At 38.5% G+C, this 135,805-nt stretch overlaps 8 protein-coding genes and 2 long non-coding RNA genes across 23 annotated transcripts in view; 6 read left to right on the top strand and 4 right to left on the bottom strand.

Annotated features, from left to right (window-relative positions):
* The first annotated feature begins 16,853 nt into the window (after nucleotides 1-16,853).
* Nucleotides 16,854-20,037, top strand: LOC112189822 (probable leucine-rich repeat receptor-like protein kinase At1g35710). 3 transcript variants are annotated; one of them, XM_024329182.2, is made up of 3 exons: nucleotides 16,854-17,296; nucleotides 17,819-19,492; nucleotides 19,612-20,037. In XM_024329182.2, exons 1-3 carry the CDS (start codon nucleotides 17,020-17,022, stop codon nucleotides 19,911-19,913), a joined length of 2,253 nt encoding a protein of 750 aa, XP_024184950.1. In that variant the 5' UTR covers nucleotides 16,854-17,019; the 3' UTR covers nucleotides 19,914-20,037. The 3 variants fall into 3 exon arrangements, with proteins under 3 accessions (XP_024184950.1, XP_024184948.1, XP_024184949.1); XM_024329181.2 differs by having other exon boundaries at nucleotides 17,186-17,296; nucleotides 17,500-19,492; XM_024329180.2 differs by having other exon boundaries at nucleotides 16,854-19,492.
* A 20-nt stretch (nucleotides 20,038-20,057) lies between these two features.
* On the bottom strand, nucleotides 20,058-21,741 carry LOC112189824 (taxadiene 5-alpha hydroxylase). The gene is given in 3 exon segments (XM_024329183.2): nucleotides 20,058-20,367; nucleotides 20,447-20,637; nucleotides 20,732-21,741. Coding segments are annotated over 3 exon segments (1,440 nt in total). The 5' UTR covers nucleotides 21,684-21,741; the 3' UTR covers nucleotides 20,058-20,070.
* An 8,367-nt stretch (nucleotides 21,742-30,108) lies between these two features.
* On the top strand, nucleotides 30,109-31,456 carry LOC112190270 (protodermal factor 1). Its single transcript, XM_024329695.2, has 3 exons — nucleotides 30,109-30,353; nucleotides 30,472-30,838; nucleotides 30,925-31,456. Exons 1-3 carry the CDS (start codon nucleotides 30,167-30,169, stop codon nucleotides 31,256-31,258), a joined length of 888 nt encoding a protein of 295 aa, XP_024185463.1. The 5' UTR covers nucleotides 30,109-30,166; the 3' UTR covers nucleotides 31,259-31,456.
* Nucleotides 31,457-44,575: 13,119 nt separating this feature from the next.
* On the bottom strand, nucleotides 44,576-47,124 carry LOC112188031. The gene is made up of 2 exons (XM_024327047.2): nucleotides 47,006-47,124; nucleotides 44,576-46,289 (listed from the first exon to the last, which is right to left on the bottom strand). Exon 2 carries the CDS (start codon nucleotides 46,285-46,287, stop codon nucleotides 45,244-45,246), a length of 1,044 nt encoding a protein of 347 aa, XP_024182815.1. The 5' UTR covers nucleotides 46,288-46,289; nucleotides 47,006-47,124; the 3' UTR covers nucleotides 44,576-45,243.
* Nucleotides 47,125-55,328: 8,204 nt separating this feature from the next.
* LOC112187098 (trifunctional UDP-glucose 4,6-dehydratase/UDP-4-keto-6-deoxy-D-glucose 3,5-epimerase/UDP-4-keto-L-rhamnose-reductase RHM1) lies at nucleotides 55,329-59,312 on the top strand. 2 transcript variants are annotated; one of them, XM_024325744.2, is made up of 3 exons: nucleotides 55,329-55,508; nucleotides 56,808-58,395; nucleotides 58,480-59,312. In XM_024325744.2, exons 2-3 carry the CDS (start codon nucleotides 56,821-56,823, stop codon nucleotides 58,942-58,944), a joined length of 2,040 nt encoding a protein of 679 aa, XP_024181512.1. In that variant the 5' UTR covers nucleotides 55,329-55,508; nucleotides 56,808-56,820; the 3' UTR covers nucleotides 58,945-59,312. The 2 variants fall into 2 exon arrangements, with proteins under 2 accessions (XP_024181512.1, XP_024181513.1); XM_024325745.2 differs by lacking the exon at nucleotides 55,329-55,508 and adding an exon at nucleotides 55,615-56,271.
* An 18,732-nt stretch (nucleotides 59,313-78,044) lies between these two features.
* LOC112187181 (transcription factor tau subunit sfc4) lies at nucleotides 78,045-82,326 on the top strand. Of its 3 annotated transcripts, none has more exons than XM_024325863.2 (3): nucleotides 78,045-78,197; nucleotides 78,903-81,791; nucleotides 81,901-82,326. In XM_024325863.2, exon 2 carries the CDS (start codon nucleotides 78,999-79,001, stop codon nucleotides 81,789-81,791), a length of 2,793 nt encoding a protein of 930 aa, XP_024181631.1. In that variant the 5' UTR covers nucleotides 78,045-78,197; nucleotides 78,903-78,998; the 3' UTR covers nucleotides 81,901-82,326. The 3 variants fall into 3 exon arrangements, with proteins under 3 accessions (XP_024181631.1, XP_024181629.1, XP_024181630.1); XM_024325861.2 differs by having other exon boundaries at nucleotides 81,898-82,326; XM_024325862.2 differs by having other exon boundaries at nucleotides 78,059-78,197; nucleotides 78,889-81,791; nucleotides 81,898-82,326.
* Nucleotides 82,327-87,011: 4,685 nt separating this feature from the next.
* On the bottom strand, nucleotides 87,012-89,089 carry LOC121051398. Of its 3 annotated transcripts, none has more exons than XR_005805577.1 (3): nucleotides 88,550-89,089; nucleotides 87,689-87,758; nucleotides 87,012-87,145 (listed from the first exon to the last, which is right to left on the bottom strand). It is a non-coding gene; the product is annotated as an uncharacterized LOC121051398 (long non-coding RNA). The 3 variants fall into 3 exon arrangements; XR_005805580.1 differs by having other exon boundaries at nucleotides 87,076-87,134; nucleotides 87,689-87,750; XR_005805578.1 differs by having other exon boundaries at nucleotides 87,082-87,134.
* A 4,653-nt stretch (nucleotides 89,090-93,742) lies between these two features.
* Nucleotides 93,743-95,819, bottom strand: LOC121051721. Of its 3 annotated transcripts, none has more exons than XR_005806630.1 (3): nucleotides 95,281-95,819; nucleotides 94,420-94,489; nucleotides 93,743-93,876 (listed from the first exon to the last, which is right to left on the bottom strand). It is a non-coding gene; the product is annotated as an uncharacterized LOC121051721 (long non-coding RNA). The 3 variants fall into 3 exon arrangements; XR_005806632.1 differs by having other exon boundaries at nucleotides 93,807-93,865; nucleotides 94,420-94,481; XR_005806631.1 differs by having other exon boundaries at nucleotides 93,813-93,865.
* A 14,429-nt stretch (nucleotides 95,820-110,248) lies between these two features.
* LOC112187156 (transcription factor tau subunit sfc4) lies at nucleotides 110,249-114,531 on the top strand. Of its 4 annotated transcripts, none has more exons than XM_024325824.2 (3): nucleotides 110,249-110,401; nucleotides 111,107-113,995; nucleotides 114,106-114,531. In XM_024325824.2, the coding sequence occupies exon 2, from the start codon at nucleotides 111,203-111,205 to the stop codon at nucleotides 113,993-113,995; it is 2,793 nt and encodes a 930-aa protein (XP_024181592.1). In that variant the 5' UTR covers nucleotides 110,249-110,401; nucleotides 111,107-111,202; the 3' UTR covers nucleotides 114,106-114,531. The 4 variants fall into 4 exon arrangements, with proteins under 4 accessions (XP_024181592.1, XP_024181589.1, XP_040370135.1 ...); XM_024325821.2 differs by having other exon boundaries at nucleotides 114,103-114,531; XM_024325822.2 differs by having other exon boundaries at nucleotides 110,263-110,401; nucleotides 111,093-113,995; nucleotides 114,103-114,531.
* A 16,845-nt stretch (nucleotides 114,532-131,376) lies between these two features.
* The window catches only part of LOC112187072 (probable galacturonosyltransferase 15), a 5,077-nt gene continuing 648 nt past the window's right edge, over nucleotides 131,377-135,805 (top strand). Inside the window, exons 1-6 of one of the 2 annotated variants that reach the window (XM_024325709.2) lie at nucleotides 131,377-131,861; nucleotides 132,151-132,194; nucleotides 132,916-133,071; nucleotides 134,215-134,796; nucleotides 134,893-135,195; nucleotides 135,689-135,805. The exon at nucleotides 135,689-135,805 is cut by the window's right edge and continues 648 nt beyond it. In XM_024325709.2, the coding sequence (XP_024181477.1) occupies nucleotides 131,642-131,861; nucleotides 132,151-132,194; nucleotides 132,916-133,071; nucleotides 134,215-134,796; nucleotides 134,893-135,195; nucleotides 135,689-135,805 (1,422 nt within the window). In that variant the 5' untranslated portion in view covers nucleotides 131,377-131,641. The remainder of the gene's footprint in view (nucleotides 131,862-132,150; nucleotides 132,195-132,915; nucleotides 133,072-134,214; nucleotides 134,797-134,892; nucleotides 135,196-135,688) is intronic. The other variant, XM_024325710.2, reaches the window with a different exon arrangement.

Below are 135,805 nucleotides of genomic sequence, written 5' to 3'. Positions count from 1 at the left end.
ACATGACCAGTTACTTAGTGACATGGGATTAATAGTGACTTGGCTACTGACAATTACTTGGTCAGTGACATGGTTAGTTACTTAGTTAGTGACATGGTTAGTTACTTAGTTAGTGACATGTGATTAACAGTGACTTGGCTATTAACTTGTGACTTGGCTGACAGTTAATTGGTCAGTGACATGGTCAGTTACTTAGTTAGTGACATGTGATTAACAGTGACTTGGCTATTAACTTGTGACTTGGCTACTGACAGTTACTTGGTTAGTGACATGGTCAGTTACTTAGTTAGTGACATGTAATTAATTGTGACTGTTAGCCTCAAGTAACTTGGCCAGTGACTTAAAATTAATAATGATTTGACCAGTGACTTTGCTGGTGACTTAAGGTTAACCGTAATTTGGTCAGGGATTGACAGTGACATTATTCATGACTTTGCTGGTGACTTGAAATTAACAGTGACTTGGTCAGGAATTGACAGTGACTTGGTCAATGACGTGTTCATGATTATGACATGGCTAGTAGTTTAGCCAGTGACGTAACCAGTGACTTGATGTTAATAATGACTTGAGCTTCAAAAATTGGCCCATTCTCTTTTAACTGTTTCAACGAGAAATTCGAGTTGTACAGTGACTAAGAAAAACAACCAAAACCTATAGCCTACAAAAAAATCCAAAAACAAATGACAAGGCCATTTGAGAAAAGGAACCAAACTGAGAAGAAAAAAATGAAAAGAAATCACCATTTTTCATTAGACTTATCGATCACTATTCTACATTAACCAAAAAAAAAGTATAAAAGAAAAGACAATTGATTTCATTCCAATACCACAGTAGCACCCAACTTCTTAAGCACCTAACTCCTTAAGTAGCACCCAAAAGAAAAGACAGGTTTGCCATTTTCAAATTCATTAGCAGTGGAAATTAGATGCTAGGCCACCTCAATGACTCCTTGCTCCCCAGGAATGATCTCAGGCTTGTCTTCTAGACCAGATAGTGCCTCTTTAAGTTCATTAACTAATGATTCATTTCTAACTGCAACTAGTTTGGGTTTGAACCTCTTCACCTGTGTAATACAAAATAGGAGTTTCAGCACCAAGAAATATATGTAGGAAATAAACATTCCACACTCTGGATAACTAGGTTACTAGTACTTATGATGGATGATCATCGAGTCAGGTAAAGTTTTGCCACTCAAATTCCAAAACTGATTTATATGACGGAATAAATAAATTTCAAATTCTACGAAATGTTATCCATCTAATGGATTACCTGATCGACAAGAAGAGTGACGTTTGAGCCAGCTGCTAGGGCCACAACTCCGAATTTTTCGGGGTTCTCTACAACTATGTCCAATGTCTGTAGAAACAGGAGATTGTGATTTTAACCAACTGATGCAATTCCCATAATCTTTCCAGGCTCCCTTCTTAAACCTCTCTCTTTTCAGAATTTTTCTAGCATTAGCAGCTGTATCAAACATACAAAAACCAAAACAAAGTATAAATAACTTGGCAACGCAACAACACGAAATTATTAATATGTTGCAGCAGTTGAAATGTAAGCAAGTTCCACAGAAAAATCTAAACAGTGTCATTGTCAATTATCAAAACTCAAAAAGAAAATTTCTTGAAGAGGGGAATATGACATCGTTAATGAAAATACAATATGGCAGAATACAAAATTCTGCCCAATAAACAATTATAAGAAGTCAAACTAATAGAGATCTTACCAGTGGCCAGTGATCTTTCCATCGGCACCAGGGCTGTAGATAATCAAGTTCCAAGCATACTTGTGGCCCCCAATGTCAGAACAAGGACTAACAAACACCTGATCCTTCAGTCCTCGCAATGCAGCCTCCTCTGTGAATTTATCAATGAGAACAGGTCCACAAACACCACATCTACGATCTCGACTACCATGGGCACACACAAAAATGTGAGAACCAGTCAAGACCTCCTGTGCTCCAGATGCCCATGGTTTATCATTCACGATAACATCATCCACAAAGCTATCAACATCTGACTCTTTCAAGCCCCTATTATCCAAAAGCAAAGCAGCATTGAAGTCAAAGGACAAAGTTATAGGACACAATCCCAAACATGAAACAGTCACAGACTCGTCACAGAGAAAATATACTTATACACAGAAATTTAGTAGCAGAAAATATACTTATACACATGAAGAACATGAGTATGCAGAAAAAAGATACATCTAATTGTTTCATTTTCTCTGGCCAGTACGTTCTAATCACTTTAGTGAATTCACCACAATAATCTTAATCAAGGAAGATTCAGAACAGATATAAAGCCCTACATGTAATCAAAATTGGCACCACCTAACCACAATCTCAGAGTAAACAACACTTCAACTACTTGTTAACGTACCAAAAGTAGCTCAAAAGATCTCACAAAATGAAATCTCAAAATTATAAACTCTAACCGCAGCTAGCAATCAGCACACACTTCAATTCAACCAAACTAAATCTGGAAAATCCAAAACAAAGAACCCTAGCTTGTGATCCACACACTACAATTCCGATCAAAACAACGCAAACAAATCAAAAACCTCAAGTGAACTCACCGGTATTTGATCATATCCGGAAAATCAACACATCGCCGTCAGCAAATTGAGAGAAGAAAACCAGATCGAATTTGAGAGCGGTGAAATTGATTGCCTATTAGAAACGGAAATTACCTTCATCGTCACGATTGTCGTCTAATTTACGAGAGGCTGAGCCATCAGAAACCGGAATGAATCTCCGAGATCTGGATGAACTGTACGAGAAGGGGCAGCCGGAGAAGCCCTCGATCGGGGTGCGATCGTGTGCGGTGGAGACGGAGCAGCTGCCACAAGCGTCCCAGTCGCACTCTTGGTAGAGGACCAAGTTGTCAGCGGAGCAGCAGAAGGCGACGGCCTCGGAGGTGCAGTTGACAAGGGTTCATACGCGCTTGAGGAAGAGGGAGAGAGGGAGAGAGGGTTGTGGTGGCAGTTTTTGTAATTACTCTAGTAGTAGGTTGTGAAGAGGTGACCTTAATTATCATGTAGACATTTATGTATCCTGAATTATAATAAGGCACCTCAAAATGACCTCTTTTATCATTGACCCATTTTTAATTTGTTCTTTTTATTCCTACTTTTTTTTCTCTATTTTTTTAATTTGTTCTCTTTTTTTTTCCTACTCTTTTTTTTACTCTTTTCTCTCTCTTTTTTTTAACACTCTTTTCTCTTTTTTATTTATTTATTTGTTCTCTTTTATTTTTAACCCTTTTTTTTTCCTACTCTTTTTTCTCTTTTTTTAAAAAAAACTTTTTTCCTCTTTTTTTATTTGTTCTCTCTCTTTTGTTTTTTTTTTTTATTTCTTTCTCTTTTCTGTTTACCTCTTCTTCCTCTCCCTCCTCTCTGCTCTTCGGCCTTCTTTTCCTCCTCCCTGATCTCAGCTCCAGTTTTCGGCGAGCATCACCACCTCTCCTTATCACCGTTGGCGTGTCCGCCGCTCCAAGCAAGTGCTGACCATTCCACCGTCCATCCATCATCCCCGTCATGCTAGCAAGCATCACCACCTCTCCTAATCACCCCTATCCATACAGCAGTTCCAAACCAAATCGGAGCACATCCAAATCAAATCACTTCATTTGCCACCTCCCTTTCTTCGGTGCCAAAATAGTTTAAACATCTCTCTCTAAAGTTACAATCAAAATCTGCCTAATAGACCAAACATGGAAACTCGCAGGAAAACTCAAATATCTTATCCTCTTTGAATCTCTATTGGCTCATCATCTCAGCAAACTAACACCAAAGAAACGTTATTGACGTTGAGAGAAAGCTTATGATATAGCTCCAACACCACGAAGGGGCCGGAATCTGAAGGGAAGAGAACCCGACCATTCTGGCTTCCAAGCGTGGCCAAAAACATGAGCTGCGATCAGGGAGGAGGAAAATAAGGCCGAAGAGCAGAGAGGAGGAAGAGGAAGAAGAGCTAAATAGAAAATAGAAAGAAATATATATATATATATATATATATATATAAGGAGAGCGAACAAATAAATAAAAAAAGAGAAAATAGTGTTAAAAAAAAGAGAGAGAACAAATATAAAAAAAAGAGAAGAGAGTTAAAAAAAGAGTAGGAAAAAAAAAGAACAAATTAAAAAAATACAGAAAAAAGAGTTTAAAAAAAAGTAGGAATAAAAAAGAACAAATTAAAAAAATAGAGAAAAAAGAGTAGGAAAAAAAAAGAGAACAAATTAAAAAATAGAGAAAAAAGAGTTAAAAAAAAAACAAACAAACTTAAAAAATAGGAAAAAAAAAAATTTGGGTCAGTAAGGGTAAAATAGTAATTTTACTGTTGAAATAGTGTCACGTCAGCAAGATAACAGACTTTTTAACGGAAAATTGACGGCAGAGACTTTTTAGGTGAAATTGGAAAGTTCAAGGACTTTTTAGGTGAAATTGAAACGTCAGGGACTGAAACGTCGAGACCCTATAAGTATGGGGAGTAAACAGTATTTTGTCCTAAATTTAATTTTTCATCATACAAGTCTATAAGATGATATACGATTGGTTTCTGCATTGAATATTTAAATTTGAATTAGTAAACTATAAAATTCATAGACCAAATGATTGCTTTAAGAAATGATTACTTACTTCATTTTCAACCTCGATGACAAAACATTCAGACAACAGAAAATCATCAACTTTCCTAGGTATCTCGCATCCATATTTGGATATGGAAAAAATCGTCTTTGGCTCAGCTCCTTGGGAACTACAGTATTCTTGCATGCGTTTCCAAATCTTTTCGCATCCGCCGGCACTTCCAACCATTGTGGCTATGATATAGCCATTTGAAGTTATCTGTTCAAATTTTTTTTGCACATCTGTTCCTAAAAATATAAAGTATGCAAGATTGAGGAAAGAATAATAAACTCTAAAAAAAATATAACAACAATTACTTAACAAAAAGAAATAACTATAACTCTATACGGCAACTTACTTATAGTTCCTTCGTAGGTCAATCTGGAGTCACTTGATCCAAGGATGATTTTCTTTTCATTCGAATTAAACTCGCTACAACATTGGTAGTACCTTTGGTTTTGTCCAAAATATCTGCAACACATAGAAAATTAGAGAGTCAGATCTTCCAGATACAATATATCAAACTGGATACTTAGAACCGCTGTAAGACACCTCTTATCAAGCAAAGTCTACTCAAATCAGATAAACAACCTGTTTCAGTGTATATTTCATGCCCTTCATAAGAAACTTAAGCAATAATCCACTCAACAATTAGCATCCAAACTAATACTCAAGTCAGTTGGGTAGCTATAGCTTAAACCATAAACAAAAAAGCTCTTCAGTAATCAGTACTGAGACTCACTTGAAGAGTTGCACAAGAGTTAACCCCAGCAGCCACAAAACAATTGATAATGACAGCACCCACATCTCCAAAATATTCAAATGACCATCCTCATATTGAGTTCAGGAGGAAGCGTTCAAGCAAATAATACAAACACGACAAAGCTTCATGATGAATAGGAAAATCAGGTCTTTGTTGTTCACTTCAATTCCAGACCAAAAACAGAAAAAAAAAGACAAGCACTCCATAATTTTTCATCAGAAAAAAATGGTATCCAATGAGTCACCAGAAGCCAAAATCAGAATAATCATCTAGTTCTTTGGTGTTCACAGTACTTTGATGAAATTGAATTTTTATGGTTTGTGTAAATACTGATTCAAATGACCAAAATCAGTGCATATGTTATGTTTGTGCTAGAAGTTATGATTCATCAAATCAAGCAGCTTGACATTTTTTTGTAGCCAACCAAGACCTACTCATCAGCACACTCCAACACACTCAACATATATGTGTGTTAATTAAATTAATCATCAATTCTCCTTGACTATATAAGTAATACAACTTGAATGTTTTCCATGACAAAGGTTCATAGGTGGATTACCGGAGTCCACTGAAGGAGGAAGTCCTCCTACAGAGATTTTGCTTTTGAGTTGTTTAGCAGCAGAAAAATGACTCCAATGTGCTCTGTGCTTCACTTTCCAAGACTCCTCTTCACAATGTGCATAGAAGCACTTAGCTCCTCTTAAACATCCTGATGAGAGCCCTCTTCCGTGGAGCTTGAAATAGCATTCTTGGCATTCACAAGCAGTAAGCATTCCTGGACTTCTTTCTACCTCAATGAACTGAGGCTTTTACCCCCTCATTTCTACCTCAATCATAGATATGAATTTTCGGGTTTGGGGAGCTTGTATCCGAGCACGGGGGCAGTGAAGAAGAAGAAGAACAATACCCGCTCCAGAGATGTCATTCTTTATTATTGGGATTTTACCCGTCCCCTCTCTCTCTCTCTGAATCAAAGTTACAATTGTTTTTTTCTTCAAACCCGTTTCTAAGAAGACGGTAACGGGGACTTCCACGTTAGTCTGACCGGTCTGACATATGGCCTGGACCAACTGATCGGCGACTGTCGTTCTGCCACGTCACCAGGTGAGGGTCACCTAGGTGGATAGCAGAATTTTCGATCTTCAGCCCATATTTGTTGTAGTGGGTAGTGACTACGGTGGTTGAGAATCTAGCTAGTACTACTTATGAATCGATGATTTACACGTTTAGAACAAATTCTTGGAGAAGGCTTGATTTAAACTATCCATTTGATAATTCTAGCAAGGCAAGAAGACAAGCTAGGGCCTGCAATATCTGTAAGAGGAGTGTTAATTATATATTGGCCGGGATATACTTCCAGTGCATGGTTGTAGGGTAATTGGTTCTCTAGATCATATAACAACTTAGACGTACACAGAAGTGGCCATGCCAGGTCATGATGATGGCACTACGTACTCTAGTGAAATTGTGGATTCAAGGGGAACTTGTGTGTGCTTATTTACAACTTGGAGCGGATCGTGTTGGGTGTGTGGATCCAATTCCACACATAGGATAAGGATTTGTTAATCCTTGATCAAAGAGGAGTTTTGATTGTTTCCTCCCTGCTTACATAATCCTACTTGGTAATGGTTTCTATGTCTATTGGGAATAGGTTTCCAATGTCTTATAGGGTCTAGTTAGATATCTATAAATAAGGGCATAGGTTGTAGTAGTAGATCAAGTCTTTGAAGCATTAAACAGAGAGAGCAAGTGAGGTCTTGAGAGTTGGTGATAACTTCTTGTGAGAGATTCTTGTATTCTTGTTCGTGTATTCTTCTTCTTCTATAGTGAAACCCAAGCAGCCCGGGGACGTAGGCAAAGTTCTTTGCTGATCCTCGTTAACAAGTTCGTGTTTGTTTTCTCAATCGTTTATCTATATTGTTTTTCACTTGTCTGCTTCCGCAAGATGAATTTTAGGTCAAATTCCTAACAAAGTGGTATCAGAGCTTAGGCTCTAGAGTGGAAACAATGAGCATAGAAGACGTTGAGAAGAGGGTCGATAAGTTCGACGGTAATGACTTTAGCCTATGGAGGTCACAAATTGAGGACTACTTGAATATGAAGAAACTTGCTAAGACTTTAGAGGGCAAGCTCCCAAAAGATATGAAGGAGGAAGAATTTGTCGAGATGGATAGGATGGCCCTTGGAGCCGTTCGACTATCGCTTTCGAATGATGTACGGCGATTTGTTATCAAGGAGACTACGTTGAAGGGGATGATGGATAGTTTGTCCAACATGTATGAGAAGCTAAATGCCGTTCAACAGTTGTACTTGATGAGGCGGCTGTTCACTTTGAAGATGGGTAAGGGTATATCTGTTCGCTAGCAAGCTGGGATAGTTGGTGATATTATCGAGCAACTAACATCGGTGGATGTTAAATTCGACGAACACATCAAAGCTTTGGTGTTGTTGACTTCCATGCCTTCGGATTGGGATGTAACTGTGAACTCGATTTGTAGTGGAGCTGGGACTATGAAGAAGCTGAAGTTTAATGATGTGCGTGACATTCTTCTAAATGAAGAGACGCGAAGACAAAATAACCTTGAAGATCCTTCAAGTTCTGCGCTCTCTATAGAAAATAGAGGTAGAACGTTCAACAAGAACTCAAACAACAATCGTGGAAAGTCCAAGTCTAGGGCACCTGGAAAAGGCCGAAGTGTGTCCAAGTCAGGAAAGTGGTCCAATGGGTGTTGGCATTGTGGGAAATCTGGACATGTCAAGAGAGACTGTAACCAGTGGAAGGAGACAATGAAGATGGCAAACACAACCGAGTTTGATTCGGATGCACTTGTACTAAGCGTTACTGAAGCACCATTGGAGTCGTGGATCATAGACTCTGGAGCGTCATTTCACTCAACTTCACAAAAAGAGCTCATGGTGAATTACCGACGTGGTAATTTTGGCAAAGTGTTTCTTGCTGATGGTGGAGCCTTGGAGATTCTGGGAAGGGGTGATGTGAATATTTCGCTGACAAATGGTGGAACATGGACCTTGACCAATGTTAGACACATACTGCGGTTGAAGAGGAATTTGATCTCTGTGGGTCAGTTGGATGATGAAGGATGTCACACTTCCTTTGAGAAAGGTACGTGGAAGGTGTGTAAAGGAGCTATGGTGTTAGCTCATGGAATCAAGATAGGAACACATTATACGACCTTGAATATTGTTGCTATTGTTGAGAACAATGAAGACACTACGATCGTTGAGAAAAATGAAGATGCATACTTATGGCATCATAGACTTGGGCACATCGGTGAGAAAGGTATGGGTGTACTTCAATCGAAGGGTAAACTACATGGTGTGGACTCAGTGAAGATTGGGCTTTGTGAAGACTGCATATTTGGGAAGCAAAAGGTTGTTAGTTTCTCAAAGGGTGGCAAGGCACCAAAAGATACAAAACTAGAGTTGGTTCACACTGACGTGTAGGGACCTGCACCGGAGCTTTCGTTAGGTGGCTCAAAGTACTATGTGACTTATATTGATGACTCCAGAAGGAAAGTATGGGTTTATTTCTTGAAAAATAAATGGGAAGTATTTGATACTTTCAAGAAGTAGAAGGCTATCGCAGAGAATGAGACCGGGTCGAAGATCAAATGTCTGAGGTCGGATAATGGACGTGAATACTGTGGTAATGATTTCAAAGAGTATTGTGCAGAGAATGGGATTAGGATGGAGAAGACAATTTCCGGAACTCCACAACAGAATGGAGTGGCAAAACGCATGAATAGGACTCTGAATGAGCGCGCAAGGAGTATAAGGATACACGCAGGATTGCCAGACATGTTTTGGGCTGATGCGGTTAATACTACTGCTTATTTAATTAATCGTGGACCATCAGTACCATTGAATCATCTCCTACCTGAGGAAAAATGGAGTGGAAAAGAGATAGGCCAATCGCATTTAAGAGTGTTTGGTTGCGTGGCATATGTTCACATTGAGTCCAGTGCCAGAAGCAAGTTGGATCCTAAGTCTCAAAAGTGCATATTCATAGGTTATGGCGGTGACGAGCTTGGCTATAGGTTTTGGGATATGCAGAATAAGAAAGTTGTAAGGAGTAGGAATGTCATCTTTAATGAAGAGGTGATGTACAAGAATAGGCAAGCAGCAGAGCCTAAAAGTCCTGTAAGAAAAGATCGGCAGTTTGCAAGGTTGGAAGAATTGTCCAATAAAGATGTGTCTAAGGGAAATCATGGGGAGGAACGACAATAACAAGAAGCTCCTGAGGTCGCACAACTTGAAGAACAAGTTCCTAGTGATGAGCCAGTGACACCTCGTTTTGTGCCAAGAGTATCGTCAAGAAGTACTAAAGGAATACCAGCTGATAGATACTCGCCTTGTGCTAACTATTTGCTGTTAACTGACTGTGGTGAACCCGTGAGTTATGATGAGGCAATGCAACATAAAGATTCTGCTAAGTGGAAGGGTGCCATGCAAGATGAGATGGACTCTCTCATGTCCAACAATACTTAGGAGTTAGCTAAGTTACCAACAGGTAAGAAAGCATTGCATAACAAGTGGATTTACAAAATTAAGCAAGAAGTTGATGGGAGCAAACGTTACAAGGCAAGGTTGGTTGTGAAAGGTTTTCAACAAAGGGAGGGAATTGATTTTGATGAGATCTTTTTGCCGGTTGTGAAACATACCACAATCCGGGTGGTACTTGGTTTAGTGGAAGCTGAAGGTCTGTATTTGGAGCAGCTAGACGTCAAGACTGCTTTTCTTCATGGTGATTTGAAGGAGGTCATATACATGAAGCAACCACAAGGTTTTATAGCACCTGGTAAGGAGGACTTGGTATGCAAACTGCAAAAGAGCCTTTATGGCTTGAAACAAGCCCCAAGACAGTGGTATAAGAAGTTTGATGTTTTCATGTGTGGGAGTGGCTGCACAAGATGTCAATCCAATCACTGTTGTTACTTCAAGAGGTTTGACAAATCTTATATCATTCTTTTACTATATGTGGATGATATGTTGATAGTTGGGGAAGACTTCAATGAGATTGAGAAGTTGAAGAGAGAGATGTCAAACCAGTTCGTGATGAAGGATTTGGGTGAGGAGAAGAAAATCTTAGGTATAAAGATTATCTGTGATAAAGTGGCTGGTACTCTGAAGCTTTCACAAGCGGAGTATGTTGAGAAGGTGCTTAAGCGATTCAATATGGATGAATCGAAGGCTGTAGGAACACCGTTGGAGACTCACTTTAAATTGTCCAAGGAACAATCACCCAAGAGCAAAAAAAGAGAAAGAATATATGAAGAATGTACCTTATGCATTGGCAGTTGGATGCTTAATGTATGCTATGGTGTGTACTAGACTCGATATTGCTCATACAGTTGGAGTTGTGAGTAGGTACACGAGTAATCCAGGAAAGCAACACTGGGAGGCTGTGAAGTGGATCATGAGGTATCTTCGGGGTACTACTGATATGTCTCTTTGTTTCAAGAGAGGTAGTGCTGAACTACAAGGATATGTTGATGCAGACTTGGCAGGAGATCATGATACTTGTCGAAGTACTACTGGTTATGTGTATACTGTGGGTGGTGCTGCCTTATCTTGGGTCTCAAATTTGCAAGGGCAAGTGGCCCTGTCTACAACAGAGTCCGAGTATGTAGCAGTCTCAGAGGCTGGTAAGGAGATGGTGTGGCTAAAGGGTCTGTTGGAGGAATTGGGTAAAAAGCAAGAGAATTGTGCATTGCACAGTGATAGTCAAAGTGCAATTCACTAGGCAAAGAACCCTGCTTTTCATTCAAGGACTAAACACATTCCTATGAAGTATCACTACATACGAGAACTCGTGGAAACTGAAGTTCTGCAATTGTTGAAGATTCAAGGAAGTGAGAATCCTACTTATATGTTGACTAAGTCTGTGTCAATAAGTAAACTGAAGCTGTGCTTGGCTTCAGTTAGTCTCCAAGTTTGAAGAAGGAGGTGTTGGCTGTGATAATGGGTTTTGTGTTGGCTATGATTGAAGAGTATTGAAGAATGTTAGCTACTAGCGTAATCGGCTCCAAGTGGAAGATTGTTGGGTGTGTGGATCCGATTCCACATAGGATAAGGATTTGTTAATCCTTGATCAAAGAGGAGTTTTGATTGTTTCCTACCTGCTTACATAATCCTACTTGGTAATGGTTTCTATGTTTATTGGGAATAGGTTTCAAATGTCTTATAGGGTCTAGTTAGATATCTATAAATAAGGGCATAGGTTGTAGTAGTAGATCAAGTCTTTGAAGCATTAAACAGAGAGAGCAAGTGAGGTCTTGAGAGTTGGTGATAACTTCTTGTGAGAGATTCTTGTATTCTTGTTCGTGTATTCTTCTTCTTCTATTGAAACCCAAGTAGCCCGGGGACGTATGCAAAGTTCTTTGCTGAACCTCGTTAACAAGTTCGTGTTTGTTTTCTCGATCGTTTATCTATATTGTTTTGCACTTGTCTGCTTCCGCAAGAGGAATTTTAGGTCAAATTCCTAACACCAATTTTATGGGCCACTACTTGCCTTTGAAAATAGGCTGGCTAACATTGTTTAGGGATGGACCATTTCGAACTCGAAAATTGAACTATAGGAACAAAATCTTCATACCATATGGCTTTGCTTACAACTCTACCGGGAGTGATGGCCAAGCTCTAAATTCAAAGGTTACAATGGTTCAGTCTAAAGCTCAAAAGAAAAACCAGAAGAGACAAGCGGCTTTGGCTTCCAACAGAAAAGCTTATCTTCCTCGTTCTAAAAGTGTTCCTCAATGAAGATTCTCTATTGGAATTTGCAGGGTATTTCTAATGACCCCACTTAAAATGCTCTTAGAAAGTTTGTTATGGATAATGATCCTGATGTACATGTTGTGTATTTTGGAGCCTTTTGTCTCTTTTGATTCTGTTCCGCTTAGTTTTTGGAGGTCTCTGAATTTGGTAGCAGTGTGTACAAATGACAGGGGTTCTTCTATTCCTAATTTGTGGGTTCTCTGCAAATTTTCTATACATCATGTGGTTAACGTGCTTTCTAGGTCTGATCAACAAGTCTCTATTCAGGTGACATTTGATTCAGCTAATTGTGTGCTAACCTCTGTCTATACTCTTACAAGTAGGGAGGATCGGCGTCGTCTCTGGATTGATATTGCTTCTATTAAGGATAACTTTGTTTCTAGACCTTGGATTGTATTTGGTGATTTCAATGCAATTCTTGGGGCTCATGAGAAAAAGGGTGGTGCGACAGTTTGTCAGCGATCTTGTGGGGAGTTCCAAGCTATGTCTAATATCTGTGAACTTATTCATATTGACACTAAAGGGGCTGAATTTACTTGGGTTCATCAGAGAGGTGTTAGGGGGAATGTAGAGGTAAGACTTGATCGTTGTCTAGCAAATCTCGCTTGGATGGATAGCTGGGATACGTTTGATTGCTGCACCTTACCACGGATATGCTCTGATCATAATCCATTACTTATGTCTTTTTCTAATGCTTTTGAGGCACATCAAAGTCTATTTCGGTTTCAGAGAATGTGGTTAGAGCATGGTAGCTTTCATGGGTTTGTCAAGCAATGTTGGGATGCAATTACTATGCACGGATGCCCTCTTACAATTTTGCAACATAAATTGAGAGTTTTGCGTCGAGCACTTCAGTCTTGGAATTGGGAAGTTTTCGGTAATGTTCACAGGCGTGTTGACTCGGACCTTGCAGATCTAGTTGCTCTTCAACAACATATTTCTAGTACTGGGGGTTCTGATGCAGATTTTACCAAGGAATGTGAGCTTCAGGCAAACTTGACTGAGTCCATGCGTTTACAAGAGATGTTTTGGAAAGAGAAATCTCGGTTGCGTTGGCTATCAGAGGGCGATCGTAATTCATCTTTCTTCCATGCTATGTGTTGGGTGGGACGCTCTCGTTCTTCCATCACTCTACTTAGAGATGGTGATAAGGTTTTTCAGGATCCACTTGCTATTCAGAATCATATTGTAGATTTTTATTCGAACCTCTTTGCTAATCATGCAGATTGTTATGATTCGGGTCTCATTAGCCGTGTCATTCCTTCTTTAGTAACTGTCGAGGAAAATGAGGCTCTAACAGCTACTCCATCACCAGAGGAAATCTTCTTGGCAATGAAGAATATGGACCCAGACAGTACTGCACCTGGACCTGACGGTTTTAATGGACATTTCTTTGTTTCTTGTTGGGAGATCGTGGGTGCTTGTGTAATTGAGGCAGTTCAGTCTTTTTTCGAGCATGGTTCATTGCCACCTTCTTTTAATTCAAGCTTGATTATTCTTATTCCCAAGATGGATCATGCAGACTCTATTAAGCAATTTTGGCCTATTGCATTGGCCAATTTTGTAGTCAAGATTATCCCAAAGATTATCTCTATCCAGTTGGTTTCCATTGCTTCACGGATTATTTCTCCTCAACAACATGCTTTTGTTCCAGGGCGGAACATAGCGGACTACATTATTACTACTTCAGAGGGTATTAATCTATTGGACTCCAAATGTCATGGTGGAAATGTTGCAATTAAAATGGATATTGTCAAAGCATTTGATACTCTTTCCTGGGATTTCATTTTGAAGGTTTTGGAGGCCTTTGGCTTTCACCTTATTTTTGTGCATTGGATTAAGGTTTTATTGCATTCAGCGAAACTCTCTCTGTTAATTAATGGGAGGTCGGTGGGTTATTTTTCTTGTGGTCGTGGAGTGCGCCAAGGAGATCCTTTGTCCCCTCTTCTTTACTACTTGGCAGAAGAGGTTCTTAGTAAGGGTCTCTCTGAGTTGTTGAGTAGTGGTCGGTTGCACCCTATTTCTTCCCCAAGGGGGGCATTGGCTCCTTCACATGTTTTATTTGCTGATGATGTGATAGTTTTCTGTCGAGGAGATCGATAAATGTAGTTTGGAGTTGGTTATGTCTTTCTTTGAGGAGTATGGGCTTAATTTAGGGCAAAGAATTAACAAGTCTAAGTCTCAAGCTTTTCTCAGTAGACACATTCTTTACCGAAGGCATTTTATTAGTAGTTCTCTCTGCATTCCTATTGGGGAGTTTCCTTTCTCTTATCTAGGTGTGCCTATTTTTCGTGGGAAGCCTTGTGTCTCATATTTTCGGCCTTTGGTGGATAAAATTCCGGTGTGTCTCTCTAGTTGGATGGGCTCTCTACTCTCTATGGTAGGTCGTCTTCAATTGTTAAAATCGGTTTTTAACAGCATGCTTGTTTATAGTTTCCAAGTGTATGAATGGCCTATTTCTTTGTTGCGTCGGATGGAAGTCTGGTGTCGCAATTACCTATGGTCTAGCTCTATTGATAAGTGTGGTATCCCTTTAATTGCTTGGAAAACTTGTTGTTCACCAGTGGAGGAGGGTGGGCTAGGCCTTAAGCAGTTGATTGTTCTTAATCGCTCTCTCCTTCTTAAGCGGAGTTGGGAGGTTTTTTCTTCTCCTTCATTGGGTAGTTCTTTTCTTCGAGGTCGGGTTTGTCGTAATGGAGTTTTGCGTCATTCATATGCTAGTTCCTCTATCTGGCCGGGTGTGAGACGCTTTCGGGTGAGAACTCAAGGAGGATTATTGGCTCAGGTGAGAAAATTTCTTTCTGGAGAGACAATTTTTTGGGAAAGCCACTTCTCCATTTTTTGGGGCCTCACACAAATATGTCTACTATTGCTGATGGGTTGGTGGCAGATTTTATTCATAATGGAGCTTGGAGTTTTCCTGCGTTACTCCAAAATCATTTTTCTGACTTGTGTGATTTAATTAGAGCAGTGCCTATTACTATGGTTCCTAACAAACCCGACAAGTTGATTTGGTCTCCATCCTCTTCTGGTGAGCTAACAGCGAAGGAGGCTTTTCATTTCCTACACCCACATCTTCCGCTCACAGATTGGGGTAAGCTTATTTGGACAAAATTTATTATTCCTAGAATCTCTCTTCATGTGTGGAAGGTCTTACGGGGTAGGGTGTTTTCAGAGGACTTGTTGCTGCATCGTGGTATTTGTTTGGCTTCTTGCTGTGTTCTTTGTGGTTTAAATGAAGAGTCGTTGATTCATATTTTTATGACTTGCCCATTCTCTGCTTCGTTATGGGATAGCTGGGTGGCAGTTTTAATTTGACCTATATGCCAGCTTCATTGTTGGATTTATTAAACCTGGGGTGTGTTGGTCGTAGCTCCCAAGTAAAGGAAGTTTGGCTTATTTGTTTTACCCCTACTTTGTGGTTTATATGGAGAGCTAGAAACAAAATGAAGCATGATAATTGTGTGGTTACTGTGGAGGCCACGAAGAGGTTAATTATGGGTCATGTTCAAGCTGCTAGTAAACTAGCCACAGGGAGTATGTATAATTCAGTGGTTGAGCTTCAAATCTTAAATTTTTTTGGGGTTAGTTGTCATCCTCGTCAGACTCCAAGGATTGTTAAGGTTAATTGGATTCCTCCAATTATGGGCTGGGTGAAGATTAATACAGATGGTGCATGGCAACGTGTTTCGGGAAGAGCAGGTTGCGGTGGAGTGTTTAGGGACCATCAGGGCTCTTTTATGGGTGCTTTTGCTTCTAATCTTGAAATTCCTAGTTCCGTTGATGCGGAGATCATGGCGGTTATTCAGGCAATTGAGCTTGCTTGGGTTAGGGAGTGGAAACACATTTGGCTTGAAGTTGATTCAACTATGGTTCTTAATTTCCTTCGTGCACCCCATCTTGTTCCATGGAGGTTCCGTGTTGCTTGGGATAATTGTTTGCACCATATCTCGCAAATGCAATTTAAATCTTCTCATATTTTTAGAGAGTGAAATCAGGTGGCAGATGTGCTTGCTAATGTTGGTTTGTCATCGCCAGGCTTGGTGTGGTAGAATGAGGCTCCTCCTTTTCTTTTGGATCTTTGTCGACGAGACTCACTTGGTCTTCCCAATTTTCGGTTTATTTGAGTTGTAGTTTTCTTGTCGTTTTTCATCTGTTGATCGACTAGGAGTTAGAACCTCTTTAGCATAGCTTTTCTGTTTTTTGGCTAGGGGTATGGGCGATGTCCTCCCTTCTTCTGTTTGTATCATCCAGCTAATAAATTAGGTTGGGAGGCTATGCTCTCTCCAATTATATTTCAGCCAAAAAAAAAAGGTTGTTGGCAGATATGGGACCAAATGGGAGGTTCTTGACTCGTGCATGTTGAGCGTGGAAAGATTTAAGTGCCTCAATGCAAGTGATAGCAATATTCAACTCTTATGAAAAACTTCCAGTGAAAAAGATCGACACCATCACTTTCCGCACACTGATACCATAGCGATCCCAACTTTAAGATTTTAAAAGACAAAAGGGTCCAACTTGGCTTCCTAATTTGACATAAAGTCAAGGGTGGACCAATGACGAATGCAATTCCCAGACGGCTGAAATTTGACTTGGCTACGGGAAGAAGCTGCTCCGTTATTTAATTTGAATAGCTTGGACTACTTGGACCTCTCTGTTCAAACTTTTACATATAGTAAAACACAAGGTCTATTCCCATTTGGCCTCTAGCTCAATGTACAGTGCACAGGTCATAATTTTACATACAAAACTGCTCCAAGGGCTCTCAAGCCAACACCTGTTGCCTTTTTCCAGTTGGATTTCTGGTAACATAGACATTCTTTCAACATAAAATCATGGCAACCCAGAAACAGAAACCACTAAATTGTAGTCCTGATTTACAGTTTCTACTTATAGTTTTCATGGTGGTTTCTTCTTCCTTGGCAACTTCATCTTCAGCAGCAACAGAAGCAGAAGCTCTTTTGAATTGGAAGTCAAGCCTTGACAATACAAGCCTGTCTCTCTTGTCCTCATGGGTTGGAGACAACAGCAGCACTTGCAATTGGGTTGGGATTTCCTGCAACAACTTTGGAAGCATCAACCATATAAACCTCACTGGTTCTGGTTTGAGAGGTACACTTCATACTTTGAGTTTCTCGACTTTCCCAAATCTCATAAGCCTTAACTTGAGCCATAACGCCTTTTTTGGAACCATTCCCCCAAGTTTAGGTAGCTTGTCTAGTCTTGAAATCCTTGATCTTTCTCAAAATAATATTAATGGGTCCATTCCTGATGATTTTGTAATGCTAGGCAACTTATCCATTCTTTCATTTCGGAAAAATCAAATTTCTGGTCAAATTCCTCAAGAAATGTACAAGCTAAGTTCACTTAGGGTGATTGACATATCAATCAACAATATCACTGGTTCAATCCCAGCATCTATAGGAAACCTGTCCAACTTAATTGTTCTAGACCTTCATAAAAACGCTTTGTCAGGATCGATTCCTTCCAGTATTGGAAACCTGACTAGGTTGAAAGTGTTGTACCTGATGTATAATCAATTATCTGGAGCCATCCCAAATGAAGTAGGACAGCTCAAGTTTCTTACTGATTTAGGATTGGTAAATAACAAACTAAATGGTACCATTCCTCTAGGGATAAACAACCTTGTATATTTGAAGAATTTTTGGTCGAGCAACAACAGCTTGTCTGGTTCTATTCCTGGAGATATATGCAGTGGTGGATTGCTCGAAATATTTACAGTACAGAATAATCAGTTGACAGGTCCCATACCTAGAAGCTTGAGAAACTGCACCAGCTTAACTAGGTTGAGGCTTGAAAGAAACCAACTATCAGGAAACATAAGTGAAGAGCTTGGCATTTATCCGAAATTGAATTACATTGATCTGAGTTATAACAGACTGTATGGAGAGCTTTCTGAGAACTGGGGGAAGTGCCAAAACTTGCAAGGCTTAAAACTCAGCAACAACAGAATTTCAGGGAGAATTCCTCATCTTGAGGGATCTGAGCTACATGTACTTGACCTTTCTTCAAACGGTCTCATTGGGTCAATTCCAAAGGAACTAGGAAAGTTGTCATCCTTGTTCAACCTCAGCCTTGCGGACAACAGACTTTCGGGCAGTGTCCCATTAGAGATTGGAATGTTGTCCAATCTGCAGTATCTTAACTTAGGAGCAAACAATTTGACTGGATTGATTCCAGAGCAATTAGACGGGTGCAGAAAGTTGTTGAGCTTGAATTTGAGCAGAAATAGATTTCGTGAGAGCATTCCTCTTGAGATGGGAAGCATACAATCTCTAGAAATTCTTGATCTGAGTCATAATTTGCTAATGAATAGAATACCAGCACAGCTTGGAGGGTTGCAAAAGCTAGAAGCACTGAATCTCTCCCACAATGAGCTCTTGGGTTCAATCCCATCCTCTTTTGATAACATGTTGAGCTTGACAGTTGTTGACATATCTTACAATCAATTGGAGGGTCCTCTTCCCAACAATAAAGCATTCCAAGAGGCTCCAGTTGGAGCCTTGGGGAATAACAAAGGGTTGTGTGGTAATGCCACCGGTTTGAATGCTTGCCCATCTATAACAAGGGGTGGGAAAAAGAGTAACAAATCTACTATTTTCATCATAGTCCTTGTTTTAGGTATTGTAGTTTTCGTATTTGTAGTAGTTGGAGTTCTTTATATGATATGCCATACCCGAGAGCCGCAAAATGAAAACCAGTTTGAAGTTTGGAGCTTGGATGGATTACTTGTATATGAAGACATCGTTGAAGCTACAGAGTCATTCAACTCCAAACATTGTGTAGGAGTAGGAGGGACTGCAAGTGTTTATAAAGCTCAACTGCAAACAGGTCGGATTGTTGCAGTAAAGAAACTTCACACGCTGCAGGATAGCGGTGGAGAAGCAATTCTGAAGGCTTTTGAGAGTGAGATTCGTACTCTTGCAGAAATCCGTCACCGCAACATATTGAAGCTTTATGGTTTCTGTGCACATCCGCGGCACCCTCTTTTGCTTTACGAGTTCATAGAAGGAGGAAGCTTGGAAAACATATTGACTGATGAAAACTATGCAAGTAATTTTGGATGGATGGAGAGGGTGAATGTTGTCAAAGATGTTGCAAATGCATTATCTTATATGCACCATGATTGCTCGCGTCCAATAGTTCATCGAGACATATCAAGCAAGAACATCCTACTGGATTTAGAGTATGGAGCTTATGTGTCTGATTTTGGTACAGCTAGGCTTTTGAAGCCTAATGCTTCTAATTGGACAACATTTGCAGGCACATTTGGATATAGTGCTCCAGGTACTTATTCCTGCTTATTTTATGTCTAATTATCATAACACAACAATACACTACAGCTAGACGTTTCATTGCATAAATGTAATTTTCAAATTCAATGAATGGAATCTTTGTTTTTACAGAGTTGGCATACACAGTGGAACCAAATGAGAAATGTGATGTTTATAGCTTTGGAGTGGTAGCATTGGAAGTGATCGTGGGAAAGCATCCTGGAGATCTCATCTCCTACTTTTTGTCACTTTCATCAACATCAACAGCACAAGGTTTACAACTGAAGGATGTCTTGGACCAACGCCTCTTGCCTCCTAACAATCAAGCTGCGGAGAAAGTGATCGCGGTTGCAAATCTTGCATTTGCATGCTTGCGAACGAGTCCACAATCTCGACCAACCATGCATCAAGTTTCCCAGGAGTTGTTGTTTTGAATGACACAATTTTGTTAGACGGTGCTTAATAATTAGAAACTTGTCCTTGCTTCTTGTAATGTGAATCCGTGTCAACTCTTCAATGCTGTAAAGTTTTCTCCGCAATATATACAATTTTGACTGATGTTCGGGTGGCAAGAAAAGTTGGTTGTGAACTTCAAAACAACTTTGGAGTAATTTTAATAGGCATTCCATATGAAGGAAATGGAAGAGGATCCATGGATATAGGCTCATCAGGATATAGCAAAAACCAGTCATAACGAGTCACGATGAAATGCATGAAAATGAGGATGTTCAGCTTAGCAAGTTGGTACCCTGCACAAACTCTTGGCCCTCCTCCGAATGCCAGAAAGGCATATGGTGGAACATGCTCCTCAAACCGGCTTGGATTGAAACTCGAAGGATCTTCAAAATATTCTGAATTGTAATGTGTTCCATATGTTGTCCACAACACCTTCACAAAATTAACCACCAAAACTGTGAGTAAAGCATCTAACTAAAATAGTAATGTCTATAGCAGAAAACATATGTACCTTCCATCCTTGTGGAATAGTGAATCCTTCATATTCAATATCAACAATGGCTTTCCTGAAAGAGCCGAAGATAGGAGGGAAGAGACGCATGCTTTCACGAGCAACCTGCCAGGTGTACTTCATGTTCTTCGTATCATCCAATGTCAGATTTTGATCACCAGGTTTTTTGCTTCTCATTATCTCAGCATGTTCTGACATAAATGAATGCAACTCGATGATATTAATTACTGTTCTTAATAAGTGAAACTGATGACCTTGGACTGAATTGAAGAGCATACAATATACCTTTAAGTAGGAAACTGTGGCAATATGGATGCTGAGCCAACATTTTGAATGTCATGGCAATGGCAAAAGAAGTAGTATCATGAGCTGCGAACACCAGCAAGACCACATTATCAACAACCTCCTCTTCGGTAATTTCTCCTCAAATCATCCCAGCCACTAATCTAGACACCAACATCCCTCCTTGCTCTTCTTCTTCTTTCTTGCTTTCTTCCATGTGCTTCTTCTTCTCTCTTACTACTTTAACCAGTATTTTCTCAATCTCCTTCCTCGCTTTCTTTGCTCGCCAAAACCTGGACCCCGGAAAATTAATTGGTGCTGCAAAAACCCCTTCCAAAACCCTCTCAAATGTTCCCAACATATCTGCCTTCACATTGATCCCCAACAAGCACTCAAACACTATCGAAAAAGTCAAGACTTTCGTTGCATGATACAGGCTGATCTCATCCTGGCCTTTCCATTTTGTGTCCAAGTGCAACTTCATTAAGTTACATATTTTAGGCACTAACGTCTCAAGCCCTGCCTGGCCAAGGCTTGAGCCTATAAGCCCGCGAAGGCAGCGGTGCCTCTCCCCTTGCTTTTCCATGATGGAGTCCTTCCCCATAAGCTGAACCGATGCTGAAGGCCACGAACTTATCACCAGCTTGAACTCATTGGACAACAGGAATCTGTTAGCATTGGCTCCATTCACAATCACAGTTGGTGATCCCATTAAATGTGTTGTGAAGATTTTGCCATGTTTTGCAATCCGGGGCTGAACAAAGTCATCAAACAAACTGTTTTTCTGTTGAGCTCTGTAGAACTCCATTGTTTGGCCTATCCAGGGAAGCCCCATTTCCCCAGGAGGTAGTTTTCTCTTGCTTGTGCCAAAGTGTTTCTTGTGCTTCAAGTAAATCACGATGAGGACTAATGTTGCAGCTAATATACAGAACAAACAGAGTGGAGTGTACCTCATTTCAGTAGCCGTTGATGCTGTTTGCTATTATTGTCACAGATATTGACAGAAAAGAATTTAGAACTTGTAGTTTTGATTGATGAGGTATCAGGTGAGCAATTGTTGTTGCTTTTATAGAAGGCAAAACCTTCATAGTCTAACCCTGATGACATTTCAAAAAGTCAACCATTTAATAATGAATTCCTGACCGTCCCAGAATCTCTATTATTTACAAATCAACCGCCAAGACGTCCTATATACTTTGATTCAACGTGAAGTTCCATATTCTTATCAAAACATTGGCCGCAGAAACCCTGCACGTGCTCTGGTGCTGAGGATCATAACCAAAGAATGACCCAGAGGAGATTGATTGCATGATTAGTACAGAATCTCATGCCCTGCCGACCAATCAATCTTGTTGAATTTATAATCACTAAAAGTATCCCAGAAAATCTGGTAAGGCTGCTGATAATCTCATAGAGGAGATTAGCACATGATGGAAATTTCCATAATCTTAGCATGATTGCTGATTTCAACAGCATTGATATTTGATAAGATAGGACCTTGGAACTACGGCGTATGCATGGTTGTATTCTACTATTACTACATGATGAAAGCAATAAGGATTCATTGGTAAGAATATGAGTTTCTACCACAGCCATGTTAGGAAGAAAAATTTGTGGATCTATGTGAAACATTCATCATTCACGAAGATAAGGTTCATATATGATAGGATGATGTGTTAGATGTTTGCCAAGATAGTCAATTAGTCCCTTTATGTATCTCTTTTAATCAATGGCTCTCCTCAAGGTTTCTTTACGTGTTCTCGTGGTGTTAGACAAGGAGATCCTCTTTCTCCACTTTTATTCTGTCTTGCAGAGGAGGCTCTCAGCCGGGGCCTTCACTTACTTCTCCAAACCCGTCAATTGAAGCCAATATCTTTTCCCAGGAATTGCACTGCACCGTCTCATGTGTTATATGCAGATGACCTCATGGTGTTTTGTCGTGGGGACAAAAATTCTCTTAAACGGCTGCGTGGGTTTTTTGACCGTTATAGTGCAGCTTCAGGGCAATTCATTAATGCGGAGAAAAGTACTTTCTATCTTGGAGCTAGGTCTGGTCACAGGACAGGTACAGTTCAACGTATATTGGGTTTTCATGCAGGGCGCCTACCTCTTATTTATCTGGGAGTTCCTATTTTTTGTGGAAAACCCCGCAGCTGCCATCTCCAAGTTATTGCCGATAGAGCTAAGTCAAAGTTAATGGGTTGGCAGGGGAGGCTTCTTTCCATGGCTGGGCGTACTCAACTTGTGCAATCTGTTTTTCAAAGTATGCTTCTTCATAGTTTTTCAGTGTATCAATGGCCTGCATACCTTGTGAAGAAGTTATCTACATGGGCGCGTAATTTTATATGGTCTGGAAATATTGAAACTCGGAAAATTGTCACTGTTACTTGGACTCAAGTTTGTGCTCCGAAAAAAGAGGGCGGGGTTGGTATTCGTGACCTGGCAACTCTTAATTCTGCGGCTGTTTTAAGGTTTGCATGGAACTCCTTCACTTCTTTGAACCAATGGGGTGATTATATGCGTACTCGTTACCCTATATTATCTAGTTCCAAAGTGAGGTACCGCAAATCCTCAATCTGGCCAGGTTTCCGCTCTATTGCTCTTCATATCACCCACAATTGTCGTTGGATTATTGGAGATGGTCGTTCGGTGTCCTTTTGGAAAGATAAATGGCTTCAAGATCCAATTTTGGATATGTTGGGTTTTTTCGACTGGTCAGGATTCAGTGATCTACGTGTGGCTGATTTCATCTCAGATCATTCTTGGCAGTTTCCCTCTTTCTTCCTAGATACCTTTCCAGACTTGTACAGGAAAATTTCTGATATTTGTCTCCCTTTAGACACAGAACCTGATATGCTCATTTGGGAGACTACAGCCTCCGGAGAGTTATCCTTCACTGATTCCTATAACTTGCTTAGACGACACTTTATTGTGAGAGACTGGGCTTCTACTATTTGGCATTCCTTCATTCCTCCACGATTTTCTTTCTTGGCTTGGAGGATTCTTTTAGATCGCTTGCCCACTGATGATCGGCTGAAAAGAGGTGGGATTCCGATTGTGTCCATCTGCCAATTATGCAACAGTTCGGCAGAGTCAGCTTTGCACCTATTTTTACACTGTCCCTTCTCTCAACATCTCTGGGGATGGCTGGCAACTCAGTTTGGAACCTCATTTCCTGCTTATGACTCACTGTTGGATTTCTGGGTTGGCTTTTGTCAGAAGGGTTTTTCCCCTCAGCTTTATAATTTGTGGTTGGCAGCGGGATTGCTTACTTTCATGGAAATTTGGAAGGCACGAAATAGACGCAGGTTTGATAATCGCTCTCCTATTTTTTCTACACTGTGTTGTTCAATTATGGCATGGATTCGGCAATTTGGTTCTCTGGTTCCTGGTTACTATAAAGGCGTCTTGGATTCCCGTCTTCTTTCTTCCCTTGGGGTGTGCCCCAAGCCCCGTAAAGCGCCCAAGATTCAACGTGTCCTATGGCATCCCCCCCTCCCTCCTTGGGTTAAAGTTAACACTGACGGTCTGGCGAAAGGTAATCCTGGTCCTGCAGCTTGTGGAGGAGTTTTTCGCGATGCTTCTGGGGTTTACTTAGGGAGTTTTTGCCAACCTCTGGGTTGCAACTCTTCCTTTTATGCTGAACTTTATGCTGTTATTGTGTCTATTGAAGTTGCTTTCACTAGAGGTTGGACTACCCTGTGGTTGGAAAGTGATTCTATTAGTGTATTAGCATCTCTCTCCTCCAATTCTTTCTCTCCTCCATGGGACTTGAGAGTTAGATGGCAAAACTGCCTGAAGAACATTCAGCAAATGCAATTTCGTAGAACTCATATTTTTAGGGAAGGGAATGCAGCAGCAGATAAGATGGCAAACTTAGGTGTTTCAAAACACTCATTTACCTGGTATCCTAGCCCTCCTGCAGAGCTTCACAGGTACTTGCAGGCGGATTTTTTGGGACTCCCAAATTATCGCTTCACAGGTTGCTGAGATGATTATGTTCGTCTGTCTTTCTTGCCTACACCTTCTCAGAGGCTTCTCAGAGGCGCAAGCGAATTTCTGGCATATTTCGCGTGTCCAGTCTTCATTTTTGTGGCTGATTTTTTCATCTTTTAGATTTGTTCATGAGGGGGGAGTTTCCCTCTCTTCTCTTTCACTGTTATTTTTATTTCTCTCTTGGACGATGTATTTCTCTTTTTTATTATTAATAAATTGAGTTGGGGGACGGGCGGTGGGTTCCCAGAGTGGGGCAGACCCTTCACCTTCGGGTTTGAGGGTGGGACAAGTGCCCTGCATTGTCTGTCTCCGAGGAACTAATATCGCCTAATCCCTTTCTCCTTAAAAAAAAAAAAAAAAAAAAAAAAAAAAAAAAAAAAAAAAAAAAAAGGTGATTACAAGTGACAGATTCAAGGCATGTTTGACATTCCATTGTTATCAAAATATTTATATGATTTACTATTTACTTTGAGGTCATGGAGAGTAATTTGTTTGTTAAAATGCCTGAAAGAGTTTAGATAGGAACAAGAGATGTTGAAAGAGTAAGGAGCGCGCAAAAACACTCAAACAAAGTGTTTGATAGATAACTTTCTAAAACTAAGGTAAAAAATAATTATGCAAGTAAAATCAGTGTGGACCGAATGCCATAAGTGACCACATTATCTTTCCAGCAAACAAATTTAACAAATGCAACCGCCAAAAATAAACTAAGAGAAGCAAGCACCCATATATATATGCATGGTGTGATGGTATCGAATATCATTTCCCCAATTTCAATATATCCTAGTTTATGCAAAATGCAGATCGAGGCATACATTTGTAATTTGTTTTCTGGAAAAGTGACACGGGCGGAAGTAACCCTAGGTTTACAAGCAATAAACCTAAAACAAAGATTCTGGAATCCACCAGAGATAAAAGAGAAAACTCTCAATTTTGATTGATAATATGATAAAAGATAGTTCTGCAGCCGTTTAAGGTTGCTTATATATGGGAAAAGAAACCCTAGGGCGACTAACAATGAAACCCTAAAGCCCACGGATTAAAACAAAACAAATCCAAAATAAACTAGAAAACCTAAAATAAAAATAATGTAAAACTAGTCTAAAAATATTAAATCACGAATCGGATTATTAAGATGATACATTTTGGCCTAAATCTGATAGGGCTCACTAAAGTGAGTCTTGAAGATCTCGTCGTTCCCATTCCGGAAAGGTATCATGCGTTTCAAACGGACATTCTGGCCAAAAGTTAGTCAAATCTGATTCAAAATCAAAACCTGACTTTTCGCACGAGAAACCCGAAAAGTCCAAAACCAAATCTTCTTGAATATTCCAGCGGCTAGTAACCTGATTACGCGTGAGTTACCTATTTTCCAATCACTCTTCTTGATTCTACACCGCTTCTTTACTTTTATGGTTTTTCGGCTAAACTGGGTCCATTCTCGTCCTACATCATTCTCCTCCACTATGAAAGAACTCGCCCTCGAGTTCCTCTTGAATAAAGGACAAGAATAGGTAGACAAAAGACCTGAGAAAAAATTAGACAATTGGACATGTGGATTATTGGCTGGATCTTCTGCATATTCTGATGACACAATCATGAACCCAACACCATAGATGAGTCTGTTATAGGAAACCTTAGTAGATTCTTCACAGCTCTCAAGGTTGTACTCTTAAATAACATCTGGCTCTGAATGATTTATTTTAGGCTCCAAGACTTCATCAGTACAAATAACCATGTCTTCATGAGCAATTTCATCTTTAACCTCTTCTTGGTCTTCATCCATGAATTCTTGTGGAGGTTCTTCCATTAGAAATTCTTCTGGCTTTTCTTCAATTAAACTGTTAATCTCAACCGGCAAAGAAAATTTGGACTCTAATTTCTTCTCGAAAACCTTAGGAGGATAATTCTTGATGTTCTTCCTTCCAGGCTTGATTTTAATTTTGTGTGACTCCCACCTAAATAAATATGTGTCATCTTTGCAATAACCACCTTTGACACTTTCATGCCATGGCCTTCCAAAAAGCACATTAGTGTCATCCATGTCAATCACATGACAAGTAATCTCTTCTTTATAAAATTTTCCCATAGAGACAGGAACTTTACAAATCTTTGTTACTTGTGCATATTCATCCTCTCCAAATGGAATCCAGTATGGATCACTTAGCTTCACTGTCGGCAATTGAAAATAATCCACAATTTTGTTTGCTACAAAATTCTCTCGTAGACCACTGTCAATTATTACAGAGCATACCTTGTTTTTGATGACACATGTAGTTCGGAAGTCGTCGTAATCCGGCGTTGTGAATATCCAATGTTCCATGTTTCTTCTTTCTTCTTCTTTTTTTTTTTTTTTTTTTTGATTGATGAGGTTTTCCTAGGGCAAATCCCTTGGTATGTTCCTCTTCAACAAAACTTTTTTTGATAGATACTCTACGACCAGCGTCGTTGAGGTTGGTGGTAGTGAACTTCTCCCTTGGATCGTCGTCTGCTAAGAAGCGGGCGAAACCCGCTCTGATACCAACTGACGCGGGCGGAAGTAACCCTAGGTTTACAAGCAATAAACCTAAAACAAAGATTCTGGAATCCACCAGAGATAAAAGAGAAAACTCTCAATTTTGATTGATAATATGATAAAAGATAGTTCTGCAGCCGTTTAAGGTTGCTTATATATGGGAAAAGAAACCCTAGGGCGACTAACAATGAAACCCTAAAGCCCACGGATTAAAACAAAACAAATCCAAAATAAACTAGAAAACCTAAAATAAAAATAATGTAAAACTAGTCTAAAAATATTAAATCACGAATCGGATTATTAAGATGATACATTTTGGCCTAAATCTGATAGGGCTCACTAAAGTGAGTCTTGAAGATCTCGTCGTTCCCATTCCGGAAAGGTATCATGCGTTTCAAACGGACATTCTGGCCAAAAGTTAGTCAAATCTGATTCAAAATCAAAACCTGACTTTTCGCACGAGAAACCCGAAAAGTCCAAAACCAAATCTTCTTGAATATTCCAGCGGCTAGTAACCTGATTACGCGTGAGTTACCTATTTTCCAATCACTCTTCTTGATTCTACACCGCTTCTTTACTTTTATGGTTTTTCGGCTAAACTGGGTCCATTCTCGTCCTACATCAAAAAGAGATGAAAGCCAAGCATTCTGTTCGAGGGGTATCATCAGTAGTAGCAGTAAATGTTGCAGGTTATTATTAACTACGATTATTTAAGGGGGTTTCAGCCTTTTGGACTTTTGCACACAAAATTATCTGCAAAATTACACATCTCAATGACAAAAAAGATGGAATTATAGGGACATGTATTGTAGCATTTATATGATCTGCAGCTAGCCAGACTCTCTGTTGCAGAATTCTAGCACTAGTCATACTACAGAACTACAAAGAGCTTCAGTTGAGTATGAATTTTTTTTTCTCTTATTATTTTTCTATCGGGAGATATGAGTTGTTAGATTACTTTTAAATGTATTACATACAAAAACTAGTGACTAATCTAATGACTCACGTCTGTGCAGTTTTAATGCTACGGAGTACTATATATACAATTTTGGCAACTTCCCTGAAAGATCAAATTTGATCGATTAATGCTTTCAACTGCCACCAAAATTTGATTTCAATGGAAATGAAAGCTCTCACATGGATGGCAATGCTAGCTAATAGAGGCCTACTAAGCTACTGCATATGATAGGCTTCACCATCCATCACTACAAAATTGCAACTCTTTAGGCCTAATTCCTTAACTGTGACAACTCAGAATGGCACTGTGGAAATGTCAATAGCCAAGCTGTCTCTTGCAGAGAGCCATAAACTTGGGTTGGAATTAGATATAGTCAAAGACAGGTTTGAATTGAAGGGACACCAATCACTCCATTACAACTTTTCTAAAACAATAGCCATCTTTGCTGTCTTTCTTTACTTCTTCCCAACATTTTTTGTGCAGTCTCCACCTACTTCTCTGTCAAACTCATTCAAGTTTGAGACAGAAACCCAATTCATGTATTAGAAACTGTTTGGCCCATCTCTCTCTCTCTCTTTCTATCAGGGGTTGGGGTCTAGTTAATTTATTTGTACGTGACAGCTTTATATATATGCTCATAAATTCATATCAATTGTAAACATCGGTACTAATAGTCATTGGCTTAACATACTTTCCTTGCCTTGGGGTATACCCTATGGTTTTCAGGGAATGGGTGAACTGAAAGGCAGAAGGGGTGTATTTGATATGGTTTCCATGCGACATAGATTCATATAGACACCAAATTGGTGAATTCCCATGATGAAAGTTGCAAAGTGTGAGACCATGTACTACAGTGTGTTTTGATTTTCCTATCTAAACAAGAACATCAAGAATCTTGGGGCTGAGAGAAGATGAGAACCATATTTTGATGATATGGGTCCATTAAAAATTACTCAACTTTAAGAGTTAGGCTCCACTAAGATCTGAGGTCAACATCTGCTGGCATCCATATCTTGGAAAAGGATCGAAACAATTTCATGTACCACATCATGCATTGATACATCCAACATTTTAGGTTACAGTAACTAATATATAATCAAGTACTGTAACAAAGTCATATCATAAGACCAGCTAACCCAAGTTTAAAGTGTATACCAAAAGACAAGGACATCGGAAATTGTTATGGGATAACCTGAAATGGGGTTGAGGGTAAGATTGAATTGGTTAAGTACGTAATCCCTTCCCAGCTTCAGTTAGTGAAATTAAAGTTTAATATTATGTGATTTAGCTTAGCATCCTAGAGAAAATACAATTTATATTATTGCTGACACTGACCCTGCTAAGAGAATCATACATTGCCACATTGGTTACAGAACTGGGGAGAAGAAGGTTGTCTTTGGATGCTGCATATTATTATATCATGCTTTCTGAAAAATTTAAATGGCATTTCTTTTGAAGAACTGCTTCATCAAGAAAGAGGAAAACAATTACTACTATATTTCATATGATGAAATTAAATTAGTCCCTAATTCCACTAATACAATTTATCCAGATCGATCCAACCAAAAACCAGCAAATATATATTATATGCCAAGAGCCCCATGATTATCCCCATGCATGCCACATGAAACAATCAACTTCTTAAGGAATTCAAAACATATATGATATGGCATATTTGTGTGTGTGTGTGTGTGTGTGTGAGAGAGAGAGAGAGAGAGAGAGAGTTCTGACTTGTGTTTATGTATGTGTTTCTAGCTAAGCGACTCCAAAACTTGACCAGAGAGAGCACAGGGAGTAAATAGGAAAAATAAATGCACCTGCAACACATCAACTACCTACATTACTCATTCACCTGCTAATATCTACTCCTCTCTCTATCTACCCTGTATATATTCACCCTTCTTCCTCCTGCCAAACTCACACTTCATCCTTCAGTTCTGTTCCCAACCTTTATTGAAGCAGAACAAAAATGGGTGCTGTGATGATGAACAAAGCATCTTCTTCTTTGTTCATATGGGCTTTGGTTGCTGGTATGCTCTCCCACAACCTGGTCATCCCTGTCATGTCCACCACCCTTGAGGACCAGAAGAACTACTACACTCCGGACCCCGGCGCTGGAACTCCCCCTTCAGGCCACGGTGGAAGCCCTCCCGGAGGTCTCTCCTCACACATACACATTGTATCTGTTCCTTTGTTTTTTTTTTTTTAGTTCATGCTATATCTTCTCACTTTCTTCATGCTCATCTCCAAAAACTTTTGCTTCATGAAATGCAGGTTCATATACAAGTCCTCCTTCCCATACACCATCTCATCATAACCCTCCCTCTCATGGAAGCTACAACCCTCCCTCTCATGGAAGCTACAATCCTCCATCTCATGGAAGCTACAACCCTACACCATCACCACCTTCCAACTGTGGTACCCCACCATCAAGACCATCTACTCCTTCAACCCCATCAACTCCAACCTACGGAACTCCACCCTCAAGCGGTAGCCCCCCTATCATTGTTACTCCTCCAACACCAGTCACCGTAAGCCCCCCAATCCCATTCATCGGAACTCCACCAATCGACCCCGGTACTCCAGGTGTTCCTACACCTCCCTATCTTCCTGATCCCAACTCCCCTCCCTTCACATGCACGTAAGTACTCATCAACTACATCACTCCCGCACAAGAATTATAACATCTCTAAGTTTCAGAAATTAACAGCTATGTTTTTGTTGCAGCTACTGGAGGAACCACCCCACAGTGATATGGGGTCTTGTGGGCTGGTTTGGAACTTTGGGCCATGCTTTTGGTCTGACTAGCCTTCCAGGGTTCGGATCAAGCACCGTGAATTTGCAGCAAGCACTTTCCAACACTCGCGCCGATGGTCTTGGGGATCTCTACAGAGAAGGAACTGCTTCCTTGCTCAACTCTATGGTGGACAACAGGTTCCATTTTACAACCAAGCAAGTCAGGGATGGTTTCGTCAGAGCACTGGGTTCGAACAAGGCAGCAACAAATCAAGCTCGTCTCTTCAGGCTGGCCAACGAGGGAAAACTCAAGCCCAGAGCCTGATTCACCATCACATTTGCTTTCAGTTCATAGTTTATGAGTGCCACGTACTACCTTATATCTCAAGACTACTTCAGAGTGTGGTTCATCCTAGAATTTGTTATGTCCTTAGTGTCTAATTCTATTTGCTGTCTTTAACAGCATGTTAAGATGGATACTCAGTTTACATTTTAATGAATATGCCAAGTTTATGTTTGTCTTGGTTAATTTTGAATTAAAATTGAGGTTCATTTTGGTTCCATATCTCATGCATGCATATGCCAAGCATAATAGTAGCAATAATACTAGACACCAATATGACTAGCAACTTTAAGACATCAATTAATGTCAAGATGACATTTATCATTTTTATAGATAGTGCATGCATAAGTAGCCAAAACAAATGAGAGACACTGTAAACAAATAAAAAAAAGTTAATGACATAGATCATGACTAATAAATGAAATCACATGCTTTAAGCTATCCTGATTCAAATGAGTATGCTCAAAGAATTAAATGTTCTCACTAGTACTAAAGGTATAAATAATAGTAAATGCATACCTACCAAGGATAAGAAAAGAAAGAAAATAGATCAAGAGAGGGACATGGTGTTATTAATATTACTCTCCAAATGCTCATATATCCATTAGTTCTTTCCACCCAAAAAAAATTAATACACACCTATATTTTTATAAGAATCGTACCTTTTTAGAGCAAGTTCAACTGTGCACTTCTTGCGAGTTGACCGGACTTAATGCAAGGGTCGGGTCGAGCTTTGGTCATGGCCCAGTTTAGGGTCGTGACCCAGACGAGTCAGTCTCCAGCGTGGAATAAAATTCAGATGCGATTTGCATAGCGTGTATAACACAATTTGCATATATAGCGTGTATAGCGCGAGTTCTTGTCTTGTGTAGCTGGGTTTATGTCTAGCACCACTTGTTTCGCTTGAAAGCTTTTCATATTGATCTAGAAGAATATTCATGACCTAGGGCTCTGCTAGGGTTTATCGTCGGCCTCCTCCTTCGAAAAATTCCCAAACTTTCAAACTTCAATGGTCATGGCCATTGGTAGCCTTGTGGCTAATTGTCTTCTTCTTTTTGCTGCGTTCGATTTGGCACTTGGAGTACCACCTTGGACAAGGAGCCCTGTGGTTTTTGTCAACGACGGTCGTTGTGTTTTCATGGCTGATCTGAGGCTGACATCCGATGGTTTGAAGCAGTGGTGGTCTGCGGCAGATCGGCGCGTCTGGATATTGGACCGAGGTCGTGGGGTGGGCGACCGTGGCTAGAGTATCACAGTCGGATTTGATGGTGGTCTCTATCTCAAAGGCGGGGCCTTCCTGCATCATGGCTGGTTCACAGCGGCAAGTTATGCTGTTCCCGATCTGGGTCTCGCATCTAAGCTCTGGGTTGGTGGGAGCGCTACAGCGGTGGGAAACTTGGTTTACATCTTCCTGCTTGCAGCGGCGATCCTTTCTAGCGGGGTTGTGCTGGGTTCCCTGGACACGGAGGGTCTGATCTGGTGGCGAGTACTGGCGTTGTGGTTTGGAGGTCGAAGGTGATAGAATAGTGGCACTGACGGCGAGTACCGATGGTGACGCATCTGGCGGTCTTTGGTTGGAAAATCACTGGTGGGCTCACTGGGCTAGGGCTTTAAGTTATCCTAGTATTTGGGTCTGCGTTTGGAATGGCTGGGCCTCTTACTGGTCTATGGGCTTCAGCTTCGAGCTCACTGGGCTAGGGGTTCAAGTGGGCTGGATTACTCTTTTGCTATGGGATTGGATGGATTGGGTCTTTATGACCCATAATACTATTTAATTTTTGTTTAGGTCGCAAAAACCAAAGCTTTAGTTGAAACCTTTTTATGTCTGCTTCGAGGTTTCTTGGTTTTTGTGAGAATAATGGTGCGTGGACTTCCTAAAAGGTGGGTGTACTAGGGATTTCTTGGGATGTTATTCTTCTAGAATAGGGTTTTCATGAGGTTTTAAGGAACGATTCTTTCTGTCGACCCCATAAGGGTGTTTCGTTTTTGTACTGCTTGCTGAATTTAATGAAAGGGCTGACCTATTACTCTCAAAAAAATATTGATCCAGAAGAAAACTCATCTGCACGGCTGATGGTTTGTTTGTTTTTCCTTTTTTTTTTTTGGGAAAATGGTTTGTTATTTATAAAGAGTAGTGCTACATACACCAAAAAGTTATACAAAAAACCAATACCAAATTATGGGGCATCTACCACGTCATCACCTTCAATTGAACAATTTTCAGCATTATCTAATTATTTTTATTTTCAAATTAGCCTAAAAATAATAATAAAATTCATCATAATAATAAAATAACTTCCTTATCTGAATAAAAGAAGTGATGAGATTAACCTAACCTAATTAGAAGAATGATCTTCAAGGTTTTTCCAAAACCAAGCATATTCTAAATTGCAGATCGACTACTTTTATCATCAACACTAATCATCTTGTTACTGAGCTTGTGGCTTGTTGCTTGCCTCAAAGTCCTCACAGATGCAAAGTCATGTAGCTTCTCCTTCTCTATTTCTCTTAATCGTTGTTCAAATAATAGATAATTAGGCCCTTACGGCAGTCTTAAATATGTACTGATCGATTTCCTTGGACAGCAGCTTTCATATCAATCTATTTCCTCTCCGTGTAAGTATATTAATTACACACTTATATACGAGTACTAAGTTCAATCTTTAGTTTCAAAGTTCAATGGTTTTTGTGAATCATATGTGTTATAAACTAGTGGCTCGTTAGTTCCTTCTTCTTCTTTTTTTTTTTTTTTTTTGATTGACTAAAGAACTGGGAATCTTTCCATATCAATACCAATTAACTTATTCCAGCTATCAAATTCATGAAATTAAGAGTACAAGGCTTCTGCCAATACGTGGTCCAACTATACCGACATGGAAAAGGTGAAACTCAAAGCCAAACCTTATAGCTACAAAAAGAAACCATATTCAAGAAAGTTTACAGAAGATTAAAAAAAGTTGAATCTCATAGGGATTCAAAAATATTTTAGGATACTTTGGGCATAGTTTCACTCGACAGAGACGTAGAGGTGCAACCTCTCCCAAGATGCTAAATGGACACAATTTGCAATCATAAAAGCAAGACAACAAGACAAAATTAAAATAAAAGCAAGGCACAAGATACAGAGGGAAAACCAATTCGTAAACTATCCTATGAAAGTTTACGAACTATCCAATAAGATATTAGCCTAAAAAATGCGATACAATAAGAGAATTGGTTCCCAAATGACACCCTAATTTAATAGAATAAATGGTAATAATCATGAACGATACGAGTTAGCCTAAATTTTTTTTATTTATGCTGACGACTAGGGGAGGCATTTTCTCTGATGGTCTGTCTGAGACAGTCTTGATATGCAGCGGCATACACATATCCCCATCTCATTCTTGGACTTTGCCTTTTGGCAAGCCAATTCTCAGCTTGCATGGGCTATCCGATGATAACATAGGCATGAGCAAAAAATTTCTGACCTATAAGAAGTGAAGAGTACAATTCATTTCAAGTCTGCACAACTTGCAAGTAGAAAACAGATAAGAATTTTACCTCTACAATTACTACTCCGGTATGGTATCAAGTTGCACATCCGTTGGGACCTTCTGTAAACTTCTCTGGGGACAATGGCCTTGCCAAGATAAACCTGTTTCATCTCCGCCCTCCATATCTGCAATGCCATCAGTAAATTTTAAGTTATTTTTTTCTAGTGTTGTGAACTTTTCACGTGCCATTAGACTATATATGCATCTTTGAATAACAGATAATGAGGTTTTAAATTAAAAGGTTTGAGAGAAACATAGAGAAGAGACAGTATCACACCGTTTCCCGGAATTCTACCCGAATATAAGGAACATCTGGTCCTCTCTTTGTAAGCATGTTAAGATTGTTCTGGGCTTATGTCTTCTAGTAGCCATTCCGACCCGTTAAGAGATATATCTGCTTATCCCAGTGAAGCTTGGTAGTGTTGAGAGAGTCACTTCTGTCAGACTTTGGAAGTTGAACATCTCCTCATCATCTTCAAAATCAAAAATCCCTTCCAAGGAGGAGCAGCATTCTATTTTCAAACTTCGTAGTTCCTTGAGAGACCCCGTTGGCAGCTCACCATGAAAAATTTATCGCAGTCTACTTGCAAAACTGATCTCTTATTGGAGGCTTGTTGTTGACGGTGTAGGAGATCTCCATCATTATGTGTACGTCGGTAATCGAGAATGGGTGATCTACAATTCTACATCGTCTTCTTTTTTATTTTAGATTAGAAAGAATTTAATAGGAAGACATGCTGGAAATGATTAGAATTAAGATGATGATGTGATACATGCCACATCATTTGGTATAGGCTTTTTGTATAATATTTTGGGATCTAAAGCATTTTCCATTTATAAAAGGAGAATTGTATGATTTCTAATTTTCTACATATCTGGGATGAGTGGTTTCGTAATTAATTTGCAAGAGAACCATAGTTGTGAAGGATGAGAATTCTAATTTAATTGGGATAGAATTCACAAAATTGTTAATATCTGTTAGTCGGTAAGTCTTTCAAAATGTTCATCATTATTACTTATTTACATCATATATTTCTTTTTTTTTTCCTTTTTTTCTTTTTGACAAAAAGATAAAATTTATTCAATCAACCGGAAAACATACAATGGGGGGGGGGGGGGGACATGAACCAAAACCCCAATAAATTGTAGTTACAGATACCATTAGGCCAATCGGCCCAAACTCTAACCACAGTACGCTCCTTTCCAAGGCTACATTGATCATATAACCCCGAAAGTTCCAATAATACCTCGTAATCAACCGCCAAGAAGACTGTGTCCTCTTCAACACCGTGTCCAAAATTACCAGACCACATGTAAAAGATCGCTCGTCAGCGACTCGACACCAAAAGTAAACCAGAATCAAACCAAATAGTCCTCGTCCTCAGGGATAACACCATTCACATGGCATGGCATGTAGACCCAATCCTAACTCAAAAGAGTGGGAACCCAACCCTATCTCAAAAGAGTAGGGACTTATTGACACTAACCTAACCAAAAAAGAAACCCTACTAAAAACCAACAGACCACTGTCACAAACCTTGTCCTGTCGCCGAAGAAACGATCCCGACCTTTTGGAAATCCCCGTTGCCGGAATAGTGAGGTCGGTGACTACCTTCTCCCTCCCAAATCTAAACCTCGATGGGCCCTGAATAGCAAAACCACCGCATGGAGCCTCCCCTAACCCGAACTCGCCTCTACAGATCCATCCTTGCTGGAGGGAGACCCGCCCCCACCCATGAACATCTCTCCACCCCAAAACACCAAACCATCACCAGGCTCCCATGAAACCCACCGCAATCCCCCATAATCCACCACAGCCTAGATCTGGCACACAGAGACCACCCCATTGGGGTAAGTCACAAAACCAACTATCCGGCCACCGAGAGCCCCTCCACCATTGATCAAAACCTGGCGCAGCCCAACTAGAGAAAGCTAGCCATGACTGCCGACCTAGCCGTAACCAAGGTATGAAGCCAACCTAAAGAATCATCACCGCCACCCAGACGAAAGAGACACCAAATGCAACCACCCAAACTCCATACCACCAGGAAACAAACATAGCCAGTCTGGCAGCAACCACACCACACCAGCTAGGGATGGCAATGGGGCGGGTTGGGGATGGGGATCAGAATATCATCCCCATCCCCGGGGTCATTCTATACCCCCATCCCCGCCCCAATCCCCAATAAAAATATATTGGGGATTCCCCGTCCCCATCCTCACTAGAGACTAAGCCTCCAAACCTGCCCCAAATCCTCAATAAGAATTTAATAAATAAAATAATTTTTTGTCATATTGCCTTTTTTAAAATCAAAATCTACAACAAATAAATTTAAAATATGATTAAATTCATAAATTATAATTCAGTGAGTGCAAAAGTCAAAGCATCATTAAAATAAAAGTGTAGCTATTAAACTAAAGTAATAAATGTATATATTTGCGATTTATATTATAAACAATAAATTAAAAAATATATAAGTTAAATATCAAGGTTCGAAAAATCGCTAGGCGCTAGTCGGGCGGTGGCCAGGGGACTAGCGCCTAGGCGGTTTTAGTTTTTAAAATTTTTAATTTATTTTTTTAGCATATATATGATATATAAAGACTTATTATATTTTATAAATAAGAATAATAAGATTATATCTCATTAAATTTTATATTTTATAAAGACTTATTATAGTAAAGGTTTTCATAATAAGAATATATATACTATTATATCTCATTGGGAAAACATCACCAATGGTCACTGAGTTATGACATATTCGACACTTAACTCACTGTATTTTCAACAATATCACTTAACTCACTCAGTTTTACATCCGTCTTTCACTTAACTCACTGCCGTTAATTATGCAGTTAAAAACTATTAAAATTGAGGGGTATATTTGTCTAAACACTAAAAAAATGCATTTCTAATTTTTTTTTTTAAAGACAAATTTTTTTTTCAAATTATATTTAAGTTAAAAAAATCATTTTTCACTAGAAATCTCAGAAATTTAAAAAATTGAAAAAAGTCTAATAAATGTAAATTGCGGGTATATTTGTCTAAACACTAAAAAAATGCATTTCTAACTTCTTCTTTTTTTTAAAAAGACAATTTTTTTTCAAATTATATTTAAGTTCAAAAAATCATTTTTTATTAGAAATTTCAGAAAATTTAAAAAATTGAAAAAAAGTCTAATAAATGTAGCTTTTTTAAGTTAAAAATGATTTTTAAGTGTTTTGACAAATATATCCTTAATTTTAACGGCTTCTAATGGTAGAATTAACGGCAGTGAGTTAAGTGAAAGACGGATGTAAAACTGAGTGAGTTAAGTGATATTGTTGAAAATACAGTGAGTTAAGTGTCGAATAAGTCATAACTCAGTGACCATTGATGATATTTCCCCTATCTCATTTTATTCCCAACTTTCATGATAATAAACCACATGACTGATGGATCCCCTATTCAACACAAACCCAAAACACTACATGACTACCAGAGTACCAGCAAACTGATAATCAGAGAATGGAGGCCAGAACCCAACTTGGAAAGACCAATTCCTCGCCAGGGAGACTTTAAGATCTCGTTCCAGTTCCTCCCAACTTTAAGATCTCGTTCTAGTTCCTCGCCAAGGAGACTTCGGGGATCACGATCTAGATCTATGCAGTTGGTTGCATCCATCAACGAGCTCATCGGATTCACCTCAGCTGTAGATTCGTCTGCCTTCGGAGTGGTCAAAGAGCTCGGATCTCTTGTCTTCTCGTTTCCATCGACCATCGTGCACAAACATCAAGCTTCAACCTTCTCTTTCTCTTCCATTTTCACACTTTTGGTCAAGCTTGAAGGTGATTTCCAGATTTATGTTGGGAAATTGGATCCTTGAGTGACTGAAAGGGATCTTGAATGTGATTTCCAAATGTTCGGTGTTCTTCGCAACCCGCCCAGACAGCACCGCTCAACTGCCCAGGCGCCTAGCAACCCGCCCAGGCTGCCGCCTAACCCCAGCCCGCCTAATTCAGGCGATTAAGCATTCCTCAAGTCAGAGACCTGCTGCCCAACGGCCGAGTTTTAGAACATTGTTAAATATATGTATATATTATTGGGGCGGGTTTGGGGATGGAGATCACAATACCATCTCCGCGCCATCCTCAATCTTAGATAGCGGGGATTGGAGATCCTCATCCCCATTGTCCATTTGTCCTCGAATTCTCCCCCACATTAGGGGCGGGTATCCAATGGAGCTCCGCCGATACCTGCCCCGCTAGAGATTTTTGCCATCCCTAACACCAGCGCGGCCAAAGACCAGCTCTAGAATGAGGGTGCCGCCAAACGAGGACCACAAAAAACCAGAAACTCTAGTTTTTTCCAAAGCGCGTGGAGTGCGTACCAACCCTAACCCTATAGTTATAACCTACATCATATATTTCTCATTTACACTAAATAAATTAATAGAATATTCAATAAACAATAAGTAACTGACCTAGTGACTCAAACATAACGGGTGAAAACAGATGTCCAGCAGTAGTGAACAGTGTACTGACTCAATGACCCTGACCTATTGACCAAACGGGTGAACTTGCTCTTACTTACAATATTTTTATCTTTTAGTTTTGATTGTTATTAGCCCTATTGTTTGGAAAATCTCTTGCTTCACGATATGAAGATGGCCACAATGAACTCAATGTTGCACGCATATGCCTTCATTACAATCAACATGTAACAAAGTTGTATCTCAATATATCTTAAAAGTAATAAAATAGAAAGGCAACACAAATGATAAATAGTAAATATCACCTAAGCATTGTAAAAAAATAAAAATAAAAAAAAGAATGTACCTATTCTACTGGTGAATTTAGCATCCGATCAAGTGAGCATTAAAAGAGAATTTGGAAAGTCGAGTACAATTGCACTTTATTCCAAGCATGTATCATTTTGGTTTCCTCCATTATCTCAATAAAGTATAAAAAAAGAAAATTGAAAATTTTTAAAATGGGTGGTTAAAATAAGGGCTAAATAATGTTTAGTACCCTGTGGTTTAAACCCAACATCGATTCAGTCCCTCAACTTTCAATTTCATCAAAAATACCCCCACAATATCATCTTCTCGTCCAATAGATCCCTCCGTTAGGATTCCGGAAAATTCAGTTATTAAGCTGCTAACATGGCGTTCCAACTCAGCAAAAGTGGGGTCCACATGAATGTGAAATTCCCAAAATGACCCTGACAGGACCCGCCCCAGATTTCACCCTGAAATCCGAAGAGGCCCTGCGGGGCCCACCTTAGAAGAAATTCTACCAAAAATTTGACAGAACTTCCCCTAAAAATGGACAACCCAAAACCTGTAGAAAAACAATTACACTTCTAAATCATCCATCTTTATTCTCCTGAAGCCACCCTGCTCCCTATATCACAACATCTCTCATATCACAAAACAATTCTGAAACTTAAGAATATTAATCTCAAGAGTTATCAAAGCAATCTATTTCTCAGGTGTACAAGAAGGTAGAATACAAGATAAACGACCAATACTTTTATAATGCGGAAGCTATGACAGCTATGCCTCAACCCCAAGTACGCTCGACCTCAAGCTAAACTGGCCTGCAAACTGGGCATTTAAAACCGAAGGGCCCAGGGGAAAACATTTAAAATCCGTTAGAGTGAGTGGACGAAAAATAAGTACTTTCAAATGTATAAGTAAAACTTAATGCTTTCCCAAGTTATTCTCTAAAATCTCGCATGCAGTAACAATCTTGAAAACACTCTTAATCATCCTCTTTACTGAAATCTCAATCACGTAACAAGAACATCTTGAAATCTCTTAAAATCTCATCCTCAATCCTTATAAAAACATCCTTTTCACAAGGCTCGTTTGATGACTAGAAATGACTGCTGTCTAGTCATCTCATGCCATCTAGGAGGGACTGCCACCCAGATGACTCATCGGCAGGGACTGCCAACCGGAATAGGAGGCGGTGGATAGAAGGGACTGCCAACTAGCCACAGGTAATAGACGGGACTGCCGACTAACCACAGGTAATAGACGGGACTTCCGACTAACTACCTCATGTCATCTGGAATGGACTGCCAACCAGGTGACGCATCGGATGGGACTGCCAACCGAGCTGTAGTCTGGAAGGGACTGCCAACCAGACTATTACCTAGAAGGGACTGCCAACTAGGTAAGATACGCATGCGCCAAAATTGGCCTCCTTAATAAACTGAATAGCCTCCTCAAGAAACTGAAAATAACCTCAAAATCTCAAAAAATCCTCGAAAGCATCCTCGAAAGCATAAAATCAAATACTCTGTAAAATCAATAAATGCTTTCGGAAAGAAAACTCAATCTAACTTCAAAGCTGATAAGTACGGAGCTCAAAGCTCAATAAATCTCGATAAATCAATCATGCTCAAATATTCGATGAAACATTCGTACTCGTGAATCCTCATAAAAACCGATATTCGAAATCCAAATTTCTCATAATATTTTCTGAATCAGTCACTTCCCAAAAATCATTCCTCAACTCAAACTCATGAATGACTATCTCAAAAATCTACTAAAAGCCCTCGGGAAGGAATTCCAATACTAATCTCGTAATTCGTAAATAAATCTCGATAAAATAAATCTCATAAAACCATAAAACTCAATAATTCAATTTATAAATTAAATCTCAATCGAAAAATGCTAATATACTGCATGCACAATTAATTTAAAATAAATGTCCACTCACAGTACTGTTTAGGCGACCATGCATACGAGTTCCTTCGTCGAGCAATAGCTCGGTACGTCGCCTTGTATACAATTATTTTCCGTGAATAACTATTCAACAATTAAATACGATTATCAAAATCAAATCCTCATAATTACATCTCCACTTCTCCTCGGATGCAACCCAAATTATACCACTAATACCATTTCGTTAATTTAAAGGTTCCAAGGCAGAACCGAGAGATATCCGACGGCCGGATTCTCGTAATTCGATAATCGAAACCCTAAACTTCAAAAATTCATAATTAAATCCAAGCTTCTCCAAAATTCACCAAATTTCATATACAAGCTCTACAATATTTATAGGATTTAATGGGCTAAAAACTGGAATTAAAACACAGCCCAACACGCCTCCACGCGCCGGCGGCAACCACCTCAGATGGCCACCAAAATTTGGCAGCACCATCTACTCAACAAACCCAACCTCTTTCTCAACTACAACAAGTTCCAATTTTACCTGGAAGAGCTCCAATTAGGCCGATGAAATTTTTCCAGAAAACTCCAAGAACCCTAGAAATTGAAATTGTTAATTCGACCTCTACACTGCAAATTGAAATGAAAGACCTTAGGGGAAATGATCTATGTCAAAAACCGAACATTCGACACCAATTTGGTGGCCGGATACTGCCGGAATCGGAAAATATCGACGCTGCCTCAAAACTGCTACAGTGACCATCATCTTCTTCTCGTTGCTGCACCTTCCACAGTTCATATTAAGCTACGAAACAAACCCATAAATGAAGAGAAGGAAGAGAGCTTTCCAACGACATCTTACACGTCAAAATCCGTCGCCGGATGGAGGAGTTATGGCCGGAAGAAGGTGACGAGGTCGGAGAGGAAGAGAGAATCGGGGAGAGAGAAAGGAGAGGGCTCGGTAAGTTTCCGAAAATGGAAACTTACTACAGTAACTCTGCTATTTATAGAAAATTACTATAAACAGTAACTTTAGTATTTTGGCCATAACTTTCGCATATGAACTCCGATTTTTATGTACCATATATGCACGCGCTCGGTTTAACGTCCTCTACAACTTTCATGAAGAACATTTTCTCCAATTTTGACCCGAACAAAAAGTCAACTTTTAGGGCCCCCTAAAAGCAGTAAAAGTGAAAGTAAAAGTTGTTTACCGTCCAAATGACTAGTAAACCGGTGAATTTGGGTTCGGGACATCACAGACCCTGTCTCTATTCTAACTCAAATTACAACCCCAAATCCATGGCTTCCCACTTCTCTCTCTCTAACAAAGATAAGAACTCCATGCAAAGAAGACCCTGTCTCTATTCTAACTCATATTACAACCCCAAATCCATGGCTTCCCACCTCAAATCAACAAAGATAAGGACTCCATGCAAAAATGAAACCAATAATTCTCCTCATTCACAAAAGTCACAATCAAACCCAAATTCAACAAAACCAAAAAATGGCCAAAATTCCATGATCAGATTCGACCTCAATCACAATCACAATTGCTCAAAACTGCAAAAAAATATCAAAAACAAACTAAAACCCTTTCGATCAATAGACCCATCTATCATTGATCGAAACAACAAGGAATTCCTAACAATTCAAACCCAAATTGCATCACAACATACAAACAGAAAACCAAAATTCAGCTGAGTCTTGAATCACTCACCTCCAGCATAAAAATTTTCTTCTGGGCTAGAACTAAATCAATCAATCAATCAATCTACAATTTTCACCATTTCTCGGCAATTGGATTAAAGCTTTGGATAGTGAACCCAAACCCAAAGAGTGTTGATTCGCCGACGACGGCGATGGTGATTGAGCGCGATTCCGAGCATCTTCGGAAGATGTGGTGGCTGGCCTTGACTTGTCGCAGGCCAAGTTCAATGAACGAACGAACCCAATTGGATTCGTTATAATCCGATTCCCCAAATACATGGCTTCCCACTTCTCTCTCTCCATTGTCTTTCTTTTCACCCTCCTCACCGCAACTACCTCGTCGGACATTGCCGCAACCTACCCCACCCGCCGACCCCAGAGAATGTGACCTCCGTCGTCGCCTCCCTCGGCTCTCCTCGCTCCACCTCAACTTCTCCGACCCTAATTTACTGCAGTCTAGCTCCGGTGCCATCCCGGCAAGCCATCACAGTCAAATTCTACGTCATAGTCACCGGCTTCGCAATGAGGGAGATGTAATGGGCGTAATGGGGTTTGGGGCTGTTGTTTGGGTTAGAATAGAGTGAGGGTCACTTTGGGAAATTGGCTTTCATGTGGGTCCCATTTTGCTGAGTTAGAAATGCCATATCAGCAGGTTAACGGCTAAATTTGACAGAATGATGACGGATGGACCTACTAAACGAGAAATATTAGTGTGAGGGAGTTTTTGACGAAATTGAAAGTCGACGAACTGAATCGATGTTGGACTCAAACCACATGATCCTAAACAATATTTAGCCCTTAAAATAACATTTTTTACTTCCTAATTTTCGGTATCTATATTTTTAAGAAAAGAGGTCTTGTATAAAGAAATCAAAGTTGACTAAAATTCATGATAAGATAGGGTCGTGAGATTACTTGAAGCCCCCATCACTCCTGGCAATGTACATAAATATATATATACTGGAAATTCTATTACGATGTCACACCATTTTCATTCGAGTAAGAAAAACATGTAAAAGATGCCGCACTATACGACTCAACTTACACTTTTGATTAAGATTTAAATCCAACCTTCCACCATCTAGCTCTGATCGACCCAAAAATACACCAAGTACAAAGCCATTACCAAACAATGACCACGGTATACACTGTACAACAAACGATATAGCCCATCCTAAAAAAGAGCAGCCCAAGCAAGGGGTCAATAGCCCCGACTTGAGGCTAAAAAGATTACGGAAAAAGACCTCGTCTAAGGCCAGAGCTCCAAGATGCCTGAAGGCAGGGATAAGAAGAAAACCTAGCTTCAGGTGTTGGAAGGTGAAAGGAGAGAACAACTCTGTTAGCTTTTATAAACAAAATTGTGAAGGATCAAGTAATGAAGCTAGTCTCAGGGCTGAAATATGCTTCATATTACTTTCAGATGAATATACAACAAACAGAATGAATAATTTTAAGTGGGATGCAATTAAATGCTCAGTCACAAGTATCCAAACACGATATAGAAGTGTAGAATAAGTATTTAGTTTTGATGTCATTACTTTTCCACTGGTCATATGTTTGAGATACGAGGACAAGACGTCAGGTATGAAGCTGCCATATTCATTATGATTCAGCACAGGCTTACCATAAGCTGAAAAATACTATGTTGGCATTCTAACAAAGCAAAAGACCAAGATCATATTGAACAGGAAACCACTTTTTTACATCTTTCTTCCTTCCACAACATGTAAAGAGAGGAGAAAAATTCATTTGCACATGATATTGTTCTTCTTTCCAAGGACAGTCAAATTTACCTAAACCAGATGTATATACATGGCATAGTCTTCAGTATGTGACCTTTCAAGCTTGATGAGCTACATCAGCTGCTGCAAGACACCATTTTCTTCAAGCCAGAATTCATTGCTAATTGATCCAATAGAAAACTTAAATGAGTTGTTGTTTCAAGTCCCTTCCCACCTTGAACGAAGAGTTAGAAATAAGTCGTACAAGTCATTTACTGCAGATTCTGGCCAATCCACAAAACTGGTCAAGGCAGAGGACAAGAAAATTTGACAATCAGTCACCTCATATGAGATTCAAACCATTTGACGATCCTGTCAGAGTGTAAGCTTGTCATTTCATGGACCGCGAATGCAAGATTTAACTCCTCCTGAATGTAATGGGCTAGCTGCTTGTCTGGAAAAATGATATTACTCTTTCTCACAGCCTCTTTCCAATGTGTTCTGCGGCCATCATTCTTCATATATCCATTCTCATCAATAAACCCCTCATGGCGGAAGAGATCAAAGAGCTTAGCAGAAACAGACTGATCAAGACCTGGGATTCTATTGGCTAAGAGATGTGGTGACAAGGGAAACTCCATGCACTCAATCTCTTCAACATCAACACCATTATTTTTCAAAACTTCCATATACTCAGCTATCTTTTTCTGCCTAAATAGATCTTTAGGCATGTGCACAAATAGGGTAGGCGGATAGTTCTCCTTTATATCTATATGATCAAACATCCCTTCAGCAATCATAAGTGTAATACTACTGAACTTCAACTCAGTGGCAAGCACGGAGACAAAGTATCCCCCAGAAGAGGCACCCAAAGCCACAAGAGGAAGTTTTTCAAGCTTGTTTCTCTTAACCCACCATGTTATAATATCCTTAACAATAACTATTTCCTTCCCGAAAGTCCAGCATCTCTCTTTACTTGATATGGTAAGAACAGCAAACTTTCGAGCAAGAGCGTGAAGAGCAATTAGTCTTTCTTCTGGCAAACCAACGCAGTTTGGGCAGGTAGAGGACTTGTCCCAAAAGTTAGCAGCTCTACCATCACAACCATGAGCCAGAAAGAGGACTGCTTTAGGTGAATCTGGTATTTGCCATATTACATCTGTTCCATTCCGGAAATCTACGGTCGGAGATAGTTGCACCAATGACTCAAAGCTATTCCACTTTTCCATCCGAAGTCCCAGTACTGAACTTGGCTTTTGATCAGTGTTGTGAAACAACATTATGAAAACAAGAGTAACTAATGTCACAGACACAACCAGAAATGCAACGAAACGGTTCTGAGGCCCATTATATGCCTTCGATTTGTTTCCACGATTCCACATTACTGAACACCAAAGTGAAAATATCAAACATCTTTCGATTAGTTCTCTCTAAAGTACAGAAATTTGACAATGTGCAAAGTGAAACTGCAGTTGTACAATATATGTTGAACATGAACCAAGTGTGTTTCAAAAAGGTTTTCCACATCCCACATTCAGTTGCTCAGAATACTAGGTCCAAAAGTTCCAGTTCTGTTACCTTAAAACCTTAAATTTACATCTCCATTATCAGATAATACAAAAATTGCAACCAGCTGACCCAAACTCAATGGCATAGCATCAAAAAAATATAAAATATAAAAATGGAGAACATACATTTAACCACAGATAAACGTCCACTGATACAAGCCATTAAAATGTAAATTTTTAAGTAAATCAAATTGTTACTGATACAAAATTTACGCTTCTAATTCCAGAATCCCGGTCTCAACTGAATAAAAATAGATAAGAGGAAATTTTACATTTTCAACATAATCTACTAAACACTTAGCTAAACGTGTACCGTTGATGTATAAAGATTCAAACTTTAATAAAAAAACATGAGCCCTTTAACCAAATGGAGGGGATAACAGGGATCATTAATTTGATTCGAACCCAGAAATCCAAAACAGCTTAGTTCTATGTTTAATTTGATTTCCTCTGTTTTCTTTCTCAGAAATTCAAAATCCAAACAATTTATGAAGGAATTATCAAATTCAGAATAGGAAGAGCTAAAACTTACTTGTAATAGCTTTAGATCCAGTTCTGGAACGAAGCTTTCAGATTTCTGAGCTCTCAGAACTTGCTGTGGCCTTTTCAGTTGTAGCGTAGAAGTACGCGCCGTTGAGTTTTTCTATTGTTTCTTGGAAAAAGAAAAAATTGAAAATTTAAATAAAATAACCGTCCGATTTGCATAACTGTTTTTCTTTTCTCTGTGTTGAGTTGAATTATCAATTTGAGTTACTATTTTTAATTTTTTATCGATACATTAAGTAAAAAATTTTGAGTGTATCGATATATTAAGTAAATTATATCCGATATGCAGGTAGACTGACTCCATGCATTAGTAAACTAATTTACTTGATCTCGAATTAGTCTAAATTTATATTGAGTTAATCTACCTCTATATCAAGCTAGTATGCTTGATGTATGGATACATTAATTTACTCATTATAAGCGAATCATTTCACTTCGTTGCATAAACTGAAATACTGAATGTTTTTTTTTTTTTATAAACAAATACTGAATGTTATGAAATTGTAAAGAATGAATGACACAGCCAATTTTGAGCATCTCATCATCTCATGTTTATTTAGCCTAACCTCTTGAATACAAAACAATAATCGTGATAGGTTCAAATCATGCTTGTGATGTTATCCATTATATTTCAAAATTTGATGAATCTTTTGGTATCAAAAGATGCTTGACTTTATTATATGATGATAAGAAAACAATATATCTCTCAAGTCGAGAGCCTCTTGTTTACGACTTACTACTAGTTTTTATAACATCCCACTAGGTTCTAAAATTTGTGACCCTAAATTAGTGTTTCCGATGCTCCCTCTTTCACCCTCATACCAACCCTTATGGGGTACACATTTCTTCGTCAAGTGTGCAGTGGTGGATCCACATAGAGCCCAGCTTGGGCACTTGCCTAGACTTGATTTTTTATTTTACATTGATTTGGTGTAGGCAAGGGATGTGAAAATGGCAAAAATAGGGCAAAACAAGGTGAATTGGGGAAGAAAATGAAAGAAATTAAGCAAAATCAAGACAAAAAAGGCCAAAACCAAGGCAAAATCATCACAATTTCCTCCAAAATCTGCAGCTTCTCTCTAATTTTCCTCCATTCCCCTCCTGCCATTGACTTGCCTTAACTGAAAAAAAAAATTCTGGATCCGCCCCTGCAAGTGTGGACTCTGAAGAATAACCTTATTAGTAATACAGAAAAAGAAAATTGATTATCACAATCAAAAGCACTCCCAATGTGGAAGAATAGAAGATATAGAACGCAAGCATCACATCAAAAGAGACATTAAGTTCAAAAATTATTTGTTGATGTGTTTTCAAGAGCATTATAAATAGGTCATCTGTTCCAGTAGCTGTACAAGGTATTGTGAGTATACACTTGGGATGTGGTGTCTTAGAATATTAACACATTTCAAAACAGGATTTAATTTGTAAATTAGTTAATTATTTTTATAATACAAAGTCATGTCACTTTTTTTTTTTTTGCATATGTACCACGTAATTTCACAAACTATTAGCTCTATCACAGTATAAAAGGCTGTATACTTTCAATATAATGTATATATCATGAAATTTATGTCAAAGTATATAGATAGGTGGACTATTTATGATTTTCTTTTGCAAATTCAACAAAGCAGGATCAGTTCATCACCACCTTTTTCCTAGACAACTATCTTGAATGTGCATCAAGAAAGTGTTCTTTTGCTCTTTTCGATCGGATCGATCATTTTGTGTCAACATATTATTGGTGAATCAAAAGGCTATATATTCGTCCTCCATCTTTTTCTTGTTGTGGATTTATGTGATATCATGTACGTGAATGAGTACTATGGGGTCTTCTCTTGATGTCGAGCCTTTCAGGCTCTAATCCCCCCTCCCCCCCCCCCCCTGATCCTCACCAACTCATTTGCTTCAACATATTTACTTTTAGGGACCGGTGGACCTTACTCTGTTTGGTCTATTTATGTTTCTCTTTAAGTTTATGATGAAATCAGGAGCAAATTGAGCATCGATCACATATAATAATTACAGAAAATGAATCATGTGGACCTGGGTCTTTTTTGCCGTTTAATTCCTTTCTTTCTCTCCAGCCAAAAGAAAATGACAGCATTCATGAGCAGCACAAAGACATCCCTGCATATTCCATGTGATCGACTCGAACCAGTCATTATATGAATCACACAAGAAAAATGCAACCCAGTTGATGCAGGAGGATCTTGATTGATTTAATCAGCGAAAGGAAATGCACAGCATATAATAGATGCTCTTGTTAGGTGTGTTAATGGCTTCGATGTGTAGAGAACGTGCAGTACTAGATTGGTACCCAACAGAAAATAAGGTTGAACGTGAAAGAGTACTCCCCCAAATTCCCATTTCTTTAAAGTCTAGCAACTACTAGAGGAAACAGTTTGTCCTAAAAAGGAATAATTAATAGTTTGTGTTATTTGCATATGACGCATAATCATCTTTGGTATCGCAAGTAACATACACGTCCCAATTTTAGTTCTTCCTAGTAAGCTACACTCCCGCTTTACTACTCAAAAATACCCTCTGTCAAAAGAGAAAAAAAAAATATTTCTTCCTACGTTTTGATAAGGCCTTGTTTAAGATCCCAATGGAATCTGGTTAGTTTCATGTACAAATACTAATTAAACTAAAGACATGCTTATACATAAGTTAATATCATTTAAATTCTTTGGGATTAACAAAAGTAGTGAGGAATGATAAAACAAAAAAACAAAAATACTTGAGATCCCAAATAATTATACCAAATATCAATACAAAATGATGTGGCAGGTGTCATATCATCAAACTATTTTTAACATGTATTCTTATATTTTATTTTTATTCTTTAAAATGGAAAGATCAATAATTAAAAGTTATTGTTGTTTAATTAGAAAAAATTGTATATGATAAACAACAACAAAATGAATGAAGAACCTAAACCAACCCCTTAAATCATAGAGACTTTCACACGCAACTGTAGGAGAAGGCGATCAACCAAAACAGAGTAAATAGAATACAAAGTTGTGTATGGCTTAATTCATTAGTTCATTGGTAATTGAATAATGATCTATTATACACTGTTAGTGGTGGTGGATTTCATCCTGCTGGAAATAGAGATATGTAGTGATGGAGTAAATGAGAAATGATGATTTTCAATTGATGGCAAGATCCATCTCTACTGGGTTTTAAATGAATTTCAAATGAATTTAATATGAAGTCTGATATTGTTAGAGGGAGAAATAAATAGTTGTACTATTATATATACAGTCTTCTAGATTTGATGTAATTTCTTTGCACTATTCTTTAGATTTCTTTGCTCTTTTGATTTTGCAGATATGGTTGTTTTGTTTGAGGAAGGGCGGTAGCAGATTTAGTTGTTTGATGAACCACGTTCTTCTTTTTTGCTGATTAATTAGTTTTTTAGATAAAATCAATTAAATTTGCTGTAAATTATTAAATTGAATGTCATGACAAGTAAGACGCAAATTCAAACGCCATGTCATTTGGTATTGTTTTTTAGTGTCTATAGCACTGCTCAAAAAAAAAATTAATAGAATTATACGAGTCAGGAATTCAATCTCATCCAATATAAGTATGTAACAAAAAAAAAATATTTACCACATTTGACTTTAATGACATTTGTAAACATCAGTACATCACCACCATCATTTATAAAATTAATATACAACATAGTAACCAATCTCCAACCTAATTTTCTTCCCAACAAGAACTGTGGAGCATTCCAATTAATCCCTTAAATATCATCATCATGCTTTCGATAGTATCTAGAAGCTAGTGAAACAATTTCAAGATTCCACCTAACCTAATTCCTGACCGGCACATTATTTTTCTTACAATTTAATTTGAGTCTTTCTAAATGTACCCAGCAAATATCTAAATACACCCAACATTCTAAATATTATTCTATATTTCCCATTTTATCCTGATTTAAACAAACCCAGCAAACACAACACAACAGCCAAAGTCAGATCAGCTTGAGTAGCTGAAAATGTTCAAGACAATGCTGGAGCGCCTGATAACAGTCTTATAAACTTCCAAACCTAACATATCACCTGGTTTGAAGGAGAAGTTGGGTTACAGATTATCAAATAGCTTAATGAATAGTTGCTAATGGATTAGAATTTGGGGTAGAAGATGAGGTTAGCTGTGTGGAGTTGATGGTAGAACCATATCCTGAAGACTCACTTTGACCTCCAGTAGTGTCACCACTACACGACATCGAGAGTGATTGTCACGCCCCTGATTTTTCACACATGAAAATCGATATATATAACCCCATAATTATATATGCGTGAACGTCCAGACATCAATACGAAATACCTGAAATCTTTTTCCCTTAAACTTACACACATATTGATGCCCTGAACCCTCAAACTTAATATACACTCGCTCCAAAGAGTTATATATTACACAAGCTTACGAATTAAATTGTCAACAACAAGATAAACGTAAAGGCTACTCAGAGTAACTATACAACGGAAGTCCTTATCAATAGTAAAGTCATAAAAGACATGGCTTCCTACCGTAAAGCTGCCAAAGGCGCTACCTCAGCTTCAACGCGATTATCCTAACCTGCAGGATTAACCCCTACACCGTTGGAATGGTGCACCGGGTTGCCACACAACAAACCCGGTAAGCTTTTGCAAGCCCGTATGAGTAACTCAAACCACACATGCTCAACTCACGCCAAAAACGAGGAAAACCTTTCAACTCGCGAATAAGGAAAACATACCATGCTTCCAAAAACAATACCCTTTTCCCAAAAGAAACAACGAAAGTCACACCGTGACAAAATCATATAAATCGTTAACCTAACAATTCAAATATGATAAATCGATCCAACCTGGACAAAACAGCAAATAGGTCCAACCTGGACAAAACAACAAATCGGTCCAACCTGGACAAAACAGCAAATAGGTCCAACCTGGACAAAATAACAAATCGGTCCAACCTGGACAAAACAGCAAATAGGTCCAACCTGGACAAAATAACAAATCGGTCCAACCTGGACAAAACATCACACAAATAAATCATACCCATTGTTAACCTAACAAGTAGAATATGATAAATCGATCCAACCTGGATAAAACAACAAATCGGTCCAACCTGGACAAAACATGTACCCAGAAATCTTAAGTAACCTACTTAGATCCCTAAAGTACGATGGCAGACAGACTAGAGCTCTAACTGAATCGTAACCTGTCACCCGGCCAAGGTTCAATCTTACGATATAATATTGCCATGAGGATGCAACCTGCAACCCCGGATCCTTAGGCCAACCTGACCCTCAGATCAAAACGTCAAATCAAATCAAAAGGAGAAATCACAACCTGTGACTCTCAAATCCTCAGACCACCGGTTGTCGGATCAAAACATTAAATCAACCAAAAAGGAGATATCACAACCTGTGACTCTCAAATCCTCAGACCACCGGTCGTCGGATCAAAACATTAAATCAACCCAAAAGGAGATATCACAACCTGTGACTCTCAAATCCTCAAACACTTTTCAAAACAATAGAAATACCATTTCCCACCAATTGTTTTCCAAAAGCCCCAACCCAAAACAATAAAAAGCATCGTTCATGCATATTGTTTCACAAATCCACAACTAATACATGAATACGTATGTATATATATACATCCCATAATATATATATGTACATACATAGTCACCTACTCAGAAATGTCACTAATACCAACTATAGTTTGCAGTTAACTAAATAACTCTCAAAACAATAGGGTTAACCCGTTCGTGATATGAACTTCGTGAGATTACTCACCTCGAACTCCTGCTGCGCCTTCAATACAGAACCGAACCAAAACAATCACCAACAACTCGTCCAAATACTTCGTCAAGTACCTAATCACATATGGTTCCAACTTAGTAACGATTCACATTTGATTTAAGTTCGAAACCCCTGTTTTTGAACTAAAATCCCCAAAGTTGTGCCAATCGAGGCAGAACCACATCCGAGACCTCCCAAGGCCTTCGGAATACGTCCACGATCGATGTGACCAAACCACAAGTCGATCGGACGCTCGTATCTTCACGGATCAAATAAATTCACCGATATGAAACGGCAAAAATCAAAACAAATCCATACGAACTCCAAAATTTGCATATTATATATCGAAACGCTCGTATCGACAAGTAGAAGACATATAATACCATAAACAGTTCCTTAAGTGGCCGGAACACCGCCAGAACGCCACCACAGACGGTGGTGCACCGCCGCCGGCCAAAAACTCAAAATCTCACAAAACTCCCAACATCAAAAAGCTTCATCTAAGCATGCTTGTGAACTTTCATAACTGGATCGAAGTCAGAAAACAAGCTTAAGGGATCGAAAACTACCTCACAAGCCGTGAACAGTAATCCAATCCGAGTTGATCAAATTTTCACGTGAATCGATCCAAACAACCACCAAGGATCGATCGGCGATGCAGTTCTGAGCTCAACCAAGAAAACTGGAAGCCTTGCCGACGTCGGAATATGGATTTCCGGCCGGGTCCGATTTCCTCAATCTGAGTCGACTTGCAGCGCCGTCGTGGATGAGAATCGTCGATAGAGAGCACCAGAGGGACGACCAGACGGCGGAGGCGATCCTGTCTGGCCAAGTTTCACGGCCGGAGACCGCCGCAGTCGGCCGGAAAAGTCGGGTCGGAACGCCGGGTTCGGGTCGGGTCAGTCGAAGAATTTCGACTCTGAGGGAGCGGACGAGAGAGAAGAGAGAGAGGGAATGGTTTCCGGAAATGGAAATAAGGAAAAATGAAATAAAAATCTGATTTTCCCTTTATATACCAAAACGGAAACTTCTTTCGATAGCCATAACTTCCTCATACGAACTCCGATTTATGCATTCCGCATATCCACGAACTCGTATCGACGCGCTCTACAACTTTCGTGAAGGAAATTTTCGGAGAATCCCAACGCATCAAAAGTCAACCTTGAACCCCCCCTAAAGTCATACTTTTCAATAATTAATTCGTCCGAAACACTTGCGCTCCGTCCAACAACCATAAATTAGATTCCGGAAATTCCTCGGAAAATAATTACGAATTTCCGAGGCATCACAGTGATAATGGAAGAGCAAAGGCCATTGGCATCGCCAGTGGGAGATTGGGCAATGGAACTTCGAAGTTAAGCACTTGGATTGCTTGTTGTATCAAAGGCGTACAGTTGTAATCTGGATGAGCACACCATAGCCCAACCATCATTAAGCACTCTATTTGCTTCTTATCAAAATCCCCGCACAATTTTGGGTCTGCTGCTTCGATAATTTTCCCTTCTCCATAGAGCTCCCAAACCCACTCCCCCAAATTGATGTGCTTTTCTTCATACCTCGAATCAATGGGTTTTCTCCCGCAAGCTATTTCCAAAGCAACAACTCCAAAACTAAAGACATTTGATTCCTTGCTAGCCTTTTCCGTTGTAACATATTCCATAGCCATGTAGCCCATGGTTCCGGCCACAGTTGTTGTTTTCGATAGCTTTCCGTGGTCTACAAGTTTGGCTAACCCAAAATCTCCAAGTTTCGTGTAACAATTGCAATCCTTGAACTTGCAAAGTTCAATGCCAACAATTCAGCAGAACAATATGATGAGCTTGCAGCAAAATTCTATATCTTCTTTATCTCGGTGGAAGCCATTTTCAGTTTAAGGGCAATAGGAACCGCCTTGATCTCAGTTATTTCTTTTGTTCCGGATTGTCGTCGGTAAACAATAACAACCGTTACACTTGTGGGTTTGTATATGCTCGGTGTATTATAATGAGGGCAAAATTGAAAAATTAGGGACAATTTTTTAGCTGCTGGGTCTATTTAGAAATTTGCTGGGTTCAAATAGAAACACCCTTTAGTTTCTTTTGAAAGAAATGTGAGATCATTTACTACTAATAAATTTATAACCGAAAATATTACATTTTTTCCACAGCTGCCCTACACGATACTTCACGTTAGGATTTTCTAATCACCTCATTACCGGCGGTTTTCCATTTTATTACCCCTAAATTCTAGCCAAGACATGTGGATTCAATATTTACCATGGTAGATTGTCACTCCCTATTGTAACAACTGCTTATGAAAATTACTAGTCCCATGATTAGATCTGTGTTCCCCTTAATCTAATCGCGTAAGGCAGGGGTGGTCACTTTCACACATTGAACAGAAACCCACAATTTGTACGCGGCCAAATCTGAGTGGTACAGCCGTCCAATCACTGCTAGCCCAAACCCCATCAAATATTCCCAAGCATTTTTATAAACCCAAATTCCAATTCTCTCTGATATTTATAAATATTTATAAATACCCAACTCGAATCACCTTCCCTCCTCACACTCGAATCCCTTCTTTTCTAGTCTCCTCCTCTTCTTCTTCATTGTCCTAAAATTTTTACCACCATAAAAACCAAAAAGGCTGCAACCAATTTGGGCACCAAGATCCACTCCCCACCCAGAACTTGTAACTGGTAAAGTTTCTGTCTTTCTGTGATTTTTGGAGTTTAAAGTTGTGTAATTTCTTTGATCTCAGTTGTTGATCAAGGAATTGCTCCCTCATTGTAGACCCAGATCTCCTGCTCACCCATTAAAGCTTTTAGTTTTATGGTCAATGTGGGTTTTGCTGCTAATGCATAATGGTTTTACTTCTGTGCAAAGTTTGAACCTTTTGTCAATTTTTGGGTAGAGGGAGTAAGATCTGGGTCCGTTCTGTGCTGCATTTTTCATAGATCCGGTAGATTTGGGTGCTTTGCATTTTGGGTTCTTGTTGTTTTTGAAAATTTGGAAGTTGAAGAAAATGTGAACTGTTTGGTTTCCATGTGAAAATGGAGTCAGGACAAGCAATGTGAAAGGAGTAAAAACTGGTCTGGCTGTATTTTCATAAAGTTGCGTATTGCGTAATCTCTGCCGTTATCTTAATTAATTAGGTGGTCTGTCAATTTTCGCTTTTTATCATGATTAGATATCTCTTTTACAGCTTCTTCTGTGTCACATTGTACATGAAGACATGAATAATTGAATATCAGGTGGGATAGATTTTGTTTCTTCAAATTCGATAATTCTGATTTAGCTAAACTCTTTAGATTAAAGTTTAGATTGACATTTACAAAGAAACCAGCTTTACTCATCTCGTGGGAATATGTCTTTTTAGCTTTGATTAGAAAATGAAATGTCTTGATAAAGGTCTCCTAAATCTTTACCATTGGTTACAACGCTTGAAACTCCTAGTAAGAGGTTTGTTAATCCAATGAATTTTTGTTTTTTATTTTGAATTTCAGTTCTTTCTGTTGACCGTGTGTATGGTTTAATCATTTAATGAGTTACATATCACCTATTAGTTACATTTTAGTTCCTTCTAAATCTTAACCATTAGTTACAACTTACAACGGATTAAACTCTGGGTAAGAGGTTTATTATTTTTTCCATGAATTTCAGTTTTTTATTTATTTATTTTGAATTTCAGTTCCTTCTGTTTATTATTTCTATTGTTTGATGATTTAATGAGCTACATATTACCTACTACTTATATGTCAGTTCCCTAAATTTTATCTATTAGTTAGAAACTTGGAATGCATGAAACTCATAGTAACAGGTTTACTTTTCCGATGAATTTCTGTTTTTTATTTTACTTCAGTTCCTTTGTGTTGATCATTTGTATCGTTTAATCCAATTATGAGGTACATATTTCCTTTATCCTGCATATTTACCATTCTTCCTTGTAGTTGAAATTTGGAGACTCATTGTTAAAATTTATATGCTGGATTCTGCAGAGCTCTTTCAGATATGGGCACCGCCTATAAACCGAAGAACATCCTCATTACTGGAGCTGCTGGCTTCATCGCATCCCATGTTTGCAATCGGCTTATCAGGAACTACCCTGAATACAAGATTGTCGTCCTTGACAAGCTTGATTACTGTTCAAATTTGAAGAACCTTCATCCTTCAAGGTCATCCCCAAACTTCAAATTTATCAAGGGAGACATTGGAAGCGCTGACCTTGTCAACTTCATCCTTCTCACCGAGTCCATTGATACAATAATGCACTTCGCTGCCCAGACCCATGTTGACAACTCATTTGGTAACAGCTTTGAGTTCACTAAAAACAACATATATGGCACGCATGTTCTTCTAGAAGCATGCAAAGTCACTGGCCAAATCAAAAGGTTCATCCATGTTAGCACAGATGAAGTTTATGGGGAGACAGATGAGGATGCTGTGGTGGGAAATCATGAGGCTTCTCAGCTTCTTCCCACAAACCCCTACTCTGCGACTAAAGCTGGAGCAGAGATGCTTGTTATGGCATATGGACGTTCATATGGGCTGCCTGTGATAACTACCAGGGGAAACAATGTTTATGGCCCCAATCAGTTCCCTGAAAAGATGATTCCAAAGTTCATGCTCTTGGCTATGAAAGGGAAGACTCTTCCCATTCACGGTGATGGATCAAATGTCAGGAGTTATCTCTATTGTGAGGATGTAGCCGAGGCATTTGAGGTCATTCTCCATAAGGGTGAGGTAGGCCATGTCTACAACATTGGGACAAAGAAAGAGAGGAGGGTAGTTGATGTCGCTAGGGAAATTTGCCAACTGTTCTCGTTGAACCCAGATACATATATTAACTTTGTTGAGAATAGACCTTTTAATGATCAGAGGTATTTTCTGGATGACCAAAAGCTTAAAAACTTGGGATGGTCTGAAAGTACTTCATGGGACGAAGGTTTGAGGAAGACAATGGAATGGTACGTCAAGAATCCTCATTGGTGGGGAGATGTTTCTGGAGCACTGCTCCCTCATCCAAGAATGCTCATGGTTCCTGGAATTGAAAGAAACTTTGATGGGCCTGATACAAGCAATTCCGATTCCCCTGTGCCAGCAACTGATTCTAGTCAAAGCCAAGTGGTTGTTCCAGCTCCTAGGGGCATTCCATCTACTCAGAAGCCATCTCTGAAGTTCCTGATTTATGGGAGCACAGGGTGGATTGGAGGCCTTCTTGGGAAGATTTGTGAGAAACAAGGGATATCGTTTGAGTATGGACGAGGGCGGCTCCAGGAACGTTCTCAGCTCTTGGCTGATATTCAGAGAGTTAAGCCAACCCATGTTTTCAATGCTGCTGGAGTGACTGGCAGACCCAATGTGGATTGGTGTGAATCTCATAAACCAGAAACAATTCGGACCAATGTTGTGGGTACATTGACCTTGGCTGATGTCTGCAGAGAGCACAACCTCCTAATGATGAATTATGCTACTGGTTGTATCTTCGAGTACGATGCAGCTCATCCATCAAGATCAGGAATTGGGTTCAAGGAGGAAGATACACCAAATTTCACTGGTTCATTTTACTCCAAAACCAAAGCCATGGTATGTGTCTATCTATTGTTATCTTTTGAGAAGGTTTCAGCATAGCTGCCAACTAATATCTGACTTTCCATTTTTTTGTTGCAGGTGGAAGAGCTTTTGAAAGAATATGACAATGTCTGCACTCTTAGAGTTCGAATGCCTATATCATCTGATCTCAGCAATCCACGCAACTTCATCACAAAGATCTCCAAGTACAACAAAGTGGTTGATATTCCAAACAGCATGACTATCTTGGATGAACTTCTACCGATTTCAGTTGAGATGGCCAAGAGGAACTTGAAGGGCATTTGGAACTTCACAAACCCTGGTGTTGTTAGTCACAATGAGATCCTGGAGATGTACAAGAAGTACATAGACCCCAGTTTCAAGTGGGTTAATTTTACATTGGAAGAACAAGCCAAGGTTATTGTGGCCCCAAGAAGTAACAATGAGATGGATGCATCCAAGTTGAAGAAAGAGTTCCCTGAACTATTGCCAATCAAGGAGTCGCTGATTAAATACGTCTTTGAGCCCAACAAGAAAACATTTGCTGGTGGAGCAGCAAATTAAGTGTTTGATGAACCTCTACACCTCATTACCATTTCATAATTATTTCATAATTTATGCATATCTTTATTCTTTTCCCTGGTTATTAGGGCATGAATTACTGCATGTTGTCATTTTAGTCACCGTCCTCGTGTCATTTTAGTCAGTTCCCTTGTGTCATCCTATTAGTGCAATTCATTTCTATGATATGATAACTAGGATAATTTCATGGGTTGGGAATATTGGTTTTAGTCTGGCTATTGTGAGATAAGGAGCTTTGAAATTGCTTCATATATCTAGAAGGTCACATCAAGTATTGTAATTTTTTATATGCAATAAAAAAAATCATGTAATTTTGGATATCTATTATACAAGTTGTTCTTTTTTCCCTACTCTTTGGCTGGCATATAATACAAGTCATCTTTTAATAACCATTGTGTTGTCTATGAGTTGTTTTGAGCCTTTCAGCGTGTTTTTCCTAACCAGATATTTGTTTCCTGGCTGTATTAAGAAATTAGAATGTGCTAATTTTTGTTTATGACAAAGGAACCGTCTAATGTTTGAATTTATGATTAGTTGGTTGATTCCTCCACTCTGACCTCTATATCGAAACAAATGACTATCGATCGAAACAAGTGTGTATATATAATTACTCATTAGAAAAAGAAAAAATTACTCTTTCAAACATTGTCCAATACGGCAATACATATGCTCTCTGCAATCAGTTCTTTTCCCCAAGTTTCTACATCTGCCATGAGTCGTTGTGATACTACTGCCACAAGAAGATTAGTCTCAGTCTAACTTAAAAAAAATAAAAAAGATCACCAGAAACAACATGGTCAAGCAAGACGAACGCTAATATCTCTCCGACTTTATATTGGTTGAAATCCCTTGTCGACTAATTCCTCACACTAAATTTGTTTTTCAGTGCAAGTGTGTGGATAAGTTGGTTATCTCTCATATAAGAGTTTCACTGCCGTTTTCTATGGCTCTAAAATCATAACGCAAATTGAATTAGTATTTCAGTCACTGTCCCACTGTCATCCTAGCTATGAGTTCAATTAATTTCAAAATGATAGCTAAGATTATTACGTACTACGCCTAGCTCTAGCGGTGTTCCTATTCACGAATAATGCTAATTAGACATGCTATTAGGTCAAATAATAATAATAAACAAATAAATAATACGGAATGAAAATTTCAGCTTATCAATCGTTGAGGAATTTATCCCGCCCCAGCTTTCATGGCTGCATCCATGGCTCCTCGACTAATTTTAAGGCATTTTGCTCAGTTCCCACAGACGGCGCCAACTGTTAGTGCTCAAAAATTTGGGAGGAAGATTACCCAACAAAAATCTCCCTCCTTCAATCTTCGAGAAGCCCTAGACACATCCATCTTGTAATCAATACGGACCTGCAGAAAATCCTAGGGTTCTAATTAAACATATTATTTACTGGTGCTTTTGATTCTTTATTTCCGAATTGTCATTTTGATCTGGGTATTTTAGTTGTAGCTATTCCTGAGATTCTGTGTTGTTAGTATTTGGGTTTTTTTTTTTTCTTCTTTCAATCCTTCGTTGTCATTTTTTATTTTATTTCTTTGGCAAATTTGTTGGATTCTGTAAGACTTCTTTAATTGGATAGGAACTCTTTTCTTAATGAGTTTTTCTATTGGAACTTCTAAATTTACTCACTTGACCTCTATGCTTTTTACACCTCTTATCAAATTTTCAAATACTAAATTTACTCACTAAACCTCACTAAAGTTCCTCAAATAACCTCACTCTTGTAATTTGCAAATAAATTATTATCTTTAAAATAAAAAATTTAGTCATTTCAATGATTTAATCACTTTATAAATCTTAACTAATATACATTTCTTAATCAAACTTGAGTTTCAAAAATTAATGTCTAATCAATAAGAAAATGCCATGAACTATTATGTTTTTTTTTCTCTCTATTTTAGCTGTGCAAACAAAAAAATGAAGAAATCATTTGTTTTTATTCTCAAAAGAAAAAAATCATTCATTTTTTAATGTTTTTTTTTTGTATTTTTTGTACCACATGATTAATTATTTAAATATTTTTATTTTTATTATTTTTTTGTTGTTGCAAATATAATGGATTGACTTATATTTAGGTCATAAATCATAAGAGGGTTTATTTTGTTTTCCCTCATCAATATGCGTTCAACATATATATCATACATTTTTATGTCACATGACCTTAATCATATTTTTAATTCTTATTAAATATATATGAATGCTTTAATGAGTATGTAGTGAAATTAGAAAATGAAAATAGAAAAGGAAAATAATAATGAATACAATCTAATATTATTGAATTGGAAAGTCTACATAAAATAAATATAATATTTTTTGGGTATAATTATTGTCCTTAATAGTCATTTTATAGTAGGTTATATATGTCATTTAATAATTCATAATAGAGTGAGGTCAAGTGAGCAAATTTGGAGGTCCCAATAGAAACTCTCTTTCTTAATTTCTTAAAATGTTTTTATTTTAATCATCTATCTATGTATTTCTTTCCTGTTTTTGTTTTGAGGTACCTATGTTTTGAATCTGCATATCTTTGTTTTTCTTTTTTGTAACAGGGTTTGGAACCCAGCCTAACTGGGAGGCTCAGCCCCACGCCCGGAATTATTATTAATAATAGATGGATAATTGTACAGCGAGGGGGACATATTACCTAAACCTCGAGTACTAGTACAACCATCCTCATAGAGAACATCCTGGATAATCACATGTGTCTCATCTAACCAATAATCATCTAAGTAATCAACACTAGCAACATGGGCCAATCTATGTGCCACACCATTTGCTTCACGATAAATAGAGTAGAGTGATGAAGAAGGAATTGAACGCAAATAAGCTTTACAATCCTCTACAATACATCCTACCTCAGATAAATCTTCTGTGTCTCTATCAAGTGCATCAATCACCATGGTACAGTCTGTTTCTTTTATTACTCTATATATGTTGCATCTTATTGAAGTTTGTAAATGCAATATCAGAAACTTTGGAAGAATGGAGCATCCGTTTCCTGTAGATGTATACTATCAGAGTGGGATGACATTCTCAGTTGTAGGGGTAAGTTTATTTGGATAAGAAATAAAGAATCAATAGCAGCACCAGAGGATTAATTAACTAAGACCCAAAAAACCTGTTCTTTTGAGTAAAACAAAATTATAAGAAAATCATTTGAAAACAAGAGAAAAGATGAAAGCCACAGATGCAAATATTAAACAAATATATATCCAAAAACCTTTTTTGTTTTTTTTTTTTGTTTTAGGTGAAAAGGTCAATCTCATTCAGCATTTCAGCAAGCAGTAAATACTGACTTGCCCAGAGGGCCGTTAGTAGAAGTCATTACATAGAGCACACAACCCTAACACACCCCTCACACGAGTACACTACTTAGCATACCCCTAGCACACCCACCTTTTTTGATTAAGCGCAAAAACAAGAAAACTAAGTAACCCCGAAATCAATAAACTACCTACGAGGCTACTTGTTACTTGTCGACCTTCTCCACTCAAATAAAGAAAAAGATAGGGCCATCATCATTTCGTAAAAAATGATAATAACCCAAAGCTAAAATAAAACACATAAACCTAAAAATGCTATGAACCCAATGTACTCCAGCCCACACAAACGGCCCAATGATGCGAAACCCTAGTCCAAAGCCCCCAAGCCCAATTGCAACTCTGGTGGCCTCCAAATCATTGCCACCGCTGTAGCCAGCAAGGCCTCCACCGACAATAACACCATAGCCACCACCATCCTTGTACTGTAAAATGCAAAATCGGAGCAGATCAAAGGAGAACCCAAACCCCATCCCCGGCGCTGTCACCCATGCATCAATTGACGTAGCCCCGTTGTCTTCCTCAGCACTAGGGTCACAAACACTGGCGACATCATGGATAGGGAAGCCTAGTCCAAAGCTTCCTTCCACAACACCGCTCCACAACTCCGATCTTGACCCGAAGGCACAAGATCTACCATCACCACCATCGGCGTTACCAAACCAGCCGCCGCGGAGAAGAGAAAGCGCCGCCCCCCTTCCAATTCCTAGATACAAGACCACCACCAACTAAAGTCGATCGCTGTCAAGAGTTCTCCCTTGCAAGAGTCGGGACGAGAAGGTGAGGAATAACTCCCACACTGCCATCGTCAATGAAACCAGAAGGGACGGGCTGCTCGCCCATGCTGGTCGGTGTTGCAAAACCGCCATGGGTTACCACGGCAAGAAACCCTAGAATAACCCAGAGGAGAGAAAACGACATCCTTTTTCCTCCACTTTGACTATCCCTAAAAATATTATAAATTTCCAAAAAACTTATTCTAGTCAGATGAAGTGGATGTTGCTATTTATGGATGAAACTAGAAGAAAAGGATAAAGCAGGCAGAGAAGAAAAAGATGCTACAAGAAATTAGAAAATGGATGAAACTGAACAATATTGGAAACAAAAAATCAAGAACCTTCACCAATGTGAAAATTAAAGATTGAAGCAATGGAAGATTGGTTTTCTGGAGGATTATCTTTAGGCAGTGAGCACAAGATGACCACAGAACCCAGAAGAAAAAAGCCAATGTGATGAAAGGTGAAAGCCCTCTGAGAAAGAAACACGATTGAATGAGAACCCATTCGTAAACTCATACCATACCAGAGACCATTCTGTGAAAAAAGATTGAAGCAATGGAAGATTGGTTTTCTTGAGGATTACCTTTAAATAGTGAGCACAAGATGGCCAGAGAACCCAGAAGAAAAAAGCCAATGTGATGAAAGGTGAAAGCCCTCTGAGGAAGATACGCAGTTGAATGAGAAGTATACAAGACTGCAGCAAATGTAAATGAAAATCAAAAAGAAAAAAAATGTAGGAGAACCCAAGCTTCAATCAAAAAATGGAATTCTTACCCAGAAATGATCTTTAACCCAGAACACAGAACACTACCCAGAAAGAAATTTTTAACCAGAAATGGAGAGTTTGATCGGGGAGAGAGAGAGAGAGAGAGTGGTTTGTAATCTTGATTGAGCGGGAGAGTTTGTTTCAACAGTATATATATATAAATTATAATAAAAAAGTTTATTTACAAGAATTAGGAAAAGAAAAGGGGTTAAAAAAAATCTAGGTTAAAATGTAAATTTACACAAGTCAACAAACTTACTGCCGGACAACCCCGTTTCGCACGGATAAGTGAAGTAAAATTGGGAATTTGGCACGTGTGGTGGATCTGAGTCATCTGACGGTTGAAAATCGTCGCTAGGTCGGGGATCGAAGGAACTACGGTAGTCCGATGGCTGTTTGGTGGAGGGTGTTTGGCTGCCATTTTAGGGTTTTGGGTGTTTGGTGAATGTAGTAGTGGACTATGCTTGAAGGATTGAACAATTGAACCGGACAGTCGTGGTTTGGCTGCCATGGCCGGAATTGAATTTTGGGAGTTAGGACTTGGAGGAATGGAATTGGAGATTCGAAGGAGGGAGACTAGCGAGTAAACGATTGAACTGGATAGTCGTGGTTTCGCTGCCATGGCCGGAATTGAATATGTGGACTCAGGTCTTCGAGGAATGGAATTGGGGATTAGAAACCGATGTCTACAACAACAACAAACATCACTTTTGAAACACAAATCGACGTATGATCGTTTTAATCATCATAATTTTGTATGTGAACTCTATTTAATTTTTCATATTTTCACACTTTATGCTTAATAAAATATATGCCGAATAATACATAAGTGAACATTTGTATTGATTTCTATTTTAGAAGTGATGTCTCATACACTTTTAGACATCAGTTCCCATAAACTACTGTTTGGTCTTGGTCATTTTTACTTGTATCTTGCCACATTATTTTCCTAGAAACGATGTCTGTATCTTTACCCGTCATCTGTTTTTTTTTAGGAATGATGTGTTCTTTCACACAGAACATCATTTTCATTTTAGTAAAACGATGTTCGCTGGGTTTATGTACATCGCTTAATTATTTTAACATAAACTGATGTGTTGTTTCATTGTAGACATCTCTTTAGTTTTTGAAAACCGATGTTCTCTGTTTAATGATACATCGATTTACGTTGTGGTAGGTGATTTGTACTTGGACAATAGATTACGTTTTGGAGTTTAAAAATCGATATACACTGGTTATGGATACATCGGTTGTGTGAGCATGTTTTGATATTTTGATAATCATAAAACATCATGTCCATTGCTGCCAACACACTTTTTACTACAACTGATTTACTAGATCTATTTGGCCTGGATTTAAACCTTTACTTGCATATATATGTTTGGTCGCAGTGGCGGAGCTAGAAGCTTAGGGTTATTGGGGCACAAAAATAAAATAATAATATCAAAACATAAAAAATCTTGAAAAATAACAAGAAATTTTTGATTGAGTTGAGAGTTGCAACTATACTTTTCTATTTTACAAGAGTTTTCCAAATCACTAAAAAATAACAACGAGTGATGGAAGTAGAACTTCATCCTAGATGACGAAGTTTAGAAACTGAAAAGAAAAAATTTAGAACTCAAGTTATATATCAAAATTTTAATGAAGATTCCGATACAAAAATTTGATATATAGAAATACGATTAATTTAAAATAAGAATATTGTTAAAATTATCTCAAGTTTATAATAGTCAGCAACATGAAAAAAATAGTACGCATTAATAATATTTTGTGCTGCAAGCAAGCTAGAATTAAACTTTAAACTTTGGAAAAAACGTAAACAAAAATGACTGTAGTTTGCCAGATTCGAACACTGGACCTATAATGTAACAATAACGTGGGAACTTTAAAGTTTGGAAAAAACGTAAACAAAAATTATTGTAGTTTGCCAGATTCGAACACTGGACCTATAATGTAACAATAACATGGGAGACCACTGCACTATAACCATAACAGATGGAACGTATTGCCATCACCATAAGCAATATCTTTCGCATAACCTAAGCAGAACACTATAATAATAAGAGCACAAAATGTGACAGCCATGAACAGTAGTATTGTAACAACAAGTAACTTTCTGTAGCTGATTACATGAATAAATCTAGTCAAACAAAGTGTCTCGTATAAATCTTTCAAGTCAGCAGCACAAACTGTACCTGAAAATGAAAGACGATTTTTAATCCTTATCGGTAACAGAAAGTAATGGGAACCTAAGACAAAGGTTCAAGAGACATTCCACAAGATAAATATAAACAGCTGCAGCACATATCTTACCCAGATTAACCAGCTGTAGCTTTCCAGAATGATCTACTGAGCTATCAGGGCTTTCTAGTGAGCTTGCCCAGCAGACCGCAAGTGGAATAGGATCTCGTTGTTTGTGGGATCAAGGCGCAGAGCTCTAGAAAATGAAAGCATGCTGGGCAAGAATCCCTACAAGAATGGAGCATATATCACTACACCATAAACTTCTATTAATAGCATTTGAAAAACGCTATAGTAGGATGCCATAGCGTTTTAGTAAACGCTACATCTGCCCAGGAAACAAATACACAGATAGATGATTAAAATAAAAACATTTTAAGAAATTAAGAAAAGAGTTCCTATCCAATTAAAGAAGTCTTACAGAATCCAACAAATTTGCCAAAGAAATAATTAAAAAATGACAACAAAGAATTGAAAGAAGAAAAAAGAAAAAAAAAACCCAAATAGTAACAACACAGAATCTCAGGAATAGCTACAACTAAAATACCCAGATCAAAATGACAATTCATGGAAATAAAGAATCAAAAGCACTAGAGGATCATTAACTAAAACCCAAAACCCTATTCTTTGAGTAATTGGTACAACTAAAATACCCAGATCAAAATGACAATTCATGGAAATAAAGAATCAAAAGCACCAGAGGATCATTAACTAAAACCCAAAACCCTATTCTTTGAGTCGCTGGACTTTAATGTTTTGAGAATTGTCATTGTAGTGGTTAACCCCTTCTTTCCTTCACATGACTCTTCGTCTGCTTTGACAGCGTTTGGTCGAGGAATCAGTTACTATCCAAACAACTCAAGACTACAGTATTTGTATCGGTTGGCTTTCCAGTGTTTGCCTGGGACGAGAAGAGCTGCACAGATGGGAGTCCATGGTTATAGAGGTAGGAGAGCCAGAAAGTATGATGGAATCGATTCTCCCGCGAACCTGGATGCTATGTGACATTACTATATATAATGTAGTTTCAAGCTTCTGCCGGAAAGTAATTGTGCTACACATTCCTGTTATCCATACTTTATGTTTCTATATACTGGAACACAAATTTTTTACAAGTGTTTATTTATAGGATTACTCAAAAGCAATGACATACCATGCTGCTAAGGCCTTGAAGTTGGACAGGGATAACAAGCATCTCCTAAATGGTTACCGCGAGTCTATCGTACGTTGGTACAAGGATTGTGTTGCATTTCACTCCTATGAATGGGCTTAAGATTTTTCATCTTGAAATCATGGCAAACCTGGATTATGTAGGTTCTGGAAGTCCTTAGTTCTACTAGTCAGTGGAGGTTGAAATGTGCTTGAAAGAGTAGTGTTCTTATATTTGCTGAATGCCTAACTAATTGCATCAGCATATACTGTTGTTCTTATATCTGCTGAATGCCTAACTAATTGCATCAGCACGTACTGCTGCTTGTCAAAAGAGTTTTTGGATCTAATGTATGTGTGTATATGCATTTAGTATGATATGAATATGAGTTTGAAAATATAAGGACAGAATATGATTTTCTGGAAAACGGGGATTGCAGTGCACTAATCAATCCTTACTGGGCAGCAGAAACCAAAATAACAAACTAAACACCAGATTTTGGTTACGCAGTGAAAACCTCAATTATGAGATTAAAAACACTGCGGGGCTCTTACTCTTGAGAACCCAAAATAAAGATCATCATATTGAAAAGGATATGTTATTTTACAAACTTTGAATAGCACTAGCTCGGCTATAAGATTCACACAAAATCTAATACAAAGTTTGTCTTCCTTCTAGAACTCCTTCACTTGAACGATCTTCAAATCTTGTTCTTCTTTCTTCACAGTCTCCCTACTGATCTTGAGAGAGTATTATGCATATGAAACTATGATCACAAACACTTATACATGGAATGGACCAAGTGTTTTGACTCTTTGTGAAGACACAAACTAAAAAAAACATGCAAGACACCTACACTTATTCTTGCGTTTCTCCACCCACTTTTTGCCGTGCATATTTCTGCAATATATATTCAACCAGCGACAACCACTCAAACAAACCAGAAACAACCCTAATTAGACTTCTATTAGGAAAGAGCTTTTATTCCAAGATATCCATAAAATCCTAAAAACCCTAGGGAATCAAATACACAATTTCATAAACAGAAAAGTATCTTTAAATAAAGAAAGTTAAACCTCAAAGATATTTTCCCGTTTTGTATGGAATGCCAACACACCAATTTAATCAAAACTTGTACCTACAGAGTTTCCTTGACCTAACTCACCTAAGTACCCTTCTTATAATGACTATCTTTTTACTAGTCAATGCTTAATTTTTTTTATAGTAGCACATAATATGTTTTTAACTCCTAGGATTTTTTACTTTCCTAGTTTCCTTAACTTTGATCCCATATTGCTCTGGCTTTTTTTTTTTTGAGAAGATATATTGCTTTGCTTGAGATGGTATTGATGTGTTGGATGATGACACAGTAGGATAAAAATATTCTTTTGGAAACATTGTCCACGGGGTCTTGATTATTTACTTTACACCTTTGGTTACGTAGCTGCATATGGTGATTTCATAATTCTAGTAAAACTATTTGACCATTAATAAAAATTAAAATTAAAATAAATAAAAAACCTAAATTGTTGGATTATGATGTCAAATGATCCCTCAGAGAAGTGTAAGCTTCATCCCCATCAACTAGAATAGTTGCATTTAGATAGTTTTGGCCTTGTTCGTTACTAAGACTAGAATTATAGCGAAACTTACCAATGCAACTACATTGTACTTCACATACATGAAGGAACCAATTGAAAAATGATGTCGATGATGAAAGTTTAGTTTCGTTTGTTTTCTCTACATTTTGAGCTTCCTGATCACACCAGGAAAAAGTCACCCCGAAATAAATTCCTAGATGAACTAGGAGAACTTATGAAACGATGACAATGATGATGTCCAACATGACATAGAAAACAAAGGACGGTGATCAGGCTTTGATTGGTCCTTTTTTTGACTGGGCTTTTTAAGATTCCCGCTATTTTTTCAAACGGTTAAGTTGACAAACCCGAAGCCCCATGTAACCGACCCGAACCAAAATGACACTCTCTCTTACTAGTTCTCACATCAACTGCGTCACCCACTCCACTCTCACAGACCAATCCCAATCCTCTCCACCCGCGACTCCCTCCTCTCCGGCCCCACTAACTCGACGACAAGCTTTTCACCGGACTGAGGAGCTGGGCCGTGAAGGACAACATCTGTATGGCGGAGATGCCTTCCACGGCGGGCTGTAGGTTTTGAAATGTCACCGCCGTCAGGAAGATCAAGGAGTTGGGTGGGATTGTGGTGGGCAAGACCAATTTGGTTTGGACTTTGGGATGGGTAGCACCGCCGAAGCCGACGGCTCCGCCTTTCAGGTTTTGGATGTTCTGGGTCACCTTTGTTTTATCAATTTACTTGTGAAATTTTCGTTATTTTAATTGAATTCAAATTAAAGCTTGATGGAAATGGAAATGTAGTTGAATAATGAACAAGCTAGTTTTAGTATTTCATGGACATTTTGAATGTTAGGCGCCCCTTCTCTTTTGAATATTGACAGGCTTTTGTGGGTTGTGTACGTAGTTTACATTCTTTTTGTTAAGCATCCAATGTAGGTTTCCTTCTTGGAATAAGAACCGAAAATGTAGTTCAATAGAGGAGAAGTTGGTCTAGTATTGTATGTGCAATGTAGAGTGTGAGTGGCCCCTTTTCTTGTGGGTACTGAAAAAGCTTGCTTTCATTGAGACTCGAAGAAAATGGGGTAGGGGAAGTTTGTTCTTTGTGTCTGCCACTGGTAACTGGAGTTGGTTTACTCAGGTCGTGCATCTGTTGCTTCATTAGATGACTGCAAGCCTATGGGACACGACACGGGTGCCGGAGGGTCATCAGGAAAGGCATAGTATGGTATCGTTTGGAAGTAACACTGGCGGAAGTGTGAGGCTGCCAGCGTTTGTGGTGTTGTTGGGTTGAAGCCAACGTATCGGCGTGTATCGAGGTTTGGCCTCATCACTTGATGTTATTGGTTGCTTTGGAACATCTGTTCCTGATGCTGGGATTCTTCTTCATGCAATTTCTGGTCTTCATAGACTTGATGCCACCAGCAGCAAGCGTGCAAGTGTTTTTCTAAGTACAGTACCATGTTTACCAATTCTTGACCCCACCATACGTAATCTTAGCAGTATAAGCCAACCTCATATTGTCTTTGTTCATCCAGAGGGTGAACTCTGCAAAATTTATATAATCAAAATTGTTGGTTTGTATTTTTAATTTAGAGACTAAAGACCACTTTTCTATATATGTTTGCCTGACATGTAGTCATTTTAATTCCTCTTTCAGGAGGTTCCCGACCTTGCATCTCAATTTGTTTCCATTAGTTTGCTAGAGTCTAAAGCTCTGAAAGGACTAAAAATTGGTCTGAGCCGTGAAACTCTCGATGATGGTGTTGATATTGGAGTAACTTCTGCAATTTGTTTCCTTAGCCCTCCGTAACGGAGGTCTACCTTCTATTATTAGTTTTTCATTTTAACAGCTTTACTTCTCTGTTCCTTCCCCAAGGTTTCATGTTTACCTCTTAGATGTATTGATTAGTATCTTCTTGAACCATTAACATGCAGGTCTCTTTACCATCTTTCTCACTTGGATTGCCAGCCTACTATGTTATCGCTTCATCCGAGTCACTTTGATTAGTTCTTTGGCGGGTTGACCCGTGGCCGACCCATTTATTAAATGGGTCATGGCGGGTTGACCCACGGCTGACCCGCTTTTTAATCGTGCGGGTTCAACCCGCTTTATTTCGTGCTGGTTTCGAGTCGTATTATCGGGTCGTGTCGGAATTGACAGCCCTATCTGGTGCATTAGATTGCTTTGATAACCCATGAGATTAATGTTTTTAAGTTCATAATTGTTTTGTAAAATGGGAGATGTGTGATTTAGGGAGCATGGTGGCTCCAGAAGAACGTGGTTGGATTGTTTGGAAGTGTTTTGTCTTTCTACAGGTTTTGGGTAGTCCATTTTCAGAGGAAGTTCCACCAAATTTTTGATAGAATTTCTTCTAAGGTGGGCCCCGCAGGGCCGCTTCAGTTTTCAAGGTGAAATCCGGGGCGGGTCCTGTCAATCATAACCTTGGTGCGATCTTGCACAGATGACTTATTGTTAACTTTGTTGGCATTTTCAAGATTGTTAGTCATAAGGTGAATTTCTGCATCAAGAACACAACTCAAATAATTCTTGCCAGAAATTTCAAGAGGATCAAAGTCCAATTTTGTCAAATGCGTCATCTTTCTACAAAAGGAAAAGATGCAACATTTCAGGATCCATAAGTATTAAAACAGTATGTTCTATGAAAAATGATAGAAAAATCATATATGAAACAAAGGTTTCGAAGTGTTCATAACTATGAACAATAGATCTTATAGGGAAAACACGAGAAAAACATTCGTGTGATGTCTAAAAAATCATAGGTTCTAAGACTACTTGATCAGCGGACTCGAGTCTTGACTATTAGAACATGTAGTTCTCAAAGCCGCATATGAAATATAATTTTTCAATAATTATGCATAAAATATCTACAAATTATATGATCGCATAAAAAAAAATATTATGTTCATATGTAATAAGAACAAAGATGATAAACATGAAACACATATATCTGTTATGCGATAATCTAAGATATCTCTGTTATATATGAAGCAATTCGTTGAGAATGAGAGAAAAACTCATAGATCATTAGCATTGGTCATAAGCAACTATATTGCACCATAAGACTTGCGGATCATCATGGAGTTCAATGAAGAAGAAGAAAAATAAGAGCAAAAGCGTGCTGATAACGTGTTGTAAACTAGAGAATAAGGGAGATAGGATACAAAGATAGAATATATGAGGAGGTAGAAGTGTCTGTTTCATTTTCATTAGACCCCTTTATATAGGAGTAGTGTTTACATCATAAGGGCATAACTAATTAGTATTTACAGTGGACAGCCACATATATATAATATTTACAACATATCACAAATTTTTATTGCCACAAAAAATGATATAATTACCATCTTTCTCGACTTTTCTTGTGTTGCTTTCAGTGGTAGCAGATGAAAGAATCGAGCGACAATGGGGATTATTGAAAGAATCAAAGAAATTGAGGCTGAAATGGCTCCGAATTCAGGTCGTTGATGTAGATGAAGGTCGGGTTCCGATCAAGTATGGGTCTGAGCACGGCTGCTGCATGTTCTTGGAATGACAGCGGCTGTTGGCGGTGGTCTGGGATTGTTTGCCGATCTTCTTGAGTTCTTCTGGATACATGTATATGGGTATTTGAATCTAGGTATACGGTGGGTCTATGGTATGGGTTTTGTATCTCGTATTGGGTATGTTAGGTATTGGTATACTTTTCTGGTACTGGTATGAGAACAAACAAAGTTGTTCTTGGTACAGTATAGGTATGAAGAACTCCAAAAAAAAAAAAAAATTGTTTCGAAAATACCGAATTTATCCCTCAAAAGTTAACGGGGTAAACATTTTTACTGTTGCTAGGTATGAAAATTGGGACGGGCTTAAATCTTTAGGTACCATTCTGATATTTTTCAAAACATATGTATAAAAGTTAATAATCTAGAAAAGTTCAGACGCTATTTGAATGATTTTCTCTTAAAATTAAGTTATTTATGTGGTTGCTGGAGGTGAAAAAAAAATTATACTAAAAGACCAATCTCCCTTCACTTTACATGTGGATTTATAATATTGGCCTAGAACAAAGTACATATAGTGGTTTAGGACTATATAGGGTTTAGGGCATTGAACCTTAATGTCTCCTGACGCTAATCTCATAGAATAATTTAAGTCTCATCATTAGAATTAGTGGCAAAGCCACCTTGGGTCCCAAGCCTCATCTCTTTTTTTTTTTAAATATTTTTTTTTAAATGTTCACTTAGTCAGTAACTAACTAAAAAAATTATGTTTAACCACTGGTGTTCTAAATCTTTACTACTATAAATGGAGGCCATCTTTTGGTGTCAAAGGGTTTCACCAAATTTTGAAGTACCTATAAATACCATTCAACAACATAATTATCAAATTAAGTTAATAGAATATAAATAGATAAAAGTGTAAAAGTGTAATTATCCTACTACTATAAATGGAGGCCCTCGTTTTGTGTCAAAGGGCTTCACCAAATTTTGAAGTACCTATAATACACTTCAATAACATAATTATCAAATTAAGTTAATAGAATATAAATAAATAAAAGTGTAAAAGTGTAATTAGCCAAACTACCATTATTTTATGTCTAAAAAATAAATAACAATTATTCTTTTTAGTCGATCTATTTTCTATTAACATCATAATATTACCCGCGAGAAACGCAGACACGTTGCTAGTGGTCATTAATGATTGGCTTCATTAGTACTCTTTTGGTATGGTAAAAACAAAACAACTCAACATACAAATAATTATTTCCATCATTGGATTTACATCCAAAAGTGATTGAGTATAATTTTCTTAGTCAGTTACTGAGGTGAATACCACTGGTACATCAGTCGTACACGAAATTTCTACGTACCCTATGTATGTGGGAGAATTTTTTTTATTTTATGCTATTTTTGGTTTTACTTGTTTTCCCTTTCTAATTAATTTGGTTTTCATAGTATTTTTATACATAAGAAGTATTTACGTAAGAAAAAAAAATTGCTTTGGCTGACAATTATAGTACCTTAGCTTAGAGCAACTCCAACAGCTTCCCTATAATTTTTGTATTATAGAGAAGCAAAAGTCAAACCTTTAGCCTAGTTTTCTTCTCCAACTCCAACAGATTCCCTAGTTTACAGTAATCTATAAAATCTCCATATTCTTCTTTAAAATTTTGGAGTTTGCTGTAAATATAGGGAATTTGGTTTTCTCTCTCCTCACTTTCCCTAAAATAGAGATAATTATAGGGAATCTGTTGGAGCAAAAGAGGCTTATTTTCCCTAAAGTAGAGAAAAATCAAAATATAGGGAATCTGTTGGAGTTGCTCTTACTACCCCTAAACCCCATTCCTCCCTTAAACCACCCCTCTATTCCTTATCCTCACAGCCCATCACTGAATCCACCTCAACAGACCAATCCCAATCCCAATCCCAATCCCAGCAGCATGCACGCTCTCAAATCGCGTTCTCATCCCCCGCCAAATCTGTTCTAGCCAACTTGCCAAGTCCTCCCTCTTCTATCTCCACGTGTCCCGGTCCAAGCCCGAAGCTCGACGCGCGAGAATGTCATACCACAGCCATCAAATCCCCTTAATTAATTTGTTTCCTTACTTGCATCATTGCCTAACAGATGGTCAGATTTAGTATTCCATATTGTACTATGAGTTTAGGATTTGAAATTTTCCGTATACAACAAAAACTCGACTTTATAGGGGTGATTCCTTTCCGGGTAGTATTTGACATTTACTATTCCTTTCTATATATACCAATCTTATTCTCGTTACTATTACTGAGTTCTTTGCCTTCTGCAGCTGCCGCCATGGGAAGACATTGTGGTACTAATGCTACAAAAAGATTACTTAACGTGCCATCTGGGTCTCAGTCCCACGTAAAAAAATCAAAATCATCACCGGAAACACCATGGCAAAGCAAGTTGAAGACTAGTATTGATCATCTCCCTGACATGTTATTAGTTGAAATCCTTTGTCGGCTTCCTCACAATAAATTTGCCTTCCAATGCAAGTGCGTATGCAAACGGTGGTCTTCTCTCATCTCTGATGAAAAGTTTCAGTGCCGTTTTCTATGGCTCCAAAGTCGTCAGGACCAAAAGCCAACGCCGGTGGGACGTACTATCATCTTCAGGGATGCCAAGGACATGAGGAAGTTTTTTATATTGCCGGAGCTCGAGCTTCCGATGTTCAAAACACACAACTTCTCTTTGAGTTTCCTCCGCTGTTTTGAACCTCCAGAGTTCATAGAAACAGATGATGATATTGATGATGGGCCAATTGTGGTCGGGACGTGCAATGACTTGGTTTTGTGCTGCGAAACCACAACTTTTCAAAGTTGTTACTACATTTGCAATCCATGCACCAAGCAATTTGTTCATCTTCCGCCCACCCCTCGACGCTACAAGGAAGTAAGAGTGGGATTCATCTGTGATCCCTATTATAAGGAAGATGGTGATGATCAGAAAGAAGAAAGTGATATCATCCAGGTTGATGCTGATTTCAGGTACGCTGTTGTGCGAATAGGTCCTTGCTCATCCCCATTTAAATTCAACCTTGAGATCTTCTCTTCAGAAACAGGTAAATGGACAGAATCGACTATAATGAGCACATGTAACTTTCGTTTGGACAATCTGAATCGCAGCGGAGGCGTTCCTTATAATGGAATGTTATATTGGTTGAATGCTGATTATCAAGATGCCTTCATTGTTGGGTTGGATCCCTACTATTACTCGAACAAAAACAACAATGATGAATGTCCTGGTTTTCATTTTATTGAATTGCCAGAAAGGTATGGACAATTTCCCTTCTTAGCTGTCTGCGGAGGAGGACGTCTGCGAATTTGCCATTTCTTTACTAATCAATTACGTGTCCCGATTCCCTTCTCTCATGAAACTATTGACGTCCCTATGCCGTGTATGAGTGTGTGGGAATTGAAAGATGATGTTGATGACGATGTAAATGATTGGTATAACTTGACAGGCATCATTGACCTGAGCACAATGGTTTTCGGAAATCCATTAACTCGCGAATGGGGATTCTACTCGAAGACCCCTTTGCTTGACTCAATCATGGTGCTGGCTTTCGATCCAAATAATGAAGATATACTTTATCTAGAATTGTTTGACCACATTGTAGCATGCAATATTTCTGAAAGAGCGATAAAGGGAACTACATTAACCATTCCATATAGAAGTACGGTTCGTTTTGGGAGAGGCGTCTTCCCATTTGTGATCCCAAAGTGGCCAACACCCCCTCCCAGACTATGATTAGAATAAACTACTGATAAGTGTAATTGTGTATCCAGATCGATCATTAGCTCAAAATAACCTAGTTCTGCTGGGGGAGTCTTTTTATGCAAAATAAATTCTTCCTTAGCCTGGACTATTAGTTACTGTGATTTTAGTCATTGTCCAATTTTATGCAATTTGATTTTAGTCATTAGCCTGAACACTAGTTACTGTGTCAGTTTAGCTATTGTGAGATGAGAACTTTGGAACTTAGCAACAAACAAGCATTGTTGATAAAAAAAATTACACCTGAATTCTCAGCAACTAAATTTACAATTTGTTAGCCATTTGACACCTCTGCATCCGTATATGTTATAAATCACGGGACTTTTGATTTTACAGCTTCAAAGCATGGGATAAAAAATTAGACATACGTACAATAAGTGAATAAACTGATATGAAATTTTATCTATATCTATAGATATCATATATATAGCTCGTACATACCGAGTGGCTGAACTATGTACATTTTCCGTGGTGTATGTCAAGAGACTCTCCATACACCAAGCAATATGTTCGTCTTCCTCCCACCCCGTTGTCCCCATTCCCATGCACCCTTCTGAAATGCCTGATACCTCCCTTCCCGGTATGAGTGTTTGGGAGTTGAAAGATGATGGTGATAATGATGCGGAGGGAGTGAGGTGGCGAACGGTGCAATGGTTTCCCTCAGCACAATGGTTTTCGAAAGTCCCGGATGTCACATACTGACTCCAATTACAATGCTAGCTTTCGATCCAAATAATGATGATATTTTGTATCTAGAATTATTTGGTCGCATTATTGTCACGTGTAACATTCGTGATAAAAGGTTAAAGGAGGCTACATTAATCAGTCCATATGAAAACCTCGTTGATTTTGGGCGAGGCGCCTTCTCATTTGTACTCCCAAGGTGGCCAACACCCCTTCCTAAATCTAGAAGTTATCCACGGACTATTGGTTGAACTTATATGTATACAAATCGTTATCTCAAACTAACAAGAAAATATTTGCTATTGGTTGTGTTTCAACAAGTGAACCTCATGTTGCATTGATGTCGTTAGTAATTGTCTCATTGTATCTGTTTCGAACTTTCGATTTGATATACTAGCTTTAATCTTGCTATTTTGTGATCTTTCTATCTCTCTCTCTCTCTGTTTTTCCGTGGGAGTGGAGAAATTTGGAGGGGGAGTGGAGTTTATATGGGGAATGAAACCCGCAATTTTTTTTTTGAAATAGGGCTAGTACAGTTGGGTAGACACCAAAATTTAATGAAAATAAAATTTATTAAATTAATTCGCTCAACACTTGAAATGTGACTGAGCAAACTTAATTACCTCATGGGTCTCACAAAATGTACGTACACATGTCTCCTGAGCCACCAAAATCAAATAGGCTTCGTGAATAACACATGAAGGCGCTACTAGAAATTAGAAAATATAGCCAATAGAGGCAGAAAAGAATTTGGGTGAATTACTATTATTGCATACAAAATCTAGGTGGTGCCTTCAAGCTGGATGGTGATGGGTGTGCGCGAGGTACTGATGGAGAGTTCCTGGGTGCGCTATATATCATGTATGTTCACTTTGAGCCTTCCTCTAAGTGGACAAACCCACTTTGCATGATTTAGAGAAAAGAGATAAGGGAAAAAGAGAATAACGTTACCTTGATTATTGATTATGTCAGTTACACTAAAAGTTGTTAGTTGGTTGACTTGAACTAAATTGAAATTGATAATTTGATTTAGATAAATTATTAATTTCTCGGTGCCACTTTGGCCGCCCCTATAATGATTAATGAATGTAGAAGAGAGATTCAAAATTGAAATTTCGAATATAGCAATAAATACTTGACAATTATTGGCTCAAAAGAAAAATAAACTCAACAACTAAAACTCCAAGAAAAAGCTTCCCAAAAATGGAAACAAATGTTCTTCTGAAGTTCGGGTAATAAAACTTGACCCAGATAGAAAACCCGTCCAAGTCTTTGCAATAAAAAGACAGGGTGCCCGACCCAATCCTTACCACTCATCACCTCCGACCTCCGCCTCTGTAATCCCCCACCTCTAGTGGAACTCTGCAAGGTAAACCCTCTCTCTCTCTCTCTCCCTCCCCAAATTCTAACATTTTTATTTTGTTTGTCTGAGTTAAAAGTTTAATTCTTGAGTTGAATAGTTTTCTCTTTGCCCCTTATTTTCTTAAAGAATTGTGCTTGGTGTTCAACAATTTGGCAATAGGTTATTACATTGATGGGTGGTGTTTGGAAGGAGAAAGGGTCCCCAATTGTAGTTGAGAAATGTGAGAATCAGCTCTGAAAGCTGTTTTAACAGGAATTTGAATTTGCCAAATTTGATTTTGGCCCAGTAAAATTTTCCGGGATGGTATGGAAATAAGTTAAAGGAGAGAAATCATTAGGTTCAAATTTGATTGGAAAATTTCTCGCCGATAGTAATAAATTGGATAAATGATGCTGTTTTGGATGATGATGGGTAGAAGGGAAATGATTATTATGTGTGCCTTGGAGTGACTATCATGCTTGAATGATAAATTCTGCCTTCGTTTTTTTGTATGAATTGGATTCGGCTGCTTCAATGTATTGAGGCTTATGCGTTCCCTGATTGCCTTAGACTTTGAAAGCATTGGTTTTAGTCTGTACCTGTTATCCTATAGCTGTTTATGAATCAGTTCGCTGCAAATTTATGATATTCTTGGATCATGTTTTATTTGTGTCCTGCTTTGAGATGGTATTTGTGAGTAATCTAATGGTGATGACAGTATTGGCAAAACAGGTTTTGCGTGTCACCTATTTTTAGCCAGTGTATGCTTTTCTTCATTTCTTGTTCTTTTTGGGATCTCCAAGAGGATTTATTTGCCTATACATCTTAATGGATGAAGAGGACAATGCTGCTGGTGATAATGAAGAGGCTTCACAGTATGCTCTCGCTGTGGGTCTTGAGGATGACATGATGGAAGATGATAACGAAGAGGATGAAGAAGACAATGAGGATGATGAACAAGATGGGGAAGTGGAAGAGGACGACAATGAGGATGAGGAAGAGAGTACTCTCACTTTCAAAGATGGGGTTAATCCTTTGGATCTCGTGGAAGATGGTGCTTTTACTGACCAACTTTATCAGAAATTTGTGGGAATGGATTATGAGGCTCTAGCTGAGAAAAAACGAAAAGCACTTGTTGATAACCGGCCTGGAGGTTCGGTAAAGAAGGTCAGGCAGGATGATCTTTCTGGAGCAAGCATGGAGGAAATTATGGAGGCCATGAATTATGGTATGCAAAGGAGATCAAGGAAGCGTAAGAAAAAAGGGAGGCGGAAAGGATCAAGAAACAAGCTTACCCCTGAAATTACTCGAATGCTTGGTGATGCTACTTATCATTATGCTCTAGGCAGTTATGAAGAGGCCATACCCATCTTGTCTGAAGTTATTATGAAAGCACCACATTTGCCTGATGCATATCACACGCTGGGACTTGTCCATCATGCTCTTGGTAATGAAATGAAAGCCTTGAATTTCTACACAATTGCTGCACATTTAGCACCAAGAGATTCATCTCTATGGGAACTGCTTTTTGACTGGTTCAATACGCGAGGTAAAACTCCTAGAGCTATTTATTGCCTTTCAAGAGCAATAACAGCGGATCCTAAGAATATAAATCTGAAATATTGCCGTGCTTCTCTCTATGTTAAGGTTGGAGATTACCGAAGAGCTGCTACATCGTATGAACAAATAGTACAAACTTGTCCTGATGATGTTGAAGCACTCAAGACCGGGGCAAATATGTACAAACTATGTGGTCAGCTTGAGCGTTCTGTTCATATTCTGGGGGAATATCTCAAAGGTCATCCAACTGAGCCTGATTTGAGCGTCATTGATCTGTTAGCTTCCATGCTTATGCAAAATAATGCACACAGTGATGCTCTTCAGCATATTGAGCGTGCACGGTTAGTATCTTGTTCTCAAAAAGAGCTGCCCTTGGACATGAAAGTTAAAGAAGGAATCTGCCATGCTTACCTTGGAAATATGGAGAAGGCAGAAATGCTCTTTAATGTTCTTGAACAGAGAAGTGCAGATCATGCTGAGTTAATTACTAAAGTTGCAGATTCATTCATGAGTCTTGAGCAGTATAGTTCTGCATTGAAGTATTATTTGATGCTGAAAGGAACCGCAGAATCTAATAATGGCTTTTTGCATATAAAAATGGCTCGATGCTATTTGTCCTTAAATGACAGAGCACAAGCAATTTTGTGCTTCTACAAAGCTCTGAAGGCACTCGAAAACAATATTGATGCCCGATTGACATTGGCTTCTCTTCTTCTTGAAGAAGCCAGAGAAGAGGATGCCATTTCGCTGCTATCTCCTCCCAACAATCTTGATTGTTCTGACCTCCAAACTGATAAATCAGAACCATGGTGGTGCAATGGAAAGGTGAAACTGAAGCTTTGCCATATTTACAGAGCTAAAGGGATGCCTAAGGAATTTGTGGATACAATCTATCCTCTTGTGCGTGAGGCATTATGTATCGAATCACTTCAGCAAAAGGTGAAAGTGAAAAAGAGGCTCACAAAAAGTGTGCTGCTAGAAAGAGTTAAAGTTCTGAATAACCACCAAACGGATAACCTACTTTGTGGATCTATATCAGTAACTCCGGCATCAGATATGAGCAGAGCTAACAGAGCGAAGAAGCTGCTCGAGAAGAAGGCAAAAGTTAAGGAAGAAAAGAGAGCAAAGGCAATGGCTGCGGGAGCTGACTGGCAAAGTGATGATTCAGATGAAGATCCTCCAGAGGAAATACATAAAGAATCTCCCCTCCCTGATCTTCTCAAGGATAAAGAGAATTATGACCTCATAATAGATTTGTGCAAATCACTGGCTTCCTTGCATAGATATTGCGAAGCATTGGAGATTATAAATCTTGCTTTGAAGGTGACTCGCAACATATCTTCTGTTGCTGAGGAACTCCGGTCTCTTGGAGCGCAAATAGCATACAACACTCCTGATCCTGAGCATGGGCTTGACTGTGTAAAATACATTGCAGACCAGCATCCATACAGCTATGCTGCCTGGAATTGCTATTACAAAGTCATTACCAGATTTGATGACTGGTATGCAAGGCATTTTAAGTTTCTACGTGGTAAGCGGGACAAACTCAAAGACTGTGCAGCTCCCATGATCATTTCAGGGCATCACTTGACAAGAAAAAGCCGTCATCAAGATGCTGCCAGAGAATACCTTGAAGCTTATAAGTTGTTGCCCGAGAATGCCTTGATTAATCTATGTGTTGGTACCGCCTTAATCAACTTAGCACTTGGACTCAGACTTCAGAACAGGCACCAGTCTGTTGCACAGGGTTTAGCATTCCTCTACAACAACCTGCGTCTTTGTGAAAACAGCCAGGAGGCTTTGTACAACCTAGCCAGGGCCTTCCACCACATTGGCCTTGTGACTCTGGCAGCTGTGTATTATCAACATGTTCTAGCAATTCATCAGAAGGATTCCCCGCTCCCTAAACTTCCTCATGAGAACCCCGAATCTGCTGAGAATCTATTACCGGGTTACTGTGACCTTCGGAGAGAAGCAGCTTTCAATTTGCATCTTATCTACAAAAAGAGTGGAGCAGTGGATCTTGCTCGAATGGTCCTTAGAGATCACTGCACCTTTTGAGTATGCAACTTCAAGAAATTATAATCCAGTTACCTTTTTGAAATCTTTATATCAAGATGCATGATTTTTTTAATTTAAGACTGAAGAATCCGTTGGTTTGTTGCAGAAGATAATGATCCTCTTCTCAGATAGTGCAACTTTATTGAATGAGAGGTGGCTTCCCGCTCCATTCTGTGGTTGGCGTGAAAATACTGATTACCATTCCATGAGAATATAGGTTGGTGATTTGTCAAAAGTTCACCAACATAGCCTAAACCAGCTGAAGAAAGCGAGGAAAATGCTACAGGGGAAGGTATGTGACTGTAGCAACTTTCCCATTGGATGATTGGAAGTGCAATGCAGAATTTATCAATTTGACCACAGGGTGTGTTGGATGAACTATTCCATAACCGATCACTGCAATTATTCATGTGCAAAGCCACATCAACTGCTATCTGTGGTTAAAAATTGGTAATCTGTGTATAATTTTCCCTATTGAAACAGTACCACTGTAAGGGCTGTGATTTTAGTAAAATTATATCCATTTGAAATGTCACCTCTCTTCCTGTACATGTAGTATTAGTTTCTGGGAAGAACAAGCAATCACTCTCTCTTCTTTAGCAGAAGAACAGAGATAAAGCCACAATCACTCCCTAGCTCAATAAACTCAACTTTACAGTAGTCCTAGAAATCCTTCTAACCAAGATGTTATGATATAACAAATTAAATAACAGAAAAATCCTTGTGACATTAGATTTTACATGCTTTTGGATTTTTGGTGGTGAGCAAGTAAACCAGCTATTTACTCCCACAACCCTTCTGTGCGCTGATCACATGTTACTTCCTCTAACTGCTCAAGATCCAAATTGATAGATGCAGCTCTTTCAATCCTGAGCAATCTCTCATGTCGACATTTCTTAAACTGCTCATCTCACTGATGTGTACTCAGGCAGCTCCTCAATGCTGATGCAATAAGATATGTCAAGGAAGTTTAACTTTTTGAGGTTTCCAATTGAGCCCGGCAACTCGAACAAGCTTCTACAGAACCTTAACCTCAATACTCCTAGATTCGCCAAATTTCGGATCCCTCGAGTCAAAAACAAAAGCAAGTCACAATTGGTGATACGAGCACTGTTAGATGAGTCAAATCAGAGAGCTCAGCAGGCAATTCCCACAAATTTGGGCAATTGTCAATGTTCATTTCCTCTAGATTAGGAAACACATCCGATATTTTGATGGAACCATTGCTGAATGCTTGACCAATGTTGCACATGCGTAGAGGGATTCGGTTCCTCTAAAGTGAGGGTGTGAATTTACTTCAATTTTATAAAATTTAGACTGTCAGTCTAATATAAGGGTCTTGATAAATGACACATCACTCTTCCACCGATTTTTATTTTTTTTGTGTAACTCTCAGTTAACTACAAGTTAACTGTACAAAAAACAAACAAAAAAAGTTGGAGATTTCTCCTCTGCGTTGAGTTCCTTCTTTGTTCGTGATTTATAGAATTTCTCTTTGTTTCTATGGCTGACCACTAACCATGGAATGACTCCTTGCACTTGTTTTAATGGTCTTCTCATTTCTATTTCTCCCCATCCCCCTTTCTCTATTCCCCAACTCTATTTATTTACCGTTTCGGCTTCATTCCTGAAATTCCAGGCCCTTATACCGCCCTTCTCGTTTTCTCTGAATTTAACGAACCCTAGGGTTTCCGTGAGCAGAGTGAGTGAGCCAGTTGTACTGTACCTTTTGATATCATGGAGGCTACGGCCGCCCGCTTGAGGTGGTTTGATGTCGTTGATGACGCAAGCTCAGACGCACAAGTAGTGGCGCGCTGTGTGGAAACAATCTTACTGACTTGTGATTCAATTTCGCATAAACTGCAGCAACGGATTGAATGGTTAAACAATAGCAACGATGAAGACTCTTGAAACTTCTTGGCTTCCCAGTACAACAATCGGAGGCCTCATTTTTGTCGCTTTCACAATTAAACATGATAGAATATGACAAAATCGATTATGTATTTCTTCATTTCTTGGTTAAGACTTCAGAGGAGAGAGTACCCCAAAGAAACAATCATTGCAAAATATTGTGGAATAAAGAATGAGGCCGGGCAAATTGGCAAAAGACTTGCGATTCCAATAACAGAGCATGTAAACAACCACCATATATACACATACTAAACCTTCACACATATATATACATGTATACCTGCATAACATACATACCTTTTGACGTGGTCAAATATAAGAACCGCACTTTGACCTTTGAAGAGAAGTGGCATCATTTCAATTTGCATCTTGTACGTCTAAAGAGAGAGGAGCTTGCTAGCAGCGAATCTTGCCCGAAATGCCCTTAGAGAAGCTTTCTGAGGATGCAATGACTAGTTTTTTATAAAGTAGATGAGTGATTTCTTGAATTAGTACAAAGAATGCTTAATTTATTGTTTTGGTTTGTTGCAGAAGATCGACTGCAGTGATCCTTTTCTCAGATAATGTAACTGTACTGACTGCGAGTGGCTTCACTGTCAATTAATCTCTCAGCGGATTGGCTTGAAAATGCTGAGTAATATTGCATGTGTAATATGTCTAAGGTTCATCACCCTAGCCTAAACCAGCTGAAGAACGCAAGGGAAGTTATAAAGAGGAAAGCAGGGAATGCATTAATTGTGTGTTAATATCAAAACATTAATAATGTCAGTGAGCTATAGCATGTGGATAAGTTATAATTTCAACACTGTAAATGTCATAAATTCGATTTTCACTGATATATGTAAGAGTGGGGTGGGCTAAGGATTTATACACACACACAGAGCAAGGTTCCAAAGAGGACGTCCTTGCTATACATAATCCGCGGATGGGTTGCGGACAGCCGTCCATTTCTTTAAATGAAAACCAACGGCCCAGATCGATCTCTTCCCAAAGAACAATGTGGGTCGAAGTACAAAGCCTCAGACGAACTGTAGACTCTCCAATTCTATGCAGCCAAGGACGTTGGTTCTCCATCTCAACTCCACCCAAAATCCAGGTCTTCTCCTCTCCAAATACTAGAAACTCATCTCCGGAGTGATTCCACCGGCGACGCCCGATATTAGTCCCCACCGAACCTTGTCATCTCCTTAGTCCTCCTCACTGTTGCCGTTTGGGTTTGACGATGACGCGGTCAACGGAGCTCATCACGACCCCGATGAAGGTCCCCAAGTCGCCGTATAAGGTAAAATTTTGAGTTTCTGAGTTTGAAGATTTGGGATTACTGATTTTGTGATTACTGAATTTGTTTTTGGGATTACTAATTTTTCTGCAATTATCTACAGATGACTCCTGCTGTGATTTGTGTTTGATTTGTTGAGAAATAGCTATTGTGATTGTGTTTGATTTGTTGAGAAATAGCTACTGTGATTGGTTTTGAGTTTGTTGAGAAATAGCTACTGTGATTGGTTTTCATGCCTCCTAACGTTCCCATAATGTCTTTCTATTTCACATGGTTTAGACATCTTTAGAATGTATTTAACTTTCTGGACATTTGCATAGTAACTTGTGTTATCATGTCCGTCTTATGGGTTAGTGACTTTTCTGATATGCACCAGGCCTGCACTTACCAGCAAAGGTCTAATAATTGCTTACTTTTGATTACTTAAATGGATTGCACAATTTACTGGAACATAAAACTATCTTATACATGTACAGAAATGTAGATTGAAAAATATTTTGGTATAGACTTGCCCAGTGAGTGAGGTGCCTTGTTTGTTATCATAGACAATATTAAAAGCTAATGCATTGCACATATGTTGGCTTTTGTGGATCTGATTCTGGTTATTAACTTGAGCATGTTCAGATTGATTTCTACCACTATCAAATTTCTGTGCAAATTTGACATTTGTCATGTCTTTTGTTTGCAGGAAGTCACCTCAATTCTTTTAGCAGATGGAGTTGCAAGTGAAAAAATACAGAAGAATTTCTAACTAATACGTAGAAAGCCTGCATTGTTGTACCATTGTTGAGTAATAGTTGCTATTAATTTGTTCCCCACTGCTGAGGATACAATATCCTAGGCTCCTAGCTTGGAATCAGAAAAATAAATACAATTTTGGCGTTCTGACTCCTGAGCATTTTGTTGTTTTTATTTAAAACTGTTGTTTGGTCGTCGTCATTAGTATGAAATATGATCCATTTTTGTGTCAAAATGTCTATGCTATAGCAACTATTTTCAAGTAAGCTTACACTTTTAATTTCATTTGACATTTTCCGTTTGTGTGTTGAATGGAAGTCTAAACTCCTAAGAACCAATTTCATGATACCCTGAAAATATATAACAATAATAGATCACATACTAGTCTTTGAAGTTTAGAGCATCTTCTAATAATGTGCAACTTGAAATGGAAAATGAATTTCTTGACAATCGATTAGAATTTGACTGTCCTAATACATTATTCAAACGTTCAGTCTTGGAGAACAGGGATTGGTTCAAAGATACATAGATCTTCAGCGGTTTGAGCATCCAAATATCTTAGTTTTATTGAAAAAAAAAAAAAAAATCTTAGCTTTCCTCGTGGATTGGAACTTCAACCTTGCTAGCTCATGCAAGTCACTCCCACAATTATTTGAGCACTGGGAATATATATAGAACATATTGCAAAACAGTAAAAAAAATTTGTTAAAAACTTGTTCAGCTAACAAGCTCGGCTTTAATCGTCAAACCAGCAATGCTGAGAACCTCCTCTCTTTTTGTACTTTTTCTTTTCTCTAAACTGATCACAAAACAACCTCACATAGCAGAATTTTCAGATATCAATTCATAATTGGGAATGTTAAAAAAGGCCAGGCCTCTTAATTCAATAGAAGTTTAAGGTACAAATGCAGGAAAGAGGACATCCCTCCCAACAATTAAGAATCAATGTAAACAAGACCAAACCAGGGAATGACCTCTGCGTCCTATAAGATCATCTACACATTCTGATCATCAGTGTAACGCCCCAAACCGCACCTCACCAGCTTGGGCACGTCACAGTGCCGCGGGGCTCTAAAATATAAACCGAAAGCTCGATTCACATTCTAGAGGACCGCTAGGCATTTTGTTAGAAAACTTTTTGCGAAACACAGCGGAAGCTACCGATATTTTTGAGGTGAAAAACTTGAGTTGCTGAAATCTATTTCACTCTTCCAGTACTTGGATAAGGATCACACGAGGTATAGATTTCAATGGAAGAGAATTCAACTAAATGATGACACGAGACTAGGTAACAAGAAGCTCCAGAACCAAAGTTCGAGAAATAGAATGTAGAATAAGGTTCACACGGTAATTTACCGAACTTGTTCTGCACACCCAGCTCCATCCGCTATTGTCCCGTCACCAGTGCACAGTACCTGCATCCATACTGTTGTAGGGGGTGAGCTTTCGTCCTCGCTGCTCAACAGGAACTCTACCTCAAATAGACTCAAAACCAATAAACAAATATTTGGGCTGTCCAGTATGAAAACATATTTAAACCAAATATTTAAAAGAACGACAAACTTTAAGGTTTTTCAACTTGAAAACCGATGCATGATGCTTAAATAAACACGGCGCCAAATCCCAATATTACCTGATGGCCGGTCCCATAGACCCACTACACGACCTTACCTCAAATTATTTTATCACCAGGTAAGCGTAGCGAGAACGTCCACTACCTAGCTATACACACGTACCGAGTCCGTGATTGCAGATACTCGGACGACCGGTATAGCTAACCCTCCGGAGGTTAAGGGGATCGAACCCAAGGAAGTCAGAGCCACCTTTCGCTCTCAAGCCATCACACATTTTCTCACGGATTGGTTAGTATGCATTGCATTTTACATAACCAACCCATACCACTTATCATGCATCACATTAATAAAATATAAAAGAAACTCACAAACCGAGGAGAGTCCTGAATCCCTACCTGGATTCCGATGCGTTCTCTCACGTATTCCGAGAGTTACGAACCTTCTGTTCCTCGGGTAACTGGAGTCCTAGATTCCGACATTTCAACCGTTAATATCACATTGAACAATTATAGGAAATTTCGACGATTAACAAATCGTCCAACCAATTTTTCCTGGTTTGACCAGGATTGACCACTTTTGACCATTGTTTGACCAATCGAGACTAGTTCGATAATTAACTCAAATTACCGAACAATTACTTAAAATTACGATATCGACCAAAAATATTCATTAAGGGCACCCGATTTACTAGGGCCCCCCAATGAATATAATTTCTTTTCTCTACTTAATAATTTCGCCACATAGTAATTTACTATGGACACCCAACACTTTATAGCTTCACCACATTTTTTATTTTAATTTCCACAACCAATTCACAATTTCTTTACAATAGCCACAACTTCAAACATGCAACACAATACCCATTCAACCATCAACTACAATCAAGTCAAGGCATATTCCAGCTTGCTAACTACAACACTTAACAAGCTAAACACACATTTCGGACAAACCCGAGCTCCACCACAATCAATTGACTACAAAGTTCCAATACCCACAACAGATGCAACCAATCTCAGTCCACAATTACAATATCAACACAGAAACAACAACTCATTCACAAGCTCCAAACACCCAGAGTAAGACAACATGACAGATTCACAGAGAGATATCAACTTCACCGTACCAAGCCAATTTCAATTCCCTAACTTCCGATTACTACTCTAAGAGCAAATGAAGCAACATCGGAAATACACCAACCCAAATTCACAACTAGAATTCGACAGAAGAACGATTCTGTTTCAGAATTCCAAATTTACCTTGGAAAATCAATTCCGACCAAATCGACTCACTGCCGAAACTCAACTGATGATGAACTAATGCTTCTGATGCAATCGACCCAGCAAGCCTCCCAATTTCACCTCAATAGACGCAATCTAGACGAAAACCAAGCCCAGAAGTGTCGGAGAAGTCACCGGCGGCAACCATGACGTCGAACCCGAAACAACCCAGAAACCAATTTGTCAAAACTTGATCGAATTGAAAAACTAAGTATGCTGGGTTGTAGAGCATGACGAGGGGATAGTTTTTCATACCACTTTTAGCTCCGACGGTGGCCGGAAATTGCAGAACTCGCCGGAGAGACTCAGACCTTCTCACTGACGTTTCTCCCTCCCCGTCCGGTGCATGGGCAATCTGAGACCACAGGGACGTAGGCGCCACCGAGACGATGCTGTTGCCGGTGGTCCGCCGCGGAGAGGTGGCCGGACGGCGTTTTCCGTCGGACCCAGTCGCGGTCGCGTTCCGGGTCGGAGAACTCGGGTTTTCTCTCTCTCTCTCTCGAGTTTTCTGGAATTGATCCCCATCCTTGATCTGATCAAGGAATATAAAGACCCTAATCTCAATTCTATTCAAGGGCCAAGATGAAGCGGTGCTTGATCAATGGTCCAGATCGCACCGTAGAAATTCTATTTCTTTAATATATATATATATAAACTAACCCAATTAACAGTGGACGTCCCTGATGAAGCGGTGGAAGAGGTGGATGGCTAGGATCGCTCCACCTGTCTTCTATTTCTTGAATTAATTTCTAAAATCCCAAAACTTCAGAAAATCATAACAAATAGGTCGGGTATCCGAAAAATCTCCCGAAAAGTCCCACGAACTCGTCGTGTCGTGCACTTTATCATCCAATCCTTAAATCGAGGATTTCACTTTATGAAAATTTCTGAAAATTTCCTCGAGCACTTTGACAATTATTGAGATCGATAAATAAATTATCGAAATATTCCACTTCAACTCGATGAACTTTTCCGGGGCTCACAGTTCCACCCCCCTTAAATAAATTTCGTCCTCGAAATTTCATGATTGGTCAAACGGTCAATAACATTTCACTTCTCATGTCGGACTCCAGTACCCATAACTATTTCTCAGTCTAATTTCTTGTGGTACAATTCGACTATTACTAGTCATACATATCAACACCGGAGCTAGCATTTCTCTTTACCAAGTGTTCCTCAGTTATCACCAACATGATACACTTTGCTCCGCTATTTTTCACTTTTCTGTAACCACAAGACTTTTGTTAGAACAACTGGACTGAGTGATTAACAATCTCATTACTCTCCTCATAACACTGCCATACTTGGCATTTCCACAGACAATTTATGTCTATACCAAATAAAAATGGGTAACTACTAACTCTGTTACCCTAACTCAATATTGCCACTGTTGGCAACTCATAGCCGATTCACGTCTTCATTCAATTCCCGCTTATCACAAGCACACAGTTATCCGGGAATTTGGACCGAACAAGAGACATACTCAACCACCTGTAGGTGAAATCACGACTATCCACAGGTAAAATTATGTTCCCATTGCGGAACCTATGTCAACTATGAGAGCAAGTCGACGTAGTCGCCGCGACTCATAGCTTCTGGCAACCATCAACGTCCAATGGAAAACACTCTGTTAACAATTCACTGGTTGTCACTAACATGGAATTCACGATTCATCATCGTGGAAGACATATATGTCCTCAAAAGGACAATCATGCTCAAAGCTGGCTGAGTATCCGTCTTTTCTAGTCAAGCTATACAAGAAAAACACGACGGAACCTAACAGCCGATTTCCAACAATTATTCCACGAATTTCCACGTGACGAAACTTTACAAATTTTCTCGTAATGCACCCGAGTTCGTTACGTATTCGTTTATGACCGCCATCTCGGCTAACGCATCCATTCCACGAACTTGAAAACAAAGCACTTCTTCCTACTACGTGGACGATATGCGTTGTGTTATCAACATCGAATCATGTTGCCCTACCTGCAACTTCCCCGTGCCAAAGGATCTTTGGACACTAGACTGATGATTAGTCTTGAAAATGAGATTCAACAAGTGCTTCCGTCATTATCTGACGAAATTCGAGGATCACCGTCAAAGGTTTACCTCTTGAAGACTGAAGGCTCACATGCTTCCACACATAGTACAGCGTTGATCTCGAAAACATCGCCAAAATTAGAGAAGCTGATGGTTAAATAACCATGAACAACACTTGTAACGTACTTGACGTCAAAACGCTTTTCCAGACCACCCGTCGTTCAGACCATGTCAAGTCATGTCGTTGAAGTCGCAAGTTGCGTTCCTGATGGTGACGACGCAAGCTTTCTACCTTTCGTTCTTTGCACGTCTCCTTCTTGCCTTTCGGTTGCCAATCGTCTAGTAGTGTAGAGAATATCTTCCCTGACTACAGTTTACGTTGAACTTGACTTATATGGATAAGCAACCGAAAACAATGCCAAAACTACGTTTTGCAAATTTCGTAAGAAAAGGAATTTGAGCTCTAGGAAATTCCAAATGATTTCCAATGCCACAACTGTAAACTTCCAAGAAGGGAAGGCAAAGGAAGTGAAAATTTTTACCAAAACAACTTGCAGAAGAGTTTCCAAGTTTTCCTTTCTCCTAAAGCGGATTTGGAAAAATTGCCACGACTTCAACTACAACCGGAACTTTATAGATGTCAGAGAATTGGAAAACAGAATCAACCAAAGGAATACGATAAAAGTCAACGTAACTATTAACAAGGAAGAACTACTCGCAGTCTTTCTAGGATCCTTACCGGTAACACGTGTTGTTGTAAATGGCCAGAATACCAGAGTGTCACCTGCTCTTCCTTGAAATACGTTTTACATGATGACCTTTCACCTAGAGGTGAGCCGTTTTGTCCACGAAACAAGGTAGCCTTATTTCCTCGTACATACGCGAATCTCGACGTCCAAAAACTCGAGTCAGGGAAGTTCTTACCTCACATACGAGTGGTTCGAAGAAACGTAATTCGAGAAGTCGCCATAGAGGTCGCACAGTGGACACCCACCTCTTTTCCTTCTTTCCTTATGATACACTTCTGGCCCATGCTGAATACGCATTAACTTGCTAAACCATTTCTGAGGAGGTCTACACACTACATAGGGTGACCTTAGTCAAATCTATAAATCTTCTAATCGCGTAGCTTCCTCGGCTACCCCAAAGAAACGCCTTATATGGTACCACTCGCCGAAACCATGCTTTCAGAATTTACAAATCCTAAAATTTCACAAGCAACGTCAAATGGCGAGTACTAAAGCACAATTAAATCGCTCTTACTTAATTTCGAAGTCGACAGGTCTAAGCAAGGAATTTCATTCTGTTATTCAGTAGATTAAGTAGCTGAAGATCCACTTTTCTTGACTCATACCCCTAAGGCATGAGAAGCGTCAACGAGTTGCGCTCGACAGGATCTTCCCGGAATAATGATTCGAAGTCTTCGAGCGTTGTCAAACGACATTTCCAGGCTAACATGTGAGTAACAGAGAGTAACAATTAACACTACTCAGACAACCAAAAGAAATTCACAAGACAATTTCCATGTCCAAACATCAACTTTTCTTATAGGGACCTAAAGTTTGTCGTTCACGTACCTTTTCCTTTTTACTTTTACCTCATACTGGGCCCACGTAATCTTTGTCGCAGTCTGTGCACTGCGGAGGAGCTTTGGGTGGCAATACTCATTCAGATTCAAAGAACAAATAAAAAGATGAACAGTAACAGGACTCGATAAAGATTACAAGACAGATGCAACATCGAGTCTTACCAACAATATTTCAATGAACAGGATTCACGTGACTATGCAAAATTTGGAAGTGAATCCATAAACCAAGTCAACACAGCGTATGAACATACAACAGTTGGACTTGAAAAGATGATGAGACAAATCACAACAGTCGAGTCTGTGGAAGCAATCAAGTAAACTAGACTCGACAGGATATCCAAGCAAGAATCAATTACCAAGTCCAACGTTTAACAAACCGGATTCACTTAACCGAGCGATGGCAAACAACCGAATCGGTAAGTGAATCCAACAATATCTCAACACAACATTTAAAATGACAGAAAATCACACAAACACAAGGTCAATTACAAAGACAAGTCGGAACATAAGTCAACCTTTCGAAGAAGGGATAACGATTTTCGGATTAAGGAATCCAAAAAGAAAACAAACAATAGTTCCGACTGACAACACGTCGAAGTTTCGGAGAATAACTCCAGAGTCATTTATTTATCGCAAGTTGTATTCAGTAATTAACAACTTTCAACCGCGATATACATTAGGGGGATCCGGTGGCCAGTCGGGCCCTAAACCGCGTGAAGAGTTGTAATTATATGAACACACACTAGCAACAATCATTTCTCACTACGAAGGAGTGAACCGGAATTTCATGGTAAAGAAATTCCTAAAATCTCCCATGTAACCAGAAATCAAGACTCTAGACAAACTTCGAAAAACTGTTTAAATTAGTACAAGGTTTTGTTCTGAAAACCTCAAATGTAAAAACCCACGTTAAGGGTAAACAACAATTTTTCCGCTAAAACTTCCCTTTTTCAGTTAAAAGTGTCTTTTCGACAAAACACATTTCAAAGTCGGTACGGGTTTAAGCACGTAAATAGTAAACACCGAAAACCAAAACCTTTGAACAGTAACGGGAAGTCAAACCTTTTCAAATGTTAGGTAGAATTTCTAACAACCTTTCAAGTCAAAGGTTCCGACTTCCGAAACACGTTCTTGAACAACCATTTCCCAAGTCAACGTTTTACCAAGACTTGGAAATTTTAACGAGCCGACAGAAACTTTTTCGGTAGCAGAGGTTTTTAAATCGTTGAAATCGAAAACTCGGAAGCATTGCTCTGATACCACTTTCTGTAACGCCCCAAACCGCACCTCACCAGCTTGGGCACGTCACAGTGCCGCGGGGCTCTAAAATATAAACCGAAAGCTCGATTCACATTCTAGAGGACCGCTAGGCATTTTGTTAGAAAACTTTTTGCGAAACACAGCGGAAGCTACCGATATTTTTGAGGTGAAAAACTTGAGTTGCTGAAATCTATTTCACTCTTCCAGTACTTGGATAAGGATCACACGAGGTATAGATTTCAATGGAAGAGAATTCAACTAAATGATGACACGAGACTAGGTAACAAGAAGCTCCAGAACCAAAGTTCGAGAAATAGAATGTAGAATAAGGTTCACACGGTAATTTACCGAACTTGTTCTGCACACCCAGCTCCATCCGCTATTGTCCCGTCACCAGTGCACAGTACCTGCATCCATACTGTTGTAGGGGGTGAGCTTTCGTCCTCGCTGCTCAACAGGAACTCTACCTCAAATAGACTCAAAACCAATAAACAAATATTTGGGCTGCCCAGTATGAAAACATATTTAAACCAAATATTTAAAAGAACGACAAACTTTAAGGTTTTTCAACTTGAAAACCGATGCATGATGCTTAAATAAACACGGCGCCAAATCCCAATATTACCTGATGGCCGGTCCCATAGACCCACTACACGACCTTACCTCAAATTATTTTATCACCAGGTAAGCGTAGCGAGAACGTCCACTACCTAGCTATACACACGTACCGAGTCCGTGATTGCAGATACTCGGACGACCGGTATAGCTAACCCTCCGGAGGTTAAGGGGATCGAACCCAAGGAAGTCAGAGCCACCTTTCGCTCTCAAGCCATCACACATTTTCTCACGGATTGGTTAGTATGCATTGCATTTTACATAACCAACCCATACCACTTATCATGCATCACATTAATAAAATATAAAAGAAACTCACAAACCGAGGAGAGTCCTGAATCCCTACCTGGATTCCGATGCGTTCTCTCACGTATTCCGAGAGTTACGAACCTTCTGTTCCTCGGGTAACTGGAGTCCTAGATTCCGACATTTCAACCGTTAATATCACATTGAACAATTATAGGAAATTTCGACGATTAACAAATCGTCCAACCAATTTTTCCTGGTTTGACCAGGATTGACCACTTTTGACCATTGTTTGACCAATCGAGACTAGTTCGATAATTAACTCAAATTACCGAACAATTACTTAAAATTACGATATCGACCAAAAATATTCATTAAGAGCACCCGATTTACTAGGGCCCCCCAATGAATATAATTTCTTTTCTCTACTTAATAATTTCGCCACATAGTAATTTACTATGGACACCCAACACTTTATAGCTTCACCACATTTTTTATTTTAATTTCCACAACCAATTCACAATTTCTTTACAATAGCCACAACTTCAAACATGCAACACAATACCCATTCAACCATCAACTACAATCAAGTCAAGGCATATTCCAGCTTGCTAACTACAACACTTAACAAGCTAAACACACATTTCGGACAAACCCGAGCTCCACCACAATCAATTGACTACAAAGTTCCAATACCCACAACAGATGCAACCAATCTCAGTCCACAATTACAATATCAACACAGAAACAACAACTCATTCACAAGCTCCAAACACCCAGAGTAAGACAACATGACAGATTCACAGAGAGATATCAACTTCACCGTACCAAGCCAATTTCAATTCCCTAACTTCCGATTACTACTCTAAGAGCAAATGAAGCAACATCGGAAATACACCAACCCAAATTCACAACTAGAATTCGACAGAAGAACGATTCTGTTTCAGAATTCCAAATTTACCTTGGAAAATCAATTCCGACCAAATCGACTCACTGCCGAAACTCAACTGATGATGAACTAATGCTTCTGATGCAATCGACCCAGCAAGCCTCCCAATTTCACCTCAATAGACGCAATCTAGACGAAAACCAAGCCCAGAAGTGTCGGAGAAGTCACCGGCGGCAACCATGACGTCGAACCCGAAACAACCCAGAAACCAATTTGTCAAAACTTGATCGAATTGAAAAACTAAGTATGCTGGGTTGTAGAGCATGACGAGGGGATAGTTTTTCATACCACTTTTAGCTCCGACGGTGGCCGGAAATTGCAGAACTCGCCGGAGAGACTCAGACCTTCTCACTGACGTTTCTCCCTCCCCGTCCGGTGCATGGGCAATCTGAGACCACAGGGACGTAGGCGCCACCGAGACGATGCTGTTGCCGGTGGTCCGCCGCGGAGAGGTGGCCGGACGGCGTTTTCCGTCGGACCCAGTCGCGGTCGCGTTCCGGGTCGGAGAACTCGGGTTTTCTCTCTCTCTCTCTCGAGTTTTCTGGAATTGATCCCCATCCTTGATCTGATCAAGGAATATAAAGACCCTAATCTCAATTCTATTCAAGGGCCAAGATGAAGCGGTGCTTGATCAATGGTCCAGATCGCACCGTAGAAATTCTATTTCTTTAATATATATATATATAAACTAACCCAATTAACAGTGGACGTCCCTGATGAAGCGGTGGAAGAGGTGGATGGCTAGGATCGCTCCACCTGTCTTCTATTTCTTGAATTAATTTCTAAAATCCCAAAACTTCAGAAAATCATAACAAATAGGTCGGGTATCCGAAAAATCTCCCGAAAAGTCCCACGAACTCGTCGTGTCGTGCACTTTATCATCCAATCCTTAAATCGAGGATTTCACTTTATGAAAATTTCTGAAAATTTCCTCGAGCACTTTGACAATTATTGAGATCGATAAATAAATTATCGAAATATTCCACTTCAACTCGATGAACTTTTCCGGGGCTCACAATCAGGACCATCATAAATGTCATCAGTTCCATTTCTACTGTGGTCTTTGATGTGCTTAACTGAATCCCGATGATGGTGATCTTTCTCCTCTCCTGAGTAATGATTGTGACCCTGTCTATGATGATGGTAGTGGCCATTTTTCTTGTCCTTCAAATGTTTACCTGCCTCATCAGGGTTGTCAATCACAGTAGCTATTTCTCAACAAATCAAACACACCACAAAATCCATATCCCTTAAACTGACCAAATCAGGTGCAAAATAAAAAAAAAAACTAAATACAGAGAGCTCAAAGCTTACCTTAGAGAGCATGTTTTGTGGTAGTTAACTGATATGTTTGAGACATTATTCTACGAAATGAGATGATGAACAACTATCCTCAGACATTAACTGAAATCATCTTGCAAATCCAAAACCTGAAAAATCACACACACCACAAAATCCATAACCCTCAAAATCTGAAATATGAAATCTGAAAAATCCCAAAGAGGACGTCCGTGATAACTACTGACCTCTGCCTTAGCATGGACAATCTCTTGAAGCTCATAAGAGAACAATGAATTGGACTTTTGCTGAAGGCTCTTCACAGCAGGAGTCACCTGTAGATAATTGCAGAAAAATCAGTAATCCCAAAAACAAAATCAGTAATCCCAAATCTTCAAACTCAGTAATCCCAAATCTTCAAACTCAGAAAACTCAAAGCTTTACCTTATACGGCGACTTGGGGACCTTCATCGGGGTCTTCACCGGTGATGAGCTTCGTTGACCGCTTCATCGTCGAACCCAAACGGCAGCAGTGAGGAGGACTAAGGAGATGACAAGGTTCGGCGGGGACTGATATCGGGCGTCGCCGGTAGAATCACTCCGGAGATGAGTTTCTAGTATTTGGAAAGGAGAAGACCTGGATTTTGGGTGGAGTTGAGATGGAGAACCAACGTCCTTGGCTGCATCGAAGTGGATAGTCTACAGTTCGTCTGAGGCTTTGTACTTCGACCCGCGTTGTTCTTTGGGAAGAGATCGATCTGAGCCGTTGGTTTTCATTTAAAGAAACGGACGGCTGTTCGCAACCCATCCGCAGATTATGTATAGCAAGGACGTCCTCTTTGGAACCTTGCTGTATTTATATATATATATATATATATATATATATATATATATATATATATATATATAAGGCCTGCTCACCTTAGGGACAAATTTTAAGGGACTGTAAGGGACAAGAGAATCTGACGGTTGAAAATAAATGCACATTTTGAAGTTGTTATAATTTCTGCTTTTGTATTTAATACATGTGATTAAGATGCATTTGTCCATCACAGTCCCTTAAAATTGTCCCTTATGTAAGCAAATCTGATATATATACACACACACACAGAGTATATACAGGCCTGATCACAGGCAGACGTTCGCACTGTCGCTAAAGTGAGGACGTCGACGCAGCAGCAGCTTCCAGGAGCGCGCGGCTTGGAGGAGGGAGGCCGGAGGCATCCCTGACCGTTCTGGGCAGCGATCGAGGTCAGAGGAGATTGAGGTTGCACGTTCTGGGCAGCGGCCGGACCTACAACTGCAAGGTTCTCGGCAGCTCCGCAACCTCATCTCCAGCGACTCCACCCGACTGCAGACCGGCTTCTCAGACCCCTAGCCCCCCTCAGGCAAGCCCTGCAGCGCCGTCCAGTGCCGGCCCTGAGGCTAGGCGAAGCAGGCCCAAGCCTAGGGCCTCATATTTTAGGGGCCTCAAAAAATTTTATTATGTAGGCATGCAGATAAAAAAAAAAAACAGAATCAATCTAAACCACTTTGTGTCTTCGTACACGCAACATGGCCCTCTGTTTTCAATACTTCCATAGTTCCATCAGATTGAGACGCAAAGCAGCAGAGAGGAGATGATTTTCCTCTTTCTAAGTTCAAGTTTTTGAAGCTCTTTCTCAATCCAAGACAAAAATCCAATTGTGATTGAACATCTCAGAAGGTTTCCTCGGTGGCTATCGAAAATCCAATTGTGATTGAGAGGATCAGATGAAAAAGTAAATTCAAGAGATTGAAGAGTTGATTTTATCTTCCAAAAACGCAAAAAGGTAAGATCTTTGAAGGTTTTTATTTTCGATTTTGAAGAAATTTTAGTTTTTTCATTCTCTATTTGTGTTTTTGATGCTCTTGGCCTCTTGTATTCCATTCCTTTTCAATTTTGGTTTGAAACATGTAATTATGAAATCATGATTTATAACAGTTAATGAGCATGATGTTTTGAGCAAGCTGATGATCATGTAACTGGTCACGTAACTGACCATGTAACTACCATGTCACTGACCAAGTAATTGGTCATGTAACTGGTCACGTAACTGACCATGTAACTGACCAAGTAATTGGTCATGTAACTGACCATGTCACTGACCAAGTAACTGTAACTGGTCATGTAACTGGTTAAGTAACTGACCATGTCATGACCAAGTAACTGTAACTGGTCATGTAACTGGTCACGTAACTGATCATGTCACTGACCAAGTAATTGTAACTGGTCACGTAACTGACCATGTCACTGACCAAGTAACTGTGAGCACACTCTTGTATTACAAGATCATCGATGTGAGTTTCTTCAAATTGAACAACTCTGTACCTACCACTTAATTTATCCAACTTAATGATATCCAAGCAGAGAAACCGTTGTTTTGGGTGTGACATGTTTATATAGTTTATTGAACTTCATCTTCTTCTTTTTTTCTAAACCAGGTTTGAGCAATTTAAGACTTTTGAAGAGAATTTTGGGCTTTTGTTTGATTTGGATAAGTTAAGGTCTGCAGATAGAGATAGTTTGAAGAGTTTTTGTGCTAACCTTACAAATTTATTGAAGCATGGTGAGATTTCTGATCTTAATGAAGATGATCTATATCATGACTTACGAATGTTGAGTGAAGATTTACCCAATGAAACAACAAGAGCTATTGATGTGTTGAATTATATAAAAGAAGTTGATGGCTGTTATCCAAATGCTTGGATTGCTTATAGGATTTTGCTAACTATACCAGTCACAGTTGCCTCTGCAGAAAGAAGTTTTTCTAAGTTGAAATTGATCAAATCTTACCTTCGGTCTACTATGTCACAAGAGAGATTGAGTGGTTTGGCTATGATATCTATTGAAAAAGATATTGTTGGAAAACTTGATTATGTAAATTTGATTAGTACCTTTGCATCTAAAAATGCAAGACGAGTCATATTTCAGTGATACTTTGAAATTGGGATATTGTTTTCTTTTGTAATGTTTGAGCATTTATTTTGGGGCCTCAAATTTTTTCCCGCCTTGAGCCTCTAAACTCACAGGGCCGGCCCTGGCGCCGTCAAAGCTTGATCGAGGCCGGAGGAGCGACGTTCGCACTTTTTTAGGTTTCGGACGTCCACTCTTGAACGGCTCCGTGTGTGTGTGTGTGTGTGTGTATCTCAAACATTGTGTTTTAATCACTTTGACGTACAGTTTGACTTAGATCAGCTATTGATTACAAGTCACTGTAATAATTAATGTGGGCGGTCCATATAATATCTCAGATCAACAATGTAAGAACAAGATAATCATAATCTTGATAGTCAGTAACATTTTCGTGAATGAAATAGTTTCTTGTGTTTTAATTTGAGCAAAACTGTAATAATTTGGATATTCAAATAAAACTTTGGCTTTTCCATAAAAAAGGGACCATGGTCTCCCTTTTTTAGCTAAACTGCTTACTCTTTAGTATGGTATAGTAGTACCTTATCACAGATTATATTTTAAATTTGAAATATTTTTTAGAGAAATATTACTAATTTAACAATTGGCTTGATTTTTTTTTTAGGTAAAGATGAAATTGTATTAATGATTTATACGATTACAATCGTTTTGTAGGGCAGCCAAAACACACTGTGGAGCTTGAGCAAACCATACATTCCATTTGAATGTCAGAATCAAAACCAAATTACGCTAGTCTATGAGCAACATAATTAGTAGTCCCATAAGTATGATGAATACCCATAAAAAGCAAATCACCTAGCAAGTCTTTAATTTCTTCAACAATAATTCCCAAAGTAGAGAAGTCATGATCTTCTACTGTCACAGCTTGAACAGCCTTAACAATTGGCTTGATAAGTTGATAGTGCTAAAGTTTGATAGAATATTGAAGAAATTATTATTTTACTACAGACTGTTTTCTGTTATATTATAATTTGTGATATATGACGTTAAATCATGAATGAAGACCATTCTCTCAAAAAAAAAAAAAATTCATGAACGAAGACAATAACATAAAGAGATGGATTCTATTCTTCAGCTTCCATCTCTATCCGAGAGACTTTCTTGCCAAAAAAAAAAAAAAAAATACAAAAAAAAAAAATCTCTGTAACTCAAATCTGCAAGCAAATTAGAATCGTGACACTTGGATTTCCGGATGACTTGGATATAGCAGGGGACCCAAATTGCATGTTATCAGGCCTAAACTTAGGTCGACAAAATGTGATGGAAACTAGCTATATATAACTTTGTGGGTGGCAAACCAATGACAGGCCAACCTACCACTATCTTTACTTTAATTTCGTGGTACCTCTCACAAGTTGGCTCCAAGATTTTAGCAGAAGAATCGAGCTAAGCCAAAATTACGATCACATCACCTAGCTAGCTAGCCCAATAAAACTAAGGATGGCAATGGGCGCGTTGGAGATGGAGATGGAGATTGAGATGGTATCCCTATTTTCGAGGAAATTCTCCACCTCCATCCCCAATAAAAATATGAGTTAATTACATATAAATGCATCTTTAAATGTTTTTTTAGCCATAAGGCCACCAATTAATTTTTTCTCTCATAAGGCCACTTGATTAAAAAAGAAGTTATATTTTAGATATAAAAATTAACATATTTACATAAATTCCACTACAGTAAAAAGTTAACAATCATTTTCTCTCTCCTCCGGTGAGTCTCAGGTCAACTCCGGCAAGTCTCCGACCAACTTCCGACCAACTTTCGGCGAACTCCGACTAGTCTCCGACTGACCTTCGGCGAACTCCGGCGACCACAAAAACTACTGTCACTAACACCAAAAGTTATTGTGGCTAGCAACAAAAGCTACTCTGATAAGATTTCCGGCAACCTCCGGCAATGTCACAAAAGCTACTATCACTAGCAACAAAAGGTACTGTCACTAGCAACAAAAGCTACTCTGGTGAGATTTCCAGTGACCTCCAAAGAGGTCACAAAAACTACTGTCACCAGCAACAAAAGCTACTACTGAGATTTTCGACAGCTTTCGGTGAGATAATAAAATCTACCGTCACAAACACCAAAAGTTACTCTTACCAACAATAAAAACTACTCAAGTGAGATTTCCAGCGAGGTAAGAAAAGCTACTATCATCAATAGTATAAGCTACTAACCACAAAAGATACTCTTAACAACAACAAAAGCTACTCCAATGAGAGTTTCGACGAGATAAGAAAAGTTATTGTCATCAACACTAAAAGCTACTCTTATCAACAACAAAAGATACTCTTACCAAGAATAAAAGCTACGCTTACCAACAACAAAAACTATTATCACCAACATGAGAAAGCTGCTCTCACAAATAACAAAATCTACTCTCACCAACTACTAAAACTACTCTTATCAACACCAAAAACTACTCTTACCAACAACAAAAACTACCATCACCACCAACATAAGCTACTCTAATCAACAACAAAAGTTACTCTCAATAACATCAAAAGCTACTCAAACAAACAACAAAATCTATTCTTACCAATAACAAAATCTACTACCAAGTAACACAAAAGCTAATCCCTTAAATTAAGACTAATAACGCTACTCACAATGACTAAGAAATCTGTTCCCAACCAATACAGAAGCTACTATGAAACATCAAACAAATATAAATTGAAAATGTCCACTACTTGAATCAAATTACTTTTATTTCAACTTCAAACAAACATGACTCAAGAACTTGATAAAGTAATCATCACATTCATCCATCTATACCATAACAAAATGACAATCCTTCTTAACAGAAACTTCAACAATTCTCATTCTATCATACAATTATGAAACAATTTCAAACTGGAACAATTTCAATCAGAATGGAATAATTTCAATCACAACATGACTAATCTGGTGATTTGTTAATACGAGATCATGGATAACAGTGCCAGAATTCACCGAATCAAGTTACAGAGTGGAGACCGGAGGTTCCAGGCTTCTGGTCGTCGAAGGTCATCGTCCGGATCCACGACCTCAGCTCGCTGAAGCTTCTTGACTACGGCTGCGCTACACTTTGGACTCGCAGGCGTTCGACCACGAGTACAACAGACCTCGTTCTCGCCGTTAACCGAAACAACGGATCTCCCGACCTCAATCCGAGCTCAATCCACTGCAACCGCGATCCAAGATCCGAAGGTTTACCTGCTTATGGAGAACCAGATGTTTCGGGTTAGGCTCGAATTGCTTGCCGTCGACGATCAGATGTTTTGCCGGCGAGCTTGTGAGGTCTGAGGTTTGAGGTCTGCAACCGAGTCGTTTGGGTTTGGAAAGAGGAGAAAGAGAGGCAACAGTGTCGTGTGGATTTGTGAAGGACTGAAGGGAGGGGGGGGAGGGAGGGAGGGAGAGAGAGAGAGAGAGAGAGAGTGGAGCAGAACATTTCAGCTTGTTTAGATAAGGTAGAAGGGTAAATTTGTCAACTGGAGACAAAATTGAAGCATTAGGTGGCCTTATGAAGACAAAAAATATAAGATGGCTGGGGATGAAGCCTCCAAACCCGCCCTAAATACCCAATAAGAATTTTAAAAAAATAGAATAAATTTTTTCTCATATTGTCTTTTTTAAAATAAAAAAGTAGAATTAAAACATGATTAAATTCATAAATAATAATTTAGTGAATGCAAAAGTCAAACACCATTAAAGTAAAAGTGTAGTCATTAAAATAGTAAATATATATATATATATATATATATTTGTAATTTATATTATAAAAAAAAAATATATATATATATATATAAATTATATATATTAATATATCATTTGGGCGAGTTTGGGGATGGAGATCATATGCCCCGCCTCATCCCCGATCTTAGATAGTGGGGATTGGGGATCCCCATCCCCGTTCTCCATTTATCCCCAAATTCTCCCCCCATTAGGGGTGGGTATCCAATAAAGCTCTGCCCCATTGAGGATTTTTGTCATCCCTAAATAAAACTTTGCCTTAAATCTTATGTGCAAGCCTTTTATCTCCTTATTCATATGGTTAGCTGGTTACAATTAGATCTTGTACGTTAACTTATTTAGAACTGCATAGTCCTCTTTCGTCCATCTTTGATTCTTTGGTTCACAAAAGTCACAATCAATTTGAGCTTTTGGCGGTAATACGTGTCTACGTACATATATTGATTTCAGCGATGTCTCTTTCTCACATACTATGCAATCTTTTCATTCGTACTACTATTTATAAGAAGAAGAGTAGGAGAGTCGAAATGTAATAATTACAGATTTATTAATAAGTAAACTTATTAGGTCTCTTTACCAACGAATTTATTACAGATCAGTAATAGTAATACGAACAAAGTTTTTTGTCATCGTAAATTGTATGTTTGATTTCCTTTTAATATTTTGAGCTGCCTTCAAAATGTTTAAGTTTTATAAGCCATGGCCTTTAGGAATAGATAGAATTCAACAAAGAGAGTGTTTCATTCAATCAGTTGAGCTTTTGCCGGTTTCACTTTTTATGGTAAACAATGGAACCTCCATCGATTGTTCAAAGCTAGCCACTGTCAAAACTTTAGCTCTAACTCACAAAAACCCGCATAGGAGTGAAAAGTATAAGCATATACAAACACACACACATGGTAAAATCGTTGTCGAGGGCACAGTAGAAAGTTAATGGGAAGAAAAGAAAGCGCAAGTTGTTTCTTTTTGACCTAATACCGTGATTCATGATGAGGATTCGGAGATCTAACTTTAGTATGAAGTGTGTTGGATTTACCCTTCTAATTAGAATTCTATATTGTAATCGAAAACCACTGGGGCCTTTATTAGTTTGTCTGGTTGAAAAAAAGAGAGACCTGGTCTGAAGTCTGAACTGATCTGATATCATCCATAGGTTAAAAGTTAAAACTAATATTCATGCAGATATGTATGGGTACGTGGTGCTATTGGGAAAGATTGGCATTTTATTATCCTCAGGTTTAAGCTAGCAGGACCCTTATATATAAATTAAACGGATTGATCTGCAACTTTGATCGATGTTTTTGTCCAGCAATGAATTGAAAGCTTAATTATCCTTTAAGTTACCGGTGCTGCATGGGGACTAATAGTTTAATGGACCGACTAACAAGGGTTTGCCGGAAAGCCAAAACAATGCATGTGCATGGAGATCGACATTGGACGATCGTAGACCAAACCATCACTTCAACCTCTAATTAATGGAAGAATATGATACCACTAACTTATTAAAGCATAACTAATCTCTCGTACTTGTGTGTGTGTATATACATATACCTATAATTAACTACATCATGCATAATAAATACATCATTAAGGGTTCTTCTTCTACTAATATTGTATGGATAATAATTCTTCCACTAGCTATATATGAATTAAATACATTTGTTTCATCTAACACTAAATTATTCATGAAAACTTATTCTGAAAAAAATGTTGATACATACATATATATATATATATATATATATCAGATCTTATCTAGAGCGGAGCTCCACTCTGAAATTAAAGTGAGTATTTAGAGTTTAGGGTCACTCTTCGGTCCCATATCCACATCTCGACCGTTCAGTTTTTAGGTACTAATGTATAGATCATCTCTGCAAATTTTCAGCTAAATTGATGATCGTTAATGCATTGATGACTGCCTTAAAGCTAGTATGGTTTAGGTTGGACATATTCAGTTCGTCCATTAGTTTAAGCGAGTTAGATACCTTAACGATCATCAATTTGGCTGAAAATTTGCAGAGATGATTTATACATTAGTATCTAAAAACTAAACGGTTGAGATGTGAATATGCGACCAAAAAGTGATCTTAAACTTTAAATGCGCACTTTAATTTCAAAGCGAATCTCTACTCTGGATATGATCTAATATATACATATACAGATCATATCCAAAGCGGAGCTCCGCTTTGAAATTACCTTGTGAAATTCGAGTTTTTGGTCACTTATCGGTCGCATATCCACATCTCAACCGTTCAGTTTTTAGGTACTAGTGTATAGATCATCTCTGCAAATTTTCAGCCAAATTGATCATCGTTAAGGCATTGATAATTGCCTTAAAGCTATTACGATTCAGGTTGGACAAATTCAGTTCATCCATAGGTTTAAGTAAGTTAGATACCTTAACGATAATCAATTTGGTTGAAAATTTGCAAAAATGATCTATACACTAGGATCTAAAAACTGAACTGTCGAGATGTGGATATGCGACTGAAAAGTGACTCAAAACTCGAACTTCACACGGTAATTTCAAAGCGGAGCTCCTCTCTAGATAGGATCTGTATACATATATATATATATATATATATATATAATTAACTTAATTTTTGATCAAATACATTCAAGGATTTATCTACAGGGTATTAATTAGTACGTGTATCAATAGATAAATTCGATATAAATGTCGACCACCTTCATGCATTGAGACGAATTCGACTTAATTAGTATAAAGAAACTGATCTACTACTATAAATAGATAGTCTATATTTAATGCATTAATACACTGTACATCCTTTTTAACACTACAACGTGACTAATATACTACTATAAATATCATATGAAAAATATATCTGAAGTTTTATCCTCTTGCTGTATAACCTCATGCATACGAATGTGGTCATCAATTTACTAGTTAGTGGCCAACCTAATGAATTAAGAAAGAGGCTAGGCTTGCTTGAATTTATAAAATGCATGATTTCATCTTGCACCGGCCAACTGTGTGAAGAACAAAGAAGTAATTGAAGAATGACGAACACATCCCAGTTTTTCACGGCAAGTCAGATATTGGATTTTATAATATTTGTCAGCTGTCACGATTGAGATTGAAAGCCTGCATTTACATCATGAATGCAAAATCCAAATCTTGTAGAAACTGAACAATCAATGGCATTTTGTCACTTTACTTTAATTGTTGGTGACTATGAATCTGAATTATTTTGAATAATTATCTATTTGCCCGGTTCATGTACACATCATCAGGGTGAAAGCTACAAAAGAAAATTGAACAGATTGTTGCAACATATATTCTAAACCAGATAGTAAGCACGTACCTTTCTTAGTTTCTCATCACTAACCCATTCAGATTATGCCATTTTAAGCTAGCTAACTAAGAGTTTTGTGCAAATGTTCAATTGATTTCTGAGTTTTGCTCAACTGTTAAATTTTAAAGGTGGAAAGTAATCAATAAGTAAATTAATAAACTCATTTTAACTGCATTATTATTTTTCACATTTGAATTTAGACAGATAAATCGTTTAAGAACAATGAATATTAGAACAAGACTAATTAAACCAGCCAACCAGGTCATTAATTAAGAACAATCGGTTTATATATGGAGCTTTCAGTGCCATGTTCGTGGAATTGCATATGTGGAGAGACTGAGAGAGGATACGTTCAACAATCACACCAGATCACAGTTAGAATTAATACCACTTACAGTCCTACACCAATGCCTTGTACGACCCGTGTAAACAAAGCGTGTTCATAATATGAGGAGATTTTAATTATGTGGACTAATTTAGAGCGTAAATATTCAAAATAAAGCAAAAGTAGAAGTAAAATCCACTAAAAATCAATCGATCCAATGTCAGTTAATAGCCCCTTCACCAGTGCAAAACCAATTTCGCTAAAACAAGCGCGCAATTGTAGTACGAGTCAGTACTTAGAGATTCAAGAAAGCTTGCCCTCCCAAAATCTTCATCTTCATCCATTGATGAAACATAAACCCTAACCCTAGTCGTCATCTCAGGCCAACAAGCATGTCCTCATCATATATACAATGTAAAGCTGGGTTATACATATATACTGATCTCTCCCAAACATGCACTAGCTGATCGATACATATTATCTGTGCTGTGAGCGATTCTCAGAGGAGAAATCAATAATAGAGATGCACTAATCTGATCATAGCTTCACAACTGGGTCTGAAGCTACGACGTACTCGTCTTTTTAGTTTCACGTATAATTTCTATGTACGGTCATGGATAATAATTTCATAGGTTGGATTAGTTGGAGCAGACCTAGCTAACCAATGCAGTCAAAATTGTCTACTCACTTCTTGTCTTGCCCTTTTAAGCAGAGAAAAGAACGACTGAAAGTGATCGATGTAACCTCACTACTTTTATTGTCGTAAAAAAAATCACTGCTTTTACCTACAGTATTGAGTACCCATCATCAACAGTAGTGGTGATTTAGTGTCACAACTCACAAGTACATATCAAGATTTTAACAAGAATTGATATCGGTGGGCATCTTAATTAATGACGATGACTTTATCGAGCAACATTCTCAATCAATATGTCAAGAATTTTGTAGTTAACTAGGGTCTAAGAGGAGAAAATGAGAGAGACTTATATAAGACACCCCGCATCAAGTGGCAGTGGGACTGCCCAATTACTGTCTAAGTAGGGGGGGTTATTTTGATTATTTCACTCTCTCATGAAACTATTGACGTCCCTATGCCGTGTATGAGTGTGTGGGAATTGAAAGATGATGTTGATGACGATGTAAATGATTGGTATAACTTGACAGGCATCATTGACCTGAGCACAATGGTTTTCGGAAATCCAGTAACTCGCGAATGGGGATTCTACTCGAAGACCCCTTTGCTTGACTCAATCATGGTGCTGGCTTTCGATCCAAATAATGAAGATATACTTTATCTAGAATTGTTTGACCACATTGTAGCATGCAATATTTCTGAAAGAGCGATAAAGGGAACTACATTAACCATTCCATATAGAAGTACGGTTCGTTTTGGGAGAGGCGTCTTCCCATTTGTGATCCCAAAGTGGCCAACACCCCCTCCCAGACTATGATTAGAATAAACTACTGATAAGTGTAATTGTGTATCCAGATCGATCATTAGCTCAAAATAACCTAGTTCTGCTGGGGGAGTCTTTTTATGCAAAATAAATTCTTCCTTAGCCTGGACTATTAGTTACTGTGATTTTAGTCATTGTCCAATTTTATGCAATTTGATTTTAGTCATTAGCCTGAACACTAGTTACTGTGTCAGTTTAGCTATTGTGAGATGAGAACTTTGGAACTTAGCAACAAACAAGCATTGTTGATAAAAAAAATTACACCTGAATTCTCAGCAACTAAATTTACAATTTGTTAGCCATTTGACACCTCTGCATCCGTATATGTTATAAATCACGGGACTTTTGATTTTACAGCTTCAAAGCATGGGATAAAAAATTAGACATACGTACAATAAGTGAATAAACTGATATGAAATTTTATCTATATCTATAGATATCATATATATAGCTCGTACATACCGAGTGGCTGAACTATGTACATTTTCCGTGGTGTATGTCAAGAGACTCTCCATACACCAAGCAATATGTTCGTCTTCCTCCCACCCCGTTGTCCCCATTCCCATGCACCCTTCTGAAATGCCTGATACCTCCCTTCCCGGTATGAGTGTTTGGGAGTTGAAAGATGATGGTGATAATGATGCGGAGGGAGTGAGGTGGCGAACGGTGCAATGGTTTCCCTCAGCACAATGGTTTTCGAAAGTCCCGGATGTCACATACTGACTCCAATTACAATGCTAGCTTTCGATCCAAATAATGATGATATTTTGTATCTAGAATTATTTGGTCGCATTATTGTCACGTGTAACATTCGTGATAAAAGGTTAAAGGAGGCTACATTAATCAGTCCATATGAAAACCTCGTTGATTTTGGGCGAGGCGCCTTCTCATTTGTACTCCCAAGGTGGCCAACACCCCTTCCTAAATCTAGAAGTTATCCACGGACTATTGGTTGAACTTATATGTATACAAATCGTTATCTCAAACTAACAAGAAAATATTTGCTATTGGTTGTGTTTCAACAAGTGAACCTCATGTTGCATTGATGTCGTTAGTAATTGTCTCATTGTATCTGTTTCGAACTTTCGATTTGATATACTAGCTTTAATCTTGCTATTTTGTGATCTTTCTATCTCTCTCTCTCTCTGTTTTTCCGTGGGAGTGGAGAAATTTGGAGGGGGAGTGGAGTTTATATGGGGAATGAAACCCGCAATTTTTTTTTTTGAAATAGGGCTAGTACAGTTGGGTAGACACCAAAATTTAATGAAAATAAAATTTATTAAATTAATTCGCTCAACACTTGAAATGTGACTGAGCAAACTTAATTACCTCATGGGTCTCACAAAATGTACGTACACATGTCTCCTGAGCCACCAAAATCAAATAGGCTTCGTGAATAACACATGAAGGCGCTACTAGAAATTAGAAAATATAGCCAATAGAGGCAGAAAAGAATTTGGGTGAATTACTATTATTGCATACAAAATCTAGGTGGTGCCTTCAAGCTGGATGGTGATGGGTGTGCGCGAGGTACTGATGGAGAGTTCCTGGGTGCGCTATATATCATGTATGTTCACTTTGAGCCTTCCTCTAAGTGGACAAACCCACTTTGCATGATTTAGAGAAAAAGAGATAAGGGAAAAAGAGAATAACGTTACCTTGATTATTGATTATGTCAGTTACACTAAAAGTTGTTAGTTGGTTGACTTGAACTAAATTGAAATTGATAATTTGATTTAGATAAATTATTAATTTCTCGGTGCCACTTTGGCCGCCCCTATAATGATTAATGAATGTAGAAGAGAGATTCAAAATTGAAATTTCGAATATAGCAATAAATACTTGACAATTATTGGCTCAAAAGAAAAATAAACTCAACAACTAAAACTCCAAGAAAAAGCTTCCCAAAAATGGAAACAAATGTTCTTCTGAAGTTCGGGTAATAAAACTTGACCCAGATAGAAAACCCGTCCAAGTCTTTGCAATAAAAAGACAGGGTGCCCGACCCAATCCTTACCACTCATCACCTCCGACCTCCGCCTCTGTAATCCCCCACCTCTAGTGGAACTCTGCAAGGTAAACCCTCTCTCTCTCTCTCTCCCTCCCCAAATTCTAACATTTTTATTTTGTTTGTCTGAGTTAAAAGTTTAATTCTTGAGTTGAATAGTTTTCTCTTTGCCCCTTATTTTCTTAAAGAATTGTGCTTGGTGTTCAACAATTTGGCAATAGGTTATTACATTGATGGGTGGTGTTTGGAAGGAGAAAGGGTCCCCAATTGTAGTTGAGAAATGTGAGAATCAGCTCTGAAAGCTGTTTTAACAGGAATTTGAATTTGCCAAATTTGATTTTGGCCCAGTAAAATTTTCCGGGATGGTATGGAAATAAGTTAAAGGAGAGAAATCATTAGGTTCAAATTTGATTGGAAAATTTCTCGCCGATAGTAATAAATTGGATAAATGATGCTGTTTTGGATGATGATGGGTAGAAGGGAAATGATTATTATGTGTGCCTTGGAGTGACTATCATGCTTGAATGATAAATTCTGCCTTCGTTTTTTTGTATGAATTGGATTCGGCTGCTTCAATGTATTGAGGCTTATGCGTTCCCTGATTGCCTTAGACTTTGAAAGCATTGGTTTTAGTCTGTACCTGTTATCCTATAGCTGTTTATGAATCAGTTCGCTGCAAATTTATGATATTCTTGGATCATGTTTTATTTGTGTCCTGCTTTGAGATGGTATTTGTGAGTAATCTAATGGTGATGACAGTATTGGCAAAACAGGTTTTGCGTGTCACCTATTTTTAGCCAGTGTATGCTTTTCTTCATTTCTTGTTCTTTTTGGGATCTCCAAGAGGATTTATTTGCCTATACATCTTAATGGATGAAGAGGACAATGCTGCTGGTGATAATGAAGAGGCTTCACAGTATGCTCTCGCTGTGGGTCTTGAGGATGACATGATGGAAGATGATAACGAAGAGGATGAAGAAGACAATGAGGATGATGAACAAGATGGGGAAGTGGAAGAGGACGACAATGAGGATGAGGAAGAGAGTACTCTCACTTTCAAAGATGGGGTTAATCCTTTGGATCTCGTGGAAGATGGTGCTTTTACTGACCAACTTTATCAGAAATTTGTGGGAATGGATTATGAGGCTCTAGCTGAGAAAAAACGAAAAGCACTTGTTGATAACCGGCCTGGAGGTTCGGTAAAGAAGGTCAGGCAGGATGATCTTTCTGGAGCAAGCATGGAGGAAATTATGGAGGCCATGAATTATGGTATGCAAAGGAGATCAAGGAAGCGTAAGAAAAAAGGGAGGCGGAAAGGATCAAGAAACAAGCTTACCCCTGAAATTACTCGAATGCTTGGTGATGCTACTTATCATTATGCTCTAGGCAGTTATGAAGAGGCCATACCCATCTTGTCTGAAGTTATTATGAAAGCACCACATTTGCCTGATGCATATCACACGCTGGGACTTGTCCATCATGCTCTTGGTAATGAAATGAAAGCCTTGAATTTCTACACAATTGCTGCACATTTAGCACCAAGAGATTCATCTCTATGGGAACTGCTTTTTGACTGGTTCAATACGCGAGGTAAAACTCCTAGAGCTATTTATTGCCTTTCAAGAGCAATAACAGCGGATCCTAAGAATATAAATCTGAAATATTGCCGTGCTTCTCTCTATGTTAAGGTTGGAGATTACCGAAGAGCTGCTACATCGTATGAACAAATAGTACAAACTTGTCCTGATGATGTTGAAGCACTCAAGACCGGGGCAAATATGTACAAACTATGTGGTCAGCTTGAGCGTTCTGTTCATATTCTGGGGGAATATCTCAAAGGTCATCCAACTGAGCCTGATTTGAGCGTCATTGATCTGTTAGCTTCCATGCTTATGCAAAATAATGCACACAGTGATGCTCTTCAGCATATTGAGCGTGCACGGTTAGTATCTTGTTCTCAAAAAGAGCTGCCCTTGGACATGAAAGTTAAAGAAGGAATCTGCCATGCTTACCTTGGAAATATGGAGAAGGCAGAAATGCTCTTTAATGTTCTTGAACAGAGAAGTGCAGATCATGCTGAGTTAATTACTAAAGTTGCAGATTCATTCATGAGTCTTGAGCAGTATAGTTCTGCATTGAAGTATTATTTGATGCTGAAAGGAACCGCAGAATCTAATAATGGCTTTTTGCATATAAAAATGGCTCGATGCTATTTGTCCTTAAATGACAGAGCACAAGCAATTTTGTGCTTCTACAAAGCTCTGAAGGCACTCGAAAACAATATTGATGCCCGATTGACATTGGCTTCTCTTCTTCTTGAAGAAGCCAGAGAAGAGGATGCCATTTCGCTGCTATCTCCTCCCAACAATCTTGATTGTTCTGACCTCCAAACTGATAAATCAGAACCATGGTGGTGCAATGGAAAGGTGAAACTGAAGCTTTGCCATATTTACAGAGCTAAAGGGATGCCTAAGGAATTTGTGGATACAATCTATCCTCTTGTGCGTGAGGCATTATGTATCGAATCACTTCAGCAAAAGGTGAAAGTGAAAAAGAGGCTCACAAAAAGTGTGCTGCTAGAAAGAGTTAAAGTTCTGAATAACCACCAAACGGATAACCTACTTTGTGGATCTATATCAGTAACTCCGGCATCAGATATGAGCAGAGCTAACAGAGCGAAGAAGCTGCTCGAGAAGAAGGCAAAAGTTAAGGAAGAAAAGAGAGCAAAGGCAATGGCTGCGGGAGCTGACTGGCAAAGTGATGATTCAGATGAAGATCCTCCAGAGGAAATACATAAAGAATCTCCCCTCCCTGATCTTCTCAAGGATAAAGAGAATTATGACCTCATAATAGATTTGTGCAAATCACTGGCTTCCTTGCATAGATATTGCGAAGCATTGGAGATTATAAATCTTGCTTTGAAGGTGACTCGCAACATATCTTCTGTTGCTGAGGAACTCCGGTCTCTTGGAGCGCAAATAGCATACAACACTCCTGATCCTGAGCATGGGCTTGACTGTGTAAAATACATTGCAGACCAGCATCCATACAGCTATGCTGCCTGGAATTGCTATTACAAAGTCATTACCAGATTTGATGACTGGTATGCAAGGCATTTTAAGTTTCTACGTGGTAAGCGGGACAAACTCAAAGACTGTGCAGCTCCCATGATCATTTCAGGGCATCACTTGACAAGAAAAAGCCGTCATCAAGATGCTGCCAGAGAATACCTTGAAGCTTATAAGTTGTTGCCCGAGAATGCCTTGATTAATCTATGTGTTGGTACCGCCTTAATCAACTTAGCACTTGGACTCAGACTTCAGAACAGGCACCAGTCTGTTGCACAGGGTTTAGCATTCCTCTACAACAACCTGCGTCTTTGTGAAAACAGCCAGGAGGCTTTGTACAACCTAGCCAGGGCCTTCCACCACATTGGCCTTGTGACTCTGGCAGCTGTGTATTATCAACATGTTCTAGCAATTCATCAGAAGGATTCCCCGCTCCCTAAACTTCCTCATGAGAACCCCGAATCTGCTGAGAATCTATTACCGGGTTACTGTGACCTTCGGAGAGAAGCAGCTTTCAATTTGCATCTTATCTACAAAAAGAGTGGAGCAGTGGATCTTGCTCGAATGGTCCTTAGAGATCACTGCACCTTTTGAGTATGCAACTTCAAGAAATTATAATCCAGTTACCTTTTTTGAAATCTTTATATCAAGATGCATGATTTTTTTAATTTAAGACTGAAGAATCCGTTGGTTTGTTGCAGAAGATAATGATCCTCTTCTCAGATAGTGCAACTTTATTGAATGAGAGGTGGCTTCCCGCTCCATTCTGTGGTTGGCGTGAAAATACTGATTACCATTCCATGAGAATATAGGTTGGTGATTTGTCAAAAGTTCACCAACATAGCCTAAACCAGCTGAAGAAAGCGAGGAAAATGCTACAGGGGAAGGTATGTGACTGTAGCAACTTTCCCATTGGATGATTGGAAGTGCAATGCAGAATTTATCAATTTGACCACAGGGTGTGTTGGATGAACTATTCCATAACCGATCACTGCAATTATTCATGTGCAAAGCCACATCAACTGCTATCTGTGGTTAAAAATTGGTAATCTGTGTATAATTTTCCCTATTGAAACAGTACCACTGTAAGGGCTGTGATTTTAGTAAAATTATATCCATTTGAAATGTCACCTCTCTTCCTGTACATGTAGTATTAGTTTCTGGGAAGAACAAGCAATCACTCTCTCTTCTTTAGCAGAAGAACAGAGATAAAGCCACAATCACTCCCTAGCTCAATAAACTCAACTTTACAGTAGTCCTAGAAATCCTTCTAACCAAGATGTTATGATATAACAAATTAAATAACAGAAAAATCCTTGTGACATTAGATTTTACATGCTTTTGGATTTTTGGTGGTGAGCAAGTAAACCAGCTATTTACTCCCACAACCCTTCTGTGCGCTGATCACATGTTACTTCCTCTAACTGCTCAAGATCCAAATTGATAGATGCAGCTCTTTCAATCCTGAGCAATCTCTCATGTCGACATTTCTTAAACTGCTCATCTCACTGATGTGTACTCAGGCAGCTCCTCAATGCTGATGCAATAAGATATGTCAAGGAAGTTTAACTTTTTGAGGTTTCCAATTGAGCCCGGCAACTCGAACAAGCTTCTACAGAACCTTAACCTCAATACTCCTAGATTCGCCAAATTTCGGATCCCTCGAGTCAAAAACAAAAGCAAGTCACAATTGGTGATACGAGCACTGTTAGATGAGTCAAATCAGAGAGCTCAGCAGGCAATTCCCACAAATTTGGGCAATTGTCAATGTTCATTTCCTCTAGATTAGGAAACACATCCGATATTTTGATGGAACCATTGCTGAATGCTTGACCAATGTTGCACATGCGTAGAGGGATTCGGTTCCTCTAAAGTGAGGGTGTGAATTTACTTCAATTTTATAAAATTTAGACTGTCAGTCTAATATAAGGGTCTTGATAAATGACACATCACTCTTCCACCGATTTTTATTTTTTTTGTGTAACTCTCAGTTAACTACAAGTTAACTGTACAAAAAACAAACAAAAAAAGTTGGAGATTTCTCCTCTGCGTTGAGTTCCTTCTTTGTTCGTGATTTATAGAATTTCTCTTTGTTTCTATGGCTGACCACTAACCATGGAATGACTCCTTGCACTTGTTTTAATGGTCTTCTCATTTCTATTTCTCCCCATCCCCCTTTCTCTATTCCCCAACTCTATTTATTTACCGTTTCGGCTTCATTCCTGAAATTCCAGGCCCTTATACCGCCCTTCTCGTTTTCTCTGAATTTAACGAACCCTAGGGTTTCCGTGAGCAGAGTGAGTGAGCCAGTTGTACTGTACCTTTTGATATCATGGAGGCTACGGCCGCCCGCTTGAGGTGGTTTGATGTCGTTGATGACGCAAGCTCAGACGCACAAGTAGTGGCGCGCTGTGTGGAAACAATCTTACTGACTTGTGATTCAATTTCGCATAAACTGCAGCAACGGATTGAATGGTTAAACAATAGCAACGATGAAGACTCTTGAAACTTCTTGGCTTCCCAGTACAACAATCGGAGGCCTCATTTTTGTCGCTTTCACAATTAAACATGATAGAATATGACAAAATCGATTATGTATTTCTTCATTTCTTGGTTAAGACTTCAGAGGAGAGAGTACCCCAAAGAAACAATCATTGCAAAATATTGTGGAATAAAGAATGAGGCCGGGCAAATTGGCAAAAGACTTGCGATTCCAATAACAGAGCATGTAAACAACCACCATATATACACATACTAAACCTTCACACATATATATACATGTATACCTGCATAACATACATACCTTTTGACGTGGTCAAATATAAGAACCGCACTTTGACCTTTGAAGAGAAGTGGCATCATTTCAATTTGCATCTTGTACGTCTAAAGAGAGAGGAGCTTGCTAGCAGCGAATCTTGCCCGAAATGCCCTTAGAGAAGCTTTCTGAGGATGCAATGACTAGTTTTTTATAAAGTAGATGAGTGATTTCTTGAATTAGTACAAAGAATGCTTAATTTATTGTTTTGGTTTGTTGCAGAAGATCGACTGCAGTGATCCTTTTCTCAGATAATGTAACTGTACTGACTGCGAGTGGCTTCACTGTCAATTAATCTCTCAGCGGATTGGCTTGAAAATGCTGAGTAATATTGCATGTGTAATATGTCTAAGGTTCATCACCCTAGCCTAAACCAGCTGAAGAACGCAAGGGAAGTTATAAAGAGGAAAGCAGGGAATGCATTAATTGTGTGTTAATATCAAAACATTAATAATGTCAGTGAGCTATAGCATGTGGATAAGTTATAATTTCAACACTGTAAATGTCATAAATTCGATTTTCACTGATATATGTAAGAGTGGGGTGGGCTAAGGATTTATACACACACACAGAGCAAGGTTCCAAAGAGGACGTCCTTGCTATACATAATCCGCGGATGGGTTGCGGACAGCCGTCCATTTCTTTAAATGAAAACCAACGGCCCAGATCGATCTCTTCCCAAAGAACAATGTGGGTCGAAGTACAAAGCCTCAGACGAACTGTAGACTCTCCAATTCTATGCAGCCAAGGACGTTGGTTCTCCATCTCAACTCCACCCAAAATCCAGGTCTTCTCCTCTCCAAATACTAGAAACTCATCTCCGGAGTGATTCCACCGGCGACGCCCGATATTAGTCCCCACCGAACCTTGTCATCTCCTTAGTCCTCCTCACTGTTGCCGTTTGGGTTTGACGATGACGCGGTCAACGGAGCTCATCACGACCCCGATGAAGGTCCCCAAGTCGCCGTATAAGGTAAAATTTTGAGTTTCTGAGTTTGAAGATTTGGGATTACTGATTTTGTGATTACTGAATTTGTTTTTGGGATTACTAATTTTTCTGCAATTATCTACAGATGACTCCTGCTGTGATTTGTGTTTGATTTGTTGAGAAATAGCTATTGTGATTGTGTTTGATTTGTTGAGAAATAGCTACTGTGATTGGTTTTGAGTTTGTTGAGAAATAGCTACTGTGATTGGTTTTCATGCCTCCTAACGTTCCCATAATGTCTTTCTATTTCACATGGTTTAGACATCTTTAGAATGTATTTAACTTTCTGGACATTTGCATAGTAACTTGTGTTATCATGTCCGTCTTATGGGTTAGTGACTTTTCTGATATGCACCAGGCCTGCACTTACCAGCAAAGGTCTAATAATTGCTTACTTTTGATTACTTAAATGGATTGCACAATTTACTGGAACATAAAACTATCTTATACATGTACAGAAATGTAGATTGAAAAATATTTTGGTATAGACTTGCCCAGTGAGTGAGGTGCCTTGTTTGTTATCATAGACAATATTAAAAGCTAATGCATTGCACATATGTTGGCTTTTGTGGATCTGATTCTGGTTATTAACTTGAGCATGTTCAGATTGATTTCTACCACTATCAAATTTCTGTGCAAATTTGACATTTGTCATGTCTTTTGTTTGCAGGAAGTCACCTCAATTCTTTTAGCAGATGGAGTTGCAAGTGAAAAAATACAGAAGAATTTCTAACTAATACGTAGAAAGCCTGCATTGTTGTACCATTGTTGAGTAATAGTTGCTATTAATTTGTTCCCCACTGCTGAGGATACAATATCCTAGGCTCCTAGCTTGGAATCAGAAAAATAAATACAATTTTGGCGTTCTGACTCCTGAGCATTTTGTTGTTTTTATTTAAAACTGTTGTTTGGTCGTCGTCATTAGTATGAAATATGATCCATTTTTGTGTCAAAATGTCTATGCTATAGCAACTATTTTCAAGTAAGCTTACACTTTTAATTTCATTTGACATTTTCCGTTTGTGTGTTGAATGGAAGTCTAAACTCCTAAGAACCAATTTCATGATACCCTGAAAATATATAACAATAATAGATCACATACTAGTCTTTGAAGTTTAGAGCATCTTCTAATAATGTGCAACTTGAAATGGAAAATGAATTTCTTGACAATCGATTAGAATTTGACTGTCCTAATACATTATTCAAACGTTCAGTCTTGGAGAACAGGGATTGGTTCAAAGATACATAGATCTTCAGCGGTTTGAGCATCCAAATATCTTAGTTTTATTGAAAAAAAAAAAAAAAATCTTAGCTTTCCTCGTGGATTGGAACTTCAACCTTGCTAGCTCATGCAAGTCACTCCCACAATTATTTGAGCACTGGGAATATATATAGAACATATTGCAAAACAGTAAAAAAATTTGTTAAAAACTTGTTCAGCTAACAAGCTCGGCTTTAATCGTCAAACCAGCAATGCTGAGAACCTCCTCTCTTTTTGTACTTTTTCTTTTCTCTAAACTGATCACAAAACAACCTCACATAGCAGAATTTTCAGATATCAATTCATAATTGGGAATGTTAAAAAAGGCCAGGCCTCTTAATTCAATAGAAGTTTAAGGTACAAATGCAGGAAAGAGGACATCCCTCCCAACAATTAAGAATCAATGTAAACAAGACCAAACCAGGGAATGACCTCTGCGTCCTATAAGATCATCTACACATTCTGATCATCAGGACCATCATAAATGTCATCAGTTCCATTTCTACTGTGGTCTTTGATGTGCTTAACTGAATCCCGATGATGGTGATCTTTCTCCTCTCCTGAGTAATGATTGTGACCCTGTCTATGATGATGGTAGTGGCCATTTTTCTTGTCCTTCAAATGTTTACCTGCCTCATCAGGGTTGTCAATCACAGTAGCTATTTCTCAACAAATCAAACACACCACAAAATCCATATCCCTTAAACTGACCAAATCAGGTGCAAAATAAAAAAAAAACTAAATACAGAGAGCTCAAAGCTTACCTTAGAGAGCATGTTTTGTGGTAGTTAACTGATATGTTTGAGACATTATTCTACGAAATGAGATGATGAACAACTATCCTCAGACATTAACTGAAATCATCTTGCAAATCCAAAACCTGAAAAATCACACACACCACAAAATCCATAACCCTCAAAATCTGAAATATGAAATCTGAAAAATCCCAAAGAGGACGTCCGTGATAACTACTGACCTCTGCCTTAGCATGGACAATCTCTTGAAGCTCATAAGAGAACAATGAATTGGACTTTTGCTGAAGGCTCTTCACAGCAGGAGTCACCTGTAGATAATTGCAGAAAAATCAGTAATCCCAAAAACAAAATCAGTAATCCCAAATCTTCAAACTCAGTAATCCCAAATCTTCAAACTCAGAAAACTCAAAGCTTTACCTTATACGGCGACTTGGGGACCTTCATCGGGGTCTTCACCGGTGATGAGCTTCGTTGACCGCTTCATCGTCGAACCCAAACGGCAGCAGTGAGGAGGACTAAGGAGATGACAAGGTTCGGCGGGGACTGATATCGGGCGTCGCCGGTAGAATCACTCCGGAGATGAGTTTCTAGTATTTGGAAAGGAGAAGACCTGGATTTTGGGTGGAGTTGAGATGGAGAACCAACGTCCTTGGCTGCATCGAAGTGGATAGTCTACAGTTCGTCTGAGGCTTTGTACTTCGACCCGCGTTGTTCTTTGGGAAGAGATCGATCTGAGCCGTTGGTTTTCATTTAAAGAAACGGACGGCTGTTCGCAACCCATCCGCAGATTATGTATAGCAAGGACGTCCTCTTTGGAACCTTGCTGTATTTATATATATATATATATATATATATATATATAAGGTCTGCTCACCTTAGGGACAAATTTTAAGGGACTGTAAGGGACAAGAGAATCTGACGGTTGAAAATAAATGCACATTTTGAAGTTGTTATAATTTCTGCTTTTGTATTTAATACATGTGATTAAGATGCATTTGTCCATCACAGTCCCTTAAAATTGTCCCTTATGTAAGCAAATCTGATATATATACACACACACACACAGAGTATATACAGGCCTGATCACAGGCAGACGTTCGCACTGTCGCTAAAGTGAGGACGTCGACGCAGCAGCAGCTTCCAGGAGCGCGCGGCTTGGAGGAGGGAGGCCAGAGGCATCCCTGACCGTTCTGGGCAGCGATCGAGGTCAGAGGAGATTGAGGTTGCACGTTCTGGGCAGCGGCCGGACCTACAACTGCAAGGTTCTCGGCAGCTCCGCAACCTCATCTCCAGCGACTCCACCCGACTGCAGACCGGCTTCTCAGACCCCTAGCCCCCCTCAGGCAAGCCCTGCAGCGCCGTCCAGTGCCGGCCCTGAGGCTAGGCGAAGCAGGCCCAAGCCTAGGGCCTCATATTTTAGGGGCCTCAAAAAATTTTATTATGTAGGCATGCAGATAAAAAAAAAAAACAGAATCAATCTAAACCACTTTGTGTCTTCATACACGCAACATGGCCCTCTGTTTTCAATACTTCCATAGTTCCATCAGATTGAGACGCAAAGCAGCAGAGAGGAGATGATTTTCCTCTTTCTAAGTTCAAGTTTTTGAAGCTCTTTCTCAATCCAAGACAAAAATCCAATTGTGATTGAACATCTCAGAAGGTTTCCTCGGTGGCTATCGAAAATCCAATTGTGATTGAGAGGATCAGATGAAAAAGTAAATTCAAGAGATTGAAGAGTTGATTTTATCTTCCAAAAACGCAAAAAGGTAAGATCTTTGAAGGTTTTTATTTTCGATTTTGAAGAAATTTTAGTTTTTTCATTCTCTATTTGTGTTTTTGATGCTCTTGGCCTCTTGTATTCCATTCCTTTTCAATTTTGGTTTGAAACATGTAATTATGAAATCATGATTTATAACAGTTAATGAGCATGATGTTTTGAGCAAGCTGATGATCATGTAACTGGTCACGTAACTGACCATGTAACTGACCATGTCACTGACCAAGTAATTGGTCATGTAACTGGTCACGTAACTGACCATGTAACTGACCAAGTAATTGGTCATGTAACTGACCATGTCACTGACCAAGTAACTGTAACTGGTCATGTAACTGGTTAAGTAACTGACCATGTCACTGACCAAGTAACTGTAACTGGTCATGTAACTGGTCACGTAACTGATCATGTCACTGACCAAGTAATTGTAACTGGTCACGTAACTGACCATGTCACTGACCAAGTAACTGTGAGCACACTCTTGTATTACAAGATCATCGATGTGAGTTTCTTCAAATTGAACAACTCTGTACCTACCACTTAATTTATCCAACTTAATGATATCCAAGCAGAGAAACCGTTGTTTTGGGTGTGACATGTTTATATAGTTTATTGAACTTCATCTTCTTCTTTTTTCTAAACCAGGTTTGAGCAATTTAAGACTTTTGAAGAGAATTTTGGGCTTTTGTTTGATTTGGATAAGTTAAGGTTTGCAGATAGAGATAGTTTGAAGAGTTTTTGTGCTAACCTTACAAATTTATTGAAGCATGGTGAGATTTCTGATCTTAATGAAGATGATCTATATCATGACTTACGAATGTTGAGTGAAGATTTACCCAATGAAACAACAAGAGCTATTGATGTGTTGAATTATATAAAAGAAGTTGATGGCTGTTATCCAAATGCTTGGATTGCTTATAGGATTTTGCTAACTATACCAGTCACAGTTGCCTCTGCAGAAAGAAGTTTTTCTAAGTTGAAATTGATCAAATCTTACCTTCGGTCTACTATGTCACAAGAGAGATTGAGTGGTTTGGCTATGATATCTATTGAAAAAGATATTGTTGGAAAACTTGATTATGTAAATTTGATTAGTACCTTTGCATCTAAAAATGCAAGACGAGTCATATTTCAGTGATACTTTGAAATTGGGATATTGTTTTCTTTTGTAATGTTTGAGCATTTATTTTGGGGCCTCAAATTTTTTCCCGCCTTGAGCCTCTAAACTCACAGGGCCGGCCCTGGCGCCGTCAAAGCTTGATCGAGGCCGGAGGAGCGACGTTCGCACTTTTTTAGGTTTCGGACGTCCACTCTTGAACGGCTCCGTGTGTGTGTGTGTGTGTGTGTATCTCAAACATTGTGTTTTAATCACTTTGACGTACAGTTTGACTTAGATCAGCTATTGATTACAAGTCACTGTAATAATTAATGTGGGCGGTCCATATAATATCTCAGATCAACAATGTAAGAACAAGATAATCATAATCTTGATAGTCAGTAACATTTTCGTGAATGAAATAGTTTCTTGTGTTTTAATTTGAGCAAAACTGTAATAATTTGGATATTCAAATAAAACTTTGGCTTTTCCATAAAAAAGGGACCATGGTCTCCCTTTTTTAGCTAAACTGCTTACTCTTTAGTATGGTATAGTAGTACCTTATCACAGATTATATTTTAAATTTGAAATATTTTTTAGAGAAATATTACTAATTTAACAATTGGCTTGATTTTTTTTTTTAGGTAAAGATGAAATTGTATTAATGATTTATACGATTACAATCGTTTTGTAGGGCAGCCAAAACACACTGTGGAGCTTGAGCAAACCATACATTCCATTTGAATGTCAGAATCAAAACCAAATTACGCTAGTCTATGAGCAACATAATTAGTAGTCCCATAAGTATGATGAATACCCATAAAAAGCAAATCACCTAGCAAGTCTTTAATTTCTTCAACAATAATTCCCAAAGTAGAGAAGTCATGATCTTCTACTGTCACAGCTTGAACAGCCTTAACAATTGGCTTGATAAGTTGATAGTGCTAAAGTTTGATAGAATATTGAAGAAATTATTATTTTACTACAGACTGTTTTCTGTTATATTATAATTTGTGATATATGACGTTAAATCATGAATGAAGACCATTCTCTCAAAAAAAAAAAAAAAATTCATGAACGAAGACAATAACATAAAGAGATGGATTCTATTCTTCAGCTTCCATCTCTATCCGAGAGACTTTCTTGCCAAAAAAAAAAAAAAAAATACAAAAAAAAAAAAATCTCTGTAACTCAAATCTGCAAGCAAATTAGAATCGTGACACTTGGATTTCCGGATGACTTGGATATAGCAGGGGACCCAAATTGCATGTTATCAGGCCTAAACTTAGGTCGACAAAATGTGATGGAAACTAGCTATATATAACTTTGTGGGTGGCAAACCAATGACAGGCCAACCTACCACTATCTTTACTTTAATTTCGTGGTACCTCTCACAAGTTGGCTCCAAGATTTTAGCAGAAGAATCGAGCTAAGCCAAAATTACGATCACATCACCTAGCTAGCTAGCCCAATAAAACTAAGGATGGCAATGGGCGCGTTGGAGATGGAGATGGAGATTGAGATGGTATCCCTATTTTCGAGGAAATTCTCCACCTCCATCCCCAATAAAAATATGAGTTAATTACATATAAATGCATCTTTAAATGTTTTTTAGCCATAAGGCCACCAATTAATTTTTTCTCTCATAAGGCCACTTGATTAAAAAAGAAGTTATATTTTAGATATAAAAATTAACATATTTACATAAATTCCACTACAGTAAAAAGTTAACAATCATTTTCTCTCTCCTCCGGTGAGATCTCAGGTCAACTCCGGCAAGTCTCCGACCAACTTCCGACCAACTTTCGGCGAACTCCGACTAGTCTCCGACTGACCTTCGGCGAACTCCGGCGACCACAAAAACTACTGTCACTAACACCAAAAGTTATTGTGGCTAGCAACAAAAGCTACTCTGATAAGATTTCCGGCAACCTCCGGCAATGTCACAAAAGCTACTATCACTAGCAACAAAAGGTACTGTCACTAGCAACAAAAGCTACTCTGGTGAGATTTCCAGTGACCTCCAAAGAGGTCACAAAAACTACTGTCACCAGCAACAAAAGCTACTCCTGAGATTTTCGACAGCTTTCGGTGAGATAATAAAATCTACCGTCACAAACACCAAAAGTTACTCTTACCAACAATAAAAACTACTCAAGTGAGATTTCCAGCGAGGTAAGAAAAGCTACTATCATCAATAGTATAAGCTACTAACCACAAAAGATACTCTTAACAACAACAAAAGCTACTCCAATGAGAGTTTCGACGAGATAAGAAAAGTTATTGTCATCAACACTAAAAGCTACTCTTATCAACAACAAAAGATACTCTTACCAAGAATAAAAGCTACGCTTACCAACAACAAAAACTATTATCACCAACATGAGAAAGCTGCTCTCACAAATAACAAAATCTACTCTCACCAACTACTAAAACTACTCTTATCAACACCAAAAACTACTCTTACCAACAACAAAAACTACCATCACCACCAACATAAGCTACTCTAATCAACAACAAAAGTTACTCTCAATAACATCAAAAGCTACTCAAACAAACAACAAAATCTATTCTTACCAATAACAAAATCTACTACCAAGTAACACAAAAGCTAATCCCTTAAATTAAGACTAATAACGCTACTCACAATGACTAAGAAATCTGTTCCCAACCAATACAGAAGCTACTATGAAACATCAAACAAATATAAATTGAAAATGTCCACTACTTGAATCAAATTACTTTTATTTCAACTTCAAACAAACATGACTCAAGAACTTGATAAAGTAATCATCACATTCATCCATCTATACCATAACAAAATGACAATCCTTCTTAACAGAAACTTCAACAATTCTCATTCTATCATACAATTATGAAACAATTTCAAACTGGAACAATTTCAATCAGAATGGAATAATTTCAATCACAACATGACTAATCTGGTGATTTGTTAATACGAGATCATGGATAACAGTGCCAGAATTCACCGAATCAAGTTACAGAGTGGAGACCGGAGGTTCCAGGCTTCTGGTCGTCGAAGGTCATCGTCCGGATCCACGACCTCAGCTCGCTGAAGCTTCTTGACTACGGCTGCGCTACACTTTGGACTCGCAGGCGTTCGACCACGAGTACAACAGACCTCGTTCTCGCCGTTAACCGAAACAACGGATCTCCCGACCTCAATCCGAGCTCAATCCACTGCAACCGCGATCCAAGATCCGAAGGTTTACCTGCTTATGGAGAACCAGATGTTTCGGGTTAGGCTCGAATTGCTTGCCGTCGACGATCAGATGTTTTGCCGGCGAGCTTGTGAGGTCTGAGGTTTGAGGTCTGCAACCGAGTCGTTTGGGTTTGGAAAGAGGAGAAAGAGAGGCAACAGTGTCGTGTGGATTTGTGAAGGACTGAAGGGAGGGGGGGAGGGAGGGAGGGAGGGAGAGAGAGAGAGAGAGAGAGAGAGAGTGGAGCAGAACATTTCAGCTTGTTTAGATAAGGTAGAAGGGTAAATTTGTCAACTGGAGACAAAATTGAAGCATTAGGTGGCCTTATGAAGACAAAAAATATAAGATGGCTGGGGATGAAGCCTCCAAACCCGCCCTAAATACCCAATAAGAATTTTAAAAAAATAGAATAAATTTTTTCTCATATTGTCTTTTTTAAAATAAAAAAGTAGAATTAAAACATGATTAAATTCATAAATAATAATTTAGTGAATGCAAAAGTCAAACACCATTAAAGTAAAAGTGTAGTCATTAAAATAGTAAATATATATATATATATATATATTTGTAATTTATATTATAAAAAATATATATATATATATATAAATTATATATATTAATATATCATTTGGGCGAGTTTGGGGATGGAGATCATATGCCCCGCCTCATCCCCGATCTTAGATAGTGGGGATTGGGGATCCCCATCCCCGTTCTCCATTTATCCCCAAATTCTCCCCCCATTAGGGGTGGGTATCCAATAAAGCTCTGCCCCATTGAGGATTTTTGTCATCCCTAAATAAAACTTTGCCTTAAATCTTATGTGCAAGCCTTTTATCTCCTTATTCATATGGTTAGCTGGTTACAATTAGATCTTGTACGTTAACTTATTTAGAACTGCATAGTCCTCTTTCGTCCATCTTTGATTCTTTGGTTCACAAAAGTCACAATCAATTTGAGCTTTTGGCGGTAATACGTGTCTACGTACATATATTGATTTCAGCGATGTCTCTTTCTCACATACTATGCAATCTTTTCATTCGTACTACTATTTATAAGAAGAAGAGTAGGAGAGTCGAAATGTAATAATTACAGATTTATTAATAAGTAAACTTATTAGGTCTCTTTACCAACGAATTTATTACAGATCAGTAATAGTAATACGAACAAAGTTTTTTGTCATCGTAAATTGTATGTTTGATTTCCTTTTAATATTTTGAGCTGCCTTCAAAATGTTTAAGTTTTATAAGCCATGGCCTTTAGGAATAGATAGAATTCAACAAAGAGAGTGTTTCATTCAATCAGTTGAGCTTTTGCCGGTTTCACTTTTTATGGTAAACAATGGAACCTCCATCGATTGTTCAAAGCTAGCCACTGTCAAAACTTTAGCTCTAACTCACAAAAACCCGCATAGGAGTGAAAAGTATAAGCATATACAAACACACACACATGGTAAAATCGTTGTCGAGGGCACAGTAGAAAGTTAATGGGAAGAAAAGAAAGCGCAAGTTGTTTCTTTTTGACCTAATACCGTGATTCATGATGAGGATTCGGAGATCTAACTTTAGTATGAAGTGTGTTGGATTTACCCTTCTAATTAGAATTCTATATTGTAATCGAAAACCACTGGGGCCTTTATTAGTTTGTCTGGTTGAAAAAAAGAGAGACCTGGTCTGAAGTCTGAACTGATCTGATATCATCCATAGGTTAAAAGTTAAAACTAATATTCATGCAGATATGTATGGGTACGTGGTGCTATTGGGAAAGATTGGCATTTTATTATCCTCAGGTTTAAGCTAGCAGGACCCTTATATATAAATTAAACGGATTGATCTGCAACTTTGATCGATGTTTTTGTCCAGCAATGAATTGAAAGCTTAATTATCCTTTAAGTTACCGGTGCTGCATGGGGACTAATAGTTTAATGGACCGACTAACAAGGGTTTGCCGGAAAGCCAAAACAATGCATGTGCATGGAGATCGACATTGGACGATCGTAGACCAAACCATCACTTCAACCTCTAATTAATGGAAGAATATGATACCACTAACTTATTAAAGCATAACTAATCTCTCGTACTTGTGTGTGTGTATATACATATACCTATAATTAACTACATCATGCATAATAAATACATCATTAAGGGTTCTTCTTCTACTAATATTGTATGGATAATAATTCTTCCACTAGCTATATATGAATTAAATACATTTGTTTCATCTAACACTAAATTATTCATGAAAACTTATTCTGAAAAAAATGTTGATACATACATATATATATATATATATATATATATATATATATATCAGATCTTATCTAAAGCGGAGCTCCACTCTGAAATTAAAGTGAGTATTTAGAGTTTAGGGTCACTCTTCGGTCCCATATCCACATCTCGACCGTTCAGTTTTTAGGTACTAATGTATAGATCATCTCTGCAAATTTTCAGCTAAATTGATGATCGTTAATGCATTGATGACTGCCTTAAAGCTAGTATGGTTTAGGTTGGACATATTCAGTTCGTCCATTAGTTTAAGCGAGTTAGATATCTTAACGATCATCAATTTGGCTGAAAATTTGCAGAGATGATTTATACATTAGTATCTAAAAACTAAACGGTTGAGATGTGAATATGCGACCAAAAAGTGATCTTAAACTTTAAATGCGCACTTTAATTTCAAAGCGAATCTCTACTCTGGATATGATCTAATATATACATATACAGATCATATCCAAAGCGGAGCTCCGCTTTGAAATTACCTTGTGAAATTCGAGTTTTTGGTCACTTATCGGTCGCATATCCACATCTCAACCGTTCAGTTTTTAGGTACTAGTGTATAGATCATCTCTGCAAATTTTCAGCCAAATTGATCATCGTTAAGGCATTGATAATTGCCTTAAAGCTATTACGATTCAGGTTGGACAAATTCAGTTCATCCATAGGTTTAAGTAAGTTAGATACCTTAACGATAATCAATTTGGTTGAAAATTTGCAAAAATGATCTATACACTAGGATCTAAAAACTGAACTGTCGAGATGTGGATATGCGACTGAAAAGTGACTCAAAACTCGAACTTCACACGGTAATTTCAAAGCGGAGCTCCTCTCTAGATAGGATCTGTATACATATATATATATATATATATATAATTAACTTAATTTTTGATCAAATACATTCAAGGATTTATCTACAGGGTATTAATTAGTACGTGTATCAATAGATAAATTCGATATAAATGTCGACCACCTTCATGCATTGAGACGAATTCGACTTAATTAGTATAAAGAAACTGATCTACTACTATAAATAGATAGTCTATATTTAATGCATTAATACACTGTACATCCTTTTTAACACTACAACGTGACTAATATACTACTATAAATATCATATGAAAAATATATCTGAAGTTTTATCCTCTTGCTGTATAACCTCATGCATACGAATGTGGTCATCAATTTACTAGTTAGTGGCCAACCTAATGAATTAAGAAAGAGGCTAGGCTTGCTTGAATTTATAAAATGCATGATTTCATCTTGCACCGGCCAACTGTGTGAAGAACAAAGAAGTAATTGAAGAATGACGAACACATCCCAGTTTTTCACGGCAAGTCAGATATTGGATTTTATAATATTTGTCAGCTGTCACGATTGAGATTGAAAGCCTGCATTTACATCATGAATGCAAAATCCAAATCTTGTAGAAACTGAACAATCAATGGCATTTTGTCACTTTACTTTAATTGTTGGTGACTATGAATCTGAATTATTTTGAATAATTATCTATTTGCCCGGTTCATGTACACATCATCAGGGTGAAAGCTACAAAAGAAAATTGAACAGATTGTTGCAACATATATTCTAAACCAGATAGTAAGCACGTACCTTTCTTAGTTTCTCATCACTAACCCATTCAGATTATGCCATTTTAAGCTAGCTAACTAAGAGTTTTGTGCAAATGTTCAATTGATTTCTGAGTTTTGCTCAACTGTTAAATTTTAAAGGTGGAAAGTAATCAATAAGTAAATTAATAAACTCATTTTAACTGCATTATTATTTTTCACATTTGAATTTAGACAGATAAATCGTTTAAGAACAATGAATATTAGAACAAGACTAATTAAACCAGCCAACCAGGTCATTAATTAAGAACAATCGGTTTATATATGGAGCTTTCAGTGCCATGTTCGTGGAATTGCATATGTGGAGAGACTGAGAGAGGATACGTTCAACAATCACACCAGATCACAGTTAGAATTAATACCACTTACAGTCCTACACCAATGCCTTGTACGACCCGTGTAAACAAAGCGTGTTCATAATATGAGGAGATTTTAATTATGTGGACTAATTTAGAGCGTAAATATTCAAAATAAAGCAAAAGTAGAAGTAAAATCCACTAAAAATCAATCGATCCAATGTCAGTTAATAGCCCCTTCACCAGTGCAAAACCAATTTCGCTAAAACAAGCGCGCAATTGTAGTACGAGTCAGTACTTAGAGATTCAAGAAAGCTTGCCCTCCCAAAATCTTCATCTTCATCCATTGATGAAACATAAACCCTAACCCTAGTCGTCATCTCAGGCCAACAAGCATGTCCTCATCATATATACAATGTAAAGCTGGGTTATACATATATACTGATCTCTCCCAAACATGCACTAGCTGATCGATACATATTATCTGTGCTGTGAGCGATTCTCAGAGGAGAAATCAATAATAGAGATGCACTAATCTGATCATAGCTTCACAACTGGGTCTGAAGCTACGACGTACTCGTCTTTTTAGTTTCACGTATAATTTCTATGTACGGTCATGGATAATAATTTCATAGGTTGGATTAGTTGGAGCAGACCTAGCTAACCAATGCAGTCAAAATTGTCTACTCACTTCTTGTCTTGCCCTTTTAAGCAGAGAAAAGAACGACTGAAAGTGATCGATGTAACCTCACTACTTTTATTGTCGTAAAAAAAATCACTGCTTTTACCTACAGTATTGAGTACCCATCATCAACAGTAGTGGTGATTTAGTGTCACAACTCACAAGTACATATCAAGATTTTAACAAGAATTGATATCGGTGGGCATCTTAATTAATGACGATGACTTTATCGAGCAACATTCTCAATCAATATGTCAAGAATTTTGTAGTTAACTAGGGTCTAAGAGGAGAAAATGAGAGAGACTTATATAAGACACCCCGCATCAAGTGGCAGTGGGACTGCCCAATTACTGTCTAAGTAGGGGGGGTTATTTTGATTATTTCACATTAAAAATCAAGGACAGTCTCAAAAAAGAGAAAAAAATTATTTTTTCTGATTGAAGGGCCACACTGCCACATGGTGCGATAGCCCTTATATAAGAATTAATGAATTATGATGTGCTGCAATTAGTAGTACGTGATTTTTTTTTAACAATGTAATTTAGCGAATGACTGAGTACGCTCACAATTTCATTTACTTGTACGTGATTGATTGATAGATCAGACATATCCGAATACATCATCGACTATATAACATTTTAAGATAATAAACTATAAACCCTAAATGCACTTGTCAACACTTTTAAATGGTATGCACAGTAGAAAAAAAAATACAACTTTACCACAGTAAGTAACCACTATACGTAAAAAAACTGGAGCTAAGAAAACCAGTAGTTGTCGGCACAGATAGAAAATTATTACTTACTAGCGACAGATCACCTACAGTGGCCCACCAAGAAAGATAGAAAGAAAGCGAGGGAAAAGAAAAACCAAAAAAAAAAAAATACGTGTGACTCTTCCTCCAAATTGTCGGTGAGATTAGTCTAATCCCAGGGCCAAATCCGTTATTTAACCCCTAAACCAAGGGCAATTACCTTTTTCACCTTCTTTATTTTATTACGTCACCACTCCCGAAAAGGACAATATAAATTCCCCAATCTATTTCCCGCGGCTTTCAACGCGGCTTTGCTTTTGGCAATTGATTGGCCTTTTCCCCAATCCCCTCTATTTATTATTTTATTCTCCACATTATTTAATTCAAAAATAAATAAATAAAATTAGTTAGAGCCAAATAAAAAAGAGAGAGAGAGAGAGAGTTGAACCTACTACTACTACAACTAAGCTCTTCTCTCTTATTCTTCTTCTTCTTCTTCTTCAATCGAGCCCGTGACCTCCCCAATCCAAAAACCAACCTTATCCCCCTTCGCATTTTCGATCTCGCTCTTTCTTTCTGCGCGGTCGGATCTCGGAGGCGATTACTACTCTCATCTCCGATCGTCGTCGATCACCGGAATATTGATCACATTGATGAAGCTGCGGAGGAGTTGGACGCGTTTTGGCTGCGGTGGAAGATGAGGTTCTACATATCCACGACGGGGATAAAGAGATTAACGATAGCCAGCGCCGGCGCCGGTAACGGCAAGGGATCTCCGGCGCCGGCGTCCGTGAGGAGGTTTTCCGGCAGGACGCTGTTCCCTATAGTGCTCGTGCTCGCGCTCCTTTTGCCGTTTCTTTTTGTCAGGATCGCCTTCATTGTCCTTGATTCTGCCGCTGCCTGTTCTTCCTCGCCTGGTAAATTGCACTCTCTCTCTCTCTCTAATTAACTTGCTCGATTTTGTTAATATTTTTTTGGTAAATTTTGAGTATCATTGAAATTGAATGAAAAGATTTGGAAATGCCGTGATTGACGGAGCTGTAAATTTCGATTTCTTGTTGCTTTGTCTCTAATCTTAGTTTTACCTTGATTTCTGGAACAACCGGAATTTGAAATCGGTGCTCATAATTAGCTACACAAATATTTTTTCTTCATCTGAAAACTTTGAATTCTAATTATTTCGTTCTTGTTTTTTTGGGACTGCAGGTTGTATAGGATGGAGGTTTTTCAGCGGGAGTGACGCATCAGTTGTAAGTATTCCTCTTACTCTATTCACGAAAACTAATACCATTTCAGATTGACCTAGTTTTTTTTTTCCTCGAAAAAGCATATTGCGCTGAGAAAAATCACCATTTTTGACCTACTTCATTTGAAACTATAAATAGCATAATTACCTTTCAAAAAAAAAAAAGCATATTTATGAACTATAACAGCAAATTATGTTAATTTTCTTTTTCAGGCAAAAATTATAGAAAATTATATTTAAGTAGGATTATAGTTCCTTCTTCTCAAAAAAAAAAAAAAAAAAAAAGTAGGATTATAGTTGTGATGGCGTTTTCATATTACGAGGAAAAATACGTACTAGACTACTAGAGTCAATGGATAAGCGCATTTGGGGGGACTGTCGGTTTGTATTTATAGTGTATATCACTATCACTACTCCCTCCCGTTGCATTCGTGGACACGTGGCCAGTTGCACTGCAATCATATTATTCTCGTCCACTTGATCCTCGACTATATAGAAAAACGGGAAATAATAATTACAATAATTTGGCCCAAAGACTCTATTTCCAGACACCTATTTGACTATTTCCACACCTCTATGTCTAGAAAAGCTTCATTTTACTGGGAGTGGAAGAAGCACTCAAAATATAAACTTTTATTAGTCATTATCAAGTGTTGTGTTGTGATGAACCATCCTAATGTCTTTTGTGTTTTTTTTACGTGGGTGATGCAAATACCTGAATAAAGCTCAGAGAGGAATTGACAAGAGCGCTACTAGAAGCAAAGGATGGTAACATGGATGATAATGAGGGAGGTGGGATAGAGTCATTCAACCAGCTTGTCCAGGAAATGACACTGAAACAGCAAGACGTCAAGGCATTCGCATTCAGAACAAAAGCTATGGTACAATGCACTCACTCCTCACTAGTCACTTGCTCTGTTTACACTTCATTTTCCTTCGTAGCGGTTTGTTTTGTTTCCTTTTCCATTATTATTGCTTGCTAGCTGATGCCATGGTCTAGTCCAACCACATGCAGTTGGCAAGGTTGGTCCTAGACCTCAATTAATTCCACCTACCCATTTTGGTTTATTGGGGCTGCTCAACTCTCCTGACTGTTATGATCCTCATCTAATTATGTTAACAAGTATTTGAAATTCTAATCTTAAAAACAGCCAAATGGCCATAGTTATCTTATAGAATTATTAATATTACCCTCCTTGTCACTACCTCCCATTGCCAACTGGCCCAATTATCTATACCTACAACTGTTGTTTAACTTGGTATGCATTTGTAGTTATACTAGGCATTTTCCCCCCAAAGGGGTCGTTTTCTGAAGGCAGTGCAGAGTGCTGTGCCATCATTATCAATGTCCATTTTTCTTCAGTGTGAGATTGTTTTTATTCCAGAATCTGGAAATTACTTGAGCAAACCTTAATTATGAATAACTTCAATTCCTATCTCCTGATATGAAGCTACCTTTTACTATGGGTTGCCAGCTTTTTGGACCACAGAGCTATGAAAGCTGGCAAAGTGACTTTACTGAATTGCTGTCTAAATTTTGTCCACTGGTTTCTAGCTGCAATTAGTTAGGTAAGGAATTTGTCCATGGTCGAAATTTGACTTGGATTAAAATTCAAATGAAAAGTTGAGAACTTGCATTCTGTGGTAAAAAAAATTATCCTAACTTATTCTTCAGAAAATCATCGGAGACAGAGTGTGATAACTAGCAAAATCTAGGGTCAAAAATCTGAAATCTGAGTCGTAAGTTCATGGGTATTCGGTAAATGGGATATGTTGTTAAATCAAAGTACATTGTTGTTTTGGCTTGCTATCTAGTTGGAATTGATGCCAATATTCTTTACTTCATTAGACCCAAACTAGAATGTGTTAGATAATGTATCAGAGGTAGTTTCAAATGTAGTAGAACCAAGCCATTAGGAATTTAGTACTGAGATTTTGTGTTAAACTAGCCATCTATTCGTACCAATACAATAGTGTGTGCGTACCCTTTTGTATACCTTCTGATATCTTTGCGTAATGTGCAGCTATCAAAGATGGAACACAAGGTTCAGTCAGCCAGGCAGCGGGAGTCGATTTATTGGCATTTAGCTTCACATGGTGTGCCCAAGGGCGTACATTGTCTTTGCCTCAAGTTAGCAGAAGAATATGCAGTAAATGCGAGGGCTCGATCTCGTTTACCATCACCTGAATATGTTTCTCAACTTTCTGATCCCTCCTTTCACCATCTCGTTCTCCTAACAGATAACGTCCTTGCAGCTTCTGTTGTTGTCTCTTCTACAGTCCAAAATTCAGCCAACCCTGAAAAATTGATTTTTCACATCGTCACTGACAAGAAGACTTACACTCCTATGCATGCATGGTTTGCAACTAATTCTATCAAATCAGCAGTGGTGGAAGTTAAAGGGTTACACCAATATGACTGGTCTCAGGAACTAAATTTTGCAGTCAAAGACATGTTAGAGATCCACCGCTCAATCTGGAAACATTATTACAATGATTTGAAACAGCATGACTTCGAATTTGATGAAGAACATAAAAGATACCTTGAAGCTTTGAGTCCCAGCAGCCTTTCTCTCATGAACCTTCTTCGAATTTATATCCCTGAGGTAATCACTCTATTGCTTTCAGAGATGTCCCTGATGGGATGGATGGTGTTGTATGTAAATATGTAATGATATCATCTAATTTCATTGATCACACAGCTGTTTCCAGATCTCAACAAGATAGTGTTCTTGGAGGAGGATGTTGTAGTACAACATGACATATCGGCTTTGTGGGAATTGGATCTCAGTGGAAATGTTGTTGGTGCAGTTGTCAATTCATGGTGCGGTGAAAACTGCTGCCCAGGAAGAAAATACAAGGATTACTTCAATTTTTCACACCCTATCATTTCATCCAACTTTGTTCATGATCGTTGTATGTGGCTGTATGGCGTAAATATTTTTGACCTTGAAGCTTGGAGGAGGACTACTATAACAGAGACTTACCATCAATGGTTAAAACTTGTAAGTTTCTTCTCATGTGCTCCAGTACTACGGAAATTGCTTGGAAGTTAGTCACATGTTTTTTCTTTTTTGCTAGATGGCTTAACCTTCATGCATTTTGGTAATTATTAGGTTCTAAGTTTTCATTTGTTAAAAACTCATTATATAAACTCATTATATTCTAAAAAAACAAAAAAAGGTGAGGCAATGAAACTATCAAGAGTGGATCTTTTTCTCATGGCATACATAGTAAGGAACTGATCTTATTCAAAAATCATCAATGTTGAAGTTTTCTATTTGTATTCACCTTATATATCGTCAAGAGTGAATGCACTGGTAGATAAATGTTTCAGGATTCTAGTGTCTCATGATATGTACGATAGGACTAGAAATGGATGTTTTATTCATATTTATAGAGCGTTGATTCTTAACACATATAGTATTTCTATATCATGTATATATGCATTTCATCCTTGTCTGTTGCCATGATACTAAAATCTTAGTTGTATTTCAGAGCCAGCAATCTGGGTTGAATTTGTGGTCTCCGGGAGTAAAACCACCGGCCTTAATTGCATTTGAGGGTCATGTGCATCCTATCGATCCATTGTGGCATGTGGCCGAGCTAGGTCAT

The sequence above is a fragment of the Rosa chinensis genome, chromosome 2 (genome assembly GCF_002994745.2).
Source record: "Rosa chinensis cultivar Old Blush chromosome 2, RchiOBHm-V2, whole genome shotgun sequence".
Lineage (NCBI taxonomy): Eukaryota > Viridiplantae > Streptophyta > Magnoliopsida > Rosales > Rosaceae > Rosa > Rosa chinensis.
This window is presented reverse-complemented; position numbering and strand designations above follow the sequence as displayed.

Excerpts from the sequence above, each read along its gene's own strand:
- LOC112188031 (XM_024327047.2), bottom strand. The coding sequence starts at position 46,287 with ATGTGGAATCGTGGAAACAAATCGAAGGCATATAATGGGCCTCAGAAC.
- LOC112187181 (XM_024325863.2), top strand. The coding sequence starts at position 78,999 with ATGGATGAAGAGGACAATGCTGCTGGTGATAATGAAGAGGCTTCACAG.
- LOC112190270 (XM_024329695.2), top strand. The coding sequence starts at position 30,167 with ATGGGTGCTGTGATGATGAACAAAGCATCTTCTTCTTTGTTCATATGG. Across the intron at positions 30,354-30,471 it reads CGGTGGAAGCCCTCCCGGAG|GTTCATATACAAGTCCTCCT; the intron begins GTCTCTCCTCAC and ends CATGAAATGCAG. Across the intron at positions 30,839-30,924 it reads TCCCCTCCCTTCACATGCAC|CTACTGGAGGAACCACCCCA; the intron begins GTAAGTACTCAT and ends TTTTTGTTGCAG.
- LOC112189822 (XM_024329180.2), top strand. The coding sequence starts at position 17,020 with ATGGCAACCCAGAAACAGAAACCACTAAATTGTAGTCCTGATTTACAG. Across the intron at positions 19,493-19,611 it reads ATTTGGATATAGTGCTCCAG|AGTTGGCATACACAGTGGAA; the intron begins GTACTTATTCCT and ends TTGTTTTTACAG.
- LOC112187156 (XM_024325824.2), top strand. The coding sequence starts at position 111,203 with ATGGATGAAGAGGACAATGCTGCTGGTGATAATGAAGAGGCTTCACAG.
- LOC112187098 (XM_024325744.2), top strand. The coding sequence starts at position 56,821 with ATGGGCACCGCCTATAAACCGAAGAACATCCTCATTACTGGAGCTGCT. Across the intron at positions 58,396-58,479 it reads ACTCCAAAACCAAAGCCATG|GTGGAAGAGCTTTTGAAAGA; the intron begins GTATGTGTCTAT and ends TTTTTGTTGCAG.